At 56.7% G+C, this 107,322-nt stretch overlaps 2 protein-coding genes across 3 annotated transcripts; one reads left to right on the top strand and one right to left on the bottom strand.

Annotated features, from left to right (window-relative positions):
• Positions 1-12,086: 12,086 nt before the first annotated feature.
• On the top strand, positions 12,087-76,899 carry KCNH1 (potassium voltage-gated channel subfamily H member 1). 2 transcript variants are annotated; one of them, XM_055144964.1, is made up of 11 exons: positions 12,087-12,270; positions 24,831-24,954; positions 27,014-27,120; positions 29,480-29,608; positions 30,391-30,509; positions 38,157-38,549; positions 57,482-57,911; positions 65,123-65,322; positions 66,152-66,404; positions 70,143-70,339; positions 74,381-76,899. In XM_055144964.1, the coding sequence occupies exons 1-11, from the start codon at positions 12,192-12,194 to the stop codon at positions 75,221-75,223; spliced, it is 2,874 nt and encodes a 957-aa protein (XP_055000939.1). In that variant the 5' UTR covers positions 12,087-12,191; the 3' UTR covers positions 75,224-76,899. The 2 variants fall into 2 exon arrangements, with proteins under 2 accessions (XP_055000939.1, XP_055000938.1); XM_055144963.1 differs by having other exon boundaries at positions 38,157-38,630.
• A 126-nt stretch (positions 76,900-77,025) lies between these two features.
• Positions 77,026-95,078, bottom strand: HHAT (hedgehog acyltransferase). Its single transcript, XM_004613032.2, has 12 exons — positions 94,961-95,078; positions 94,365-94,474; positions 93,711-93,778; positions 93,528-93,641; positions 92,509-92,703; positions 91,973-92,185; positions 89,765-89,936; positions 88,819-88,969; positions 87,950-87,985; positions 83,568-83,769; positions 79,469-79,613; positions 77,026-78,082 (listed from the first exon to the last, which is right to left on the bottom strand). The coding sequence occupies exons 2-12, from the start codon at positions 94,453-94,455 to the stop codon at positions 77,991-77,993; spliced, it is 1,479 nt and encodes a 492-aa protein (XP_004613089.2). The 5' UTR covers positions 94,456-94,474; positions 94,961-95,078; the 3' UTR covers positions 77,026-77,990.
• Between the last annotated feature and the right edge of the window lie 12,244 nt (positions 95,079-107,322).

The following is a 107,322-nucleotide window of genomic DNA, read 5'->3' as shown; positions in this document are numbered from 1 at the left end:
AAGGAGGGGAGGGAGGGAGAAAGAGAGAGCCTTCCATAAAGGGAGGCTTGGAGGGCTGGGGGTTGGGGGGGTAGGGGATGGTGGTGGGGAGATGGGGAACATTGGTGGTGGGAAATATACACGGGTAGAGGGATGGGTGTTGGATCATTGTATGACTGAAACCCAATTATGAACATCTTTGTAATGGTCTCTCTTGGATATCCTATTAAAAAAAATTTTTTAAGTAATGAGTTCATGCTCAATTCTATCAGTTTAATCAATGGCTGAATAAATAGCAGTACTCCTACATTTTAAAAAGATTCCATTTGTTTTTATTTGTTTGGGGTGCTCAGGGCTGACTCCTAGCTCTGTATTCATGGATCAGTACTGGGGCTCAGGAGGCCATGTGAGGTGCCAGGGATTGAACCTGTGTTGACTACATGCAAGACAAGTGCCCTGCCTGCTGTACAATGGCTCCAGCCTAGATTCTTTCTTTGCTACACCTTCCCCCCATAGAGGAGTGGGAGAGCCGGCTTGCACTGGCATTTCTGCTGTATTTAGAATTCTGACTCTGCACTTCCAGCAGTGGGCACTGTTCTGTCCTAGCTCATGGAGCGGTCTGCACTGCTCTTTCCTGGACCTACAGTATCTCCTTCTCCAGCTTGGGGTGTGTGTGTGTGTGTGTGTGTGTGTGTGTGTGTGTGTGTGTGTGTGTGTGTGTGTGTGTGTGTGTATGTATGTGTATGTGTGTGTATGTGCAGCTTGGGGCTTATTAAGCTTCTTAAATATATGTGTAAGTACACTATTCATAATATTTTATGTACTCTTAGTCACTGTTTTTTTTGAAGGAGCAAAAAATGTTTGTTCTATACACTCTCTCCTCTTGGGATTCCAATGATAAACATTACATCACTTCACTTTTAAAAACATATTATTGAGGGCTGGAACAATAGTACAGAGGGTAAGGCTGTTGGTTTGCATACAACTGACTGGAGCTCAATGCCCAGCACCACATATGATCCCCTGAGTATTTTTTTTTCTTTTAGGGTCACACCCGGCAATGCACAGGGGTCACTTCTGGCTCTCCACTCAAGAATTACCCCTGGCAGTGCTCAGGGGACCATATGGGATGCTGGGAATCGAACTGGAGTTGGCCACATGTAAGGCAAATGCCCTACCCGCTGTGCTGTCGTTCCAGCCCATGATCCCCTGAGTCTTGCCAGTAGTGATCCCTGAGCACAGAGCCAGGTGTAAACCATAAGCACTGATGGGTGTAGCCTGCAAACAAAGCAAAAAACAAACCATCAAAAGTTATGGGACCCTTGTCCTCCTCCACCCCAACAAGACCCTAATCGGTGCCCACAAATGGCCCCTCCAGCTACTGATTAAGCTGCTTAATGGCCATGATCCCAGAGACACACAAATGAATCTTGGAACCCAGTGGCTTTGGCAGAACTTGCTCCAGATTTAATTATTAAAATTTCAGAATTCCAAAATTGCACGGCCACAACATCATATGCTATTCAAAATCAGCAATAGAAAACATATTGACTAATGTTGCCTTTTCGGCAGGTCTGAGCGTTGGGGGGAAATCCCAAACAAATAATGGTTGAAATATTGAATGTAATCAAAGTATATATAGAGAGAAATGTGGAAATCATCTGCCACACAGGTTGGGGGAGGGTTTGCGATGAGGGGCAGGGGGGTTACTGGGGTTTTTGGTGGTGGAAAATGTGCACTGGTGAAGAAATGGGTGTTTCATCATTGTATGACCGAGACTTAACCCCAAAAGCTTTTCAACTGTTCTCACGGTGATTCAATAAATAAATTTATAGCACTGTCCCGTTGTTCATTGATTTGCTCAAGCGGGCACCAGTAACATCTCCATTGTGAGACTTGTTACTATTTTTTGGCATATCAAATATGCCACGGGTAGCTTGCCAGATTCTGCTGTGTGAGCAGGATATTCTCGGTAGCTTACCGGCCTCTCCAAGAGTGATGGAGGAGTCGAACCTGAGTCAGCCACGTTCAAGGCAAATGCCCTACCCGCTGTGCTATGGCTCCAGCATGAATTTATATTAAAAAAAAGTTATGGGAATGTATTTAGAGGATGATTAATTTTTGTAAATTTAATTGCAAGCCTGTGATCTCAGTTTCTACCTTCTGAAGCTGCAGTGATTTATAGGAACAAACTAATACTAAAAAACATAAAAAGCATGGGGCCGGAGTGATAGCACAGCGGGTAGGGCGTTTGCCTTGCACGCGGCCGACCTGGGTTCAATCCCCGGCATCCCATATGGTCCCCCAAACACTGCCAAGAGTAATTCCTGAGTGCAAAGCCAGGAGTAACCCCTGAGAATCGCTGGGTGTGACCCAAAAAAGCAAAAAAAAAAAAACAAACAAACATAAAAATCAGTAACCAACAGAATAGGAAGTGCTCCAAAGAATGACTGATGTGGGAAGGTGGCTTTCTGAAAGTGGCATGAGAATGAACAAAGCAGGAGAACAGGAGAGCGAAGCTCAAGAACACAGGGCATCACACTGAGGCCCTCAGATGGGGGATTTGCTCCACTGCTGTAGCTTTTTCTCAGGATTACTTGAATTGAGTCCTTATGCATTTCACCATGAGCAACTTTGACTATCATTAAACCCAGGTAACTTGAACAGGCACATGCTGAACTTTGAGCCATGGATATTCTGGGCCACATCCACACAGCGAGCAGTGGGGTGCCCCTGATCCCACATGCTGCTTGGATGAGAATGGTCCTGTGGAAATACCAAACATGCGGCAGGGTGGACCATGCACTCAGCTGGGTTCTTTCTTCCATTCTGTACAGTTTCATGCAAACCAGTGTGTAACACTTGCTATCATTCATACCCCTGGTTGCAGATGTCACTATTCATCTCTCTGGTCTGGAAATCGCAGGCCCTGGGATCTTGCTCCTGAGACAATACTCTCCTTCTGGAGAGGTCAGGTCTCTGCACGACCTGTTCCAGGGCCTCTCTCAGCACCATGAGCTTAGTGGATGTTTAACAGTATTTCTCCACTTCAGCCTTTGCTTGCAATCAAAGCCAGCAGTGCCCTGCCTGAAAGAGAGGGCCCATCACTCAGGACTGCAAGTGCGAAGGGGCTCGTGCCCGCATGCTCTCATCTCTGGGGTGTGTATGCCTGGAGCTCTCTGCACCCAGAGGCTTTTTCTTTTGGGCATTGTGATAAAGTCTTCTTTCCTTTAACTGGCCTGAGAATGTGCCTTTTTGTAAAAGCCGTTGCATAAAGTGGGAGCTCTCTGGAACAGATTTTTCAGGTCCTTCCTTAAGGACAAAACACTAAAGCCCCAGAGGGTATGCTTTCTGCCTGGTGGAGAAGCAGCAGTGAGGGTAATTTCAGAGCAAAGACTATCCAACTCTACCACTGACCCAACCCTAACCATATCCCTAACCCAACCTAAACCAACCCTAACCATAATACTACCCCGACCTCTAACCCTACCAAGTTTTGCCCCTAATCAAACCATAATCCTAACCCAATCCTACTCCTAATGGAACTCTACCCCTAATCAAATCCTAACCCTAAGCTAACCCTACCCCTAAGCCAACCCTAAACCTAACCCAACCCCTACACGACTTTATCCATAACCCAACCCTAACCCAACCTTAGTGCTAGTACAAACCTAACCCAATGCTACCCATAACCCTAATCCTACCACTAACCCAATCTTAATCCTAGCAATATCCTTACCTCTAACCCTAAACCAGCCCTACACCAAACCCAAACCTACCCATATCCCTACCTCTACCCCTAATCCAACCCTAAAATCCAACCCTAACCCAATCCAACCACTACCCCCTACCCCTGACCCTAACCCAGCCCTGACCTGGAGGATCCTGATACCATGCCCAACCTCGGGATTTCTGGGCTTCATGTAGGGGAGGGGGGTCGGTCATGGGTTCACTTGGACTTTTGTTTCTGAACATTTGGGTGACTTTATTTTTCTTTCTTTCTTTTTGGCTTTTTGGGTTACACCCGGCAATGCACAGGGGTCACTCCTGGCTCTGCACTCAGGAATTATCCCTGGTGGTACTCAGAGGACCATATGGGATGCTGAGAATTGAACCCGGGTCGGCCGCATGCAAGGCAAAAGCCCTACCTGCTGTGCTATCATTCCAGCCCCTTGGGTGACTTTCTGTCTTGGGATTCATGTGCCCTTCCTAGGGTTTGTGCCTGGTTGCAGGTCCCTAGGAGGGAGGGGGCATCTCTAGGACATCCATATCTGAATTTAGACACACTTGGTACTGCTGTTCTGGGATCCCAGCACAGACCCAGGCTTGGGGGTCCCCAGCATGACTTTGGGAATCCAGGGGTGCTCCTGGAGTGATAGTGGCCTAGAGTGGTCTGTTCACCCTGAGACTAAGACCCCTCTCCCCCATTGCTCACTGGTGGCCCTAGAATCAAAGGGTCATGTCTGAGAGCCAGAAAGTCATGAACCACTTCTGTCGCATCCCTTACTGTGCCCTGGCCTGCAAGCTTCAGGGAGAGGAATCAGGGGTCTGTCAGTCAGGCCTCATGTCTCAGGAAGCCCAGGCACCTGCTTGTTTGCTTGCTTGCTCCCTTGCACATGGCACCTAGAAGGAAGATTCTGGTCTAAGAGATTCCTGGTCCTCCACTTCCTGCATGCCGCATGGTTCTCACCCGCACCTGCCACTTGCCTAGTCTGGATGGTGACTTAAGATCAGCTCAACAGTGATTACCTGGCCACAGGGGACTGTTCCGTCCCACTTAGCAATGCCAATGCTTTCCTGTGTGGCTTCAGTCCAACCTGAGCAAAACCTGTCAAATGTGTTGTTTGTTCCTAAATCTCAGGAATATTTCTGCACTTTTACTTCTGACACTAACTTTCCCTGAATTGCAGTCAAGTCTTAAAGGAAACTGATGATTCCACATTTGTCTTCCTTTTGTCATTTCTTTTTTTAATCTCTGAAGTAGTGTTCAGCTGGCTGGGGGGAGGGGGGGTTCTACCAGGGACTCTGAGCCATCTGGGCCTGTGGTTTTGTGCAAGGGCCTGAGGATGCGGTCTGTAGTGCTGGGATACCTGGCTCTGGGGTGCAGCTAGACTGTGTGGTCTGGGGTAGAACCCAGAGTGGCCCATTTTTTCTTACCAAAATCACTAGTTTATTGCCTGCAGAGTTTGAGGGGTGCAGCAGAATTTGAGGCCCATGTAGGCCTGTGATGACACCCCCACAGAGTTTCCATCCTCTGCTACATGGCCCACCCCTTTTACTGGATGCTCCTGAGCCCCTCAAATCTGCATGCTTGGGAAGACCAGTGGGACCCCTTGGGCGTACCTTCTTTCTGGAGGTTGTGAGAGGTTGGGCCACTTGGGCAAGAGACATGAGGGGCAGCATGCAGCACCTCTGAGCCCTGCTCAGGACTAGTCCTGTATCGATGATAGCAGACAAGTGATGACAAGCCCGCACCTCGGCCAGCTGGGGAAGGAACTCACCTGCTCTGAGACCATCCAGACCAGTCAGCTCATGTCTCCTGGGGTCCCTCTCAGTGATGCATTGTCTCTGGCGCCATGGGCAGAGCTCAGGTTTCCATCTTGGTTCTGACACCTCACCACTCTGCTAGGTCCTTGGTTAGTTGGTCTACAACGTGCCTGTTTCCCAGCAAGTGGTTCCTGCTGACTTGCAGGAGGCTCTGTCTTGGCATCATCCTGCTTCTCTGTAGCTTCCCTGGGAGCCTGCCTTCATATCCCTCTGCCACTCGCCAGCCTGCGCCCCTCCTCCTTCCACACTGACGAGGACACAGTGTCTTCTGGCTGTGGAATCAGGAACATGCTGCACTGTTATCGATGGCTAATGTTTTCATTCCCATGCAATGCCCTGGGACTCTGATTACAAAGCCTCAAGAACACTGGCCAAACAGGACACTGCATTATGATCACACTGCTCTTCTCGGGGAAAGATTGGGAAAAGTTGGTGATGATAATGCAAAAAGATATAGCACATGGTTTTCTTTGGCTTCTGTGGCCACTCTAAGCTTTGGCAAGCGTTTCCAGCCAAGAGGGCGCATTCTGCTCTGGCTCACATCTACGCAGGTACCTCTACTGCTGGTGACTCATTTATTTCTGCTTGTTATTGCTGAGTCACTGGGAATCGGGCAGGGCAGTAAAGCACTTGGATTTGATTTAAGGACTCAAATTTAGTTGCATTATGGACTGATATGAATTCTGGATTCCAAAATATGTATATAATCTTTAATCTTTTGGGGGCAGAGTTATAAACATTCGACTTGAGTTTATTTTCTTTTCCAGAATGATATGCATATCCACACCTCTGTGTGTGTGTGTGTCTGGATGTGAAGGTATACAGGTACAAAGATTGCACACATGTGATAGGAATAATTATATAGATTTCTCGTGAATTCTAAAGTGTTCTGTAGAATGAATTCCCATGCAGTGGGGAAGGCTGGGCCACACCTGGCAGGGCTCAGGGAGGCAACTTCCAACTCTGTGCACCAGGTCATTCCTGGCAGTGCTCAGAGCACCATGCAATGCCAGGGATAGAACTCAAGCCACCCACATGTAAAGCCTGTGCCCAGTCCTCTGAGTGACCCCTTTCACCTGAATTCTCCAGTCTTTAATTGAAATGTAGAGGTGATCAATTTTGTTTTTGTTTTTGATTTTGGGCCACACCCAGCGATGCTCAGAGTAACTCCTGGCTCTGTGCTCAGGAATTCCTCCTGACAGGGCTTGTGGGACCATATGGCATGCCAGGATCCTATCCGCTGCACTATCACTCCAGACCCAGGTGGCCAATATTTTTGAAACAAAATCACTTTTTTCACAGGAATGTGGATGGATGATGTATTTAAGAATTGTTCTTCCAGAAACAGAAGAGCCAGCACACGAGTGTGTGCGCATGTGCATGTGTGTGCGTGTGTATGTGTGCATGTGTACGCAGGTATGCATGTGTGCCAGTGTGCACATGTGTATGCATGTATGCATTCATGTGTGTTCATGAGTGTGCATACATGTGTATGTGTACACCTGTGCTCATGTGTGCACATGTGCACACATATGTGTGCATGTGTGTGTGTGCTTGTGTGTGGTGTGCGTGTGCATGCATGCACCTCTGCAGTATTGCAGAGTAAATTTATTTGAAAAAACTCTGTGACACTTCCTGAATTTGTATGTCATCCTGTGCTATCCAGGGCCCATGCTGACCCTCCCTGTGCCACTCCTTGCACTGTTGAAGAGAGCATAATCCACTTCATTTTGTTTAAGATGTGATGATTAACTTTCATGGTAATGCCTGAAAATCAGGATCAAGTTACTTCAAACTAAAAAAAAAAATTCAGAGAAAAACATGCTTGTACCATTAGTGACTGATTCCAATAATAAACTGAAAAATCTGTAGACTTTAAACGGGCTTTAAACCACACTGTTTGCCTATCCTCTTGTTTTCCTGAGACTTCTATGACATGAAGCTCAGTCTTCCAGAAGGAGGCACTCACTTCACTAGAGCTGATGTGTGGGGAATCCCCGAGGGCACGTTGTCCTGTCTGGGTAGTCCACCAGCTGGTCAGTGAAGGCCCAGCCCATTTTATGTACGTACGCATGTATATATGGTGCATGGGTGTATGCACGGAGGCTTATGTTCTGGAGGTGGCAAGGGTTCCTGCACACCATCCCACCCAGCTCCTGCATAGCTCACCCTGGCCTGTGCTGAGTCACAATGGGAAGCCCAGAGGCCCAGAGGCCCTCACCAAGTTGCAGCGCTTCAGGCAAAAGGAGCTGGATGATGTCTGTGCTCCTGGAGCAGAGAAGGTCACTGCATCCTCTGAGCTCTCAGGGCACCTGACAGATCCTGCATCACAGTGACAGCAAGTGCCCTGCAGGGTCCCATGGGGCCTCCATGCTGAGAACCAAGTTCCAGGAGGTCCAGTGACACCTCAGCAACCTGTGGCCAACTGCCTGACCAACTTCTCCTTGCTTCCTGTCTTCTGCAAAGGTCTCAGCAGCACTGTTTCTGGGAGTTCGTGCATGTGGCAGTTGCTACACTCTCAGGTCCCCAAATCCTGATTCTCCTCTTTGTTTCATTTTCAAATATTTAAGATTACTTTTATACAACACTTCATGGAGGTGCCATGATTTACAGCACTGTTGGTCAGTGACAGTCTCATGCACACTATAGCCACCACCAACGTACCTGCTCCCCCCAAATTCTGCCTTGATGACTCTTCTGGACTCTTTTTGACTCTTGACTCTCTGGCCTTTTGCCATTAGTCTTCCTGACCCTGTCGCCTTATAGGAGAGCCACCCTTCTGACTGACTTCACTCAGCTTGGTACCCTCTAGTTCCATTCAGATAGAGGCAAAATGCATAACTGTAAAAAACTAAGGCTCGCCGAGGGGCGAGTGCACTCTCGGGCTCTCCGGGCGGCTCTGTCTCACCACCCGCGTTCGGTGCTCTGGAACTGCAGTGTGTGGACTGGATCGGGATGGCCGGTGGTCAAGGACAGGCGAAGGAAGAACGAGGACCAAGCTGGTTGCTGATTAGTTACCGTTTATTCAATCTTCCATCTTTCTCATCTCCCGCACTCCCAGCTCCGGCCTCTCTCTGGATCTACTGCTCAACTCTGCTTCTCTCTGGCTTCTCTCTCTCCTCTTGTCTCTCCCACCTTGCCCCCTAGGCTACAACCAGCCAGGTAGCCAAATCAACATAAGAAAGCCCTTCCTGAGGGCAGGGCACTCCAAAGCCCTTCCTCACTCTTAAGGTTTTTTTCTTTTCCTTAGTCCAGGAACTTATTAACATCTTAATACTAGTTATTTTTGTATGGACATAGCATTGAGGCTTGCAAGGCAGCTCTCCTGGCAACATCTTGCCACAGGCTCAGACCACAGCACTCAGGCCAGATTAATCATTCCTCACCCTAGCAGGGTCCAAATCTAGTATCACTGTTTGGATCATGACAGCATTTGTCCATGATCAAGCTCTTAACTTATAGTTAAGCATTAGGCACTTTGGCCAGGCCCATCTCGATGCCAGGGTAGCACACAACTCACCGTTTGCCCTGGGTCCTTCTTGTCCCACGTCGGGACTGTGCTTTGGGGGTGCTAGGAAGTAAGGGCAGCTGAGGCTTAGGTCAAGAGAACAGATGCCCTGGAGGAAAATATCATGTAGAGTCAAATGACTCCCAGGTTACAAAAGCATAACATTTGTTAAGTCTTCCTGTGTCCATACAAAAAGGACTTGCTCTGAATAAACTATGCAAAGGACTCAAGGAGAAGAGAAAAACATTATTTACAAGTCAACAGAACACTAAGAAAGAAGCTACAAATAAACAAAGAGGAATAGGAGCACTGTAACGGGAGTAACCCGATAAACCTAAACTACTGAGGCTATGTTATCCTACACATAACTTCATCATTTTTATAGTTGCATAGTATTCTGTTGTGTAAACATACCACTTCTTGATCCATTGCCCCATGGTTGGGCATTTGGGTTGCTTCCAAATCCTGGCTATTGTACTGAGTGTGCAATGAATGTGGTGTGCATATATCCTTTAGAAAAAAAAGTGTGTGTGTGTGTGTGTGTGTGTGTATGTGTGTGTGTGTGTGTGTGTGTTTGGGGTGGATGCCTAGAAGTGGAATCACCAGGTAATATGGGAGTTTATTTGAGAAACCTCCATATTGCTTCAGTAAAGGCTGAACCAGCCAATATTCCCACCAACAGTGAATGGGCAACTTCTCTTTAGAAACCCTTCCCATGCTTTCTGTGGCTTGGCTGGGGTGTGCTTTTGAAGGGAGAGGCAGGAGCTAAGGTGGCCTTGTCCTCAGGTTGCCCACCTGGCATCTCCTCTTCCGGGCAGTGGGAGAAGAGTTCCTTGGCGACCCCCTTTCAAGCCCTGTGCCTCTCCCTCTCCCCTCGGGCATCCCCAGTTCTGCCCCAGTATTGGCAGAGCACACAGGCTTCCAGGAAGATCCCAGGAAGTGGGGCCCCTGGGAAGTGGTTGTGGTGCAGGCAATCCCACAGCTCAGTCCTGTGTTAATCTCGTCAGGGACGCTATGTCTTTGGGTTGAAGATACAGGCGCAGCCCTTTCTCCTGGGCCTGCTTCTTGTGGGGCTGGGAGAAAAGGCATGTGAGCATTTCAGGCCAAGTCCTGTCCTCTCAGTTAACTAAGGTAACATCTTCCAATGTGGTGGCCAGTAAAGACCCTGACTAGCATGTTCAAGGGCTTCTTTCTGATGGGGGAAAATTCTTGATGGAGAGGGTGATGGCAATAAACTAGCATCCAAAAGGTGGGATGACTTCTGAACAGGCCCTGCCTTTGCCAGGAATCAGAGACTCTGGTCCCAATCCCACAGGCAGGCAGGCTCGGGAGCCCTGGGGGCTGCCCAGCAGGCTGGGTGCTGAAAAGATTCCTCAATTTCTCTGTAGCACCCGGAGTTAGGGGTTCCACCTCCTTCCACCCACTTGTCTCTCTGTCAAGCCCATAAGCCCAGGTGCATCTCCACCTCCCTTCCTTTCCTTTAGCCACAGCTGCAGGACATGACACTCCTGAAGCCTGCCCCATGCAGGACTTGGGGCTCCCCTGGGCGCCTGTCCGTGCAGAAAGAGCATCACTCAAGCACAGCGAGTCTCTCAGCACCCACTCTGCGCCAGGATAGGCAGTACCACAGGGCTGGTTGTAGGGGTGGCAGCCTCAGTTGGCGGTGGCCATGCTGGGCTCTGCTCCCTCAGACCCAGGGTGGACCCCACACTCCCCTGAACCCTCAGAGACTATACAACCTCATCCACCTCACCCGATCTTGGCACCCACCAGGAGGCCAAGCTACTGTGGCCCCCTGTGTGGGGACAGCATGTAGCCATCCTGCTGCCCCTGTGGAACCTGCCAGGATCTGCCTGCAAGCTGAGAAGTTGTACCAGGACAAAGTACCATCTGGCCTTGGGACCATCTGCAAGATGGGGCTCAGCACATGGGAATAGCCCAGGAGGTTTTGTCTATGATGCTGGGAGGCAGAGGCTGAACTGTCTGGAAGAAACAACTTCCCCTGTGGCTCCCTGATGGGGTACCCAGGGGAAAAGCCGGCCCGGAAGCACGCAGAGAAGGGTAGAGAGCCTGCTAATAAACACTGATGGAAAGGACCCTCGTGAGACCAGGAGACTGGAAGTATCTCCATAGGGGGCTGAAGTTGCCTTGGGCAGGGTGGTGGGCCTTGTGCTTCACTCAGAGACAACTTCTGGTTTTGTGTTTGTTTTGGGGCGCTCTGAGCTATTGTCTCTGCTCAGAAGCCAGTACTTACACTCAGCCCGCGGTGCTCAGTCTGCTCCTTTTTGCAGCCTGACCTGGTGGACTCATGTTAGCACCTATAAGTTGTATCCAAGATATTCCCGAAGGACAGATTTGCATGGGAAGGCTATGGAAGGAAGACTTGGTTTCAGCCATTCGCAGGGAACCGGTTGAGCATTCTCAGCTCTCCAATATCACACTGAAGCGTGCCCTAAAGCATGCCCTAAAGCACAACGGTGGGGTGTCCCGGGGTGACTCCCACACCTGTGAGGAGGGTGCCCCTGGTGACTGCTCTCTCCACCCCTGGAGAAGTGGGATCTTTGGGTTTTCCCAGGTTCCAAACAGGGACTAGAGCAGAGAGCCAGGCGGTGGCGTGGGCTTCTGGAAACCTCGATTTCCTATTGTTTCAGGTATGAGCCAGGCGCGCCAGGCCATGGACTGCCTTACCTGTGCTGCCGGGACTCGGCTTCAGGGGCAGAATCAGGGCCCGACTTCATGAGCTGGAAGGGTACCCCGAGTCTTGGGGGTCCTGGGGCTCTGCTCGGAACAGGAGAGGACGGCGGTTCATCCTGGCGAGGACGAGCGCCAAGCACCGAACACGGAACATCCCCGGGCGCGCCGAAACGCCCCCGGGGCGGGGGTTGGGGGACCCTCGCCCAGCCCTGGGCGCGCATCCTCGGCGCGGCCAGGAGGTGGCGCTACCCGCCGGCGGGCGCCTTGCGGGGGCGCCCCGGGTGCTCCGGCCGCCGCGCCCGGCAGGGGGCGCCCCGGCCGCGCCGCGGTCCCTCCGCCCACCCGAGGCGCCGGCAGCGGGCGCGGCGGCCGGAGGCGGCGGCGGGCCCGGGCGGAGGAGCCGGGGGGCGCATGGGGCGCGAGCAGCCGGCAGCGCCCAGCGCCCGGGAGCCCCGCCGCGACCATGACGGTGGCCGGGGGCCGGCGGGGGCTCGTGGCCCCGCAGAACACGTTCCTGGAGAACATCGTGCGCCGCTCCAACGGTGAGGGGGCGGCGGGCGGCCTGGCTGAGTCGCGGGAAAGTGCGGGCGCGGGCGCGGGGGCGGGGGCGCGGGGGCGCGGGCGCGGGGCTCTGGGACGCGGAGGGCGCGGGGGCGCGGGGCGGGGGGCGCGCGGGCGTGGGGGCGCGGGGGACGCGGGGAGCCGGCGCCGGCCACCGCTCGGACCTGCCCGCGCCGTCACCGCGCTCGCTGGGGCGCAGCTTCCCGGGCGCGGGGCCCAGCGCGCGGGCGCGGGCGCGGCCGGGCAGGTCTGGCCCGGGAGCGGGAGCCGAGGGCGCTGCCCGGGGCGCGCGGACTGAGCGGGTCTGCGTGTGCAGAGCCCGCGCCCCGCCTCCCGCAGCGCCTCGGAGCCGGGCACCCCTCACCACTGCCGTGACCGAGGGGAAGGGGCTGCAGGTACTTGGGAACCGCAGCGGTCTCAGCAGCCTGCCCGTCGGCACCGAGTGGGCAGGCCTGGCTCCCGCACGCTCCCAGGAAGAAGCCTGTGCGCTGAGCTCTTGACAGGGGTGCTGGAGCTTTGCCCCCACCCTGCCCCACCGGGTCTCAGCGTCACAGGAGACCGGGAAGCAGGTAGGGAGACCCTGCACAGCCCCTGAACACAGCTTCCCCCTCCCACAGGGGGTGCCGGCGTCCCGTGGGTTGGAGGCCATGGCCAGAGGCACGCTTTGAGGAAATGACTCGGAAACTATGACGTGGGGGCTTTGCATGAGGCTCAGTGCGTTAGAGGGACCCCTTGTCTGTGTAGTCAGGATTGCAGGGGCCCCTAACATGTCTGTGTCACTGTGGGTGTCTCCGTATGCAGGGCAGGAGTGGACTGTGGCCATGTCGAGAGCCTGGGCGGGCAGGAGGGTCTTCGCCATCCTAGAGCTGATTCCACCACTAAGCACCAAGCAGTAAGGGCTGGGGCGCAGGCTCTCTCTGGGGTCCATCCCCAGCACCATTCCTGGCACCACTTGGGCCCCGAGCACATCCCTGTTTCCCCTCAGTAGCTCAGATGTGTTTACCAAGCTCAGGGACACAGCACAAACAGATGAACAACTAACCTAGTAAGTGCACGAGGGGGTCTGGCTGAGAGCCGTCTGGTGTGGCCTGCATTGGAATGTCTGGCTGGCACATCTGGGCGGCCTGGGCTCTGGGGGGGCTCCTGCTCCCCTGAGAGAACCTGAGCTGTACCCCACAGGGGAGGGAGACTTCTGGGCCGAGAAGAGAGCGCTGCCCAGTTGGGCTGGCCTGAGAGCTTCCCTGTGCAGCAAAGAAAGTCAGTGAAAGAAGGGAATTGGGCTATTTTTAGTCTTATACTTTGATTTCGGCCACCAGCAGTCTGACTTCAGCTAGCCAGCCACCCCTCCCTCAGATCAGCAAAAAGCTAATCCCACCCAATTTGCCCCCAGTGAGTCTCAGACACCTTGCTGGAGGTGAGTGAACTTCCCCGCGGCCCACCCCCTTGGAGGCAGACATTCCAGCCTGACACTCAGCTTTTATGAATCCCTTTTGTGATAGCGCCTGACTCAGGTAGGAGAACGATGAGACTGGGGAAGCGCCCACGATTGCCATGCTTTACATTATTTTGCCGTGATGGAAAAAACCCTAGTGAAAAATATTGATTGTCTCCTGCTAAAATACACTAGCGTTGGTTCGGGACGTTCCCAAAGTAAATAGTGTTTTCCTCTAAATAGAATCCGCGGGCTCACGTCTCTCTGCAGGTGCTTGTCTCTACAACTCAGGAAAGCCAGTCCTTGGGGACGGCTAGGGACTGGACCATCACTCGTCTTCTCCAGCCCTGGACAGACAGAACAGTTTCCTTTCTCCTTCAAGTTGTTCTGTGTGAGGGGTCAGGGCTGGCGAGGCTGGGTGTGGAGTGTGGTGGCTGGGGCAGGCACAGGCAGCATGGGCTGCCATGGGCTCCTTGCTCCCTCTCTGTGTGCCTCACTGTCATCATCCTGTCATAGCGAAGCGGAGCCAGGCCTTTCCTCAAAGGTTTTGGCCAGATCTGGTGACACCCCGGTCCCTGCCCCGTTCCCACAAACCATAGGTCACACCAGACCTGGCATGCACCGGCCTGGTTCAACACACAGTGCCACACAGCCTCCTGAGCTCTGCTGGGGGTGTCTGGGTGGCCCGGGCCACGCCCCGTCATAATAAGGCAGAAGGGAAGCGGGTTTTCTCTGCACGGAGGCATGGAATTTCTCTGATGCATGCTGTGTTTTCACCAGGTTTGCCAGGTCCTGTTCTCAAGTGCTCGGGTGTCCCAGATCTGCGCAGGGCAGTGGGGTGGGCTGTCAGTAGGATCTGGGTCCCAGGCTAAGGACTCCACTGACTCAGATCAGGGGGGCTGCTGTGGGAAGCCCACATAGCAGGCCTGCAGCTCGGGGACCCAGCAGGTTAGGAGACCTTGTTGCCACTCAGCCTCACTCTCATGACTTGCTCGGAAGTCCCCGCAGACCTCCCACCGCCACATAGCACCTTTGCTTTTCAGGATGTCCAAAGGACACAAGACTCAAGCCTCTTTTGCGGACCCCCTCAGAGCCCAGTGACCACTGAAGGGGGCCATACCATTTGCTGTTTGATAGCGGTTGTGGCACACATGATCAGATTTGATGTGGCTGGTGGTCACACTGGGCATTGTGTCCTATCCCTGGCTTCGTGGCCACCGACCAAGACCGGCCCCACCTGTGTCTGCACATGCGGGAAGGGTGGTGGCTGGCTGGTGTTTGAAGCTCAGACTCAGAGCACTTGCTATCAGGCATGCTGGCAGCTCTGCACGCCAGGAAGCTGGAGAAACTCTGGCTGAAACAGCCCTGGCGGCACCATACCCGCCCGAGGGGACTGAAGAACCCACTTTTGCGAGCAGGAGGGAAACACCACACATTTTGGTACAAACTCATGTACATGTCTAACTTACAGATTGCTAAATCAGCTGTGTTTTTTGTAGCATGTTGAGTTGGTTCAGGTTGTTGATATGATTAGTTAGCAAACAGGATGAGAGGCCCTGGAGTCTGTCTCTGGGATGTGTGGTAGCACGGTGATATTTACGCAACAGAACCTGCTTCTGGCCAGCAGCTGCTCTGACATTGGCTGCACCATGATGTCTAGCCCGAGTTCTTCATGACGTGCTTTGCGATAACCTCCACCCCAGGCAGTACTGTATTTCTGTGTCAGAAGTCACACCCTGTGGCCGAGGTCAGCAGGGCACAGTCTCTTTGTGTCTGAAATCTTTTTCTAGCATTTTCACAAGAGCAGAGGCAGGGAAGCGCCCTTAGATCAGGGGCCTGGGGCTCCCTCTCCTCCCACCCCACCCCCCCACACGGGGCACTGGAGCCCTTCAGTGCCGCCCCCTTCATTTGGGTTTGTCACTGAGCTGTAAACAGATTTAAACTGTGACTGTGTTTGAATGAATCTACAGCTTCGTTGTGCAGAAAACGCAGCCTCCACACAACACGTGTCAGATCACGCTTGTGGTTTTGTTTTCCTGTTTTAAGTGGCTTCGCCTCTGCTGGGAAAGTGAATCAGATTCATGGGGCATATGTTACAGCCCAAACACCCCTGGAGTGTCCTCCCTGGAACAGTGTTAGCAGAGTCGAGCGCGTTCTTCTAGAATGTTCCGTTGCCAGCAACTGTCATGGGAATTCTTTGTCTTCTCATTTTCTCCCTACCTCCTCTTCTCTGTCTTTTCTTCATGTTGCTTTTGTTTGGTTTTCCCAACCTCTGTTCTCCTAGCTGCTCATTCTGACAGACCCGGAAGCTGTGCTGTCCTTGCATGGGAAGATCATGGCCAGCTTCTAGGACTTGCTGAGAAGAGAGACATATGTGATGATCACTTCGCTTTGTGCAAAAGTGGTCAATCATGTGGTGTACCCGAAACTTGCATCAGTGTGTGCCACTTCCGCTTGAGCAAGATATTCTTATGACTGCCAAGCATGAGGGCAGGACACCTGGCTCACTGACCTTCAGTCGTAGGTCATGGAAATGGGTGGCTTTTCAGTGACCCCATGTGCTGTTCTCCTTGTGGGTTACGTAAGAGCTCATTGAGCTGCCAGCAGTCTCTGTTCTCACCCAGTTTCATGCCTATTCTCATTCCCCTCTCAGCCTCTGCCTGCGATTGCTGGGCTCTCGTTGTTTTCAAATCCTTTAATTTGGTGCTGCGCAAAGATGGGCTCATGCTTTGAAACCAGCTGTTTAGGGGTGATGCTGGAGTTCGCTTTGGAAATGAAAGTGTACTTTCAGTTGTAATTTATTAGCTTAATGTTCTAAATGAAAGGTATTTCTGGGGCCAGAAAGATAGCACAGTGGCAAGGCACTTGCTGTGTGCATAGCTGAGCCCTGTATTCTAGCCTCTGGGTTCCCAAGCCCTCCAGGAGTGAGCCCTGCACACGGAGACAGGGGTCTGCCTGAGGACCATTGGGTGTGCAACCCCCATCCCTCCAAAAAAGCTTTTCTGTAGGACATTAAAATTAGAGACAAAGCAAATGCCAATTGGATCTCTGGGGAGTTCAGTCTCTGTTTTGCTAAGAGGGTCCCTGATATCGGAGAAGACTATAATGATTCTTGGTCTAATGGATCAGATCATGGAAAAACACCATTTGGCCCAATGACTTTGGCTGGTCCTGAGCCGGAGCTGAGATGTGTCAGCTGACTTAGCTTCTGGCTTCTTACCCTCCTACTCCACTCCACTCCCGCCCCCACCTTACCAAATCCTGACCCATCTTTTAAAAAATTAATTTCTGATATGGATTTTCTTTAGATTCAAGTAAATCAAAGTATGTTTCTGGGTCTTGCTTTAGTGCTTATAAGCAACTTCTTATCATTTATCTGTCTTTTTTTGGGGTTGTCTTTGGAAGACAGAAAAAAGTAGCCTAACTTGGCGATGTCCTGAGTGTCTGGGGCACATGTGTGTGTGCACACCTGGGGATCAGGGAGCAGGTTGTGGGATATTTACGGTAGCCCCCTAAATAACCTGCGTTGGCAGGAAGCATTGCGTGCATGTGCGCTGCAGGCTGAAAGCTGCTTCTGTCTGTGTAATTGCCCACACTGAGTCACTTCTCTAAGTCATTGCGTTAGTTACTTTCCCCTTTGTTATTTGCGGTAATTATAATGAAAAGCAATTTTCTAATAATTTCTTTTTTGGGCTATCTGCACTGTGCTTTCTGGGCAAATGGTTGGGTGGATTAATTTGACAGGTGTGGGGACATTGGTGGGACTTGGCTGTGGTCCTGTCAGCTGGTGAAGCGGCATGGGGAGCAGGGGAAACCTTCCAGGCTTCTGAGAAGGTTTGTTTTCTTCTACGAATTCCAGCCAAAGAAACTGTGTGTGGGCTGAAACTGGAAAACTTTATATTTAATTACAAGCCCTCTAGCAGCTAAAGCCCCTCGGGGCACTGAGACGTAGATTCCGGCTCAGGTGCATTGAAAACTGAGAGGGAGCTTCCAGATGACAGCCAGTGAGTTTACCTCAGCCTGCCTGGCCCTGTAGCCCAGTGGTGGGTGCAGGCAGCCTGCTTCGGGGAGCTTGTTCTCTCCCACACTGCAGGGCTGCTTCCAGTCAGGAGTGCGAGTCTTGCCTGATTTCAGCCACCTAAGTTTCCTGGTGCACTTTTGGGGGTGGTTGGTGGGCTCCTCACCGGGCCAGCTACAGATGTTTCTTTTCATTGTGAGCCAGGCTGCAGAACTGTGTCGTTTCCCGTCATGTCAGAGGTGACCCAGCAGTCTGGGGTCTCTGTTCTGGAACCACAGGGTGAAGAGATTCTACGTGTGCAGTCCACATGCTCTGCTGCCTGCCTTCGCCTGCCTGCACTCAGCTTGTGTCCCCATGTCCGCCCGCCCCGCCCCGCCCCTCCCTTCTCTCGTTCCCCTCCCCTCTCAGTCCCAGAGGGTTTCATTCATAACACATTTAAGCGCCGCACCGTCCACAGTGTCCATGCCCCTCCACTGTTGCCCCAGTGTTCTGTCCCCCACCCACCGTGGGAACCTTCCTCCCGGTGGCCAGTCCCCCTCTCAGCTCCTGATGTCTTCGGGCATCTGTAGCTCCTGCTCTGTGCTCTGTTTCTTTGAATCGCACACATGGGAGCAGTCATTCAGGGCCTGGCTCTCTCTGTCTGACTGCTTCATTAGCGTGGTCTCTCCAGACCCACCCAGAAGCCGCATGGTTGCCGCTTCCTGAGCCAAGCAGTCTTCCCCCGTGTGCGGGTCCCAGTCTCTTCACCCATCATCTGTCCTCAAATGCTTGTGCTGTTCCAGATTTTGCCTGTTGTAAACAGCTGCAGTGAGCACGGGGGTGCTGATGTTCCTTCTGAGGAGGGTTCTGGGCCCTCGATGTGGATGCCAAGAAGTCGAATTGCTGGATCCTGTGAACGCTAGTGTTTTGAGAAGTGTTTTCATTACTGGACCTCTGCTTACTCCAGAGTGTGGTTATTTTTTATGATTGATTTATTTTGGGGTTTGGGTCGTATCTGACAGTGCTCAGGGCTTACTCTTGGTTCTGTACTCAGAGTCACTCCTGGTGGGCTTGGGAAACAATAAGGTCAGCCACATGTAAGGTAATCAGCCTACACATTACCCTCTCTCTGGCCTTGTCCACAGGTCTTAGTGGTTCTCGTCTCCACACAACTCTGCCTAGTACCATGTTAGCCGAATCCTGCTGATGTGGGATGTGGGTGTCAGTCCTTATGACAGTGACAAAGATGGGTCAGTCCTCATGTTGCCCACCTCATAAGATAGGAGCTAGTGAATTTTGAATATGTGTGGTTCTGATGATGGCTAATGGGTGATAAAGATGATGGTGGTTCTGATGATGATTCTGGTGGTGGTGCTGTCAGTGATGGCTGTGATGGTGATGGTGGTGGTGGTGGTGGTGCCGTCAGTGATGGTTGTAATGATGGTGATGATGATGGTGGCATGGTGCCATCAGTGATGGTTGTAATGATGGTGATGGTGGTGCTGGGGTGGTGCCATCAGTGATGGTTGTAATGATGGTGATGGTGGTGCTGGGGTGGTGCCATCAGTGATGGTTGTAATGATGGTGATGGTGGTGCTGGGGTGGTGCCATCAGTGATGGTTGTGATGATGCTAACCACCCTCTTTATTGTTGAGGAATAACAGATATTCTATTGTTTCTCAATTTATTCTCTAAATATCTTGTGTCTACATCAGGCCAGTTCAGAGGCAATCGAGAGATAATGGTGTTTTTGCTTACAAAGAATCGGTTATGGGGCTATGCCTAGTAGTGCTTAGGGCTTACTTCTGGCACTGCTCTGACTTTGGACTTTGTGGTGCCATATATTGACCAGGTCAGCTGCAAGCAAAGCAAGTGATTACCTGCTGGACTGTCTCTCTGGCCCTGTCTCTGCTTTTCTGAAGATTGTTTTGTCCACATGGTGACTTTTGTAGTCCAGGTCTGCTTGGCTGCCGAGTCCGTGTATTCACAGACCACAGGAAGCAGTAGGTACTGCAGCTGTCTGTGTTTGGACAGGCACGGACGTCTCTCCCGGGGTCTGGAAGGGCTCGGCACTGCGTGAATGCTCTCGCCTGGCATCTTGGTCCCAGGCATGGGGCCAGCCCTTGGGGTACAGGAGGCTCAGCTCAGGAGGCTGCTGCCCTGAGGTCCTGGTGCCAGATATCCCCACTTTCCCCGGGGACCCCACATCTGCGCCTGTTCTGGATGCCAGTGGGCAGCTGGCTCAGGTCCCCTCCGCTCCCTCATTTGTTCAGCTTCACAGATCAGCTCCTTCATGAACCCTCTGCCCCAGGCCCTGCTCCCCCTCCCCCCCGCTGCGCTCTTGAACGGGAAGCCCCTCTGAGTGATTCTGACCCTCTGGGTTATGTCAGGGAGCTGAGGGTGAGCCCTGACCTGGCCTCCGGGCCCCTTTACTCTTATTGCCCTCCTCCAGTCCCTGGGATCTCTGGGCAGTCGCCCTTGATGGCCGCTGATCTGTGGGGTTCAGTCTGCGCTGGGGAGCTGCTGTGTTCTCTGGGTCTCCACAAAGCATATCACCAGTCCCAGCGGCCGGCTGGCCTGCTGCTCTATGCAGGTGTCTGTGTTGGTTTGTGTTGGTTTGTGTGTGCGTGTGTCTGTGTGTAGGCTCCCTTTGGGCCTGTGGCCCACCCTGTTAGGTCTTGGTCTCTGTCCTCTGGTCCTGGGGTCCCTTTGCTCCGGGTGGTGATGGCCGCCAGCAGCTGCGGGCAGTGGAGGCTTCTGTGTGTCTAGTGGTTTGAGGTCTAGAGGACACTAGTGTCCCTGACTTGTGTCCTCTCTGCCAGGCCTTGCTCAGCTTCCTCGTGTGGGGACAGGATCGTCGGAGGAGAGGGCTGCGTAGGAGCGTGGAGAGAGGACAATGATGGAGCGGACTCTGAGGGCTGATGTCACAGGCACTCACACTCGATGTCAGGGAGAAGCGGTGTGCAAGGCTGTCCCGGCTGTGCTGAGCCAGCGGTCTGGGCCCCTGTGCTGCTGTTTTATAGCACAGAGCAGAGAAGAGACACGCCTGAAGGTTCTTGTAGAAATTGCCCTTCTCAGGACCTACTGCAATCAGCCACACAGCCCCGAGTCAGCCCCAGCCTGGACACTGTTAACCTGTATCCCCTCAGAGATGCCAGCACTGCCCCGCCAGGTGTCCCAGGCGACATGTGCCGTCATGGTCCTCCGCCAGGTGTCCTGGGCGACATGTGCCATCATGGTCCTGTATCGGTGACCCCCACACATATAGGATGTTCTCCTGAAGGTCATTTGTAGGGCACTTATTTGTAGCTTTGAAATGGGAAGGAATCTGGATTATTCACTAGCTTAGGTAAAATGGTTATAATGGTGCTAAAGTGTGTGCTGTTGATATCCAGAATCACTGCACACGTCCCTCACCCCCATCAGTGTACCCAGGACTCTCCACTGCTGGCCCTGTGTCACTGCTATTCCTGAGTGACCTCTGATCTGGCTCCCTCCCCACTGGGTAGTCATTTTTGTGATGCAGGGCCAAGCATCTGTCAGTGTTTGGGGACTGTTGTGCCTTTGTTTCCCTCCAGCCCTAGACCAGTGAGATCAGCCAGGATCTGTCCTTCTCCTCTGACTTCTTTCACCTCACACGATCCCTCGGCTGCGTCCTGCTGAGCCCCAGCCAGCCCGTCTTCACCTCCTCTCACAGTGAGAGACTACTCCCGCTCCTCCCGCCCCTGCGCCTGCAACCCGTGTTAGGACCCATGTGTGTGCAGAGATGGGGCAGGCACTGTGCACTCATGTTCCTGCAGAAGGCTGGTGGCTTCAGGGCGATGATGCAGATTCCTGTCCCCACTCGTGAAAGTCCTCGGAGAACCAGGCTTCAGGCTGTCCCTCCCAGTGGCCATGCATCTCGCACCAGTCAAGCAGACTGCTTCCATGAGCTGGGAGAGGAGGCCAGCTCAGAATTGCTGTTTCCGTGGTGACAGTCCGGGGGTGGGGGGGGGCGGTCCCTGAAGAGGGACAGAGCAGAAGACGCTGTTCAGTCTTCTGTGCCTTTGCTCTGGCTAAAGAAACCGCTGGGCATCTTTCCCAGGCTCACGGGTGAAGGGACGCTGCCCCCGAGCACCGCAGCGGCTTCAGATGGTGCCTTCCTGAGAAACTGCTTTGATAGCTGTAATTTGAAGTTTATCCTGCATGCTAGATCAAGAATTTAACCAATACATTAATCATTTCTTATTAAATTCATTTAAAATTGAAGAGACTTATTTTTGTCCAAGTAATGTATGTCCATGGTTAAAAAAATCAAAGTGAAGAGCTAATAACAAAAACCGACCATCCTGTGCCTGGTGTCTGTCCACCCTGCTCACCAGAGGCCACAGGTGCTAATTTTAGCCATTTCTTTGGATCATTTCTGCCAGTCTTTAAATAACATGCATTATGGCTATTTCTAGACTGATCAACTTTAAATGCTCTCCATTGACATCTACCCATTGTAATTGCATTTTTAGCTCACTTTATCTGCTTCCCTCTCTCCTCCAAGTGTCATTCCATTGCTTCCTTGTTTATTGTTTGCAACTTAAATACAAATATTTATCCCTTTCTTTTTTATGGATCAGCTCTAGACCTTTAACCTCTCTTATCCTGAGGCTTTTCACTTGCATTTTCAGAACTGAAGATGCCAAATGAAAGCACTTTGGAAAATGAGATGGTTCATGGTTTGACCCTTGGGTGGTGCCAAAACCCGAAAACCAATCAGGAGTTTCCTGGTTCTGACAGTGACTGATGGGGTGTGCTCAGTTTCCTTTCTTGCTACTTCTGGCTTGCTTTGAATTTTCTTTTACTTCCTTCCCTGCATCCCTGATTACATCCCTCTGCTGACTTTGTAGTACCTCAAACCAGCCTCTGCAGGCCCAGCTCTTTCTTGACTTCTCTTGCCAGTCCTTCCTCTTGTCTGCTTCTCTCCTCCTCCTCCCTCTGATACACCTCCCCATGTTACTCCCCCATGAAACTCTCCCAGGAAGACTGAGCTGTAACCTCTGGTCTTTGCATGCCTGAAACTGGCTTTATTCTGCCCTGCATCTGATGACAAGCATCTTTGCTGTTCCTGTGCTTTTGATTGTTTTAATTGCTGAGAAATGATTTCTGATCTTCCCAATGCCCATCCTTTTGCTCCTCCTATTAGATGCTTGTTGTTCCTGTTAATCAAATTCTGCATCGTATTATTTTAATGTTTCTTATGTCTCCCTGGAAACTTAATACGTCTTTAACATGTTGAGTGTTTGGGTTTTAATCCTTTTTAGTTACAGGAGCTCTTTCTTTATCTGTTCCCATGATTAAACAGACAGCAGGGTCTGAAGCTTTTCCGATGGATGTTACATTGGTGGGGTTCATGGCACTACTTAGTTTTTGAAGAATGTTCTGGGCTGGGCATGTGGCTCGGGGGAGGAGGCCCTGGGTTCAATGTACAGCAATGCATGGGCCCTCAAGCACCAACAGGAGTGCCCTGGTGCCCCAGAGCACTGACACTGAGCACTGCTGCCTGAGCACTGACAGGAGTGGCCTGGTGCCCCAGAGCACAGACACTGAGCACTGCTGCCTGAGCACCGACAGGAATGGCCTGGTGCTCCAGAGCACTGACACCGAGCACTGCTGCCCGAGCACCGACAGGAGTGGCCTGGTCCAGAGCACTGACGGTCGGCATTGCTGCCATGACCCCACTCCCACGACAGTGAAAGTAAAGCAATCATTTCCTAAGAGAGTTTTGTTTCTTTCATTATTTTTGCTTCACTGTATCCACTTAAAATTTTTTTTGGTGATTTTGCTTCTTTTTGGGGGTGGTGGGGGACTTGGGCCACACCACGGTGCTCAGGAGTTACTCCTGGCTCTGTGCTCAAAGGTCATTCCTGGAGGGAATCAGGGATTGCTTGTGGGGCTGGGATCTGCCATGTGCAAGTCGAGCACTTTAAACCTGTGCTGTCTTGTTTCTCTGGCCCTGATTTTACCTGTCAAAGATACGTCAACTTTCATTTTGAATTTTGGTGATCAGATAAGAAAGCAAATGAGCTCACCCGAGTCCATCGTCCGCCCCAGCAGTCATTCTCCCAATTTGCATGGGTTCAGCGATGTGCTGGCCAGGGAAACTTGGTCCTGCTCTCCGTCTTGAAGGGAGTCAGCAGTGATGTCAGAGTCAGCCAGACCAAGGGACGCGCCCCCCCACCCCCGACATGTGGGAATCCCACGCGTGTTTGTGCAGATTCTTGAGAAGGGCTTTGCCCTGCTCTGCATTTACTCAGGCTCCTCAGAGCTTGGCGTCGGTGGGGAGTGACCCTTCTCTCCAGGGATCTGGCCAGGTAACCCTGCCCCTTCCCTTTGGCCCAGCCAGAGAGCCTCCCCCAAAGGCAGACAAATGACTGTCTGAGTGGGGCAGCCGCTGGGCACAGGTGGAGGCTGAGCCTTGGCATTCCCTGTGTGCCTGCTGCGTGAGGCTCCTCCTCGCCCCCCTCTCTGTAAGGCTTCCCACGGAAACTGTAATGGAATGCAGCGACGGTTCGTCTGGGAAAACATTTCTGAACTCCTGCTCCCCAGATCAGTCCGACATGTCATTTTACTGCTTTGGGGGTGGAGGAGAGGGGACTTGGAGCACACCCAGCAGTGCTCAGGGGTACTCCTGGCTTTGTGCTCAGGGATCATTCCTGGCGGGGCTCAGGGATTGCATGTGGTGCTGGGATCAAACTGGTCAAGTGCCTTAAACCTGCCTTAAAAACACACCTGAGGCTGATCATGGCACGGCCCTGCAGGGGTGAGCAGCAGACTGGGGGCGCCTTTACAGTGAACTGCCTTGGCACTGCGCCTCCTCTCGCCAAGAGATCCAAGATCTTCTGGAGTTTCTTTGTTTGGCAAAACCCAAAAACTGGAACCAACCAGGCCTTCAGCAAAGTCAGGGATGAGGGCAGGCCTTCCCTCAGTGGGGGGCCCCACTGTCCGAGGGGTGTGTGGCTGGCTGGCCATGCAGCGGGGCCTGCAAAGCGGCCACTGTTGGGACCCGCTGCTCTCAGAGTGGATTTGGTGTGGGGCAGCTGGGCGGGAAGCGTCTGACCTGCTCCTCCCTCTGCTTCTGACAGACACGAACTTTGTGCTGGGGAATGCGCAGATAGTGGACTGGCCCATCGTGTACAGCAATGACGGCTTCTGCAAGCTTTCGGGCTACCACCGCGCCGAGGTGATGCAGAGGAGCAGCGCTTGCAGGTGTGTGGCCGGGGAGTGTCCACGCAGTATCCTGTCCCCATTGTGCGTGGTGCTGGGAGGGGCATGCAGTCAGGCAGGTGCAGGATCAGGGGACTCGGGGGCCCTTTCAGCTATAAAACAGAGACCCAGAGGTTGGCACAGAGTCCAGCAGTGAGGGCTCATGCTTGGCATATGCTCAACCCAAGCTCATCTCCCAGCAGCACTTGGTCCCCCAGGTATGGCTCTGGTGGCCCCCAGAGCTGCAGGGTTGGCAGGCTGTTCCTGAGCCACAGGGCCCTTGCATTCATCCAACTGCCTGGTTGGATGAGAAGCACCTGTGGGGTGCCTGGACCTCGTGGCCGCTGAGTGCCTTGCACCCCCAGATTAAGTGCTGGTGAGGCTGTAGATACAGCTGTGTGCATGGGAGCTGGGATCAAGGGCAGGTGGCACCAAGCTGGAGGGTGGTGTGCGTTTGGGGAGCTGGCACCCGCAGGGAACCATACTTTGTGGCTCTCTACTCCCTGTGGTGCATGGCTGTAGGGGGAAGCCAGGCAAGTCCTCCCGTTGGTCCTCAGCCGCCTGGGACCTGGCTACCCAGATGAGGCCGAAAGCCGGGCTGGAACCTGCCACACCAGACAGAGCTGGACCTGGGGCTGTTTCCTGGCGTGACTCAGCCGAGTGACTAAAAAGCATGACACTTTCTGGGATTCTGAGCCGTTTTCTTGAATTTTTTAGGTGGGAAATGGACTGTTCCCGCTGCTGCTCCCCCTTCTGGAAAGCCTCTGAGCCATGAGCTGTGTTTGCCGTGAGCAGCACCCACTCACGTCTCTGCTGCTGCTTTTTTTTTTTTTGCAGGGGTGGAGAGGGGGGCACATCCAAGAGGTGCTCAGGGATGACTTCTGGCTCTGTGCTTCGGGTTCACTCCTGGCAGGGTCCAGTGGAGCATGCAGTGCAGGGATGGAACCAGAGTGGGCTGTATGCAAGGCAGATGCCTTCACCCCGTACTGTTCATCCCCCAGGGCAAGATTCTGACTTCCCTTCTTGGGAAGGGGGTGACCACGTGCCTTTGTGCCCGTGGTTCTCCTGCAGTTAAGGCCCGTCATGGCTGTCTGAGACCTTTCGTGCAGGTGCAGGGGTCTGAGCCCTCCCCCTCCCAGCCCAGGCCTCCTCGCAGCTGCTGTGCTCTCTGCAGCTGACTCACCTCTCATCTGCATGGGGCACAGCAGCTTCCAGAAGCCCCCCTCCCCTCCACACTCCCCTCACTGCTCCCCTCCCCACTCTCTGTTCACATCTCTGTGACTGGTCTCTGCTTCCTGTTCCCCTGCCCATCTGTCCTTCCTGCCTGGCCTTGCCCCCAGGCCTGTAGGGTCCTTGGGCCCAGCTGCTACCCACTGGGCCCTCAGGGGTCCTATTTTTATTCTCGACAGCACGAGCTTTGAGGGTATGTGTGTGTTCATGTGTGTACGTGATATACGCATGTGAGCATACATATGGTGTCGTATGCTTATGTGTATGTGGTATATGTGCATGCCTGTGTGTGTGTTTCTGTACACTTCATGTATGTAAATGGTATGAGTGTAGCATATTTATTTGTGCTTACATATATGTGACAAATGTGTGAGTGTACGTATGCTACACACATGTAGATGGTATATGTGGTATATGTGTTTGTGTGTTTTCTGTGTATAGGATAGATGCAAGAATGCTTATACACTTATGTGAGAGTGTGTATGTGAGTATGTGTTTATGTGCGTGCATGTTATGGGCATGCTTATGTGCATGTACACATGTTTGTGCCCACAAGGGAGCCAAGCACACAATATGCACATGTGTTTATCTGTGTGAATGTATGCATTTTGTGTATCCATGTAATCATGTGCACACATGTCTATGTATGTGTGTTTGTGTGTGCATGTTCATGTGTGGGAGTGTGTGCATGGCAGTGCCAGCAGGCCAGCAGACAGATGTTCTTTAGTTGGGGATCAAAATTCACAGTAGTACAAGTATTCATGTTTTAGGGTACAGTGAAGCCACAGCTGTGCCCTGTCTCTGTGACTGATCAGCTCTGGTTGTTCCTCAGCTTCATGTACGGGGAACTGACAGACAAGGACACGGTAGAGAAGGTGCGGCGGACGTTTGAGAACTATGAGATGAATTCCTTCGAGATCCTCATGTACAAGAAGAACAGTGAGTAGTAGCGAACACTCCAGCTGCTGTTCCCGAGGCCCTGGCTTTCCTCTAAGGTTCCCATGTGTTGACTCCCCACTCACGTCCCCCTGCACACTCCTCACCTCACCCCTGCACATCCCTAACCCCACCCCTCACCCAACCACCAATCCTCACCCCAACCCTCACCCTAACCCTTACCCCTTACCCCTCTTCTCACCCTGCCCCTGCACACCCCCTCACTCCATCCCTGCACATCCCTCACCCAGCCCTCTCCATCCCCTCATCCCAGCCCTCCACACCTTCTCACCCAACTCTGTACCTCCCATCACCCCTGCCCTCCATGCCCCCTCTTCTGGCCCTGTCTCCAGAACATTGGCACACTGGATTCTGGACAGCATCTGCCTGCACCAACCCAGGCTTTTCCCCAGGCTGAGGACTGGCCATCTGCACTTGCCTGTCCAGCAGGTACTGGACAGAGACTGGGGCCGACCCTGGGGTCAAGGAGCAGAGCTGGGCCAGAGGGGATGAGCTCTGCTGGAGGACAAGAATCCCTTAGGAAGAGAGGGTAAAGGAGGTGAGCCCCCAAGGAGAAGGCAGAGAGCTTTCCCAAAGGCCCCCCTAAGAGCCCCGCTGCCCAGGGTTTGGGGAAAGGTCGCCTCAGGGCAGGAGACGAGGGCCCAGGGAGTGGCAGACACACAAGATCAGACCCTGGGAGCCTGGGCCCAGTCTGGGGGTGGATGGAGATTGGACCAGCTGGGACCGAGAGATGGTGTGCCCCTGACTTGGGTTTGAAACCCACCGTTGCATATGGTCCCCCACTTCCACCAGTAGTTATCCCTGACCACTGCTGGGTGTAGCCCCCAAACAAAAACAAAACCAGTAGATTGGATGCAGCAGACCTGGCCCTCGGAGTGGGACAGGAGTGGTCCACGTCGGGGCTCCCGTGTCAGACCCGCCTGTGAGTGGACTTAGAGTCTTCCAAGCTGAGGGGCATCTTCTGGTCTAACTTGGGGACAAAATCCTTTCTTTGGGGTGAAAGGGCAGCCTCGCCTTCTGTCCCTGCAGACCCCCGAGTGGCTAGTGTGTGGTGTGTCCTTGTCACTCTCTGCTGCTCCTTGCATACAGGCTGTCAGGCAGAGCCCACAGCTCCGCACCTGCTGCTCACTGGGGCCCTGGAAGTGGCTCTTTCCAAACAGCTTTGCTCCAGGATGTTTGCACTGCAGCTGGAATCCCCAGGGAAGACACCGGACAGCAGCTAAGGCTGATTCTGGAGGGATCCTGGAGGGCTGGGACCCAGGGGGAGCCAGACTCCCTTTCTTCTGTCCCCCCACAAGTCTCCATGTGACCCTTCGAATGACAGGCCTGGAGTCAGATGTGGCCTCTCTCTCTGCGGAGAGGGGTCTGCGCCCGCTCACGTCAGTGAGGGCCCCGGGGAGAGCTGCAGGTGCTATTGGGGGTCTCTTCCCAGAGCTGAGATCCGGGGCTTCCAGACGCTGTGCTTCCGGGTAAAGGAGCGTGGCCGGAGTGGCGCCCTCCACACTCTGGGACGGGGCTCCCCACATGCCTGCAGGGGGCTCTGCGGCAGGCAGGCGGCCTGGGAGTCCAGTCAGTGCTGCCCAGCCTGGGAGCGTGTCCCTGCTGCGTGCACTTTGGCCTCAGGCGCAGCCGCTGCCCTGTGTCTGGGCTGAATAAACGAGGCGGTCCTGCAGGCATTCAGCCTGCCCTCCCTCTGGCCCAGGGCCCTGCATGACGTGCCCCTCCCCTCTGTGTGTTCTGTTTGTTCTCCCAGGCCTGGGAGGGTGCCCGGGCCCTCCTGTGGGCTGTGCAGGGGCCCGTGAATGAGGTGCTGTTTGGGTCCTGCAGTCCTGGGGCTACTCAGCCTCCCATATTGTGCTGGCACCTCTCTAACCACAGCCCAGACTGCACCTGGCAGTGCTCTGGGCTCATTCTGTGCCGAGCACAGGAGCAGTGTGGCCTTGGCCTCTTGCACCGTCCATCCAGCCCTGGTTACACATCAGTCTAGCAATGGGGGTGGGCAGTGGGCAGGCTCCAGAGAGCCGCAGGGCTCCCCCGTGATGTGCCTTGGTGAGCGCTCTTCTGGGAGGTCACTGCCTTCTCGTCCTTTTTCCTGGCCTTTACTTGTGTTTTTCCTTGGGGGAGGGGGGCACTTTCTGCTCTGAATGGGGTATGACCCCCATCTCCAGGGCTGCAGGGGTTTGGCCATGGGTGCTGGTGGGCCTGGCCGGCTTTCCTGTTTCCACAGGCCTAATTCCAGCCAGAAAGAGTTTGGGGTGCAGTCGCTCGCAGGTGTGCAGGGCCTCTGTGCCAGTCTCCCCGCCCTGAGCGGGCAGGGCCGACCCTCTTCCTTTCTCCTTAGGGACCCCTGTGTGGTTCTTTGTGAAAATTGCCCCGATTCGCAACGAGCAGGACAAAGTGGTCTTGTTTCTCTGCACGTTCAGTGACATCACGGCGTTCAAGCAGCCCATCGAGGATGACTCGTGCAAAGGTATCTGGGGGTGCTGGGGCTGTCCCTGCCTCCGTGTGCTGGAATTATGACTCCCGTGGGGACCTCAGAGGGCAGCACGGGGCTCTCCCTGGACACACCCAGAGTCGGACTGTCCCTCGGGCACGAGTCGAGCCTCATGGGCACGGGCAGCTTCTAGCCCCATGCTGTGACAGGAAGGGGACCCTCTGGCTGGCCTGGAAGAGCCCAGTGCTGACCACGGCCACTGCGCTTTGCTTGTGGGTCACTGAGGCGCAGGCATGCAGTGCGGGTGGCTGGCGTGCCTCGGGGGCAGAGGGGCCAGGCCCTCATGCTTCCAGCTTTCACCAGAGCAGACCTGCCCCCACAGGCACCCCAAATCCAGTCTGCCCCTGAGTCCTAAATCTGGGGCTGCTGCTGGGGCTGGTGGGGAGGCACCCTGAGCACCCCCAGTCAGAGACTGCAAGGCAGGGACTGCCTGGCTGGAGCTGGCAGGAGAGAGCTCTGTGCCTTAGGTTCCCTGTTTGAGTAGTGGGACTAGCCTGCTCAGCTCTGTCCAGAACCCCGCAAGGGTGTGTGTGTGTGTGTGTGTGTGTGTGCATGTTTTCATACTTGCATGTGTATTTGTGTGTGCTCTGTGTCTGTGTGTGCATGTGTGTGGATGCGGGGGCAGCTGTCCCCTGTGTCTGAACAGTGGGTTCCAGTGGGTGCCCTGGACTTGCTTCCAGGACCCATTGGCGCTGTCTGGGGTCAGGGTGGGTGTGTGCTTCCCTCTGCCTCTGACCTGCCGTGCCCTGTCCCCTCAGGCTGGGGGAAGTTCGCACGGCTGACCAGAGCACTGACCAGCAGCCGGGGCGTCCTGCAGCAGCTGGCGCCGAGCGTGCAGCGGGGAGAGAACGTGCACAAACACTCCCGCCTGGCCGAGGTGAGTCCCAGCTCGGGGGTGATGCAGTCCTGCCTTCTCTGTCTGCCACGGGAGGCTGCCCTGGGGCTGGTGCCCTCTGCGGAACAGGTCCATGCTGACCTCAGACCGTTTCTTTCGGGGGGTGGGGGGTAAGGAGGGAGGGGCAGGCATACTCCGGATGTGCGAGGAATCAAGTAAAGCTGACTAGGCATGCCAGAAGTGTGGACCCCCACCTCAGGCGACCCCTCTGATGCGCCATCTCTCCTCCATGTGCTCGGCAGCCAGTGCTCAGTGGCTGTCAGGACTTCTGCTTGCAGTCCTTTCTCTCCCTGTTGGTGTTCAGAAGGGTTCAGAAACCGATTCTGGGGGCTGGAGCAATAGCTCAGCAGGGAGGGCATTTGCCTTGCACACGGCCAACCTGGTTTGATCCCCAGCATCCCATACGGTCCCCCAGCACTGCCAGGAGTAATTCCTGAATGCGGAGCCAGGAGTAACCCCTGAGCATGGCTGTGTGTGACCCAAAAAGCAAAAAGCAAAAAACAAAAACAAGCAAACAAATGAACAAACAAAATGATTCTGTGGCTCCCAGAGCAGAGTGAAGTGGCATAGACTGGGTTCAGGTGCTCAGATCAGCCAGGCAGCCACTGCTGCAGTCTGTATTCCCACAGACATGCTAGTTCCCTCTTTGGAGCCTAAAAGTTTGGTTTGGTTTTCATTTGTAAAATAAGTTCTTTACCAGATCTTAAAGCATAGAGGAATAAAGTGAAAAAAGTGAAGTGTTCACTGTTTCTCGGGTTTACACTCTGCAGTCTTAGGTCTGACTCCTGGTTCAGTGCTCAGGGAGCACCCCACAGTGCTCAGGGTTGACTCTGGATCATTCTTGTGGGGCTCAGAGGGACTCTATGTGGTGCCAGGGAGTGAGCCAGGGTCAGCCACTTGCTCAATACACTTTCCTAAAACAACGATGTAGTCATCCTGTATGATATATCCCAATTTCCTTTTTTTAAAAATTTAAATCTGTTTGGGAATTTTCCTTGAAGTGCTTTGAGAGAAGAACTCACTTTCCCTTCAAAGCTGCTGTGTCCATCCGGGTGGCAGAGCCCGCCGCCGCAGGTCCTGGTGGTGTCTGGCTCGCAGGGATCCGGCGGGTCAGACCAGCTCACTGAGCCTCCTTGTGGGCAGCTTTTTGGTTTTTTCCTTTTGGGTTTTATTTTCTTTGGGGGGAGAGGGAGGCGCACCTGCAGTGCTCAGGGGTTCCTCCGGGGTCTGCACTGGTGGGCTCAGGCTGGTATTTTTGGTTTTAATTTAGAATTCTTCCAGAACATCAGAGAGGTTTCATCAGTCATAGAATAAGCATTTGTGTTTTTATGCTATTTCCTTCCTCAGTAGGTTCCCAGTTTCTCACTTTCACAAGCAGAAGTTTTGTAAGTCAAGATCAGAGCTCTGGGCGCATATGCTGCCTGAGCCATGTGCTGCTTGTGCCCACGTGGCCGAGCACATGTGTCGCCCGCATCTCCCCCCTTGAGATGTGTACTTTCATGCTTTCGTGTCCAGTGCTAGGATGTGTGTAGAGCTCTCTTGATCCTCGGAGGAACCCGCGTTCTCTCTTGAGCGTGTTACTCCTGCTGTTTTTTTCTTTTCCACTTATCCCTTCCTCTTTCCCTAAAACCCTCTAAAATAAAATCTGTTACTTCAAAAAAAAAAAAAAAAAGAGTACAAGCCTGGAACTTGTTTCTCTGCTGCTGGCGTTGGTGCAGTTTTGTCCTGAGGTTCTGTCCACAGGCACGTGTTGTTGTGTGCTTGTGGCTGTGCACAAGTGTTTGCACACTGCCAGTTTCCCACTAGCACTGTACCCTGACGTTGGCTTTCTTTCAGAAGTGAGGAGAGCGTCTCGCAGTTGTAGAGCCAGTCAGGTGGCTGTCCTGACCGGCCCCAGCAAGGCCGACATCTTGTGTAAGTGCAGCCGGTCAGGACACAGAGCAGTGGGCACAGCTGTGCCGCTCCCCACCCCAGGACTCTGTCTGCGGGGTGCTGCATGCGGTGGCTTTGCACAGAGGTCTGAGGAGTTTGTGCTGCCGTCCAGGGCTGCCTGCCGTCCCCTCAAGTGCCCACCACCATGTGTCCACCTCCCGTGTGTCCCGCCCCCACATGGCCCTCCTCCACATGTCTCTCCTCCACGTGTTCACCCTTCACACGGCCCTCCCCTGCATATCCACCCTCCGGCCCATTTTTGCTGTCTCAGTCTCAGCCCCTCCTGCCTCCGGTGGCTCTTTTCTGTTGGCCCCAAGTGCTCCCGTGGCTGGGAGCGGGAAGGACTGTGTGGGGGGGATGGGGTGGGCGCCCACTGGGAAGAAACGGTCTGGCTCCCCCGCACCTCTGCTCTGTCCATGCCACAGCCAAGCTGCTTGGCTGGCTCTGCTCAGGCGCAGACCCTCTTGTGCCTTCTTGTTGGTTCTGTGGCACATGTTGAGCTTATGGCTGGCTCGCACGCCTGCTGCTTCTCTGGGCAGCCCCAGGTGCCCTGTCACACTCTAGCTGCTCTCAGGTCACTGAGCCCTGATCTGCTCTGCTCACCACCCCCCATCAGCCGACAGCTGGACTTTGCCTCATGAGGCCTTGGTCCAGGGGCCACCTCCCTTCTAGTACCTTCTTAGCCACAGGCAAGGGGCACTGCGCCTTTTGCTCCGGGGGATGTTGTTGATGTGTGCAGTCTCTGGCTGGGCCTTCCAGGAGGGCTGGGGGCTGCGGGATTCACTTCCTTCGCATCACTCGCACCGCACAAGGCCCAGATGGTGCTGTCGAGTGTCCACGCAGCCAGTGAGGGGGAAGGTCTCGGTGGCCACTTCTTTGTGGCCCCTAGGAGTGCTGAGTCGTGCTCCCCCCATCTCTTCTCTTCATAACAGGCCTGCACCATGGGCTGAAGTGTTCCCAGGAAGAGGGAGGGGCCCAGGGGAAGGAGGCCCCCCCACCATCATGGCCCAGGGTGCCCCATGACTGGGCCATGGTGTCAAGGCTGAGGGTCAGCAGCGTTGGCTGTTGTTATCTTCTGCAGGAGATCAAATACATCATGGAAAACGGCCTATAAATAGGCGGGACAGAGCCAGCAGGCTGGGGTGGGGGGTGTGCAGTCTTGTTTGCTCAGAGGCTGACCCCACACCCGAGCCCTGTGATTGCACCCTGGTGACTGGCCATGCCTCCTGCTCAGTTTCTGCCCAGGACTTGTCCTCTCCTCCCGGCCACCAATGCCTTGTTTCCAGGGGGGTGTCTGGGTGCTGTGCTTGGAGGAGGGGAGCTCAGGGGGTGCTCAAGGGGCCTGAGGACCAGGGACCAGTCTGGGGGGGCTCAGGAGTCTGGTGGTGGGAAAGGGGGAAGTCCCTGGACCCAGCTCAGAGAGCAGCTCTTGTGCCGCTGTGGCTGGAGGGGACAGGCCCCTGCGTCTGGGCCCCGCTGGCCAGCAGCACCTGGAGATGCAGAGTGTGTCTTCAGTTCTGGGGTGCCATCCCCCGCAGAGCAGTTGTGTCAGTGACCCCAGTGAGGTTTGCGAAAGAGCCCCCGAGATTTCCCGTCCCCCTCGCATGGGATGTTGCCCGTTTGCCCTTCACACCCTCACAGAACACACACCAGACATGGAAGCCCCTCTGCCGTCCCCACAGCCTTGCTCCCGCCCAGGTGGGTCCTACCCCACCCACAGGGTCCTGCCTGCTCTCCCATACCCCCGCCTTCACCCCCCTCTGCCTGGGCGTGGAGAGCTATGGGGACTGTGTCCTGGGGCCCAGAGCCCCTAGAAGTGATGGGTGTGCGCTCCCTGCTCCTCCTCCTCCAGCACATGGTGCCTTGTGCTTTCTGCCCACCTGGCACTTCTGTTCCCGGTGCTTTGTTTCTTGTTTGCTTCTGGTGTCTCTCCTGGTGGGGCTCTGGGGATTGAATTGGGGTTGGTCGTCTGCAAGGCAGGTACCTTCCCTGAGCTGGTCCTCTGGCCCATTTCCTGACCATGCTTGATCTAGGCCTTTGGAAGGAGCCCTGGTCGCACTGCTTGCTAGCCTCCCTCTTCCCATCCAGAGCCTTCATAACCTGTCTGTTTCTTTAATAGCCCAGAGCCACGCCTGCTGGCCGGCTGGGCCTTTCTGGGAGCTTGACAGTGCGTATGTGCGCGTAACTCCATCCGCTCCTGCCCTCCCGCCGGACAGCCTCCCTTTGCCCTGTGTCCTGCTCCACTCCCCTCTGAACTGATCTTTAGGGGCTCAGCTTAGTGCCAGGAGGTCCCAAATCAACCCTGCCACTGCCCCATGCCTCAGAGCCTGTCGAGCCCGCCCTTACCTCCCCAGCCCTGCTGTGCCGCTCACGTGCTCGTGCACCCACACGTGCATGCAGTGCTTGCCTGGAGCTGGTGGCCTGGCCTCCTGCCAGGGCTCAGCGTCGGCTCTTGCTCCTGCTCCAGCCCCGCCCACTGGGCTGGTGGTTCGACATAGGGACCCAGGGTGTGGCACCGTGCAGGCCTCTGATGCTGGGGGTCCCCACCCGCCTGGCAGTGCCCAGAGGGCCTGAACCTGAGCTGGGGAGCTTTGAGGTCAGTCCCTACCACCCTGCTGTTTTAGATCTCCTCTCCAGGTGGGTTGTGAGATGCTGTTGTGGCCCGTGGGTAAAATACCCTCTTCCTTCCATCGAGGGCCCCATGTCCCCTTTGCAGGGCTGGCACGGTCTGAGCAGCCATGCTGTGGGTCAGGGCCGGGAACTGCTCCCTCTGCCTCTGTCCCTTTTTTTTTTTTTGGGACTCCAGGGTGCCTCACGTGCCTGCTGCTTCAGCCCCAGTGCTGAGACCCTGGGCCCCGAGGGGGCTGGGACCCCCATTCTCTGAGCCGTCTTCCCTGCTCATACATCTTGATCTCCGTTACCAGCATCTCATGGTATCCACTGTCTGTGCCCCACAGTTTTCCACGCCGAATCCTGAGTACTGCTGGGGGCTGCTGCAGGTGGGGCCACGTGGTTTTGGTGTCCACTATGGAGAAAAGTGTCGTGGCAGGCCACGTGTCTCGGTGCAGTCACTCAGCTGTGGAAGGATTCCAGGTACTCCCCAGGGATGTTCTGTGGAGACCACTGTGTGTTCGCATACAGAAATAGTTTTTTATCTTTCTTCCTGATCTGGACGCCTTTCCTTCTATTTTCCCTCAGTATTGCAGCATTTGAATCACACAGAATAAGTGTAGTGTAAGTTATTATATTGCCTTTTTCTTGATCAGAAGGGCAAAATTTTCACCATTAAATTTGGTGCTATTTTTCAAATTGAAGTTCTCCACTCCTATATTTTTTTCTGAGTTTTTATCATGAATGGGTGTTAGATTTTGTTGAAGGTTATCTCTGCGTCACTTGATAGGGTCACCTGGTTTGCCACATCCGTGAATGGCACTGATTAATTCTGGAATATGGAACCAATCCTATACCTAGGCATACACCGCTGTCCGTAATTCTCTTCACATATTGTGCAATCCTGTTGCCCATTGTTGATGAAGGAACCTTGCATCTGTGGAAGAGAGACTGGGGTGTGGCTTCCTCCTCTCTCCTTTCATTGCTCTGTCTCTGCTGATTCTTCCCCCCTCCCTCCCTCTCCCCACCTCTCTCTCTTGTTTCAACGTTTCCAGCTTCTGCTCTTTATCATTTCCTCCTTTCCTCACCTTGTTCTATCTTATCCTCTACCCTTGAGTGGGACTCACACTGCAAATTCGAGACTTCCCCCTTCCCTCCCTTTCCCTTCCCTTCCTTTCCCTTCCCTCCCCTTTCCTCCCCTCTGCTCCCCTCCCTTCCCCTCCCTTGCCCTCCCCTTCTCTTCTCTTCCCCTTTGAACTTTTTTATTGTTTGGATTTTGGGTCACACCCAGTGGTGCTCAGGATTGGCTCCTGGGTCTGTACTCAGTCATCACTCCTGTTGGGGCTTGGGGGACCCTAAGGGGTGCTGGGGACTGAACCTGGCTGAATAAATTCAAGGCAAGTGCCCTCCCCACTGTCCTCTCTCTCCAGCCCTCTTTAAGAAAATATTTCTTGAGAATTTGCCTTTTGGTACTGCCTTTCGGCTTGCCCCTATTGGATCTGTGTGTTTCTGCTTGCCCTGAGTTTACTGTGCCTTAGCCACCCCTCACCCCCACTCAGGCCTCCTCCTCAGCCCACAGAGGGCTTGACAGCGTGGCTTGGACTTGGGGCTGGTCACTCCCCTGTTGTCTCTGTCCCCGGGAGCAGCGTGCTCTCAAGCTCGGTTTGGTGTGCGTGAGGAGGCTTGGGGGCACCCGCGCCCCGTCTGCGAGGTCGGCCCAGCTCCTTAGAGTGGCGAGTTTCTTGATGGTTGCACGGTGGCCAGTGCCCCAGATTTTCCTTGCTTGTTTTGTGTTCTTGCAGAGTCGGGGTGCGGGTCAGTGCCTTATCAGACCCGCTGTGTCTGCCCTCGGGGTGCCACCACTTCTCACCCTAACGCACCATCTGCGCTCCTGCTCAGAGCTGATCATTGCTCTTGTTTGATCCTGCCTGCTTGGTCCTGCCCTCTGCGTCCTCCTGTGCCAGCCCTGGGGGCTCACCCCACCTTGCAGTGCTCTGAGTCGGGCTCGGGCTGTGGTACCCATAGTGCTGGGCCAGGCCGACAGGCAGTGGAGGGCGTTGCACCTGCCCGTCATGGTGATCATTAAGCCACAGGGTCCGTGAGTGCGTGAGTGTGGGGAGAGTTCTGGACACCTCTGCCCCAGCAGGTAAGAAGCACCCTGCCGTTGTTTATGATATCTTTCCAATTTGATTTTGCTCTTTTATTTGGGCACCAGAATCTACAAATCCTCTAACAGGGCTCCTAGCACTCAGTACCCCCATGCCAAACACCCCACCCTGGAACCCCCAATCCTCTCCTCGACATCACCTCCGTGGCAGATAGTCTTGTTTCTCTGGGTGATGTGCTCCACGACTCAGTGCCCACCATCACCGAGCTGGGCAGACCCATCTCCCGTGCCAGATGAGGCAGCCTCCTTCCTGGAGTCTCATCCCAGTCACACGGGCCCTGGGCTTTGCCATTGTTCACCCTCCATGCCCCTGTCCTGTCGCTGTGCCCCTCAAATACGTGAGCTCCTCCAGCATCTCCTTCTCCGTCACTGACTTCACTTAGCATCTCCCTTCCTCCAGCCAAGCTGTCATGTGCAAGTGGACAGAACCCGCTTCTTGGCATGTGCCCCCCAAACAGAAGCCTTCATGGGAAAGACAGACATACTGGGGGCTGGAGGGCAGGGTGGTTAACGCAGCCGGCAATGCTGATCAGGGTTTGATTCTTGCCATCTCATAGGCTCCCCTGAGCACTGCCAAGAGTGATTCCTGAGTGCAGAGTCAGGAGTAACCCCTGAGCATCGCCAGGTGTGGCTTAAACACAGAAAAACAAAGTAGATCACCATGTTCGCTGCAGTGCTCAGTCCCACACCAGGAAGAAGGAGCTGCTGGGACTCAGTGGGTGATGGAGAAAGGGGCTGTGGCATGTGTGCACAGCGGGCGGGGCTGCCGTGTGGGGAAGAGGCGCCACTAGCCTCGGTGCCCTGGGCTCACCCAGTGCAGCCACAGCAGAGCCCTCTGAGCCAGGGACTCCTGAGAGCAGTCGTGGTGTCCGAGGCTCCCGGGGTTCCTGACCGCGTCTCTCTTGCCTGCTCGTGGGCAGGTGCTCCAGCTGGGCTCCGACATCCTCCCCCAGTACAAGCAGGAGGCGCCCAAGACTCCACCCCACATCATCCTGCACTACTGCGTGTTCAAGACCACGTGGGACTGGGTCATCCTCATCCTCACCTTCTACACGGCCATCCTGGTCCCTTACAACGTCTCCTTCAAGACCAGGCAGAACAACGTGGCCTGGCTGGTGGTGGACAGCATCGTGGATGTCATCTTCCTGGTGGACATTGTGCTCAACTTCCACACCACCTTTGTGGGGCCGGCGGGGGAGGTCATCTCTGACCCCAAGCTCATCCGCATGAACTACCTGAAGACGTGGTTTGTCATCGACCTCCTATCCTGTCTGCCCTACGATGTCATCAATGCCTTCGAGAATGTGGACGAGGTTAGTGGCTCTGTGGGTGGCCTCGGGAAGAGTGGCTTTGCTGAGCAGACCCCGACACCCCTGGAGGGGAGAGAAAGCCAGGTACATGCCACCAGCCTCGAACGAATGCCATGGGAGAGGGGCGGGGCATGAGGGACGCATGGCCTGCTGGCCATGTCCTGTGGGCGGGGTGCACGGGCCACGGCGGGTGGGGTGCGTGGCTGCTAGTGTCTGCCTGCTGGTGGCTCCTGTGTGGTTTCTCCCTCCCGAGGCTGACCTGGCTGCTTCCAGAGCTCACTTGGGCATCGGATGCCGTCCACTCCTGTCCCCACATGCCCTGCACTCCTCCCCTGTCCCATGCCCCACTCCTGTTTGGTTTGTAAATGCTAAGAGCTTGTGTTGTTTGTTGGAGGGCTCCCAAGTATTGCTCTGGAGGTCTAGGGTCCCAGCCTGGGCCGTGGCTTTTGCATAGGGGCCCAAGGATGCTTGCTTGGGCTCCGAGGTGCCAGGGACCCCCCCCCCCCCCCGGCTGTCCCAGTAGTCCCCAGGACCTTCAGGAGTGGAAACCGCTCAAATGCTGAACTGTCTCCCGGCCCCACAAGTCAGTTCTTGTGGAGAACAGTGGTGTTCAGGGTGGGGTGGCTGCCCCACAGAAGCAGACTGGGTCGCTCTTGGTCCTACCACCCAGGATATGTGCCCTGGGAGTGGGGTGTGGCCGGGGTGCGCCGGCTCAGGGCCTGCTCAGACAGTTTGGACTGGGGCATGTGGTGACAGTCCTGCTGAGCTGTGGCCAGCTCCCGGGTTGGCACGGCTGCTGAGTCATGGCAGGAGAGTCCGACTTGGCCTCCTCCCATATTCTACAGCCAGAGCAAACACTTAATTCTGCTCTGCAGGGCTCTGCATGTGGCAGCGCAGGGGCAGCTGGTGCCCCGGGCCTGGGTCAGTCCCAGCAGGTCACCCAGATCCCCTGGCGTCAAGACAAGACATGCATAAAGTGGGCAGAACGGCTGGCGTGGCTGACTTGTGGACACCTTGTCGGTGGACCAGGGGAGATGCTCTGTGGCCTGGGTCTCCCTGAGCGCGGCCAGGTCCTCTGTGGGGTGCTTGTGGTTTAGATGCATCTGTCGGAGCTCCCAGACCCACGTGGTTTCCGAGCTTGGTGCTGCTCCCAGCAGAGGCCTGGCCCATTGTGCCGGCAGATGGTCAGGTCGCGGTAGCTGACTCTATGTGTTGTGTGTGTGTGTGTGTGTGTGTGTGTGTGTGTGTTTATGTGTGTGCACGCGAGCGCGATGTGCATGTGTGCACCTGACAGGTGAGCAGGTCAGGGCTGTCAGGGGCTCTTCAAGCAGAGGGACCCTGCCTGACACCCCAGGATGCAGGCGGAAATCTCCAGAGCCTGGGCGGAGGGTCACAGCAGCCCTGGGGGTCCTCGGGAGGCCAGTGACTGGGCTGTCCTGGGCTGGTCCCTGAGGCCCACAGCTCATGTCTGGAGAGGCCAAGAGCTGGGATGTCACTGCATTCTGACCCTGAGTCATGTGGAGCAGGAGCGGGCGGGTGGCATTTCTGACTGTGGGCTGTTGCTGATGTTGGGTGGCTTCCAGGAGGAGGTGACTCTCCACAGAGAAGCGGGAATGTAGAGCTGGAACATGTGCTGGAGATGCTCAGGGGTTACTCCTGACTCATGCACTCAGGAATTGCTCCTGGCAGTGCTCAGGGGACCGTATGGGATGCTAGGAATCGAACCCAGGTCTGCCGCGTGCAAGGCAAACTCCCTGCCTGCTGTGCTATCGCTCCAGCCCCAGGGTGGTGACTTTGTAAAAGCATTCTCTCCTCCTTCCCTTGCTCCTAGCCCTGAGGGTGGGGCTGGGGGTGGGGGAGTCTGCGCAGGACAGAGCCTGGGAACTGGAAGGGCTCCTGTCTGCTGTCGGCTCGGGAGTCAAGGGACCCGGGTGTGCTTTCTGGAGGGAGTGCCTGGGGAAAGGACCCTGAGGAGCGTGTGGAGACGTGTGCCCTGGGCTGAGCCACCTTGATGGAAGCAGAGTCAGAGTGGGGGCCCTTCTTCTCTGTCTCCTTGAGTCCTCCGCCATGAGGCTGTCTCCCTGCCCAGCTGGACTTGTCAAACAGTGCTCCTGCAGGAGGTGACTTGGAGTTTTGTTTGTTCTGTTACACCTGGCTCTGTGCTCAGGGTCACTCTTAGAGGTGTTGGGAGACTGTACAGTCCTGGTGGCACTGGGGTAGACTGCAGGTGAGCACTGACCACTGCACTCTCTTGGGCCCCTGTCCTGGACTCAGCCTCACTGGCTTCTTGGCGGTTTCCTGGCCAGGGCCTGCTGTCCTGTTGGGCACGGGCTGGCGGCTGGTTTCAGCATGGTTGGTCCATCTCTGCCCAGCAGCAGTGCAGGGCGTGACTTCTCTGCACACTTGGTCCGTGACCCACCCCCCAGCGTGGCCTCTGGCCCCCTCACCATATTTCTGAGTCTCTTGCCGGGCCCTTGGTGGCCTGTCTAGAAACAGCTTCTGTCTCGTGCCTGCCTTTGGCACTTTGTTCTCTCCACTTTTATTTTTCCACAACATTCCATTGTTTATTGTTCCGCTTAATCTTCTCTCTAGCTTTTTTCTGTGTTATTCTTTTAGTTCTTATCCTAAGGAGATTACAGTCAGAGCTCCCGTATTAAAGACTACATTTTTGCCACTTTTCAAAGTAGGTTTACAACAGTTTAGTTCTTTCTAAACGCCTTGCCTTTTGTACCACCATGTCTGATACAACCCTACAAGCCTCTGTTACGATTGCTTTAACTTGCCAGTATTTTTATATTCATTTGCTTTTACTCTTTTCTCTTGATTTTCTTTAGTTTTCTTTCAAACTGAAAATGGCCTGGAGTTTTAATCATTGTATGAAAGCATTCATGTTCTGCCTGTGTTTTTCTGGCAGATCAGCCTTGACCACAGTCTTTCAGCTGGCCAGCTGTGATTTTTTTTTTTTAATTTTTATTAGTGAATCACCGTGGGGTACAGTTATAAACTTATGAACTTTCATGTTTGCATTTCATTTACATCCCTCCACCAGTGCCCATTTCCTCCAGTATCCCTCCCACCACCCCCACCCCAGCCCCCACCACCCCCACCCCAGCCCCCACCACCCCACCACCCCGCCTCTGTGGTGATCTTTCTTGCTGCTGGGAATCAGATGGCGTTTGCCGTGGGATCTAGTGCCACTGTCTCTGTGGCCCCCAACGCGCCCTCTTTGTTTTCTCGGTGTTTTGACTGAGTAAGCAGCACTGTTTATGTTTCTTTCTTCCCATTTGCTGAACTTCGGGATTTCGTGGCTGATGACTCTGAGTCTTGGGCGAATCCCAGCCCTGGTTTCTCCTGATGACACTTCTGCTCCGTGCGTGCCTGCTCCTTCCTAAGGCCACGTGGGCAGCAGCTGTGCGGGGGTTCTCGGGTGCCCTGTCTGGAGCAGCCCGGCCTCTTCTCTCACAGACAGGAGGTCGTGTCGCTTTCTGTCAGGGTGCTTGTGAGCCCTCAGGGCCATCAGTGGTGTCCACGTTCCCTCCACTGCGTGCACAGACTGTGCATACATCTTTCTGAGCAGCTGTTCTGCCACTGCCAGGCAGGTGCTTGGCCTACTGGTCTGGTCCTGCCTTGGGTCTTGTTTGCAGTTGTTTCGCAGGTGCTGAATTTCTGGCTCTGGCTCTGTGAAAGGGCTCAGGGCCACATTCCTGAAGGCCAGAGCTGGGGGACAGGGGTGGGGGATGTGGGGTGCTCCTGGCCTCCTGCTGTGCTGAGTTGGGGGAGGTCCTGGCTTCCTGCTGTGGCAGGTGGGGGCGGCCCCAGCCTCCTGCTGTATTGGGTGGGGTGGGTCGCCAGTCTCCTGCTGTGCCAGGGGTTCCCAGTTGGTCCCTGTGCTGTGACAGCTCAAGCTCAAGCCCATAGCCCGGAGTCAGCTGCCGTGGGGGACCCAGCCCTGAGGCTGTTCGATGTCCCCCATCTGTGTCTAGCTCTCTGGAGCATAAGGAGGAGACCCCTGCCCGCTTGCAGGGACGCTGAGGCCCAGAGTCCAGCGTGGCAGCCAGAGCATGACGGACTGGACTTTGCCTTCCTCTCCTGAAAAGTCTCTCTGAGCACTTTCTCGGGCTCTTCTGGGGAGCCCTGGTGCCTCCCTCCACGGGTCTTCAGAGCAGGGCTGCGGAAGTGAGAGTAGGGGTGAAGGGGCTCACCTTGCAGCCGAACTACCCAGGTCCACCCCTCCCCCCATCTAAAGAGCACCGCCAGCCAGGTTGGCTGAGGATCCCCCAACACCCCCTGGGAAGCAAGGGTGCCCGAGGGTGGGGGGGCGGTTTGGAACCTTCATTCCCCAAGGCGCACGGTGTCTCCTGACAGGGTTGCTGGGTGGATGGCCACAGGGGACCCCTTTTTGGGCCTCTCCCGCCAGTGGCCCCGCAGTCCCCGTCACGCCTGACCCCAGAGGGCCTGCTCAGTGGAGAGCCCGGAAACCGATCTCTGTGCCGCAGACTTGGGGTGGCCATAAAGGGGCACTGAGTGGTGTTGTCGTCGTGCATGGTTCTCTTTCCTCAAGATGGAGAGAAGTTTGTTTGTTTGCTTGTTTGTTTGTTTTTTGGCTTTTTGAGTCACACTCGGAGTTGCACAGGGGTTACTCCTGGCTCGTGCACTCAGGAATTACTCCTGGCGGTGCTCGAGGGACCATATGGGACGCTGGGAATCGAACCCAGGTCAGCCGAGTGCAAGGCAGACGCCCTACCCGCTGTGCTATCGCTCCAGCCCCAGTTTTGTTCTTGCACTCTGAAGCAGCCCCTCTGAGTAGCCGCTGTCTGACCTGTCCGACCCTGGGACTCTATTCGCTACCCTTGGTGATGCGACGCTTCCTGACCAGTTGCTTCATGTCCCCAGCGTGCTCCACACCCCCTCGTCCTTGTTTCTTGGTTCTCCTTTTCCCTTGGTTTTTGACTGCTCTGGGGATTGGTGATTTTGCCTTCTCCCACTCCTGCTAGTTTTCCTTTGTGATTGTCTGTGGTTGCTGCTGTCAGAGACCTGGGGAGCGAGGGAAGAAGCAGCTCTCACAGACAAGCTGTGCCTCCCTGCACCACGCACTGCTGACCCCGTCCCCCCGCCCCAGGGTCTCTGAGTGCGACATGGACACACATTGTCGTGCTGCTCTCAAGTCCCCCCATCTCTGCTCAGGAACTGTGCTCCGCCACCAAGATCTTGAGCTGGAGTCAGTCAGAGCAGCTCCTTCAGGCCAGACCCTGGTTCGTTCCACCCAGGATTCATGGCCAACCGCTATCTGCGTGTCCTGGAAATGTGATATGTCCGTCTGGCTCAGCTGTGCGCCCACGCCTCTTCCCAGACGTCTTGGTCACTGTCAGGTGTGGCGCTTGCTGCCTCAGTGAGCCTCGCACGTCTGCGACCTCTGCATCCCTGACCCCTCCTGCCCGCTCCTGGCTGCCAGCCACTCCTCCTCCGCCTGCCTGAAGAACATCCTTTAGTATTTAAGTTCTGCTGCTGATGAACTCCCTCCAGTTTTGTTTGTCTGTAAATATCTTTATTTCACTTTAATTCATGAAAGCTGCAGGCACAGGATATTGAATTCTAGGTTGGAAATTATTCTACTGTTATTTGGATGTACTTTTTCCATAATCATCTGATTTCTATTATTTCTTTGAGAATTCAGCTTGTGTGCTAATTTCCATTGTAAGAATTGCTTTTTCCTGTATCTGTTTTTTGCAAAGATATTTTCTTTGCTTCTTTTGTTTCTCTTCCTCCACCTTTTTCTGGCAAGTTGTTGCTGATTTTCCTGACTCTGGCCACTCTGTGGTCGGGACCTTGTGGGTCAGAGATGAATGAAGGAAGGAGTTATCTTTAGCCGATTTTAGTAAATGCTGAATTTTCCACAGCCCACATCTGAGACCTCCCACTGTACAGAGCTGGACATAGTCTACTTCACGAGCTGGGCTGGTCATTCACAGCGAGAGAGGCTAGGCTGGAGTGTCTGATCCGTGCTTGTCTGGTTTGGGCTTAGGACCATGCCACCAGTGCCCGGGACTCACTCTTGGCTTTGTGCTCAGGTTTCACTCCTGACTCTGTGCTCAGGGCTCAATTCTGGTGGGGCTCAGAGGATTGTTCAGGGTACTGGACCAGGGTCAGCCACATGCAAGGCAACCATCGTCTCTACTGGACTCTTTCCAGCCCTTTGCTGCCTCTAACTATGCTCTGCATGTTCTGGGGTCAGTGTCCACAGCCTGGGCAGGCACCGTGTTGTGGGGCTCAGGAAGTGCAAGGCTCTGGGGCTCTGGGCCCACCCATTGGCCTGGCCTCTGCATTGGCATTAGTTTCCATCTGGCTTGATGCCCTAGGCTCTTCTCATACCTGAGCTTTCCCAGCAAGAGCTTGGGAAGGGCTCGTCAACGGAGCCTCTGCTCTCCCCGTGCCCACAGATCTGCACAGCCCTCCTCCCCTCACCCCTGCTCTCTCCGTGCCCACAGATCTGCACAGCCCTCCTCCCCTCACCCCTGCTCTCCCCGTGCCCACAGATCTGCACAGCCCTCCTCCCCTCACCTCTGCTCTCCTCATGCCCACTGATCTGCACAGCCCTCCTCCCCTTACCTCTGCTCTCCCCATACCCACAGATCTGCACAGCTCTCCCCTCCACCCCCACTTCCTATGCTCACAGCATCTGCACATCCTCCCTTCCCCTCATAGAACTTCTCACAGCACTGAGTCTGACTGGAGGGTAGGGTCTGAGCCTTGTTTCTTTGGAGTCTGGGCCACCACACACCCCTGCAGACCTCAGATGGTGCAGTGAGGCTGGAGACCAGGTGAAGGGTGAGGCACCGCAGTCTTCTTGTGTTATAGCTCAGATGTGCAGCTGGCAGTGGGTCACCACATGGCCACAGTCCAGCTATGCCTGTGCGGGACTTGGGACATTTCCGAGGTCATTCTGGCACTTCTGGCTTTGGGTTCATGACAAAGCTTTGTGTTCGGGCCCTGTGCAGGCTTGGGGAATGGCTGCCAGGGGGAAGAGAGGAAGGAGCATGGGGGTGTCAAGGAGATGCCCATTTCCAGCTGAGTCCCACAGAGCCCTCAGGTGTCATGGACGAGGAGAGCGAGAATGAAGAGAAGCGTCTGAACTGGAATGGCCTCTGAGCAGTGGCCTTCAGGGCACTTTCCTGAGAGCAGGACAACAGGGAAGGCCCTTGTTTGGCCCCATCTGTAGCACCAAGAGTGTCCCCAGTGCAAGCCCTTCCCCCCTCAGTCCCCCACACAGGGGACGTGTGGCTCCTCCTTGTTCTCCCACAAAGGAACCTCTGTGCAGGGTGCCCCCTAGGGTGAGAGGGACCTCACCCTGTGCTCGCCCTCAGATAGGGGTTTAGCTGGGTTGGGGTAGAGCCGGGCTGCAGAGAGGCTCTGGCAGCGTCTGCTGTGGAACTGCCAAGTCCTGTGTCCTGTGACCCGGCAGGGCACGGGACACTGGGTCTGTGTGGCAGACTGCTAGGTGCAAGAAAGCCCATGTGTTTGCTGGGATCGGGGCATGTCTCTGAGCTCTCAGCACAGAGAAGCTTGCGATGCTTCATAGTCTTCACCACGTCAGGGGAGCCAAACTGGGAGTGTGGAGGTGGGAGGGACCCACGGGCATAGGCGGGGCCTCAGAGATCAGCTGGGGCCCAGGCCCTGGGGCAGACATTGCCACTGGGAGATGCTGTGGGGGAGCTTGGCAGGGGCTCTGGTCACAGGCTGGGTGCCCTGGCGGCTGCCCAAAGTTACAGGTGATCTCCAGGTGATAGAGTCCACAGGTGTCCGGGTCTGTGGCCCTCCAGCGAGAGAGCCCCAGAGCTAGCCATGCAGCACTGACTGGGGTGATGGAGCTGGCTGCTGACTGGGTGGGGAGGCCGTGCTGCCGTCACCTGGCCAGCAGGTGCCTCACCGAGCCTCCTCTGTGCTCCCAGCTTCCCTCTGACACCTGTTTTCCTGTGTTCCTTGCTCCTGTAACTGACATTGCTTCCTGCTAAGTCTCCTGCACTTCACAGACAAATTTGCAGCTGAGCTTCTAGGTTTTCTGTTCTAACAGAACCTGATTCCCAGTTTTTGTTCCGGGAATCAGTCATCAGTGGCGTGTGTTACATGTTGGGCATGCTCTGCGGTATTTCCAGCCCGGCAGTGCTGCCTGCCTGAGGCCCTGGGGCTGCCCGCAGGGCTGGAGGCCAGTGTGTACACCTCTTCCCTGTGTGTCCTTGGACCGCAGGGGACGGGCACACCAGGGCCGACAGCGGAGTCTAGCTGTCTCCTGCTGCAGGACTGACGCCCAGGCATCCTGTCTCCTCAGCTGGTTTCTAACTACTGCTGATTGTTCCAGAATGTTACTCTGTTTGCTCTGGCCTCTGTCATTCCCTCTCAGAACACACCGCCGCAGCCCACTCAGCCCCTGCCCGTGCGCCCGCACTGCCCTGCGACTGCCCAGGTTGCCCCACTGTCTAACACTGTCTGCCTGTTGAGATCTGACTAGGGGCAGAGGCCACTGGAGCAAAGGGGACAACCCCAGTGTTGAGAAAGAGGCTCCGAAGTTTCTGAAGTTTCTGGGAGGCCAGAGGGTGGGGCCTGGTTGCTGCCTGGCTTTGGCAGACAACAGCGGCGACTGGCACATGGTCGAGGTATGGGACTGTGGGCTGGCCCCTGTGTGCTTCGGCGCGGGGCCTGCAGACCTGGAAGGCTTCCTGTGGGAGGGTCCTCGTGGCCAGCCTCGCAGGCCTCCTTGGCCTGCACGCAGCTCGGTGTGGGGGTGGGCTCATGCCGTTTCTGCACTGACTCCCTCATGCTGGTGTCAGGTGTCCCCTGCAGCAGCGAGTGGACCTCTGAAGTGGCAGCTTATCCCAGCATATGGGCCCTGCACAAGCGGGGGAGGCGGCTGAGATGGGGCTGGCCCCCTGCCTGTCTCCATCTGGCCTCGGGTTACAGTCAGCCATCAGGCCTGCACAGGGACACGTGGGTGGCCGCCACTGACTTTAGCACATGTGGCCCATTCATGAAAAGGATTTGTTCCAGAGCCAGCAAGGGCACAGACACTCCTGTGGAGTGTGGGTGTGTATGGGGGCGAGATCTGCCCACCCAGGGGAGTCAGGAGAGCCCCCAGTTTCAAGGCGCCTTGTTAGGACCCTAAAATTTGTCCCCATAGGAAATTCACAGACCCCAGAACTGGAGGATCAGGCTGAGACCCACAAGTGCTCTGGTTCCTTGGTTGTTTTTGCAGGTTGCTTTGCAGTGCCAGGGCTGGAACCCAGGACCTCAGGCATGTAAGGTGGGTGCTTCTTGCTGAGCTCCTCCCAGCCTGGACCCTTGGTCCTTGCTACATGAAACACAGGGATGTGGAAAGCAGTGCCTGCCATGTCTGGAGTATTCGTGTGTGTGCACACGCGTGTGCATGTGTACACATGCACTCTGCACATACACACAAGCCTGATAGACAGTGCCCTTTCTCTGATATTTACCTTGTTGGGTCTCAAGATTCATGGGGGCGCATTTCCCAGTCGAGGGGCTGAGAGCAAGTATGGCAAGACTGCCTCCTCTCCAGCAGAGACATTTGCTCCATCTTGGAATGTCTCCCCAGGCCAGGGGCAGTGCCATCTCCCCGACCTCAGAGAACTTTCTGGAAGTTGTTCTCTGATCATGGGTCCCTCTGGTCCTCCTATACCCTCTGAGCACCCACCTTCCTCCCCAATTCCTATAGCAGCTGATTTAGCAGCAGGAAAACAGTCTGGGAGATGCGACAGATGGAGCTTGACCAGGGGCAAGCATGGGGCTGCCCAGAGCACAGGCCAGGGGAAGCCCTGAGCACTGCCAGTGGGGCTAAGCTCCCTCATCTCCCCAGACACATGACAGTCACACACTGCTGGGAGAGACATGCATGTGTGGCGAGCATAACAATAGTAGCACAAGAGCACAGTAGACCTAGTGGAAGGCGACCCCAGACTCTGCAAGGCAATGTTTGAGTGACAGACAACATGCCAGTATTTCTTAGACACAGACACAAAGGACCTTAACAAAATGTTAACAAACCCAGTCTGACAACACATAAAAAGGATTTCTCACCAAGACCAAAAGGGCTTATCCCAGGAATGAATACATGGTTATGTTAACAGGCAAGAATAAATTAATCAAATTGATAAAGGCCGCAGACCACCTGGTCATCATGATAATGCATCAACCAAATTAATACTCTCCATTAATCAAATCCAACACCTTCCATCGGCGAAATCATCACCCCTCCATCAGATCTACTATCCTCCACACAGATCCTGTGTCTTCCGTCAACCACATGGAATAGCCCTTTGTCAGTCTGCCCCAATGCCTTCCACCAGTCAGATCTGTACCTCTCCATCAATCAGATCAGACACCCTTCCATGAAGACTCTCAGCAAAATAGGAGCAGGGGGAACTTGGTAAAGAGCATCTGTGGAACAGCTGCTGAGGTGGTGAAGATGGAAACCTCCATCCCTAAGATCTGGAAGAAAGGAAAAGGAAAGAGAAGGAATAGAGGGAAGAAGGATGGGAAGGCAGGTAGGAAGGAGAGAAGAGAGAAGGGAGGAAGGGAGGGAAGACAAGAGTTACAGGCATCCAGGTGGGAGAGAAATAAGCAAATGAAGTGATTCTATGTATAAAACATTCCTAGGACATTTCCAGGCCGTGTACCTACTGATCACATTCAAAGTGACCCTAGGCCCCCAAACATTGCGAGGAGTGCTCCTGCTAAAACAAATGACCAAAATGATGACAAGGATCAATAAACAAAAATCAATCCTGTTCCTTTACACTAGCTGTATAAACTTTAAAATCTGAAGTTAGAGAGATGATGTCATTTGCAGAGCATTAGATTAAGAATTGCGTGGCTCAGACTGATTCCAAACCCCTTGGTCATCCTTTCACATGCTGATCCGAGAGTGTGGCCAGAGCACTGCAGGGCTGGAAGGTGATCTTTCTTTCACTGCCAGCAGCCCTCATGCACAGGCCTTCGACTGTGAGTCGGGTGGGAAGGATTTTCCACAGACAGCTAAGACAGTTAGGTTCTTTCATTCCTCCTCTAACCAGACCTCAGAGTTAATTGCAATGAAATAATGGAGGAAAGGAGAAACTCTCTCTCTCTCTCTCTCTCTCTCTCTCTCTCTCTCTCTCTCTCTCTCTCTCTCTCTCTCTCTCTCTCTCTCCCTCTCTCCCTTTCTCCCCCTCCTCTCCCTCTTCCTCTCTTCCTCTCTCTTCCTCTCTCCCCCTCTCCCTCTTTCTCCGTCTCCCTCCTCCCTTTCTCTCTCCCTCTTTCCCTCTTATGCACCCTCTCTCCCCTCCCTCTCTCCTCTCTTCCCCCCCTCACCTGGTCAAACAGTTCTTAGCTGCAGTATCAAAGGAATGCTACATGAAGGAAAAAATGGAACAGTGTAACTCAGAATCAAAGACATTTTCCAGAGACACCATCAAGAAAGCAGCAATGAAAGCCATAGACTGGGAGGAAATATTTGCAGGTCGTGTGCCCATTCAAATATCTGAGTCTCGGGTGCATCAGGAGCTCTTAGTGGTCAATGGTAATGCAGTTCCGCTCTGCTGAGGCACTGGGAAAGGTTCTTAGCATGGGTATCACTGGGAAGCTGCAGGAGGAGAGTGAGCAGGGGAATGTACTTGCTCACTCGCCCTCACCAAAGGATGTATCTGGTGGGTTCGGGGGTGGTGAGGTGGGGGGACACTTGGGAAACAGCAGGTCCCATGTTGCAGGAGGGGACCTCCTTACCAGGCTGCCTCCTGGGACGTGAGGAAGCAAAGGAAACGCATGTGGAGATGGTCTTGGCAGTCCATCCCCAGCAGAGCCTGGAGCTGTGCTCACCCGTGACCAGTGGGCCAGCGCAGGAGAAGCCAGAAACGCGCAGAGCCTACATGCTCATCACATGGCCTTAGGCCCGTGCCAGGAGTTGGCGCCGGCCTGCAGGCGCTGTTCGTGTGCTCACTCCTGAGTGGGTATGGCTTGAATGCAAACTCACACTTTGAAAATAGATATGAAAATTGCACATTGAAGATATCAGGGAAAAGAGCGTCTCTAGGGAGACAGCAGGAAGAAATGTGACATGAATGTGGACGATTGGACTTAACTCACCCTTCAGATACACCGTTAGAAATAATTCTAAGGATTTAAGAATCCGCGCACATGCCCATTCCTCCTGGTGCTGTCTGTGTTCATGGACCACTGTAAGTGACCTCACAGTCTCATCAGTCAAGTATCGACTCCCTTGTCTGGGTGAAACATGATGTTTTCATTTAAAAATAGCTACAAAGACCACGGGCTTTGTATTTATGTCTATGATGATAAGTATGTATGATATTCTCATAATCAAAGATGCGCTTTAAAAATTATACCTTTGCTATAATTAGATCATATAAAATTGTGTTTTCTGGGTCCTCTGTTAGGGAATTAAGCTACATGTTGATGAAATTACAGTATTTAAAGAAAGTTCATATTCTTGCTATATAGTTGTCAAAAGAAAGTAAATGTGGCTCAGTGTAGGGAAAATTATGACAGAGAAAGACAGGCAGAAGACTGGAGGGAGATTTGTTTTAAGGGTCAAGACAGTTTGGCACTTGGCTGAGGCTGTGTGTGCGTGGTGGTACCTGAGGCTGTGTGTGCGTGGTGTTCCAGCTGTGTCAGAGCTGCAGGCCCCGTTCATGGAGGCTGAGCAGAATAATGAGCAAGAGGCCGGGCCAGGCTTTCCCATTGCTGTGGTGTCCTCCGGGCATGCTGTGAAGGAAAGGCAGGCTGTGAGCTATGCTGTCCCCTCTCAGGCTGCAGCCCGCGCACTGTCCAGAGCATCTCTGGGTATAGCCCCAAGTGCTTCCCACCGGAAAGACACTGACCATGGTCAGGCTTTGTATGACATTAAACATGGCAGTGTGATTTCCAGCGGGCTGCATGAACAAGGGGCAGTGTGGGAGCTGGGACACCACTGTAAGCAGACACAGGGGTGAGGCACAGCAGACCATGCATGAGGGCAGCGTGGGCTCAATCTCTGGCCTAGCCAGGAGGGATCACTGAGCACCACTGGTTGTGGCCCCCCAACCAAAAATTAAATAAAAAAATAAAACCTTGGATGTGGGAGCACCAGGCGGGTGGGTATTAGAGAGTCAGGAGGGCATGTGGGAGCACTGGGCGGGTGGGTGCTAGAGAGGTGTTAGAGGGCAGGGGACTGGTAGCTTGGAGCCGGTCCTCGGGATGGCATCACATGCGGATGCAGAGGGCGCGAGCCTGTGGTGGGCGACTCCAGGGGTTGGCTACCCAGGCTGGCCAGAGGGTTCCTGCAGTTCACAGGACAGAGGATCTGTCCGGCCCTGGAGGTCGGCTCCCTGGCTTCGGGGCCCCATGCCTGGTGGGTGGAGGCTGACCCCTCCAGAGCGAACCCGGCCACAGTGTGTTCCGGAAAAGGCCTTCTCGGAGCCCGTTGCTCCTTTCAGTGCTTCTCACGGGGCCTTGTGCGCCTTCTGCCAGCCATGTTCAAAGCTGACCTCTGCTTCTCTCTTCTCCCAGGGCATGAATAAGCCTTTTTAAAGAGTGCCCTTATGGTGGGTGAATGCACAAAGGGTTGGGAAGTATCCAGAGGCGGACCAGCCACAGGAAGCAAACCCGGCAGTAGTGCTCGTAGGTGCAGTCAGAGGGCCCAGACTTGCCCACAGCCTGCTCCAAGCCTCAGACCCCAGACTGGGGTCTCCTTGAGGCAGACCTCCCCACCAGACGGGAGGGTGCTAGATGGAGAGGCTAAAACACAATCCATTGAGCATGTTCAAATGTGTGAAGTTATTATTAGAGTGTGGTGGGTGGTGTTTGGGAGATGAAGCAGCACCAGGGAGAGGAGAGAGCACAGCTGGTGCCTGGCCGTCAGCGCCGTCCTTAAGGCCTGGGGCTCCACCAGCAGAGAAAGAAGGGCAGATAGGCGCGTTCTTGACAGGCAGCCATGAGGGGCATGGCGGGTAAACCTCATTAGCTGGACAGGGGTTATTTGGGACACTCATGTCCCAGCTCAGGCAGTTATATGAGGTGCGTTTACTAGTCTCCAGCGAACAAATGAAGCTCAAGGAAAAGTCAAACATAACAGCGTATTATTGAGCCAGGCCTAAGCTCTGGTCTGGTTCTGCTAATACTTCAGGGAGCAGGGCACAAAAGTATGAGAGGCATGTCCAAGGAATGGTATCCCAACATGCGGGATGGTGGTGGCTTAGGGACACCCAGGTCAGCTGCCAGTGTCTGTTTCAGGTCAGACTGTCCCAGTCATTTTCAGACAGGAGAATGAGGGTAGCAGGGGATCCGATCAAATAAGACCCGACTGTGGCTTGACTCCAGTTCCCACTTGGCAGTCCTGGGTCTGAGAGGTGAGGAGACTGGGGGGCAGCAGCGGGTCGTGAGAGGCAGAAACCTGCAAGCTCCTGCCGAAGTGGGCAGACCATCTCAGCACCAGCAGGCTGGGACGAGGGGGACTGGACCACTCCTCACATCTAATCCAGACCGTTCCCCACTGAGGGAGAGGCATACCCAGAAAATATGTGGATTTTAGAGAGACTCTTTGGGGGGGTGCTTTGGGGCCCCCAGCAGCTCTCAGGTCTTACTCCTGGCTCTGTACTCAGGAATCACTTCTGGTGGCGCCCAGGGGCCCCTGAGCATCAATGAGGATCAGACCAGGAGAGGCTGCATGAAAGACATGGCCCAGAACCTCTGTGTCATCTCTGAAATTCTTAAGAGAACAAGAAGATAAGCCACATGTCCCCATCCCCCCGGGGAGGGGGCGACGGGGGGTTACTTATTAGTTCTCTCACTCATAAAGGCTTTGCTCCCAAACATCTGAAGGGCTCTGGGAATGGGATGACAAGAAAGAGTCGCTGTGGGCCAGCAGCACGTGAGCACTGTGGATGTCAACATGGCAGCTAGGTGCAGGAACACGTGCAAGCCATGGTGACACTGGGGAGCCCGTCAGGGTGGTGGCACTGGGGCTCTGTTGTGGGCACAGCCCACTGCTGTAGGGGATACCAAGGGCAGTGGTCACTTTGGTGAAATCATTGGGACATGTTTTTTGTGGGGGGGTTCTGGGGCCACTCCTGGTGATACTTGGCCACTTGGGGGAACAGCCAAATACTGACACCCAGTCGAAGACACTGCTACAGCGCCTCCGGCTGGGTACCTGAGGGCCTTACTCCCAGGTGCTGGAACTTGGGGTGCTGTGCATACGAAGACGGTACCCTGATCTCTGGGCTCTCTCTCCCCGGCCCTGGGAAGAGTAAATTCCAGTTATTCAGCTTGCCTTTGCCAAGGAGGAAAAACAGCTGTGATCATGCAGAGATTGGGGTTCAGCTCTGGAGTTCACCAGGAGCTCCTGGGTTTCCATGGCAGCAGGACAAATGGGGCTGTGCCCCCACAGCCGCACACAAGAGCCCTTTGGAGCTTTGCTTCGTGAAAGAAGCCAGTTTACACAAGATGGTTTGTGAATGTGAAGGTTCCAGGAAGTGAAGGGAAGTGAGCGACCGTGGTGCCTGCCCACGGGGAGCAGGGGGCACAGAGGGCGGACACACTGGGTGAGGGGCATTGCTGTGATAAAGCCATAGTAGCTAGGGCTGAGCAGTAGTACAGCAGGTATGGCACCAACCCGGGTTCAATCGCATGGTTCTGTAAGCACTGCCAGGAGTGATTCCTGAGTGCAGAACCAGGAATATTGCTGGATGTTGCCCTGTCACTGTCACTGTCACTGTCATTGTTATCCCGTTGCTCATCGATTTGCTCAAGCGGGCACCAGTAACATCTCCAGTTTGAGACTTGTTGTTACTGTTTTTGGCGTATTGAATATGCCACGAGTAGCTTGCCAGGCTCTGCCGTGCAGGTGAGCTACTCTCAGTAGCTTGCTAGGCTCTCCTAGAGGAGCGGAGGAATCGAACCAAGTTCAGCTGCATGCAAGGCGAACGCCCTCCCCGCTGTGCTGTTGCTCCAGCCTGGGTGTGGCCCCCAAACCAAAAATAAAATAAAGCCATGTTGGCTTAATGTAGTGACTGAGGGTCGATGGAGGTGATCTCCCCTCACTGACTGGAGTGATCTCCCCTTAGTGAGTGGGGTGATCATCCCTCATTGACTAGGATGATCTTCCCTCACTGACTGGGGTGATCTCTCACTGACTGGCGTGATCTCTCCTCACTAACTGGGGTGATCTCCCCTCACTGACTGGGGTGATCTCCCCTCACTAACTGGGGTGATCTCCCCTCACTGACTGGGGTAATCTCCCCTCACTAACTGGGGTGATCTTCTCTCATTGACTGGGGTGATCTCCTCTCATTGACTGGGGTGATCTTCTCTCATTGACTGGGGTGATCTCCCTCACTGACTGGGGTGATCTCTCACTGACTGGGGTGATCTTCCCTCATTGACTAGGGTGATCTCCTCTCACTGACTGGTGACTTAGACACTTGCTGTCAGGATCGTGAGGAGCGCCAAACAATGGTCCCTCTGGGTGTGGGGACAGATGTGCATGTCCCTGTCTCTGCTCAGCAGCGGATGGCTCTGCCTGGCTTCCTCGTCCCTGGGGACACAATTTGGAAGATTTGGAGGCTGCCTGCCACCTGCTGCTGTTTCCCAGCAGAAGGACGGGCCAACCCAGGACCGCTCTGGGTCCCAGCTCTCCTGGTGCCCAGTACCTGCAGGATGGGCAGGACTTTCTGAGAGCCGCAGCAGCCTGTGGGAGCTCAGGGAAGGGCCAGCAGTAGAGCGGGGGCCCCGGAGACAGACTCGACCTTGGTGCACAGGTCACACAGTTGTACCCATACCTGGGAGCAGTTCGTCCATTTCCCTGGGAAGACATCCTTCCCCACAGCCAGGGAGAGCACTGAACTTCCAGAAGCTTCCTCCTGGGCATGTGGATGGGATTTCTGTTTCCTTGCACATCCTGGCCCAGAACGATGACAGATTCTCCAGAAGGTTCTGTGGCTCAAGGCAGGGTTCTGTTCATGGAAGTGCCCTGGGAGCAACTTGTTCTTGGCATGAGATCCCAGGAAGCAAAGGATGCAGTGCTGGAGGGAGGCAGACACCAAGATCCTGGTGCGTCTGGGTTGGGCAGGGCGGCATTTCCTAGCTTCCATGTGTAGCTGCCCATCCCCTCGGACTCCAAAAGTGACTTGCAGAAGAGTGCCTGCAGCCCCTACACAGAGGTGCCACTCTAGCCCCTGCCAGCGCTCAGTGACCTGCTGCACTTCCCTCATCCTTGCCAGAAAGATGCTGTTCTGGGAAGGTGTGATTTCAGGGGGACATGGGACATCTGTCCTCAGAGATGTGGTTTCTTCTGCGGTTGGAGAATTGCACCTCCCACCCCTGCCTGTGGTCTATACCCTAGCACCCCTACAGCCGCCGAGCTGGGCAGAGTTAAGCCTTGTGCCTAGAGGGGGCTGTTGACATGGTGTCCTCCCTGCACCTGGTCCCTGTGGTCATCCCAGGTGGCCAGGACAGGATGGTTCCAGGGCTGAGAGAATCCTGGGGTGACGCGTCACCAGTGTGTGGACTCTGCTCTCGGCAGGGGCCTAGATCAGTGCTAGATGGAGCGACATGTCCTCATGCTAGTGGATTTGCCTCTGGGGTTTTGGGGACTGGGCATCCCCAGCAAAGGGGGATGAGGGCCCGCATCTGAGAGGAGGGGTGTGAGGGCCCACATTGGTGGGGAAGGTTGGGAGGGGTACATGTTTAGCAGGTTCTGCCCATTGCTCTCTGGTGCCTGGCTGGCCGCTGGGGAGACGTGCCCCAGTTACTGTCCACACAGGAACAGTCAGCTGGAGACACAGTATCGGGGCGCCCTGGCAGTATTGGCTTTCCAGGATCCTGTCCGCCCTTTTCATGTGCCCACACGCTTTCCTCCTGAGAACCTTTGGGGCAGCCCTGCAGGATCAGGGAAGGCAGGAGCCCTGAAGAGGAAAACAGCCAGACGAGCACCCCGAGAGCCCCATTTCTAGTGAAGGCTCTGAGTGTTGTTCCCCGCCCTCAGCAGAATCTGCAGCCCCTTTCCCTCTTGGTAAGCCGGCGAGGCTCTCAGGCGTGCCGTCCAGCCCCAGAGCAGCCGCCTGGGTTCTAGGGAGTCAGGGCATCTGCTGCTGTGGACACTCATGGTGCAATGATGGGTGTGCTGACGGGTGTGAGCAGTCACAGTGTGATAACGGGTGTGAACACTTGCAATGTGATGATGGTATGATGATGGGTGTGAACACCTGCAGTGTGGTGGTGGGTGTGGACACTCACAGTGTTATGACAGTTGTTGATGATAGGTGTAAACACTCAAGGTGTGATGATGGGTGTGATAACAAATGTGAACACTCAGAATAAGATGATGGATGTACTGATAGGTATGAGCTCTGGAGTGCGGTGACAGATGTGATGATGGTCTCTCCGTGGTCAGTGTGGCAACTCTGCCCTTCAGCATTCCCCCTGCCTTCCTGTGTCTCCCTGACCCTGCTCAGTGTGTGAAGCTGTGTGTGTGCACGTGCAAGGGAGTGGACCCCATGCTCTGTGTGGGAGACCCACACACAGCCTTCCAGTATTTTGTATTTCCTAATATGAAATACAGCATGAGTCCGAAAAATTATTTTAAAGTTAGCCGTGACACCGGGAAAGGTGCCTCTGCGTTTGTAGGTGCACGCCCAGCACCGTCTGCTGTGAGAATTTGGGGTGTCATTGGGTGGTGGGGGAGGAAGCAGATGGGCATGTCTCTCACTCGGTGAGAGCGTGTGTGCATGCACCCGCGTAGCCTGGCCTTTCTCACATCACAATCCTTTAAAACGCTTTTGGAGGGCTGCTTCACACTGCACCTCAGATGCACAGCGGTGCTGGGCGGGTTCAGGGGAGCATGTCTGGTCATGCCTGATGTCGCGCCTCCCCCCTCTGATGCCGTGCCCCCCCTCCAGGGCCTCAGCAGCCTGTTCAGTTCCCTGAAGGTGGTGCGGCTGCTCCGGCTGGGCCGAGTGGCCCGGAAGTTGGACCACTACATTGAGTACGGGGCAGCTGTGCTGGTGCTGCTGGTGTGTGTGTTCGGGCTGGCCGCGCACTGGATGGCCTGTATCTGGTACAGCATCGGCGACTATGAGATTTTCGATGAGGACACCAAGACCATCCGCAACAACAGCTGGCTCTACCAGCTGGCTCTGGACATCGGCAGCCCCTACCAGTTCAATGGGTCGGGCTCAGGGAAGTGGGAAGGTGGGCCCAGCAAGAACTCCGTGTACATCTCGTCCCTGTACTTCACCATGACCAGCCTCACAAGCGTGGGCTTCGGCAACATTGCCCCCTCCACGGACATCGAGAAGATCTTCGCCGTGGCCATCATGATGATCGGCTGTGAGTAAGAGGGGCACTGGGCTGGGGGTAGGGGCCCAGGCTCCATGCACTTGGGCCGTCCGGGGGGCTGCAGGGTTGGAGGCTTGTCCTCGAGAACAAGGGGTGACTTCCCTGTCAGTTTCTCTGTGACTGGAGCAGAATTTCACAGCAGAATTTCACAGAATTGTCTCATACACTTCACTCATGGCAGAGAAGTACACATCCCAGGGAGCTGGGAGGGGGAGGAGCCTCCCAGAGGGGTCCGCCTCCCCTTTACAGGCCACTTCCTGCTGGTGTCTGCAACGGGAGAGGGATTTCTAGAAAGTTCCATGAACTTAGGCCTTGCAGTGTGGGTGAAGGACAGGTTCCTGGGTTGGGAGTGTGCCAGTCTTCCAGTCCCCTTGCCCACTCTCGGCCGCAGCCCAGCACTGAGAGTGGCAGCCATGGCGTGGAAGTGGGGATGTGCATCTGTGAGGGAAATAGAGTTTGTAGTGGTGGATGGTCAGACACGGTGAGAGCTGCCGGGCTGGGTGGTTCTGGTATAGTGAGTGTCGCCTACCCCTGTGGCTTTCTCCACGTGGCTCCTAAGAAAACATAAAAGGTGGCTTGTACTACACCACGCTGGTCTAGAGTCCCAGTTCTCACCCGTTGACTACAGGGCCCCTGGGCATCCCCGGCATGTTCCAGAGCAGCCAAAGGTGCAGATTGTGGTGGTTGGCCACAGCCTGAGACTGGAGGGCCCCGGGAGGAAGCTTGGTTGGAAGGGGCCACACTTGGGAACGGCTGAGGGACCTCCTCAAGAGGAATGTGTGTTTGTTTGACTTATTTGGGGTGAGGAGCCAGGTGAGGAGTACAGGGAGGGGACTCAGGGCTGGTGCGGGCAAGATCAGTCTCTGCCCCTTGATCACTGCCCCTGCTGCTTGCTGGAGAGCCGAGGCTTCACGAAGGCTGCACTCAGTTGGGAGGGACAGGGTGGGTGGAGGAACTGGCCTGATGGGGAGCAAACAGCCCTGCTCAGGGGGCCCTGTGAGGAGGGGCGGGGCCGGGCAGGGGAGATCTGCACTGGTGGAGGCTGAGATGCAGGGTGTTGGGGGGGGGCAGGAATGGCCCCATGCTGGTCCCTGTGAGTGCCACAAGTATTGGACTGAGGCACGCCGAGATTGGTCCCCTCAGTGGCCACTGGGGGCCAAGCTTGGGTGCCGTCGGCAGACATGGTGGTTCTGAGCTGGGAGCCCAGGGCCTGTTCTGTGCCTGCCTTCTTGGGCCTGGTGCCACTGCTCTTCCCCCTCTGCCCACGCCAGCAGGCTGGGACCACAGGGTCTGTTTGGCACCCATCTGCAGGGATCGGTTTGGGGGAGCAGTGGCTGCTGGCATGTTTGGCCTTTTCCTGAGCAGCCTGCGTGCCTGTGGGGGGCGGAGTACTTTGCTGAGTCAGATTGAGTCGGCAGCCCCAGTCCTGTCACTTTTCTAGAACCATCTCAGTTAGAGCTGCTCGGCTCCCATCCCTGTGTGCCTGGGGCGCCTGGTGTCCCCCAGATGCTCAGCACGTCCCCGGCACCCCTGTGGATGAGTTTGGGGAAGGGGCTGCACTCAACTGGGATACACAGCCCAGACCAGGGTGCCTGCTCAGGGCCTGGCCTGCGACCTTTCACCTGGAAGAGGAAGCAAACCCAGGTCTGGGTTTGCCCTTGTTTTTCCAAAGCAGCTTCCCTGGGGGCATCTTGAGAAAACTCAAGGAATCTGGGCTCCCTCCCAGTTGGCCATGACCCTTTCCATGTGAACGTGTACTCCGTCCCCACAATGGTCCAAACGCATGTCCCTCTAGCTTTCAGGCCAAAGGCCGGGGCAGGAGAGTGGGCACTTCCAGGGCTCCCTTTCCAGAGCCACTGTGGGGCCAGCCAGCTGGGCCGCACCTGCCACAGGGACCGTGTTTGTGGCTGCTTCCGTCCAAAAACAAGACGAGGGGCAGGCAGGAGCCCAGGTGCCCCTCAGCCACCAACACAGCTGCCCCTTTATAGGGGACATGGCCACGTCCTTGTCCCCAGGTCATATGCCATGGCCGCTGGCCGCTCTGTACAGATGGACGGTTGCAGCCGCGGAGTCCAGGTGCTTCTCCGAGCACACATTGAGCAGGGGACCAAGCTCTGCTGCCGCAACTGCTGCTGCATATGGACAGGCAGACTGACAGGTGTGTGTGCGCCCTGGGTCCCCTCTCAGCAGTGAAGGTCATTCCCAGGAGGACGTGGACTCTGCTTCCTGCAGCTCTTTGTAGAACTGCCCCTGTGCTTTTGCCCCAGGTGGCTGCTGGGGCATCCTGCTGTGAAGCAGTGAGAAGGCTCCAGGGTCAGAAGACCTTGGTGGGGACTCACACTCGGACCCAGTGCACATGTGTGGGCACACTGCCAGGTGCAGCTGGGAGGCCCTGAGAAGGCGAGCAGGAGAGACTGGGTCTCCGTGGCCCTGTACCCCACAGGCTCATGGCTGCTGACACCCGCCCCCGCTCCCTTTCTCCGCATCTCCACCCAGCTTCTACATGTGCCCAGCCCCAGAGAGCAGGAGCAGGGGCAGGAAGGAGGCTGCACACAGCGCAGCCAGGACAAGCGAACCCTGTGGGTCATCCTTGTCCCAGTCACTTGGGCTAGACTTGGTGACCTGCCCCCCAACCCCCAATTGCAGAAGGGCTGGGAGGGTCTGTTTTAGGCTCTTGTGCCCTTGTGGAGAGAGCTGTGGGCTGTCCACCCAGCCGCTGCTTCCCCGTCATCCCTCCTGAGTTCCTGGGTACGTCACCTCCCTCTGGGCCGGGGCTTCCCCTTTCCAGGGTGTGTGGGGGGTAGTTCTCGCCCATGGGAGCCAAGCGGGACAGACACAGGACAGAGCCCATCAGAGCCCCCCTTCACATGGTCTCTGTCACTGCGGAGACAGTGCCCCGCGCCCTTCCCACCCTTGCGTCCTATTCTTAGAGAGGATTGTAATTGCTGCTTTACCCTGCGGGGGCCGCTCTGTTTCTTGGGGGCCGTGTTTATTTTGGGAGCTGGGCAGTGTCCAGGATGCCAGGGAAGAAATAACTCTTGGGTCCTCATTTATTCTTAGAGTTCCCCTTCCTCGCCACAGACCAGCTGGCTGTTTGTAGAGCACCAGTCTGTCTCTGCAGTGCTCTGCAGTGGGGACCCCACTGCGAACCCACCTGGGCTGCCCCTCACCCCAGCACCCCTCCACCCCCTGCTGTCCCCTGATGTTGTCTACACCACTGGATCCTGCTCTAGGCCGTGGCCAGGGCTCCTCTCACAGTGAGGTCACTGCCCTCACGACTCTGCCCTTGGACTGCATTTCAGGTCCGTCTGAGTGGGCAGCACCCAGAGCCCCATGGGCAGCACTCAGCTGTCCCCCCCACCTCTACTGCAGACCAAGGCTCTTAGGAACCTTCCTGAGACACCTAAGCCACCATGACCTCATAATGGAGAGCCTGAGGGTGCCCACAATGGTGGGCTTCTCTCGAACCCTCTCTGTCCTCTCTCAAGCACCATCTGTCCGGGGTCAGAAGGTGCTGGTGCTTGGTGGCCTGGTCAGTCTGCCCTTCTGTCCTTTCCTTGTGCAAGACTGCGCACAAACCTTGAGTCTTGCATGCAGCCCAGTTCCACCAGAGCAGGGGAAAGAGGAGGACCATGTGGTGTGGGGCCTCATGGGGCCGAGGAATGAGGGCGTCCAAAAAAGAAGGCTGTGCCTGTGTATCTGCACCTGTACTCAGTACTCGGTACCTGAAGTCTGCCCTGTACCTCGACCCAGCACCTGGCCCCTCTGCCTGTCCTGCCTTCCCTCCAGATTCCCTGGAAACCAGTGCTCCAGGCCTCTCAGGGGCCAGGGCCGAGAGGGACCCAAACGGTGAAGGCTACCGACTTGACGGCCCCCACGTCCCCTGCTCAGCACCAGCATAGAGTGTAGGGCTCCCTCTGGGGACTGGGGCTCTGGGGAGCACTGGAGATGCTGGGGGTTTGGGGGGCTCTAGGGCTGTGTGTAGCTGCTTTGCCCAGCAGGGCTTCACACATTGAAGCCCCATGCTGCCCTCTCCTGCCCCGTCCCTGGCTCCCTGGGCTTCTCACACCTTCCAGGGCCAGGCTGCCCAGGCCATGACCTGGCGCCCCATCTGAGGATTTGGGGTCAGGTCTGTGGGTTGCCCACTGGAGTGTCTACATGATCACCGTGGGAAGGGACTGCACAGGACAAGTGCTGTGTGCCTCTGGAACCTTCTTCAGCTAGCGCTTTGCAATGGGCAGTGCCTAGACCACAGCCTCTACTCCACCCTTGGGGTGGGATGGTGCGGAGAGTCAGGGCTACTCGCTCCTGGCTCTGTGGTGGGGGCTCTGTGGCGCCCAGAGTTTACCACCCCCCCCACACACTGCAGTCCTCTCATTACTGAATCACCACCCAGTGTCGCACATTCATAAGCTAATGACCTTAATTGTGCACATCCCAGCAGGCATTTGGCTGGGCTGTGAGCTGCCTCTTCACAGTGGCAACTGGGGGTGCCTGTCCTCCCTAGTCCTGGGGGCATGCAGCTGCTCTCAGGGAAGCAACTGCTGCTCTGGCCCTCCAGATCCACCCTGGAGGAAGGTCCCTCGCCCCAGGCCACCTCCAAACCTTTCAGCCGCATTGCTGACTGCAGCTGTCCTGAGTCCCCGCAGACCGTGCCAGGAACCCGGGGACCTGTCTGGCCTGGAGCCTGTCCCTTCCTGCCGAGCCCCCACTGGGCTGTGACTGGAGACCACATGTGGCTGGAGTAGCCAGACTCTGAGAGTCAGGCCAGACACTTGTGGGGGTGCAGAGTGAGGGGGCCTGTGGGAGACTTGCAGGGTCTGGCTGAGCGGGGGTGATGTGCTGCTTTGGGACGAAGCCTGTCAGACCCCTCAGTCTCCCACAGCTGCGTGCCTCCTGGTGGTCTGCTCTACGGGGTTGAGGCATCGATGGGGCACGTCCCCCAGATTCCTTCCCCAGGTGCCTCCTGCCCTGCCCTTCAGGCCTTGATGTGTGCTGGAGGCACCCAGAGTCCCTGGCAAACCAGATCCCGGCTCTGGCGGAAGAAGGGGGAGAAGCGCCCCATTTTCCATGAGCCTCCGCCAGCACGTGTTTGCAGGGGTCACCGCTTCCATCATGCACCCACACCCTCTCGCTTGCTGCCCCTCCGTCCTCCACTCTCGCTCCTGGGTTCTGGGTTCAGTAGCCATCAGGGCCGTGGCAGTGAGGCCTGCAGGCTGGGGACGCTGGCACTGTCTGTCAGAGAGGGGAGTGGCCCCACACCATGTGATACCCCTGTATCGCGCAGTCCCTGACGGCTCCTGCATCGGCAACACAGACTGCAGCTCGCCAGGCTCGTCCTCGCCCTGTCTGGCCAAGGTGCCCGTCTCAGGCTTCCATCCTCGAGCTCCCCCTCCTCACCTGAGCCTAGCCCAGGAGCCTTTAGCTGTGGACCCCACTTTTCTTTTCTCTTCCAACCCTTCCCTAGGCACTAGTCCCCCACTTCGGACAGGGGGCCACGAGAAAGGTGAGGGTGGGACTGGGCCATGGGGTGCAGGTGCTCGTGCTGAGTCATCCACGACCCCCATGGTGCTCAGGGGTGTTCCTCCTCCCAGTCTCTAAGGAAGAATCTGGATGGGAGCCAGATTCCCGTTTCCCCCAGCGGTGGGGGCCTCCATCCTGTGTGGGGACATGGCGGCCACGGTGAAGAATCACTGAGGGGGTGTGTCAGGAGGGGCTGGAGAAAGTGAACTCATCTTTACAGACCTGGGTCTGAGCACAGGATGGAGCCCCGTTTTCCGGCCTGGGAATAAAACACTCAGTCTCCGTGTTTCCTTGACTGGGCTGTGGCTGCTGTGGTGCCATGCCCGCTGGCTAGCTCCCGACCACGCTCGGTGCTGACGTGTCTAATGCCACAGCAGTTGTGCCTGGTGTCTGTCGGTGCTCACTGAAGTGCTGTTTGATCAGACCCCAGCCCGCTGCTCAGCGGAACAGCCATGTGGTACACAGCCTGTTTCAGAGCATCACCGTGGCCTGAGCTTGTCTGTCAGTATGCGCTGGTCACCTACGCTGGCAGGATGCAGGGGCCCAAGGCAGCCCTCAGGCACCATCGGTGGCCTCGGAGTCCCCCGAGGGCGAACACTCTGCTCTCTCACTGGGTCAGGATGAGTTGCAGATTGAGGTGGACGGGGTAAGGTGTGTGTGGGGGCAGTGGGTCACAATGAAATGTGGGGTCTATGGAACCGACAGTAATGTTAGCATCCCCAGGGATTCTGGCTGCTGGGCCATGGGCAGCTCTTGGTGTGACAGGCCTACCGCGGCCATGGCTGCCACCAAGACTGCGAGCAAACAGAGCTGCTTTCCTGGCCCCTGCTGCTCTAGAAACACAGGTGAAATGAGGTGCCCCCACGTGCTGCTAGCCGCCCCGAGTGGGAGACAAGACAGCACTGAGAATAACTGTCTCTGTGGCAGGAATCTGGCTAAAGTGACGGGGGCCAAATCCATGCTATTTTTAGCAGCACGTCTTCAGGCTTGTTATGAAATCAGGGGCAGAGGTGTTTGAGTCCCTGGTGTGGGCACGTGGTGTGCCATTTGGGGTGAGCAGTGCCGAGGCCGTGGCTGGCAGGGGCCCAGAGCTGGGCACTGCCTGCCCACACTGTGACCCGGTGCCAGGGCCATGCCCTCCACACCCCTACTCCACACCTGCTCCCCTACCTGCTTGCCAGGTCAGCAGCCTCCATACCCCATTCTTCTCCAACACGTTTTTCTCTGCCCGTGGGAAGATCACCTTGACATTAAGGTGACCTTGTGATCAAGCATTTAGGGCTTCCATACTTTGGGATTAAGTACTTTATGATCAAGGACCTAGGGATCAAATACCCTAAGGCACTTAAAATGGATCTGGTGGGAGGAGAGACTGCTCCTCCCAGATCCCACATGAGCTTGTGAATGTGCATTCCTGGGTGCACCCTGAGGTGGGTCCAGTGGTCCTAGGGGAGCTTGAAGTCAGCTTTTCTCCCACACATCCAGGCTGGACACTTGGAGAAGCCCCAGGTCTCACAGAGGGCACAGTGTCGGGACCTCCTGTTTGATAAAGAGGCAGGCGGGGGGGCATGCAGGTGAGGCTGTGTGGGCCACAGACAGTCACCCTCTGCTGTCCCATGTGTGGTTGTGTGGGCCCGCAGATGGTCACCCCCTGCTAACCCCTGCTGTCCCCCATGCAGCCCTCCTGTATGCCACCATCTTTGGGAATGTGACGACCATCTTTCAGCAGATGTACGCCAACACCAACCGCTACCACGAGATGCTCAACAGTGTTCGTGACTTCCTCAAGCTCTACCAGGTGCCCAAGGGCCTGAGTGAGCGCGTCATGGACTACATCGTTTCCACCTGGTCCATGTCCAGGGGCATTGACACTGAGAAGGTAGGCATGTGGTCTCCCCAGAGACCATTGTTCCCACCGCAGCCTGAGCCAGGAATCAGCCCTTAGCACCGCCGGGATGGCCCAACCCCCTAACTTCCCTTAAGAACAGATTGTGTGACAGCTCAGATTGAGCATATGGCCATAGAATCATCCAGAAACCTTGAATCTCAAAGGAAGATGCCAAGTCCAGACTTCACAGAAAGACACTGAGAAAAAGGGCTCTGGGTATTTCCTTCAGATGCCCACTTTTGGCTAGCTCAGAATCGAACCCCCTGATGCATGCAGGGCCCTGCCCTCAGCCAGTGTCTACTCTCCTCATCGGGACCCTAACCCTGGTCACTATCACCATCACCCCTGAAATGATGTCAGCACTGCCCCTCCATGCTCCCTGTGTCCCGAGGATATCCCAGCCATTGGATTAAAAACCAAACTCTCAGGGCCAGAGCTAGAGCACAGGGGCAGGACAGTGACCCAGCACTGAGTCACGCGGGCTCTGATCTTCCAGCACCATACATGGTCCCTAGCCCCTGCCAGGATCCCTGAGCACAGGTAGGAGACTCCTCCCTGAGGGCCCCCAGGAGGGGCCAAACAAAAGGGCCAGAAGACTTTCACCAAGTCTCAGTCTCTGTGCCCCCCACCCCACCCACACTCTGTGCTCGCTCCCCTCCACTGCAGCCTTTGTGTTCTAGGATGTCCTTTCCCTGCTTGCCCGATAGCCACAAGCATCACCCATCGGGAGCCCTGCCCCAGCTTTGGTGGGTGGGATGGCCATGCCCCGTTTTCCTTCCCACGGGAAGAGGACAGACCCTGAGGCTGTTCTCGCACACAGGTCCTGCAGATCTGCCCCAAGGACATGCGGGCAGACATCTGTGTGCACCTGAACCGCAGGGTGTTCAAGGAGCACCCCGCCTTCCGGCTGGCCAGCGACGGCTGCCTGCGGGCTCTGGCCATGGAGTTCCAGACCGTGCACTGTGCGCCGGGCGACCTCATCTACCACGCAGGCGAGAGCATCGATAGCCTCTGCTTTGTGGTGTCCGGCTCATTGGAGGTGATCCAGGATGACGAGGTGGTGGCCATCCTGGGTGCGTGCCCCTTGCTGCCGCCCAGGCTCCAGTGCTTGGAGCAAGCAGAGGAGGGTCTTCCCCCACTGCCCCAGGGGAAGGGCCAGGATTGGGGGAAGTTAGGGCCTGAGCTGAGTCTCTTTGGGATATAAAATGTAGATCGTAGTGTTGGGTGAGTGCGCATTCCCTCCTGAGGGGTCCCTCACACAGTGGCCCAGTACAGGTAACTCTGAGGCATCCTGTGAAAGCTGGAAGGGCGTCCTAGAGTAGGTGGAGGGACCCATGGGAACCTGGGGTCTCGAGGCAGAAGGTCGGTGGCACATTCAGGACTGAGAGTATGGGAGTCCACGGAGATGCAGCTGCTCCTTGGCACAGCACAGCCCTCCCTGCAGGGGCATGAGCATTCTCAAATACCCTCCCCCGCACCCCCAGGGCAGGAGTGGGCTGTAGTCACTGGGTGGTTGGAAACAAGAGAGGGGCTGTGGGAGCTGGATCCTCAGAGCCCACCTCACCATGGACTCTGCTGGTTTCCAGCTCCATCCCGGAGCAGCTGCAGGGGGAGGCCCCAGGACAGCTGTGGGTGGCCTAGAAGGTAGTCGGGATCGGGATGTGTGTGGAGCCAAGTTGGGAGCAGAAGCACAAGGCTGGTCTCATATCCAGAGCGCAGAGGAACAAAGGGTGTGGGGAGGCCACTGGGACCCCATGGACACGACTGATGCCCAGCTCAGGGAGGTGGGTGAGTGGGTTCCCACAGAGATAAGAGAAGCCAACTCTGGGTAGGGCGACTGCAGATAAACCCGTGATGCACGGTGAGCTGCAAGCCCATAGGGACGGTGGCTGAGCTGGAGCCTGAGGATTTCCTGAGAGTGGAAAGTGGAGAGGCCGAGACAGGGCTGGAGCAAAGAACTCACCTCTCAGGGCAGAGGTCCCAGTTCTGCCTCCGGCCCTGCATGCCCCCGCACCCATGGCCTGGTGGCCTTGGATCCCCTGGAGGTCCGAACTCAAGCTTGGCTGGGTCCTATACTGCCTGCCCCCTGCACCTGGCTCTGGTCACTGTAGAAGTCGCAGAGCAGATGGGATAGGCAGGCAGGTCTGATTGGGCACCATGGGCCACAATTCTCATAACCTGATTGGTCACACTATGGGCCACGCCTTGCTTGAACAACCTGATTGGTCACATTCTATGGGCTGTGCTTTATTCTCACAACCTGATTGGTTGCACTTCGTGGGCCATGCCTTATTCTCACAACCTGGTTGGTTACACCACATCGACCATGCCTTGTCCTCAGGTCCTGACTGGTTACACCTGGCTGCAGCCAGGCGGTGGTCTGTGAACGTTAGCCTGAGCCCCTGCATTGGCCTTGCTTGCCCATATGCTCTCAGCAGTCTCTGCCTTCATCTCTGGGACAGGTAGGAAGGGCAGAGCTTGAATGCTGGGGGAGGAGTTCCAGGTGGAGAGACCACTGATCCCACAGTTTATTAAACAGCCCCCGGTGGGTTCTCGAGACAGAGACACTTCCTTGTGAATTGGGAACGCTGCACTGCCAGCCTGAAACATGCCTCAGCAGTGTCTTCGAGCCTCTGCCAACTCACACACTCATGGGGTATCCCAGCACCCCATTCTGTGACAGCTCCCCTACAAGAGGAATAAAGCAGACCTTGGGGTCAGCACAAATATTTGTGTCCAGGAGTCTCCTAATTGAGGGAGGGAGACCACGGTCTTGCCTAAGTCTGTTTTTGCTGAAGCAATTAAAAGGACCACTTGTCTTGTCCCCAAAGCCACATGGGAGTAGGTCTTGGAGGAAATTCTCCACCCCCTCAGGGACTAGGGAAAACGTTTGGTTCTGTAGGGAATTAGCTTCAATCAGGGTGGAGGTTACCATGACGATAGGAGAAGTCCTGTTGGCATGCAATATATTTCAAATACAAGGGGGAAAAAACCACTGCAGAAACTGGACAGTGTGTACAGTGATCTCAGCTACATAAAAGTGGCATATTTGAAGGTTGGAGAGATAGCACAGGAGCTAAGGCACTTACCTCGCATGCAGCCAACCCAGGTTCGATCGCTGACACCACATAGGATTCTCCAAACCCACCAGGATCACTGGGCATGGCCCCCCAAACAAATGATACATATTCAAGTAGACAGGAAGATACCCTCAAGCTTACAGGGTGATCTCAGGGGGACAACTGAAGGGCGATCTGCTGCTGTGGCTCAGTGAACCTCCCATATTTTCACCAAAGCCCTCAGACCCTTTCATAGACTGGAGGACACGAGAAAGCCCATGCTCACTTCTGATCCGCGGCGGTCTTGGGGACAGCGCCCTGCACTTGGTCCTACTGGAGAGACATCAGCTCTGGGAGGGGGCATCCATGTGGCTGGGGCAGGAGCAGCATCCATTTCCCCAGGGACCAGGGCTGGGTGCAGGGCTGGAAGGGGCAGACACCAGCTTCCCTCCTGCAGAGGCAGGCCCCAGGGGCCAGAACCTGCCCCTCCCACTGCCTGGCCGTGTCTCTGCTGCCACCCAGACCCAGAGCCACTGCACAGTTGAGGCCTAGAGGGGCCCAGGGAGGACACCCTTCTGCATCCCAGCCAGTCTGCTTGGCCATGTTGGGCTGTGGGGAGCTGTGGCCCAGCAGCAGAGAGTAGGGCTGAGGGCAGCGGGTCTCTCAGGCCACAGTGCCCAAGTCAGAGCTCGGTCAATGCTGAGGGCATGCCCGGCCCCCACATGCTGTTGTGACCCCCATTTCTGAGCCCTCGTAGCTTAAAGGGGAGGCAGGAGTTGGGGGTAGAGCTGTACCTGTGCCCAGTTCCCCCACTTGTTCTGTGACTGTTCTTCACCCATGAAGATGGGGACTTGGGCGGTGGGGTATGCTGATACCTGTGTCACACACCAACTGGAACGCTCTGTCCCTGGCAGGTGCCCTGGAAGCACCAGATCAATGAGCTCAGCGAGTCCACTGCCCAGTGTGCCAGTACCTTCTGTTCTTGGGAGCAGGGGGAGAGGGAAGCGCACAGACCGTCCCGCCCCTCTCTCCCTCACCCTCCCAGCTTACACCACACCACATATGGCTACCAGGCTGAGGGGAGGAGGGGGTCCCACCAGGCCTTCACCCCATGAACCAGATTATTCCCCCCAAAGCACCCTGCATAGGAGGGAAGGGAAGGGACATGGGTTGGGGTGAAGGTCTAAGTTCCCCCTCTTCTCCCTTTTTTTTGGTTTTGGGGCCAAACCCAGCAGTGCTCAGGGCTTACTCCTGGCTCTGTACCATATGTGGTGCTGGGGATCAAACCCTGGTCACTGCTCTCCCATCTCTCCAGCCCAGGTACACGTTCTGACAGACAAGTGCCCCCAAAATGCCCCAGGAGCCCCGATGTTCTCACCATGAATCACTTTTCCAGGAGGGAGCTGAGTTGCTCCCCGACTCTGTGTCTGAACTCTTGACACGTCCACTTGCTCAGGCACACTTGCTCACTGTGGCTTGTGGCGGCCATGGATGTGGGCACTGCCCAGGGGTGGCACAGCAGAGGTTTCCCTGCTACACCCCTATGCTAGTAAGTCTCTGTCCTGCCACAGCAGTCCCATGTCCGGGCACAGATGTCTCAGAGACTGGAGTAGAGGGGAGGATGCAGTGAGTGGCCCACACACAGTTGGTGGGAGAAGACTTGGGGTTGGTGGGGGCACCCACCAGCTGTGGTGGGTGGGGCCTCACTGGCCTTTTCTGGGTGATTGCCAGACTCACCCCTGTCTCCCACAGGGAAGGGGGATGTGTTCGGAGATGTGTTCTGGAAGGAGGCTGCTCTGGCCCAGTCGTGCGCCAATGTCCGTGCCCTCACCTACTGCGACCTGCATGTCATCAAGCGTGATGCATTGCAGAAGGTTCTGGAATTCTACACGGCCTTCTCACACTCCTTCTCCCGAAACCTCGTGCTTACCTACAACCTGCGGAAACGGGTGAGCCATGGGGTGTGGGGCGGTTTGAAAGGCTGGGCTGAGGCACCAAGAGCCCTGTGGGGAGGCTGGTGGGCACGGGCACCTGGGGCTTCATCAGGGTGTTTTGCAGAAGGACCTCATGGCACACCCCTATCGTGTCTGCTACATCCTGGGCTCTGCCCAGGGGCCCAGGTCAGAGAACACAGGACTCCATGCTGAGCACCCTGCACAGTAGGGACCCAGTGCTAAGTTCCCCTGGGAAAGCTGCATAGTGCTGATGCTAAATCCTTGGCACAGGGAGAAGTGTGATGCTTGTTGCTGAGTTTCCCACTTGGGGAGGGTAAGTGGTATCTGGTGCTGAGTACTCCACATGGGGAGATGCACAGTCCTCGGTGCCCAGTGTGGCTGGGACACTGTCAGCATCATGTCTCTGCATGGAGCCCAGCCCTGAGCTCAGCACGCAGCCGGGTCACTGGGCCACCAGTCTTGACTCCTGAGGGCCTGATGCAGGACGGGGGACAGTCATGCAGCTCTTGGGTCCAGGGCAGCCAGGTGACCACTCTGGTCGCTGGACCAGAGGACATGTGTGGCACAGGTGAGTCCCTTGTGGAGAGGACACTTTCCTCTGGGTGGTCACAAGGGACGACCCAGAATATTCTGTGCGCAGCTGTCTCATGGCTGCATCACCTCCTCTCTGCCTCCTGCAGCAGGTCCTCAGTGCAGCCTGCGGATGACGCCATGGAACTGGGCTGCGTGGGGAGGCGGCTGGCCCTGCAGAAGCCAGGGGCCATCAGGTCCCGTGTGCAAAGACCTTGGAGCCAGTGGTGACAGGACGACAGGCATCAGGAACGGTTGCCTCCCCAACTCAGCCTCCTATGCCTGCCTATCCCAAGCCCACCCCCAGCATCTGGACCCCACCAGGACTGACCCCACCCCCGGCAAGCTGAGATGGGTGGGAAATGTGGAGCAGGATGACCTGCCCTGGTCCTAAGAATAGCTCATTGTTTGGAGACTAAAGTCCAGTTGTCCAGGGCAGGAAGACAGCGCCATAAGGCAGGCTGGAACAGGGTGGACAGCTGGCCTTTTGGGGGTGGCACTTCCTAGGGTGCTATGGGGCCCAGGCTCCCTGTCTGATGCCCTTCCTCTGCCTCTCCAGGAAGCTTCGTTTGCTTGGCTCCTGCTCATTGTCCACAGACGCTGTGGAGTCTCCAGGCTCTGTGTGTGTGGGGGGCGGGAGGCTGCCCCCCTGAGGGAGCACCTAGCCTCAGCACCCACTAGTGGTGGGACAGTGATTTTTTTTTTTTTTTTTTTTTTTTTGCTTTTTGGGTCACACCCGGCGATGCACAGGGGTTGCTCCTGGCTCTGCACTCAGGAATTACCCCTGGCGGTGCTCAGGGGACCATATGGGATGCTGGGAATCGAACCCGGGTCGGCCGCGTGCAAGGCAAATGCCCTACCCGCTGTGCTATTGCTCCAGCCCCGGGACAAGTGATTTTTGGGAGCCACTACCCACGGTGCTGACCAACACTGCTGCTCAGGCCGACTTGGACCCTGAATCTGATTTTTTGTGGGGAGGGAGATCAGGGATGACTCCTGATTCTGTGCTCAGGGATCAGTCCTGGCTCTGTGCTCAGGGATCACTCGTGACAGGTCTCAGGGGATCCTGTGCAGTGCTGGGGGTGGAACCCAGGTTCCGTGCAAAGTGAAAATGCTGTGTCTGTATTGTGTCTGGCTGAAGCCCAAGGTAGCTTCCAGCATTTTCCACAGCAGGTGACAGGTGTGGATGGCCCCCAGGCCAGGCTGTCCTTCCTCCCCGCCGCAGCCAATGGGCCGACATGATAGCGAGCGTGGCACAGGCTCAGTCTCCCATGGGTGAATGGGTCCGCCCACATCAGTTATGTCTGAGGGTTTCCTCGACCAGAGGTGGGTAGCGATAGGGTGCCCTGGAGTCCCCACTGTCTCTGGGGGCTGATTCAGCCTCCACAATGCCTAAGAGGTCAGCCCCGGGCTGTAGGTGGGTGCCATCTGACCTCTGACCTTGAGGCTGGGCAGGGGTGTCTGAAGTCAACTAACCATCATTCTGCTTTTCCTCGGCCACCAGCTGTGTCCTTGACTCCGTAGGCTCCACAGGATGGAGGGCCTCGTTCAGTCCCATCGCACCTGGCGGGGGCTGCAGCTCGTATCACAGGCTCATGGGGGTGGGCAGCAGGGACTTGTTGCTACAAGGGGAGGGGAGGTGTTGGGGGGGCCGGGAGATCATTCTCAGTCTGTGCCCCACTGCCCTGCAGCCATATCCCTCATGCCTCTGGCCGGGGGCTGAGCTGGGACTCCCGGTACCCATGGTGTCTTGTGCCTGCCTGTGGGGACATGCCGAGTCTCTGAGGCAGGGCTGCGGGGCACCTGCTGAGGGCTGGGAACATCTCACTGTCTCAGCACCGTACCTGCAGCAGCAGCAGCAGGACAGGGACCTGGAGAGGAACGGGGACGCGTGACACCCGGCTGCAGATCCCACTGCCCCATGGTCCCTGCAGCACCTTCAGCCCCGGCTGGGCCTCCCCAGCCTTTGCCTCCTCGCAGTGGGGCCAGTCCTGGCTTTGAGGCTCCGCCCCTTGGCTGGGCAGCCAGGCCTTTGGCCAGCAAGACCTATGCCCGCCTGCTCATTGTTCGAGCTATGCATGAGCCCAGCTGAGGCCCAGCCTGAACACGTGCTCACACGTGTCTGTACATGTCCACGCCCGTGTGTTATGTGTACCTGCACACACCTCAGCGTGCTGCTCCAGAAGTGCACACAGGACCAGGGAGAAAAGCGCCATTTCCTTTAGTGCAGTGGTGGCTGCTGGAAACCCCTGCTTTCTCCCTCAGCAGCCTTCTTCCTCGTCTCCTGACCTCCTGGGTGACCCCCAGGGTACAGCCTGGGTGTATGGGTAAGTGGGCACCAGACTCAAGGCCATGAGTGGGCCAGGCCTAGGGATGTGGGGCAGGGGTCTGCGGGCCCTGTGTCCTGCTCTGGGCACTGGCCCGTAGCCCTCTGCAGTGGCGAGACTAGCCTCATACTGTGTGCACCTGTGCCCAGCTGCTGCAGAGGTTGGGGATGGGCTCCGCTGGGCACCTGCTCCTTGTACCTCAGTGGACACTGGGCCCCTGTGAGACGGCACTTTCACCTGTCCCAGGGCTCTGGGCCAGCACTAAGTGCCAGCAGGGACATTGGGGACTGTCCCCAAGAAGTGAACAGGGATCCCAGAAATACTTGGTCCACCGGGCCGGACAGCTCAGTGCCAGGGACGTGCTAGGAACCACAGTGCCTATCTTCCAGCACCCTGAGGGACGCACCTGGAGCCTCGCCTCCACCTGGGTGAACTGCTCGGTCCCGTGCTGTGCCTGTGACTCCGCTGCTCCCAGAGCAGTCTCCAGGTGCCGAGCCCAGGCAGCTGCCCTAGCGTCATCTGGGTTTCAGCATTCCAGGATGGAGTGTGGACGCACAGCCCAGCACATGAGGCCCCCTCCCCGCACTGTTCCCACATGCATACAGTGCCTCCCATACGGCAGCTCACGGAAGGCAGCCCAGGGGGCTCCTGCTCCCAAGGATGCCGTGGGTACTCAGGGCCTTCCTGGCCAGCAGTGCAGAGCCTGTCGATCTGTACGTCCCAGCGGGCACCACGCTGCCCAATCTGACTGCACCTCCCTTGCTGCGGTTGGGGTGCTCTGAGGTGCCAGAGTGGAGCAGGCCGTGGCATACTCTGACCCCCAAGAGAGATGCTGGGAGTGTGGACCCAGCTTGGTCAGGGCATGATGGAGCCTCTGGGAGGCCACGGACAGCTGGGCTGTGGTGTGCCACAGCCGTGACAACACGGGTTCAGGAGTTCAGGAAAGCCTGGGCCTGACCTCTTGCAGAGTTGGGGTGTGGGCAGTGGCTGCGTTTCACTGTCCCTGTGGCGCCCTCCTCAGCCCTGCTGCTGCTGAGGTCAGTGCGAGGCAGCTCAGCAAAGCCGGGAGGAGGGGGACCCAGCCAGCAGGGGGGTTCCGGGCCCCCTGACCCTACGTGCCTCTGCCCTTCTCCCCCAGATCGTGTTCCGCAAGATCAGCGATGTCAAGCGGGAGGAGGAGGAGCGCAGGAAGCGCAAAGACGAGGCGCCCCTGGTGCTGCCCCCCGACCACCCGGTCCGTCGGCTCTTCCAGCGGTTTCGGCAGCAGAAGGAGGCCCGACTAGCTGCCGAGCGGGGGGGTCGCGACCCTGAAGACGTGGACGTGGAGAAGGGCGGGCGCCCGGCCCCAGAGTCCTGTGTGGTGACCGTGCGCGAGAGCCCCGCCACACCTGTGGCCTTGCAGGCTGCCCTGCCGGGGGCCTCTGACCAGGCCCGGCTGCAGGCTCCGGGGGCTGAGGGCCTGGGCCCCAAGGCAGCCGGCATGGAGGGTGCCAAGCGCCGGGGTTGGGCCCGCTTCCGGGACGCGGCAGGCGGGAGGGTTGAGGACTGGGACAAGGTGTCCAAGGCCGAGTCCATGGAGACTTTGCGGGAGCGGGGAAAGGCAGCGTGTGAGGCCACGCTGAAGAAGACGGACTCGTGTGACAGTGGCATCACCAGGAGTGACCTGCGCCTGGACAGTGCGGGTGAGGCCCGCAGCCCGCAAGACCGCAGCCCCGTGCTGCCCGAGGCCAAGCACTCCTTCTACCCCATCCCCGAGCAGACGCTGCAGGCTGCTGTGCTGGAGGTGAAGCTGGAGCTCAAGGAGGACCTGCAGGCCCTGGGCGCGCAGGTGGCCCGCCTGGAGCAGCAGCTGGGCCAGGTGCTGCGCCTACTGGCTGCCCGCCGGCCCACTCAGTCCCCACAGGAGCTCTTTGATGTCTCAGGGCCCCCGTCCCCCGCGGTGGCTGCAGAGGAGGACCAGGATGACTTCAGAGCCAGCTGAGGCTGGGCCAAGCTGGGTGGCGCCCTGCGGGTGTCCAGGGGCTGCGGGCTGGGGAGGACAGTGTCCTGTGGTACCCCTGGGCCTTGAGCTCAGATCCTGCTGAGCAGAAACTGCCCCGGGTCAGGGAGCTTGGGTATGTACAGGCATTGACTCACGTATGTACATACGTGTAAATACTCATGTACATACATGTATACTCATGTATGTGCACACATGTGCATTCATGTATGTACAGATGGCTCCTCAGCAGCTCCCCAGGCCCCCATATGGCTCAGATCTCCTCTACACAGACTTTGGGGTGCTGGTGTTCGCCCCTGGGTCCCTTGGGTACTGGGCTCTGTTTGCAAGGCCCCTCCTTTCCTTTGGGCTCAGGGCTCTTGGGGAGAAAAGCAGAAGAAAAGGAGGGAAGGAGGGAGGAAGTAGCTACCCTACAGCCAAGAGGCGGTTAGATGGGTCCTGAGGTCTGGCCTCACGGAGCCACCCACCTGAGGCCTTTCCCGTGGCAGACCCGTGTCCTATGGAGCACCTGCCTGACCCTGAGTATGGGGAGGGGGGATGCACAGGCTGGTCCTGGTGCCCCGAGGCCATGAGTTCCAGGCTGCTGAGAAGAAAGTGAGCAGAGGAGGGCCAAGCCGAGCGCAGGCTGCTGCCTGCGGGCTGGGTGTGAGCCAGCCCTGGGCTGCTCCCTCGCTGCTCTGAGCGGGGAAGGTGCCAGGACTGATGCTGGTGCGGAGCTGCGGGACAAACCTTCGCCAGCCCCTCGGGAGGCCGCTGCTGCCTGCGCCTGTGCCTGCGAGGGTCCTTCTGACTGGCCGGGCCCAGAGCCTGGCAAGAGTCCTCTGCTGTCCCTGTCCTCAGAAACCAGCCAGGCCGCCGTGTGCGCAGCAGCGCCTGCTCGCTGCCGCGGGCCGCAGGACCCAGCTTGGAAGCAATGTGCTGCACTTTCCGGGCACAGGGGATGGGGTCCTCAGTGTCGGGAGCCCCCTGGCGGGATAGGTCGTCATGTTTGCCCCCTTGGTTGCCCCTTGAGGGGTGAGAGCTGGCTCTGCAACTGGCTTCCCTTCTCATCCGCACCCTGGGCGGGTGGGGGAGGGGAAGGACCCCCTCTCCTGCCTGCATACCTCTGTGTCCCCCAGACTGCCTGGGGCGAACCAGATCACTGGAGATGTCACAAGAACAGTGCTTCAGCCTCAAGGGCCATGAGCGGGTCTCCTGTCCCCCTCCTCCCACCGCACAGGGGTCCCTGTGCCACCACCACAGCAGCTGTGGGAGAAAGGTCTCAGCCCTCTAGGCACCCAGTTCTAGCAAAGAATGTGAATTTACAGCTTCTATTTTCCCTCATGCCCTGGGGGACCCCTGAGTGGCATTCCCCATTGCTCCCCCAGCCCCATCCCTGGGACTCCCCACCCTCCTGCGGGGCCAGCAGTGGGGCCCTGGGCTGGGGGAGCTGCTTCTGCGGGGAGAGCCCCGAGCCGGGCCCCACTGGCTCTGTGAGAACTCCGCCCCGAGCAGCCACCTCTAAGAGCCCCTCCCCCCGGAGCAGCACCCCAAATGCTGCCGCCACAGCCCAGTGTATTGAAAGGCATCATCTCCACCTTTTTCAACAAGCACAAGGATATTTGTAAAACAGAAAAGTCTACTTTTATTTATTACAACAATAAACTATTTTACACAGACCCTCACATTCACCTGTCTATTCCCCTCACAGTTACAGAGGGCTCTCAGCGCACCCGAGAGGCCCGAGAGGGGCTGAAGGGGCTGATGGGAGCTGCCCCATGCTCCTGGGCGGTAGACAGAGGCACCTCCAGATGGGAGCCAAACACCGGTCAGCGCCTGCCAAACCCCCAAACACCAGTTTCTTGGGACGAGCAGTTCCCAAAGAGACCCACAGCTCACAGTCCAGAGTTTGCGGGTGGAGTGTGGGGGCCCAGAGACGGCCCTGAAGCTGAGGCACTGGCCTGACACATGGCTGACCCAGGTTGGATTTCCAATACCCTAAAGGGTCTCCTGAGCCCCCCATGAGTGATCCTTGGGCACTGCCAGGTGTGGCGCTAAAAAATTAATTTTTTTCAAAAAGCACAAGGAACACCTTTGGATAAGCATGAGAACTCAAATGCCCAGCGCTGACCACCTCTGCAAAGGGGCAGGTCCCTGTCAGATCCGCTGTCCCACAACAGTGTCCAGCAAGCCGGACTGGCGCCAGGGGCTGCAGTGTCAGGCGCAGGAGACCGAGCCTCTCCAGCGCCCCAGTGGGGCCCCAGTTCAGTGACACCCACAGGGAGCCCAGAGCAAATCAGGATTTTCTGCACCCTAGAAAAAAGGCTCCTTCTTTCCTGACCGCAAAGCCATGTGACTGGCTGGGCTGGGGCGGGTGGGAGAGGAGCACCCCTCACCTACCCCCATGCCTGCAGGCGCTGGAGTCACGGGCTACAGCTTGTGGCGGGTGAGAGCTAGAGTTCTCAGGCCCAGGGGGGCTGGCCCCCATTCCAGACTGGGGCTGAGTTCCCAAGACCACCTGTGGGCCATTCAAGAGCAGCAGCCAGGGAAGACATTGGCGCTCCCCCAGGCCATTTCTGGGCTGCCACCAAGAACTGCCCGCCCCATAAAGACAGAGAACCAGGGCCTGAGCCCCTCACAGAACGAGATTCTGGGACTCCCAAAGGTGAGGCATCATGTCCTCATGCCTGGACCCTGCTCCCTTACCCAGGGTCCCGTCAGGATAAACAGGGAGCACATGCTGGTGCTGTCTCAGGGTGCAGGATTGGGGTCAGTCCAGTGAGCACGTGTGGGCCCAGGCAATGCCCACGTGGGCGTAACAGTACAGAAACCCCAGCACCGACAGAGTCACCCAGGGCCAGCCTGCGGGAACGAGAGAAGAGCTGTGAGCAACATGGCCCTGCCCATCTGTCGCTTCACTGTCGGCCCTCCCCACCCCCCATCACCTGAGAGGGCATCCTCCTCCATCTGTTCTCTGTTCTCCCACACCCGGTGTGGGAAAGCGTGGATGAGGTATGAACGGGGCGTAAATGGGGCTTTCAGCAGTTTGGATCTTTGAGCCTCGGGAGTGACATGACCTTGGCTGGGGTCCCTCAAGGGACCCCTCAAGTCAAACAAGAGCAGGCTAGGGTGCTGGGCAGCAGTGGGAGATGTGGCTGACCCCAGTGACCCGGGAACAGTTAGTGGGTGGTAATGAGGAGTCTGGCTGTGCCACTACCACGGGCCCCTGCAGGAAGGGGCCCTCACCCAGCCTGGAAGGGCATGGACGGCAGGCACGGGCCTGAGAGGTGCAGGGCTACGGCAGAAGCCCAGGAGCTGCTGGTGCCTGTGCAGCCACCCCCAAGGCCGGAGTGAGGAGTGGGAGAAAGCGAAGGGGTGTCATGGGGGCTCAGCAGGCACTGGGAGCCCACACAACTGTGGGCAGGGCATGGGGTGAGGACCCCACAGCCTCCTTCCTTTCCCATGGCATCTGGAGGGTTCAAGATGAGCTGAATCCCCACCCAACCCTGGAGGCACTGGGCATGCACCCCCAAAGGCTGGGCCCTGCCCGTCCTCCGCTTCCTCCTCCTCAAGCCTCCCCAGCTGCACACCGAGTGGGTGTGGATTCCTCAGATCCAGTGCAACCCCCTGTGGCTGCTGCATCTACAAAGACCCTCAGGAGGAACCAGAGATGAGGGGGTTCATGTGGATCTGGGGGTGCAGTCACCACAAGCTGAGTCCCCCTGGAGGTCCGTGCCTGGGACTCAGGGCCTTGTGGGGTTCTCCTGGCATAGCCATGCTCGGCGCAAGATCTCAGCAGGTGTTTATTTTTTTCCTTTTTGGATCACATCCCACGATGCTCAGGGGTTACTCCTGGCTCTGCACTCAGGAATTACTCCTGGCAGTGCTTGGGGGACCATATGGGATGCCAGGGATCGAACCCGGGTCGGCCGCGTGCAAGGCAAACGCCCTCCCACTACGCTATCGCTCCGAGCCCTCAGCAGGTGTTTGGTAAATGGGGGCAGCACAGGGCTAGCCTGGGGCGGGGGAGGCTGGGGGACTCAGGGTACACAGAGCTGGGGGGCCACAGGCACTCAGGGCAGAAAGAGGAAGGGGCTGCACTCAGCCATGCCAAGACCACAGCCACCCTGGTATCAGGCCACAATGCTGTCCACATATGAGCATCACAGCCACGCCAAGACCGCAGTCATGCCACCTGCCCGTGCCCTCCCCCGCACAAGCCTCCCCTCACTCTGTGCCCTCCTGTACCTTGGATGAAGATCCGGTCCCAGTAGATCTGGCCCACCTGGCTGCCACCCAGGAAGACCAGGTTGGACAGGATGAGAGCGGCCGTGGCACAGGAGGCCAGCGCAGCATGCAGCCGGCAGCGAGCGGGCGGTGACAGCAGCCGGGCCTGTAGGGAGAGCGGGTCTCACTGGGGGACCCAACCCCCAAACCTCCTCCACCCCCCAGGAGAGTATATGTCACATGATCCTCGATGCCGCCTGGGGCTCCCTGAGCTTGAACCTGCATATAGATGCAGATTTGTAATGGGGGGGGGGGGGGGGCGGGTGCCCTAGCCACCAGGCACAGGTGCTGTTGAAACGGCTCCTAGCCTGGAAATCAGTGGAGAAGGCTAAGATTAGACCAAAGTCATGCCAAGGTCAGCTTCTGAGCTGGGTCAGACTCTGGGAGCTTGCACATCTATGGGACCCAGGACCAAGAGTGCTGTGGAGAGGGCAGGAGAATCCATCAGGTCCCCATGACCTGGGCAGAGCTCAGTGTGCCAGTGACCCCCCCGGTCCCCTCCAAGTATGAGGACACAGCTGCACCCAGAGCCAGGCCCCCAGAGGGGTCGAGCACCAGGACAGGAGCCCGCTCACCCCTCGTTCGGCTGCACTGAACTTGTGTCAAACCAGCTGGCTTTTCTGGGCAGTCATTTATTCCCATCTCCATGGCAACCCCATGCCTGGAAATCACATGACCACAGACTTGAGAAAGCTGTGAGGTGATAGCAGTCTGTGTGTGTGTGTGTGTGTGTGTGTGTGTGTGTGTGTGTGTGTGTGTGTGTGTCTGTGTGTCTGTGTTGTGTGGGGCCACTTGTCCATGGTGGGCTGGGGAGGCTGAGCATCAGATGCTCCCATATACCTGACAAGGCTCACATGGAGCTGCTGATGTTTGTCTGAGTGGGAAGAAGCTAAAAATGGACACGGGTGCTGAAACAGATGGAAAGTTTCCATGGACCTTCTGGAAGCTTCCTTGAGAGGCTACACTCCCTCCCCCACCCCCTCCCCCCAGAGTAAAAGATGAACAGGGTGGCAACTGTGGGACACAGCAGGAGGGTCAGAAGGGGGACCACGAAGAGGCACCCCTGGCTGTGCACAAGAAGAAGGGAAGGGGCCAGAGAGCACAGCAGGGAGGGTGCTGGCCTTCCATTCAGCTGACTCAGATTCCATCCTCAGCACCCCAGACGGTCCCATGAGCCTGCCAGGAGTGATCCCTGAGCACAGTCAAGGGATCTCAAAACAAACACAAAATCTAAACATCAGAGCTGTGCAGCTTCCTAGAGAGGCTCCTTAGGAGTCATCCCAGCATCTGTGGCTTCACCCCTGCACCCACCCTCCCCACCCTCCCCAATCCCTGCACTTACAGCCTCACCCCTGTATTCATCCTCCCTACTCTCTCTGAAGCCTCACTCCCCCATACTCACCCTCCCTATCCCTCACTCATCCCTGCATCCACCCTCCCTGGCCCTCACTTATCCTTGAATCCACCTTCTCCTGCCCTCACCCATCCCTGCATTTTACTGCCTTCACCCCTTCCAGAGTCCCTGCACTCATTCCTACATTCACTCCTAGGTTCACTTATTACTTTAGTCACTGTTTAATCATCAATGTGCTCCATCTGTCCACTCGTTGCTAACTTAGTCCTTCATTCATCTGCTCCATCACTCACCCGCTGTCTCATTCACTCATTGGTCCGTCATCTCACAGTGGCTGCTGTTGATTCCTGTGTAGATGGGGCAGGATCCCAGGTTCCAGCCTCAGGGCCTGCAGGGCCTGCAGGCCTGAACAAACATGGGGAAATGATTCTCCAGTGGAGGCCCTCACTGAGCGGGAGTGGACAGACATGCTGGGCAAGCCCAACTTCTCAAAAACCAGAGCTTGCCAGTTTCTTCATGCTGCACGTAGAGATTGAGGGGTCTGGACTCCCTGCAACCCAAACAAGCCCGCAGCATGAAGGCCTTTGAGACCCAAGACCCACGGAGAAGCTGGTGGGTCTGAGATGCAGAATCCCAGGCACAGAGCATGCCCAGAAGAGACCCCGCCTAGAGCAACATCACAGTGGACCATCTACAGCTCCAAGCTTTCCCCATTGGCAACTCCCAGGCAATGGACTGGGGCAGGAAGGCAGTTTGGGAAAACTGTATAGAAACTAACTTAGCAGAGGAGAAGAGGTATATTTCCCCATGCTAGGGGTGCCACCTCTCTATGAGATGTGGGGTGCATTTCCCCCTCCTGGGGGTGCCAGCTCTCTGCTCAGATGTGAACTTTTGGGCTGCAGTGATAGCACAGTGGGTAAGGCATTTGCCTTTCACGCAGCCGACCTGGGTTCAATTCCCAGCATCCCATATGGTCCCCTGAGCACCGCCAGGAGTAATTCCTGAGTGCAGAGCCAGGAGTAATCCCTGTGCATCGCTAGGTGTGACCCAAAGAGAAAAAAAAGTGAACTTTCTTCCTTTTACTTTATTTTCTCCATTGTGGGAATTTGCTAGCAGTTCTACTTGGGATGTGTAGTTGGCTCTATCTAGTCAGGAGCAGCCAGTGCTCTCTCAAGTGTTGATTCCCTTTCTCCTCCTCATTCCCCAGTGGAACTGCTTGCTTTCCGCCAGTCTCTCAGGTGATGTGGGCTGCAGGCTAGCAGCTTGTGGAGTCAGAGCTGAGCTTCAAAGAATCAAGCCACCCTGGACACACAAAACTATCAGCAAAAGGGAAGGACATGGGGGGGTTCAGAGCACAGGACAGGCCTTGACCACAAGAAACTGTCTGGGAACCAATTCATTTGTCTCCATTTCCGTTGCACGGGCAAGTACTATCCAAACACATGGGAAGCCCCCACCACTAAGACACAATGCATCTGTGTGCTTTTTTGATAGACAGCCATTGTGTAAGTGAACGTCATTTCAGATAAAAACTGCTAGAACAAAGCCCATCACTGCAGGAATGTGGCTGTGCTCAGATCATCACACACCATCCAGGTCAGCGTCACTGCCTGCAGTGGGAGAGCCCTCAGTGGCAGTCAAGGGTTTCTAATGGGTGAGGTGTCCCTAGAAAGGGAAGGTAGGGTGGTAGAACCCCAGAGGTTCTGCTCTCCACTGTCCCCGGGCCAGCAATGCTCTCCTGCCAGAAGCACATACTCTATTTCTAGAACAGGTCCCACACCTTGAACCTGAGGCCTGGCCTGAGCCCAGGGTGGGTAAGACTCTGGTCTGAGTTCTAACACGCTAGAATAAAAGGGAGAGGAGGTGCTTAATTGGTTCTGAGGCTTTTTGTTAAATAAGAAGGTGATATTTGAAGAAAAAGAAAAAAATATCCAAAGGGTGACCTGTACCAAGCTTGGTCAGCTCAAATTTGGGATAAGACAAGCTACGGTGGAGGTGGCAGCAGCTCCGTGTCTCGGGAACAGCTGCTCTAGATGCCACATGTATGCATACAGGAAAAGTGAGAGCCAGCGGTGGACACTGCTCAGCCACAAGGGTCTGGTCTGAATAACTGAACTGAATAGCGGGACTCTTCCCCCGCCCCACCAAAGTCCACGTGTATTATTATCTCATCCTCCATGGGCCATAACGATACAGGGATCCAGGCAACCAAGGTGCAATGACAGGCAGCGCCATCTCCTTTCACACGCTAAACTCGCCCCAAGTTCACACTCCATCCTGTGTGCTAAACCCTGCCCCGTCCCATATGCTAAACCCAGACTACCTGCATACTAACCCAGCCCCATCCCACATTCTAAGCCCAGTCTGCTTGCATGCTAAGCACACAGTGCCCTATCCTGTGTGCTAAGTCCCGCCCCACTCACACACTAAGCCCAGTTATTTGCATACCAAGCCCACCCCATCCCACGTATTAAGCCCAGCCTATTTGCATGCTAAGCCCCACCCCATCCCACATGCCAATCCCAGCCTATATGCATGCTAAGCACCGCCCCATATGCTGTGCCAGCCCCGTCTGTTGTGCAGGCTGTGCCCAGATTCTTACTCTCCTACGTCTGGGCTCGTGGAGGCTTGAATGGCCATAGCGGGACACACTCGTGACCACCTTCCTCTACCTTTTTCCCACCCAGTCTCAGGGTCCGCGCTCACCAGGCTGTCCCGCACCCGCGGGGTCTCCGCCAGCCTCCGCACAGCACCCTCCACTGTGACGCCCAGCCAGTTGAGTGCCGCCCAGCACCATAGATCCTCGTGTCCGCCATGCCAGAAACTCACGAAGGCAAAGGTCAGCGCTGTGGACAGCAGTGTTCCCAGCAGGCCGTGCCGAGACCCGCCTGCGGGGATGTACACGTACCTAGAAAGAAGCCAGGCGATTTCTGCAAATCTGCAGTGTTTGGTCCCCACCCGTTGCCACCCGTTCTCCCGGCCCACCTCCCTGGAGGCGCCCAGCACCCCAGGGGCAGCGCGATCAGGCCAGGGCTTCCCAGGCAGGCTGCCCACTCGCAGTCCCATCCCAGCTCCACACCATGGGCCACAACAACCCAAAGTGAACATGACGCCAGTCACTGCACACCACCCCACTCCCACCCTCATTCTGTGCGTGGGGGTGCAGGGGGAGTATCTGAGGTGGGAGGTGGGTGCTGACAGCAGGAACTCAGAGAAGGCTCCCCACCAGCTAAGGGAACACACTGCTCCTGCCCACTGCACGGGGGTGTCAGGGCACAGGGCCACCTGCGACCATGCAAGGTGGCGAGGAGGCCCAGTGCCAGGTCTAGCAAAGCTGGCCAGTCCCTGCAAACCACTTTCCTGCCGGAAATGTCTGGACGGCAGCAGGCCCCTCTCTCTCCTGGAAGCCTGACCGTCCTGGTCCCATGGCACTCCTGGGGCCCCCAGGCCCCTCTACTACAGAATAGCCCGGGAACCTTGTGCAACCAGGGCAGAGGGGGCTGAGTTTCCGCATGCCTGAATGGCCGCCCAGCCCCACCATAACCCAAGTTTCCTGGCCACTAGCCCATGTCACCACCTCCTACCCTGAGGATGCTAAGAGCACTTTTAAAGACGGGCAAGGCAGGGGAACATGAGGAAAGCTGGAAGGGGGGGCAGAGGGGAAATGCACATTATGGTGGGAAGAACCCTCTCACATGGTGTGGGGGCACGTGGACCCCAGGCTTCCTCCTCTCCCCTCAGGGCTGAGCGGCCTACTCAGTAGTTTCAGGGCTGGAAAGGGTGCTGAGGAGGGGTCAGAGGCTTAGACACTCTCAGGGAAGCCATGGTCACTCACACGGGCCAGAGTTGCCTGTGGAGCTAATCCAGGAGGGCAGAGATGCAGGGAGACAACAGTGCATTGCACAGGCAGCACTTAGTACTCAGTACCCCACGGGCTCCCCAAAACACCCTGCTGTTGAATTAGGACCCATGGGTCTGCAGGAGCTGTGACCATAGCAGAGAGTGTGGGAGCTTGCAGGGGCTATGGGGGATGAGCAGCAGGGGAAGGGGGCTGCAGGGGTACACAGGGGGCACAGGGGCAGGGGGCTGCAGGGGACATGGGGCAGCAGGGGGCTGCGAGGGACGTGGGGGCTGGCAGCAGTGCCAGTGACTGCAGCCTGCTGGTTAGAGCCTGGCCATCCTGTGGGAAACATGTCCAAAGCTCCTCCATGTGAGCCTGGGGCACCTGGGGAGGCTCTGGGGCACCCATGTATTAGGAGGGCCAAGAAAGGCACTGGGACCTTGGGGAGGGGCAGGGTCCCCAAGTCCATAGCAGAGTGGCCGCCGGGGCCCAGGGCAGGGCAGGGCCGGGGCCCAGGGCAGCCCTCCCACTCCATGCACCTGCCCTGCATGAGGCCGAAGCCCCACCCCACCCCCACCAGGAGCGCAAGGATCCCTGAAGCCAGGAGCAGGGTTCTCTGAGCACAGGCATGTCCCCTGGGTGCTCAAGACACTCAGCACCGGATACTGAGGGGCTGGGTCCTCCCTCAGAGGAGAGGCTCAAGCCCTGGGGGTCTGTGGGGCGGGGTGCAGAGATGGGGGATTCAGCACACAGTGCGCAGTGTGGAGTACAGAGGCCCACACTAAGAGCCCACATGGATGCCTCAGGCCCAGCTCCTATGTCTATTCTGTGTCAAGCTCAGGGACAGGTGGCACTTTCTAGAAGGAGAGCATGGACGATGGCATCCAGCTGACTGGGGACCGTTTACAGAGGGTCACTTACCGCGCACTCGCTTTTGAGGGAGTGCAAAATCTGCCCTCAAGGTATCAGAGGGGAAAGGGATAGAAAGTTCCAGACCCAATGGAACAGGCTGTCCCAGGAATGCAAATGGGGGTAAACAAGACTGAAGGTGGGAGCAGCATGTCCCCTTGGCCAGTTCTGAGCCACCTCTGGGGTCCGAGTGGGGACAGACATGGCCCCCAACTCATCCCACTCCCAGGAATGCCTCTTGCCCCTGGCATGAAGCAAGGCTACGGGGCCTCCCACACCTTATCTCCTGGCAGCCCTCTCCCACTGTGCAGGGGTCTTCCCCGGGGTCCATGTTCACCCCGCACCACCTCACACAGGAATCTGGACAGAGGCTTGGAGCCCGCGACTCCCTCTGACCCTGGTTCTGCTCCTGGGTTTCAGCATGCCCTGCTGTGCCCACCCATACCAGCTTCCCTGCCTGGATCCAGACACCCACAAGGCAGGCTGGGGGCCAGCCCTGTGGGGACCCCAATTTGTACTTCCCTACCTTAGGGGCCTCAAGCTCATTGCCCGCCATCCCCTTTTCAGAAACAAGATCACCCAGTCCTCCTGAAATCTACCTTCTTGAAGTGAATGAACAGAAAGTCCCGCCATGTACCATGCTGCAGATGCCATTTTTGGCACATGGGAAGCTCAGGGACCACCGCTCATGATGCCTTTGTGACTCCCCAGCAAGAAACATGAAAGTGGGAGCGCCCTGCACCCTTGCAGAGGCCCTCAGCACAAACCAGAAATAAAGGAACCTGCCTGGCTGGAGAACCACCAACACGATGCAGAGTCCTGACAGAAGCCATCAGATCCAACTCCTGAGACCTCCTGGCCATCGGGAGCACCCCAGGGGCCTTGTGCACAGTGGGCAGAGGTGTGGGTGTGTGCACCCCGCTTTCTGTCACTGTAGCCCCCCCACTGGAGGGCTCATCGCCTTCCCTGCTACCCAGGCACTCTGGACTCGGCTTCATGGGAGAATGGCTGCAGCACGGACATAGAGGGACATGCTGACCACACACTGCAGGTAAGAAAAGTGGCCAAAGAGGAGGACGAAGGGGAGCACAGAAATGTCACGAGTCTCCGTTGCTGCCACTACCAGTTTCCAGAACCTTCCCTGCCCTCACTGTGCACTGGCGCAATGTGTTGAATTCATCTTCCTTCCAAACATACCTGCTAGTTTCCATGCAAAAATCAATCCCTATCAGAGAGAGCGGCGGGGCTGGGGGGAGAGGGAGAGAGAGAGGGAGAGAGAGAGGGAGGGGTGAGAGAAAGGGGCAGGGAGAGAGAAGGGGAGGGAGGGAAGGAGAGATAGATGGAGAGGGGAGAGGGAGAGGGCGTACACCAGCTGACCGACCATCCCAGAGGAGCTGGGCAGTGCCCGACCCAGCCTGAAGCTCCGATAGAGTCCTAGGAGCACCTTTCCAGAACATCCAGTCCACTCCAGTGTGAAAGAGGGGGCTGTCCCAACCCCGGCTCCATCATGCTACCCTGTCATGAGGGGGTGTGGATGCTCCCTGGTGCTGCCAAAGCTCTCAAGTCTCGTGAGCACCCTGTGTGCCCCCCTTGTAACTTGAGCAGAGCCGACACTGGCAGGGCGCCCCTCCTCCATGACCCCCCAACAAAGGTATGACAAGCTGGTGTTGTGGTCTGCATAGGGCTGGCCTGAGTCTCTTCACCCCAGAGAAGCTGCTGGGGCTGACTCAGCACTGACAGGTCAAAGCTGAGGTCAGGCCGGGGTTGGTAGACAGAAAGGCCTCACAGAAGAGGCCAAGTCAAGGGAACCGCACCATCACCTCCAGCTCAGCTGAGGAGCTGACCTCTGCCCCCAGCCCTGCAGCACTCACAGGGACCCACAAAGCCCCGGCTAGCGCACAAGATCCCCACGTGCCCACATGGACCACAGATGGCTGGGCCCTGGTGGAGGGGCCAATCTGGTGAGACAAATGGGGTTCATGAAACATGAGGCTGGAGGCTACAGCCAGGGTGAACCAGGAGGGGCGGCTGACCCCCAGGAAGGGATCCACTGAGGTGGGGGAGGGAGCCTGTGTGAAAGGCCTAAATGTCCCCAGTGCACTGAGCTTGGAGCTTTTTCTAGGCTCACAGCTGTGGAGCCCAGAGCTGCTGGAATCCTGCCACTTCAGTGCCCTTTAAAGCAACACACTCCCAGGGAAAACCAGCCCAGCCCCTACTGAGAGGGTACAGAGAGGGGCCCCGCTACAGGGACCACGGCAGGGGCCACCACAGTGACAGCTCAGTGGGGTTGTGTCCATCCCAGCTTCCCACAAGACCACCCACCGCGGCCACTGCTTACCTAATGAGGAACTCGTGCAGTCCAACATCAAAGGTCCTGGTGGAGGAGACGTATCAGCTGGATGCTGGAGCCCAGGGGACGGGGCTTCTCGAGACACAGGGCCCTGTCACACCCTAGTCCTCTGGGGGAAGAGGGCTCCCTGGGCCTGCCACCCACCTCCCATCCAGTAGTAGACCCCTCAGCACCGTCTCTCCAGTTTGCTTGGCTCTGGCAGGAAACAATACAGGCAACAAAGGCCCCTGGTAGTTTTATTTTGTCACTGAATGACTTTCTTTTGTACTTGTTTGTATTTTGTTATTTAACGTCTGTTAATTCCTATACCCAGCCATGCCCAGGACTGCTCCCAGCTTGCATCTAGGTGCTCACTCCCCACTCAGTGCTCTGGGATCAGGCAGGGTCTGGATCACGCCAGGCCTCCTGCAGGCTGAGGCCCTTTGGGGCCTGCTTCCTCCCTCTCATGTGCAACATGCTCCGGCCACACCCCCAGCTGCAGGCACCCAGGGGCTCCCCTAGCCCTGAACCACCACCACCATGGACCCTTCAGTTCCTTTGTGCCCAAAGAGCAGACAGCCATGAAGGCCTGAGAGAGCAGCCAGCTATAGCGAGAGGTGAGAGGTCAAAGCTATCTGCATGTGTGTGCTCATGTGTCAGTACATGCATGCGTGTGCATGTATGTGTGTGCATGTGTATAGGTGCATGCATATGTGCACATGTGTGTGCAAGTGTGTGCACTGTGACACATGTACATGTCTGGCTCTCTTCAATTATCTTGCAACCGGATTCCATTTCCAAGAGATTACCTCCATTCCCCCTGTTACGGTCCCTGGGTGTGGCTGACCCACACAGTCCCTCCCTGGCTGAGCACTGACCTCCACATGCCCGTGAAGCTGAACGTGGTGCTGACGCAGCGTGGCAGGGGCGGCGCCGTGAGCCCATCGAGGCGCATGAGCAGAGCAGGAACCCCGAAGAGCACCAGGTATTTCACATAGAAGAAGAGCACCTGGGCCAACGCTAGTCCTCCTGGAAGACAGGGGGACCTCAGGAAGTGGGTGCAGTGTCCTGGAGACAGCTCCCTACAGACAGGCGCTGGGCTCTGGAGCTTCCAGGGAAAGGTGCAACTCAGAGTGTGGTGGGGAATTCAGAACGTGAGCCCAGGGCTGGAGTGACAGAGTGGGGTTAACACAGGTTCAATCACCAACACTGCACATGATCTCCCGAACACTGCCAGGAATAAGGCCCGAGAGCAGAGACTAAATCCTGGGTACTATCTGGTGTAGCACCAAAGTTAAAAAAAAAAATCAGTCTACGCCCATGGGGAAATAAGAACCAAAGAGATGAAGTGAGGGCAGGCAGGTGGAGAGAAGTGAGCAGGCAGGATGGGCTGAGGCTAACAGGGCGGGTGTGTGACCTTCTGCACTGTCCATGCTACCAGCTCTTCACCCCACAGACACCCCAGACCAAAGCTCCCCGGGGAGGCATGGATTTACAGTCTCCAGGAAAAGCTGGACCTGCCCCCAGAGGAGAACCTGCGACGTGCTTTCCTTCAGACCCACAACACCTAAGAGCCCTGAGGCTGGGAGCAGGCATGCAGGTGGCACCCCACGACTGGACCCAATGCTCAGAGGTGTCTGTCCACCTCATCCACTTGGCGCCAAGAGAAACAAGACGGAAAAGGTGTGACAATGGCCCGTGGCCCCACCCCTCGTCGCTCTTCTCCACCCCTAGCCCGCCATGTGTCCCACCCATCATGGCACAACCCACGTGTCCCGTGAAGCCCCACCAGCCCCAGGCCAGCACAGCTCTGGGGACAGTTACCTAAGGTCCAGGCAGACACGGCGCTCAGTAGGGGTGTGCTGCTGCAGATGGCGTGCGTGTACATGAGGTGCACCATGAGCTCCGCGAGCCCCCACCAGCACAGCAGGCGGCCCAGCCCCACCGCTAGGGCCAGCAGGCCCGCCCTCGGGGGTCCTGGTTCCTGCTGCTGCATCTGCAGGGGAGACAGGTATTAGACGGACACCCACCCCTTCCTTCTAGAAACTTCCAAACAGTTCCTGTGACGTGTGTAATCGACTTCCCACAATTCTGCTAGGGCCAGGAGAGGCAGGTAGGCAGGTGGCTGGGCAGAGGAGGCAAAGTTCAGTACGAACCTGCTGTAGGCCCAAGCCTGTCCAGTGCCAAGAGCCAAGGCAGGCTCCGAGTCCTCTGCCCCAGCCAGCCACCAGGCCCACTCCCTGCCACTGCCACGGGGTCCCTCCCAGACTGCCAATTCATCCTAGCCAGCAACCCCCCAGACTGTGGCTATTTTCATGTTGAGGATGGGGGGACATTTGTGCCAGACTGCCAGCCATAGGGTGAAATGGGCCAGAACCAGGTTCTGCTTCCAGTTCCCGTCCAGAAACAGAGTATGGCCATACTGGGCTTCTCTGTCTGGCTCCTTCTCCAGGACATGAAATCAGTAGAATGGCCTTTCCCACTGCCCACACCCTGTGGCTGCCTCCTGGCCTCTCTGGACAGCACTCTCAAGCTGGTCTGAGCCTTCCCCTGAAGCACCACACGCCCCAGTGTGAGGAGAGACAGTCTCAGTGGGCTCTGTCCTCCAGCCAGAGGCCTGGTCCAGGGACAGCTGGGAGGGAGGGAAGCTGAGTCACAGGCGCTCCTTCACCCAAAGCCCTGCAGCCTGGACTCAGCCGTGTGGCAAGGCTGGCTCCCAGTCTGCTGAGGCAGCTTGCAGGACGAGGTGTCCCCCAGGAGGAAGCTGGCCCCAAGGCCTCAGGGCTGCCCTGGGCCACACACAGGGTGCAAGGCTCAGGCCTCTGGGGGTGGGAATTCCCAGAGACCCTGGGGCTATCAAACCACCGTGGGGCTCTGCTGCCCCCTGCTGGACTCCGAGGACCTTGCTGTGCACAGGGATCCTTCCATCCCGATGTTCCTGCCTATTGTTCCAGCTTCCATCCTTCTTTCAGAGGTCAGGCAGGGTGAGTGTCTGGGCCGAGGCTCTCCTGGGGATGAGGATACTCTCACCCCCAGACTCCTGTACACGTCTAGTCCCTACTGCTCTTTCTCCTCCAGGTAAGTGGCTGCAGACCCCCTACCCACCAGCTTCCCCTGCCTCCACTCACAAGCTCTGCCTCAGTCAATGCACCAGGGCCCTCCCCAGACCCCTCCAGTCTCGCCTGGACCTGTGTGTGCTGGTATGTTCATGTGCTGGGTGTGTAAACACAGCCACATGTGTATAGTGTGGCAGTGACAAGTCTGTGAGCATATGTACATGGATTGTACATGCTACATGTATATGATGCACACATGTGTTCATGTGTCACATAGCTATTTAGACACTACTATGTTTGGTGGCTACAGTGTATACATAGCATGTGCACATGTGTGTTCTCGTGCAGTGTGCATGGATTGGGTTATGCAAGTGCATGTGTGGGGGTCTGTAGACATGTGCACCCATGTTCCTGCATTTACAAACATGTGCAGATGTGTGTGCTGTGGGTCCACATATGGCCCATGTGTGCAAAGTTCCCTATGAACACACACATCCATGTGTGCATCAGGATGGGTGGGGTGGGCCTGAGCTGCCAGGACCAAAACCTACATTACGGCCACAGGACAGGACGCAAGAATGGAGGCTGGGGAGAGGAAGTGTGAGACAGTGGAGGGGACCCCAGCTTCACCCCAAGGATCCAAACAGGCCCCTGAACCCACAACAGAACTGATGCAACTCGTGAAGGTCAGAGACCCTTCACAGGAGTTACCTGCAGTGGCTTATGCAAACCTCATCAAGTGCCCCAGGTTCCTAGGCCCATCCCATGACACTAGGCACCTGGGCTCCGTGGACATGGGACAGGTCCAGGACACACACAGGCAGGGAAGAGCCAGGGCTCAGGGCCAGGGGCAGGCAGGGGAGAGTCGGGGCCCGGGGTGGGCAGGGGAAAAGTGGGGTGGGGGTGGGGGGGTGGAGTGGGCAAGGGAAAGATGGGGCCTAGCATGGGCAGGAGAGAGCCGGGGCAGGCAGCCTACCTGGCGGAGGAAGCGCGGAAAGCTGAGGAAGGGGCCATTGTGGAAAGCTGGGTAGTAGAAGACGTAGGCCAGCACCCAGGGGAAGCAGTGAGCGCGGGGTCCAGGGGGTGGCCGCCAGCAGAGCTCCAGGCTACAGCCAGTGCAGTGCAGGCAGCGCACGGCCAGCGTGAACTGCAGCAGGTAGAACTCGTCCTCAGAGCCATACCAGCCTCGCTGCAAAGGCACATGTAGGTCAGGGCTACCAGCTGGGCCCTCGCAGCAGCCCGTGCTCAGTGGAGGTGGGGGGAGGGGATACTGCATGGGGACGGTGACATCGGCGCCATCCATGTCACCAGGCTGGAGAAAGGGGCCCTTCCACCCTGGGCAGCCCAAAAGACAAACCCTATACCACCCCATGTGGCCACCAGAGAGAGCCCATCATGGTTCCTGCGTCCACCCTGCATGGCCACCAGAAGACCCCACTGTGGCTCCTCTAGAAACTAGCACCCGGGCCCCCAAGGTCAGCAGGCCCAGCTTCCCTGGAAGGAGACACTTGCCTTGAGCTGATCCACATGCTCCAGGCGCAGTGAGGACAGCAGCAGCAGAGCACTGAGCCAGGACAGGACGGGTGAGCGTAGCTGGGCCACGCAGAAGGCCACACTGGCGTACAGGACCACCATGGCCAGCCCTGCGGCCCCCAGCACACACCAGCAGGCCCAGGCTCCATAGGTGCCGAGGACCCAGGGCCGGAGCTGGGGGACAGAAGGGAGAGGTGGGGACAGAGCCAGGCACACCCCCCACACAAAGGCAAGTGGACAACACGTCCACAGGCCCGCTCACACCCCAGCATGATAGCACCCGGACTGGACCCAGAGGATCCTCTATCAAAGTCAAAATGACTGCAGATGCTACCATGACAGTGACCACAGCCCCACGGAGTGACCTCTGCCCCACGGACAGTGACCACAGCCCCACACAGTGACCACAGCCCCACGGAGTGACCTCAGCCCCACGGACAGTGACCACAGCCCCATGGACAGTGACCACAGCCTCATGAACAGTGACCACAGCCCCACAGACAATGACCACAGCCCCACAGAGTGACCTCAGCCCCACGGAGTGACCTCAGCCCCACAGACAGTGACCACAGCCCCACACAGTGACCACAGCCCCACGGAGTGACCACAGCCCCACAGACAGTGACCATAGCCTCATGAACAGTGACCACAGCCCCACAGACAGTGACCACAGCCCCACGGAGTGACCTCAGCCCCACGGACAGTGACCACAGTCCCACAGACAGTGACCACAGCCTCATGAACAGTGACCACAGTCTCACAGACAGTGACCACAGCCCTACAGCCCCATAGTGACCACAGTCCCATAGCCTCACAGACAATGGCCACAGTCCCACAATGATCATGGCCCCACAGACAGTGACCACAGTCCCACATACTCCCCTGCCCCACCAACCATACTACCCTCGATGCATCTCCACCCACCTTCCCCTGCTGAGGGACACACTGAGTCCCCCGATTCCTGCTCCTATCGGCAAGACGTGGGGGGCCTGGCCTACCTTTGGGATAAACCAGCTGGCGAGCTGGGACGTGGCCATGTGGCCCAGCAGCAGCCAGGCAAGCCGCCGCCGCCCCCACTCCATCCAGAAGCTCCACTCAAAGTCAGTTGGATCCTGAGCAGGAAGACAAGTCAGGGGCACCCCCGCTGGCCCCCCCCCTCCGCCCATCGTACCCTCTTGTACCCTCTTGAGTCCTCCAAACAAGGTGCCCGGCTCCAGCTCAAACTCCAGGTCCAGCTCGGTGGCGTGTTCTGTGGAGGCAGATTCCGTGAAGGCAGGGAAGCAGGGAGAGGCATGGCCAGGCACTGCCCACCAGAGCAACTGTCCACCCCGCAGCACTTCATTTCCTGGGAAGGCTTCCTGGGGCCCAAGGTCCCAGACATGGGTGTTAGGTGGGGTGCTTTGGGGTAGCCCTTCCTACAACAGAGGTCAGGGAGAGGCAACCAAGGGGAGCCAAGGGTGAGGGCCAGTGTCCCTACTGATAAGATGCTGCAGAGCAGAGTTGGTGCCCCTGGGAAGGGACTGGTGGATGGAGAGCGCAGGCAGGGCAGGCAGGTGAGGGTGTGCAAGGCACCGCTGCCGCTGAACAGCCTGGCTCCACCCGCCAGGTTACCCAGTGATGGGGCAGACAGACATGGACCAGAAACAGCTGGTGGCAGGTGCAGTGGGCAGCAGTGCTGGCCGAGGGAGCCGTGTCCTAGGGACGGTGATGGTGGGCAACCACATCCTCTCTTCCAGGTGCCCGAACACCACAGACAAGACAGGATCCACAAACTACAAGCCTGAGGCCCATGATCCTGCACCAAGACCAGGATGTTGGAGAGCTACCTTCCTTACCTCTGGAGACTTTGTACACCTCCCGGAAGGAGTAGAGGTGGAAGCCAAGCGAGGCCAGCAGGTACAGGCCCAGCTCCCAGCGGGGCACCATGGCTGCCTCAAAGAGGCTCCTGGAAGAGAGAGGTCGACATCAGTGGTAGCCATAGATGACCCTCCTCTGGACAGATCAGGTCACATCTGCCATGTCAGCAGATCTTGCACCATGTACATGTACACGAGTGTAATGCACATATATATATGTGCATAACATATATGCTTGATCCACCAAGCACCACCAGGAGTGATCCCTGAGCAGAGAGCCAGATGTCAGCCCTGAGCACTGCTGGGTGTGGCCCTTCCCTCCAAATGTTCTTAAACATGTATGCAGACATACACATGTGTATACAGAAACAGCACTGCATACAAAACTGTGCATACTCAAACATGTACACATGAACAAGTGAGCACAGCACACACTCATATATGTATGTCCACAAGTGAGCATATGACTACATGTACATGCTGTGTTCACTTGTGCATGCACATACACATGTGATCATAGCTGCCCCCTGGCCCCAGCAGCATAACTAGACAGTGTAGGCTCACCCAGACCTCACCTGGCTGAAGGGCTGGGGACAGCAGGGCCTGCAGGCCAGTCCTGGGCATGGGTGTCCCACACCTTAGCCTGCAGCCATCACCTCCTCTTCAGTCCCCTCCACCTGCTGGCTCCACATTCTGGGCAAGTGTGGGGAGGTGTGGGAAGGTGCTGGTTCAGGGCTCTGGCCTGGCTCCACCTCACGTGTGAAACCCGCAGAGGACTCAGGCCCCAACTCCATGTATCCCTAGAGCCCCTCTGGGTGCAGCTCTGGAGACCCTCAAGCTCCATGACTACTATCAGGAGACCCTCAGGCCCTGCAGATGGCTAGCCCAGATGGCCAGCCCAGATGGCCAAGAACCTCGGAGCCCCTCAGGCCTCCTAGCACCACTGGGAAAATTCCCAAAATCGACTTCCCAGGAAAACATAAACAGTAGCTAAAGCCTGGGGAAGCAGAGGCCAGCTGGAGGTTCGGCCTTCCCTTTCTGGAACCTTCCTTCATTCTGCGACCGAAAGACAGACTGCTGAGCCCAGAGCTAGCGGTGGGGGAGAGGGTGTCGACAGTGGTAGCGTCTGTGTAGAATTAGGACTCCGTTCTACCAGCACTAAGGCTACCAGGGCAAGGGGAAGAGAAACTGCTCAGGTTCTGGCTCTCAGGCAGGGACGCCTCCAAACTCCTGCTGCTGCCACCCCCCCCCCCCCCCGCCTGAGACCCCGACCTGGACCCAAGGGGGCAGAGCAGGCGGGATGGCCCCGCCCAGCGCCCACTCCCTGCTCCGGGAGACGGGGGAGGGAGGGCTGAGAACTTTTCCCCATAAACACTGTGGGCGAGGCTTAGAAGAAAGGAGACACTGAGAAATGAGAGAAACCAAGTCCCCAACACAAGAAGCGCCAACTTGGGCTGGTTCAACTCCCACACCTGTCCGCAGCCAACTGACCTGAGGAGCCCGAATCTGCCCACAGCAGCCAGTCCCGCCCTCCCAAGAAACCCCGGCCCGGCCCCGCCCCCGCCCGCCAGTTCCCGCAAGCCCCAGTCCGGCCCCTGCTCCGCGGCCCCGCCCCGCCCGGCCCTCAAACCCCGCCCCTCCCACTTCCCGCCAGGCCCACAGGCCCCGCCCTTGCCCCGCCCCGCCAGGCCCACAGGCCCCGCCCCTGACCCGCCAGGTCCATAAGCCCCGCCCCCCCGCCCCGGCCCCGCCAGGCCCGCCCCGGCCCCGCCGCCTCTTCCCAGCGCCGACCTACGTGGGGGGGCGCGCGCAGAAGCCGGCGGAAGTGGAAGGCGCGCTCTGCCCTGCGGCCCGCCTGCCCCCGGCCCGCGCGAACCCGGCCCGCGCCCGCCCCGGCCGCGCAGCCGCGCCCTCACTCCCCCTCGGCCCCCACCCCCACCCCCGCCCGCGGCCCCCCTCCCGCAAGCACTTCGCGGCCCGGGAACGCACCTCACGGCCTCCTCGCAGCGGCCCGTGCGCGCCCCCGGAGCGCGGCCCCGGACAGGCCCCTCCCCGGATCCCCGAGGCCGGCGCGGGGGGCGGTCCCGGCCCGGGTAGCGCGCGGAGGCCCTGCCGCCCCGGGGTCGCAATCTGCCCTGGTCGCGCGGGCTCTGCAGCCGGAGGCGTGGACCCCGCACCCTGGACGCTGCACGCCACACCCGCCGTCCGAGCAGGGGTCTGGCGGTTCCAGCGAAGCGAGGGCGCCCAGACCTCCCCGAGGCCTGAGGTCGTTGCGCACCCGCCTGCGCAGCGCCGCGCGCCTGGGACCAGGGTGTGGATCAGAAGCACATGAGTGAGCCAGGTTGCCCCAACAGACGCGCAGGTGCTGAGGAAAGCCGAATTTCTGAGTCACAGCAAGACGCCCCAGAAAATGTGCCAGGACCATAATAAATGTGCCATTTATTCAAATGCAGGTGCCGCCTGAGGCCGAATTTCAGAAAAGCCACCGGTAGGCTTTTAGCCCGAAACAGTAGAAGGGTGCTGGCCTCGCATTTGAGGCTTCTGAGTTCTAAGCTGTTGTTGGTGTTTCCGTATAAACCCATTCTCTTGGTAGAATCTTTGGGTTGGAGCACAGCGCACTCAAAGAGAGGGCCATATCTGAGTGCCTGTCTACACAGCACCCAGTGAGGGCCACTGAGCTGCTGCTAGGCCCCCATGGCGAACCCTGTTCCGTGTTCCAAGAAAGTCCTCACTGGGGCTGGGACGATGGCACAGAGGGTAGGGCGTTTGCCTTGCACGTGGCCCATCTGGGTTCGATTCCCAGCATCCCATATGGTCCCCCCAGCACCACCAGCAGTAATTCCTGAGTGTATGAGTCACTGCATCGCTGGGTGTGACCCAAAACCAAAAACAAACAAAAGTCCCTCAATGCTGGGTTGAACACCCAGTAGGACTGGAGGGGTCATAGGAGATAGGAGGCCATACATACACTAGAGCTGCATACACTCAGGGATTCCTGGAGGTGGGAAGCTCCCGAGCCCCCTCCGGGCTGCAGCTCCACCTCTCCATGTCTCGGGCCTCACTCCCCGGGGCCGCTCTAGAAGGAAGGCGAATGGCAACTGGGAGTGGAGGCGGACCAGCACCTCTCCACCCGGAAACAAGGCCCCTCTGTGTCTGTCTCCCAGACGCTCGGCCAGGGTCACCGCGAAGCCGAGACGGCCTGAACATCACTTTCTCTGCGGGCAGCCCTAACCCCCTAACGCCTCCACCCACACGTGCTCCACCCTGCCTGCTAGGGGAATCCCCCCACCCCTCTTCTCCCGTCGCCTGCAGCCTCCTCCGGCGCCACCAGGGGGCAACACAGACCTGTAGTTCTCTGCAGAGCCCAGAGTCTCCAGCCAGTGTCACTGTGGGTCAGAGACACCCGTATGAGCAAGCACTTCACAGCATCCTCCCTGCAACTGTGCCGGCGCCCTCCCCAGAATCCGTGGCCTATACTCTGGCCCACCACACACACAGGGTGGGGCAGGGCAGAATCTCCTGGGGGCTGTGCGGGTAGAGTCCCCCGGCTCCACCTCCTGATGCAAGGCTGGAGGGATCCACCAGAGAGACATACTGTCCCTTCACCCCCACTGAGGGCATCACTCCTCCACAGCTCAGCTCCCCACAGGGCCCGGGGTCTGTTGCTGTTTGGCCGTAGTCCCAGCACCAGTCTGGGCCCGCACGAGGTCTGCCAGCATATCTTTCATGGACTGGCTAGGACACGTGGGGTAGTGACCCCTTCCTGGGACATGCAAACTCAGATGAGGAGACTGAGACAGGCCACGGGCCAGCACATTCCTAGGATCCTCCCAGAATCAGCACCCAGGGAGCACTTTGCCCAGTGCTCAGCACCCAAGAGGGAGGTGGTTTGGGAGCTGGTAGGGAGGGATGACACCATAAATCCCATGGAGAAGTGGCATTGGGAGCCCCTTTAAGGGCAAGACTTTGGAGTCTGTTTTCTTTCTCACATGGTGGCCAACCTCCCTGGCACACCAACAATGCTGCTTAATAAACCTGCGACTTTCACCTGTCCCTAGAGGAAAAACAAAAGCAGTCGCTGGAGACCAGTTGAGTCCCAGCTACGCTGCCATGGCTGGCCTGTTGGTGCGTCCTCTTGGAAGTTTATGCAAAGTATTGCTGACACAAAGGGCCTGGTGACACTGACCCTCTTCAGTCCCAAGGGACACACGCTACTGCCAGAACTGTCCCCTGACACCCCTCTCTGGGCCCCCGGTACCCCCAGAGCCATGGCCTGGGCCCATGGGCTCCTTCAAAGAACACACTGCTGCAACATCCAGCACCAGTGCATGGGACTCCCTTGCCTGAGTCTCAGCCACAGCCCCTGGGCTGAGAGTGAGTCAGACAGGGGTCTGGGCTCCCCCAAGTTTGGGCCCTGCAGAGATCAGCTGGGAGCCAAATCAGTGGCTCAGTCTCAGGAACAAGCAGCCTTGACAACTCTGCCAAAGGCCTGGGCCATCTGGGCTGGTAGAGTGGATGGGTCTAAACAGAAGACTTTCTGGCCTTCAAAAGCAGGGATTTGGTATCTGGGTTTCATTCATCCCTGGCTTGAGAGAAAGGGCCTGGGGTGAGTGGGGCATCAAAGCATGGGTCCTTCTAGAATATTCTTGGGACTTTGCATGGATATTGCTGAAAGGCCGGTGAATGCTCTGGAACTGCCTCCTGTGAATAAGCTTCCTGTCCTGGGTTAGCACAAGCCTGACCACCAGGACTGTTGACAAGGAGCAGCCTAAGTCAGATCAGAGCAGTGACCAGCAACAGCCATAGGCGACTGCCGAATGGGAGTAGCAAGCAGGGCTCAGTGCTCAGGGTTGCTGTTTCAGGTCAGTGTGAGGCCAGGATTCTGCTTTGTTCTGGTGCCAGGCAAAATCTGATGCCAATGGCCAGGCAGAGGGCCTGGAGACTTGCCCTTCCCACAGCGAGAATATGGGGCAGCAGAGAGCTGTGTCTGGGCAGGGGGTTGGGGGGACTCAGACAGGTGGGCTCCCTGAGCCCGGCTACAGGCTGAGGTCACAGTGAAACACAAGGACAGGTGGGGCCTTGAGCATCACACAGAAGGAAGCAGCTTTCTAGAGTCTGGACATGGCGCTGGCCAGATGTGTAGGCGGTTCTGTCCCCTTCATAGTCTGTTGCCTCCACTTCTGCTCTCCTCTCTGAGACAGCCCCTGGGCTCCCCTCCCTCAGGGAACATGCCTTTGAGCCTTTCCCTGCAGCTGTGGCTGGGAAGGGCCTTTCTTGCTGGAAAGGGAGGCTCTTACCTAGTCTTGTCATCTGGAATAGCCAGCAGGGGGCGCTGGGTGTGTCTACCTGAGCTGCGGAGTCCAGGACTGCTGCCTCTTCACTTTCTGAGGCCAGACACTTCGTACAGGCTATGAGGAGCGGTGGCTCCAAGAGGCAGGTACGTAGCTGGGATTTGAAATTGGGGCTCAGGGGCCACAGTGATAGGGTGCTTGGCTTGCAAATGGATGACCAGGGTTCAAGCCCCGGGGTGTCCAAAAAAAAGAGAAAGTTTAAAAAAGGAAAAAAGAAAGAAAACAGATACTGGGGCTGGAAGCTGCAATCCGCTCTGTGAGTCCAGCGACTGAGCCATGCTGTGTCCACAGCCATGGAACCTCCATGGCAGTGCTGTCTGCTCTTCTGGCTTTTCAGAGTCCAGAGTGAACGGTGGAAGTTTTGTTCAGGCCAGAGGAGGTGGGAGTGGACTTCCCCCATCCCATGTCCCCTCACAATTGACCTTATCCTAACAGGCCATAAAAATGAATGGAAAGATGCAGCTCCCAGGGAATGAGCATAGGTTTTGCATGTGGGAGCCCTGGGTTTGCTCCTGACACCAACGGGAGCTGTAGGAGTCCCAGAGCACTGCCAGGCATGGCCTCCAATAAAACACCAAATAGCAGCCAAAAGCCAGGGGATGCAAGTTTGACTCTGGTTGTGGTGCTCAGCCCATGGGGCCCAGCAGAGCCCCTCAGAAAGGAACCCCAGCACTGCAGAGATTAACCGATGGACAGACATGGTCCCTGATGACTCAGTGGCCAGTACAAGGCCTAGAGTTGGATGCCTGGCTCCACTCATATGGCTCCGTGAGCTTAACTGCCACAGTCCTGTTGGGTCACAACCATTGGGTCACAGCTGATGGACTGAGGGAACAACAGAACAGATCTGTGCATCTCTAGATATTGCAATTTTCCCCATCTCATGGACAACCTCCTGCCTGGAAATCACATGACCAAGGGCTCAAGAAAGCTGTGGGGTGATGGCAGCCAGTATGTCAGTGTGTGTGTGTGTGTGTGTGTGTGTGTGTGTGTCTGTGTCTGTGTCTGTGTGTCTGTGTTGTGTGGGGCCACTTGTCCATGGTGGGCTGGGGAGGCTGAGCATCAGATGCTCCCATATACCTGACAAGGCTCACATGGAGCTGCTGATGTTTGTCTGAGTGGGAAGAAGCTAAAAATGGACACGGGTGCTGAAACAGATGGAAAGTTTCCATGGACCTTCTGGAAGCTTCCTTGAGAGGCTACACTCCCTCCCCCACCCCCTCCCCCCAGAGTAAAAGATGAACAGGGTGGCAACTGTGGGACACAGCAGGAGGGTCAGAAGGGGGACCACGAAGAGGCACCCCTGGCTGTGCACAAGAAGAAGGGAAGGGGCCAGAGAGCACAGCAGAGAGGGTGCTGGCCTTCCATGCAGCTGACTCAGATTCCATCCTCAGCACCCCAGATGGTCCCATGAGCCTTCCAGGAGTGATCCCTGAGCACAGTCAAGGGATCCCAAAACAAACACAAAATCTAAACATCAGAGCTGTGCAGCTTCCTAGAGAGGCTCCTTAGGAGTCATCTGCAAGGTCACTGGCAGAATGCAGCCCAGCCTCAGCAGGTGAGTGAGCAGCCCCAGTTCCCACCAGCACTGGCGTCCGTCAGTGGCATGGTGAATTGCTGTTTTATTCGATAATAAGAACTGAACAATGGAAACCAGATCAGGAAGTTACACTTGATCTTTTGCAGCAGGTTGGGGCACACTACCGGGCATGGAGGAAACCTGAGAATGCAACAGGGAACCGTGAACCCCCTAGGAGTGATCCCTGAGTGCAGAGTCTGGAGTAAGCCCTTGTGGAAAAACAAAACAAATACACAAATGCGAGAGAGCTTTTCCCTGCTCTCTCCCTCTCCCCTCCCCTCTCTCTTTCTCCCTGCCCCCCCCCCCATCATGGCATTGTGGCAGAAGAAGCTCCTTGTCTTGATTTCTACTTTGTTGTGTGAGGAACAGGCCCTGACCACCTTACAGGAGTTAACTCTGTTTTTCTCAGATCCTCTCAGGAACTCGCATTGCAAAATGACTTGTTTTTCTGCCCCTGAGCTCCAATACAGATGCCCGGAGTTGCAAGTCACGAGAAGGGTGGTGGTCAGACCAGATAACCAGATGCCTCTCACAAGACCCATGACTGCCCTAAACACCAGGATGTTCCTAAGCACTGACACAAGTGCTGATCTCACAAACTACAGGCTAAGGAGTGATGCCCCTTTAAATGGGTTGGTTAGGAAAGTATATATTATTACAAATCTATTGGCTATGAAATGCGCGGGCACTGCTATAATGGCCAGTAAAGACCTATATAAGATCTCCTTTGGAGTGAGAGGAGAATCCAGAGAAGGAGAGAACAGAGAGAGCGGGATGGAGGAATAAGGAGCGAGGAAGAGTGCTGGGGGAGAGAGAGTAGAGAGGAGAAATGGGGAGCTCAGGGAGACTGAAACAGGTGCGTGGAGAGAATGGAATAAACCGCATCTGATCAATCAACCAGCTTGGCCCTCGTTTCCTCCGTCTGCCCCATGGCCCAGGCTGCGCTGGCTGGACGAGCGGCCCGGGACCATCCCCTGAAAACCCGGGTGCAGCGGACGGGGAGAGCTGCCAGGGCTCTCCCCCCACCGTGCCCCCTGCCGGATGTTTTTTACAGCTGGCATCCCTGGAGTGGGCACGAACTACCAACTAAAGCTAGGTTGCACCTCTATGACTGCCGATGAACCTGACCAGAGAATGGCTGCATTCCTCTGCCGAAGTTTTCCTGCCAGAAGTTGTGATGCTCCAGTTCCAGTGCTCCCTGACTGATCCAGTGCTTCCTGCAATTTATTGGACTCTTAATAGCTGCTCCCTTGGCACTCATTGCTGCAACCACTACTGATGCTGTTACAGGAACAACTCTTCAATTTTGGTCCAGACACTTCATTCCTTCAAAATGGGACTAAATGACTCTTAACATTGATGACTCTCATAAACTCTGGACAGTGCAGGACAATTGGACGCTTTACTACAAGCACTGCTCTGGGTCCAGGGTTGGACTGAAATTTTAGTACAATTAATAAGACTATTGTGATTTGAAATTGTATTGTGATTTGGAATTGCTCCTCATTTTCAAGTTTTGTGTTTTTGTGAAAAGTAAAAGGGGGATGTGTAGGATAACATAGCCTCAAGTAGTTTAGGTTTATTGGGTTACTCCCATCACAGTGCTCCCATTCCTCTGTGTTTATTTGTAACTTCTTTCTTTGTGTTCTGTTGACTTGTAAATATTGTTTTTCTCTTCTCCTTGAGTCCTTTGCATAGTTTATTCAGAGACAAGTCCTTTTGTATGGGCACAGAAGACTGTAGCAAATACTATGTTTTTGTAACCTGGGAGTCATTTGACTCTACAAGATATTTTCCTCCTGGGCATTTGTTCTCTCCACCTAAGCCTCAGCTGCCCTTACTTCCTAGCACCCCCAAAAGCAGGGTCCTGATGAGGGACTGGACGGACCCAGGGCAAGCGGTGAGTTATGTACTACCCTGGCATCGAGATGGGCCTGACCAAAGCACCTAATGCTTAACTATCAGTTAAGAGCTTGGTCATGGACAAATGCTGTCATGATCCAAACAATGATAACTAGATTTGGACCCTGATAGGGTTAGGAATGATTAATCTGGCCTGAGTGCTGCAGTCTGAGTCTGTGGCCAGATGTTGTCAGGAGAGCTGGCAACGTATTTCTTACTGTTGAGGCTTACTATTAAAGCCTCAATGTATATATTATTGTGTCCATACAAAAATAACTAGTATTGGGGCTGGAGGAATAGCACAGCGGGTAGGGTGTTTGCCTTTGCATGCGGCCGACCCGGGTTCGATTTCCAGCATCCCATATGGTCCCCTGAGTACCACCAGGAGTGATTCCTGAGTGCAGAGCCAGGAGTAACCCCTGTGCATCACCAGGTGTGACCCAAAAAGAAAAAAAACTAGTATTAAGATGTTAATGAGTTCTTGGACTAAGGAAGGAGAAAAACCTTAAAAGGTATTTTGCCAGCTGGCAGTCAGGAAGGGCTTTTGGAATGCCCAGCCCTCAGAAAGGGCTTTCTTATACTGATTTTGCTACCTGACTGTGTGTAGCCTAGAGGGCAAGGTGGAGAGAGACAAGCTGGGGGAGAGACTAGCAAAGGAGAGGCAGAGAGGAGAGAGAGCGGGATGGGGGAATGAGTAGCTAGGAAGGAAGAATGTATGAGATGAAAGATTGAATAAACGGTAACTAATCAGCAAAAAAGAAGATTGGGGTCTTGCCGAACCTGCTGGACCTGCGTGTCCACGTAGTTGGCTTGACCCTGTCTAGCCAGTCTTACAATAAACCCTGCTTGCTGTTTGCAGTCTCTGGAGTCTCTAAGTCATTAAAGGGAGATCTTGATCTGCCCCTTCAGGATTAAGCCAAGCCCCTTGTCAAACTGTAGCTGAGTCCGAAACACTGGATGGGACGTGTCAGGGTGGGGCGGGGGATGTCACACACCTGCGCCAGAAGAGAAAACGGCTTCGGTGCTAGGGAATCCTTCCCAAAAGAGGCCACGCCCCTTCATGATTTGGCCACGCCCCTTTTGTAGTGTATCTGAGTCCGAGACCCAGGCTGGGACTTGGGAAGGGCCGGTCAGGGGATGTCACACACCTGCGCCAAAAGATAAAATGGCTTCTGTGGTAGGGATCGCCGTGCCGCCAGCTGTGGCGACTGTCCGGGGCCAGGGGGGTGGCAGGGAAGGTCTGGGTCCAAGACGCAGGCTGGGACTGGGGAAGAACAGGTCGGGGGATGTTAAACACCTGCACTGGAAGAGAAAATGACTTCACTGCTAGGGATTGGCGTGCTGCCAGCTGTGACGGCTGTCCTGGTGCCGGGGGTGGGGGTGACAGGGAAGGTTTTGGTCTGAGATACAGCCTGGGACTAGGGAATGGCGGGTTGGGGGACGTCACACACCTGTACCACAAGAGAAAACGGCTTCGGTGCTAGGGATAGGCCCGAAAAGAGGCTACGGCCACTTTAGCAGAGGCCATGCCCCTTCATGATTAGGCCACGGACTAATCCTTCTCTAGCTGAGTCTGAGACACAGGCTGGGACTTGGAAGGGCGGGTCAGGGGACGTAACACACTTGCGCCGGAAGAGAAAACGGCTTCGGTGCTAAAGATCAACCCTAAAATAGGTCACGACCATTTTCATCGAGGCCACGACACTTCAGGATTAGGCCACGCCCCTTGTCATACTGTAGCTGAGTCCGAGACACAGGCTGGGACTTGGGAAGGGCAGGTCAGTGACATCACAAACCTGCGCTAGAACAGAAAATGGCTTCGGTGCTATGGATAGGCCCGAAAAGGGGCCAGACCCATTTTCGCTCCAGCCATGCCCCTTCAGGATTAGGCACGCCCCTGTCATACTGTAGCTGAGTCCGAGATGCAGCCTGGGACTTGGGAAGGGCGGGTCGGGGGACGTCACACATCTGTGCCAGAAGAGAAAACGGCTTTGGTGCAAGAGATAGGGCCCAAAATAGGCCACGCCCACTTTCGCAGAGGCCACCCCCTTCAGGATGAGACAATGCCCCTAGTTGTACCTTAGGGCAGTCCGAGATGCAGGTTGGGACTTGGGAAGTCATGTCGGGGGACATCACACACCTGCACCGGAAGAAAAAACGGCTTCGGTGTTAGGGATCAGCATGCCGCCAGCTGTGGCGGCCATTAGGGGCCAGGGAGGTGTCAGGGAAGCAGGCTGGGATGCGGGAAAGGAGTGCCGGGGGATGTCATGAACCTGCGACGGAAGAGAAAACGGCTTCCGTGCTAGGGATCGTCCCAAAGGAGGCCATGCCCAATTTCACTAAAGCCACGCCCCTTCAGAATTAGGCCATGCCCCTTGTCATACTGAAGCTGAGTCCGAGACAAAGTCCTGGATTTGGGAAGTGCGGGTGGGGGGGGGGGGAACGTCACACGCCTGTAAGAAAAGAAAATGGCTTCGGTACTAGCGATTGGCCTGAAAAGAGGCCACACCCTCTTTCGCCGAGGCCACGCCCCTTCAGGATTAGGTCACGCCCCTTGTTGTTCTTTATCTGAGACAGAGGCGGGTCGGGGCCTGTCACACACATGCACCAGAAAAGAAAATGGCTTCGGTGCTAGGGATCAGCGTGCTACCAGCTGAGGCGGCTGTCTGGGGCCTAGCGGGTGGCTGCGAAGGTCTGGGTCTGAGACGCAGACTGGGACGCGGGAAGGGCGGGTCAGGGATGTCACACACCTGCACTGGAAAAGAAAACGACTTCGGTGTTAGTTATCGGCCTGAAAAGTTTCCACGCCCACTTTCGCCAAAGCCCCGGACCCTCAGTATTAGGACACGCCCCTTTCGTACTGTAACTGAGTCTGAGAAGCAGGCCGGGGGAACGTCACACACCTGCGCTGAAAGAGAAAATGGCTTTGGTGCTAGGTATCGGCGTGCCGTCAGCTGTGGATGCCTTCTGGACACGGAGGTGGCAGGGTGGTGGGTTCGAAAGCAGGCTGGGAAGCAGGAAGGGCGGGTTGGGGGACGACACATACCTGCGCCGGAAGTGAAAAAGGCTTCAGTGCTAGGGATAGGCGTGCTGCCTGCTGTGACGGCCGTTCGAGGCCTGCGGGGTGGGAGGGAATGTCTGGGTCCGAGACTCAGGCTGGGACTTGGGAAGGCGACTCGAGGGACGTCACACACCTGTGCCAGAAGGGAAAATGGCTTCGGTGCTAGGGATCAGCATGAAAAGATGCTACACCCACTTTTGCTGAGGCCACAACACTTCCGGATTAGGTCACGCCCCTTATCGTACTGTGTTGAGTCCGAGACGCAGGCTGGGACTTGGGGAGGGCCTGTCGGGGCACATCTGTGCCTGAAGAGAAAATAGCTTCAGTGCTAGAGATCGGCGTGCCGCCAGATGTGGCGGCCGTCCTGGGCCCCAGGGGTGGCAGGGACAGTCTGGGTCAGAGACACAGGCTGGGACTTGGGACGGTCGGATCGGGGGACATCACACACCTGCGCCGGAAGTGAAAATGGCTTCGGTGCTACGGATCAGCGTGCAGCCATCTTTGATGGCCATCTGGGGCCGGGGGCATGGCAGGGAAGGTCTTGGTCCGAGACGCAGGCTCGGACTTGGGAAGGACTGGTCGGGGGACATCACACATCTATGCCAGCAGAGAAAATGGCTTGATGCTAGGGATCAGCGAGCCACCAGCGGTGGCGGCGTACTGGAGCTGGAGGATGGTGGTAGGGAAAGTGTGTCCGAGACGCAGCCTGAGACGCGGGAAGGGCGTGTTGGGGGATGTAACACACCTGCGCCGGAAGAGTAAATGGCTTCGGTGCTAGGGATCGGACTGAAAAGAGGCCACGCCTACTTCCACCGAGGCAACACCCTTCAGGATTAGGCCACGCCCCTTGTCGTACTATAGCTGAGACTGAGACACACTTGTGCCGGAAATGAAAATGGCTCCGGTGCTAGGGATTGGAGTGCCCCCAGCTGTGGCCACAATTCCGGGGCTGGAAGGGTTTAGGAAAGGTCTGGGTCTGAGATGCAGGCTAGGACTTGATAAGGGCGGTTTGGGGGATGTTACACACCTACGCCAGAAGAGAAA

This window comes from Sorex araneus, chromosome 7 (genome assembly GCF_027595985.1).
Source record: "Sorex araneus isolate mSorAra2 chromosome 7, mSorAra2.pri, whole genome shotgun sequence".
NCBI classification, from domain to species: Eukaryota; Metazoa; Chordata; class Mammalia; order Eulipotyphla; family Soricidae; genus Sorex; species Sorex araneus.
Note: the sequence above shows the minus strand (reverse complement) of the source record. Positions and strands in the feature narration are given on the sequence as shown.

Coding starts and splice junctions, on each gene's coding strand:
- HHAT (XM_004613032.2), bottom strand. CDS start 94,455: ATGGTGCCCCGCTGGGAGCTGGGCCTGTACCTGCTGGCCTCGCTTGGC. Junction 88,970..89,764: donor CGTGTCTGCCTGGACCTTAG/GTAACTGTCCCC, acceptor CCTGTCTTCCAG/GAGGACTAGCGTTGGCCCAG. Junction 87,986..88,818: donor AGCTTCACGGGCATGTGGAG/GTCAGTGCTCAG, acceptor CTCCTCCACCAG/GACCTTTGATGTTGGACTGC.
- KCNH1 (XM_055144963.1), top strand. CDS start 12,192: ATGACGGTGGCCGGGGGCCGGCGGGGGCTCGTGGCCCCGCAGAACACG. Junction 12,271..24,830: donor CATCGTGCGCCGCTCCAACG/GTGAGGGGGCGG, acceptor TGCTTCTGACAG/ACACGAACTTTGTGCTGGGG. Junction 57,912..65,122: donor GGCCATCATGATGATCGGCT/GTGAGTAAGAGG, acceptor TCCCCCATGCAG/CCCTCCTGTATGCCACCATC.